Source organism: Vombatus ursinus, unplaced genomic scaffold, assembly GCF_900497805.2.
Source record: "Vombatus ursinus unplaced genomic scaffold, bare-nosed wombat genome assembly UNPS02014807.1, whole genome shotgun sequence".
NCBI classification, from domain to species: Eukaryota; Metazoa; Chordata; class Mammalia; order Diprotodontia; family Vombatidae; genus Vombatus; species Vombatus ursinus.
In genome coordinates this window covers 44,023,351-44,159,502 of record NW_020954585.1, presented here as the reverse complement: position 1 = coordinate 44,159,502, position 136,152 = coordinate 44,023,351, and the positions used below count along the sequence as shown (strand labels likewise).

The window sequence follows — 136,152 nt, the reverse complement described above, 5'->3', positions numbered from 1 at the left end:
AGGTCCTCCTGACTCCAGGGTCGGTGCTCTGTCCACTGCACCACCTACCTACCCCTTAAAATGTACCTTCTAAAGGAAGCCTTTCCCAATCCCTCTTAATTCTAGTCATTCTATTACCTTGTCTCGATTATGTGCCATTTATCCTCTACATAGCTTGCTTGTACATACTTGTTTGCTTGTTGTCTCCTCCATTAAGACTGTGAGCCCCATAGGTGAAGCTGGGTGGCGCAGCGGGTAGAGCACTGGCCCTGAAGTCTGGAGGACCTGAGTTCAAATTCGACCTCAGACCAAACACTTGACACTTACTAGCTGTGTAACCCTGGGCAAGTCACTTAACCCCAATTGCCTAAAAAAAAAAAAGATTGTGAGCTCCTTGAGGGCAGGGACTCCTTTACCTTCTTTTGTATCCTAGAGCTTGGCACATGTTATTCAGTCATGTCTGACTCTCTGTGACCCCATGGACCATATGGTCTATGGGATTTTCTTGGCAAAGATACTGGAGTGGTTTGCCATGTCCTTCTCTAATAGATTAAGGCAAACAGAAGATTGAGTGACTTGCCCAGGGTCACACGGCTATTCAGTGTCTGAGGCCAAATATGAACTCAGGTCTTCCTGACTGACATACAGTAGGCAGTTAATAAATGCATTTATCAGTTGACTGTTTGAATGGACAAATGGATGAGTAGAGAGAAGGAGAGATGGATGGAGAGATGGATAAGTAGAAAAAAAGAAAGTTGGTGGTTGGATGAGTGAGTGGAAGGAGATGGATAAGTGAGTGGAGGAAAGGAAAGATAAGTGGATGGATGAATGGAAGGAACGAGAAATGACTGAACGGGTAATGAGTGATAGGAAGGAGTGTCAAACTCAGCTGACTGAATCTGACCCTGTCCCCATTCCCAGACCCATGAATTTTGCCCAAGACTGACCAGACATGATCACTCTCAGCCTTTGACCAATTTTAAAAAACCCCAAACTCTCCCCTCCAGAGATTCCCAAGCTTTCTCTATGGGCTTTTGCTTGTTAAGCAAAATAACTTACCAGGTGAAACGCAGAAGCGTCCCTAACCCCTCCCACCGGCAGTTTGGCTATTCCCTCTGCCTACACTTCCCCCACCTGCGGCCTGGCCATTCCCTCTGCCTACCTTCTCCCACCTGCAGCTTGGCCCTTCCCCCTGTCTTAGTTTCCCATATAAACCCTGTTCCCAGCCCCCTTCTTGGATACCTCAGCACTTGCTGTGTGGCATCTGGAGGTGCAACTCACTTGCATTGATTAAAGACCTCAATTTTGCTCTATTGGCTGTTTTCTCTGGAATTCAGGTTGACAGGAGATGGGAGAATGGATGAATGAGTGGAGGGAAGGGGAGATGGGTAAATGAATGGGTGAGTGGAGAGGGGAGAGTGAGTGGTGGATGCGTGGAAGGAAGGAAGGAGAGATGGACGGCTGAATGGGTAAGTGGAGGGAGATGGGTGAATAAATAGATGACTGGAGGGAAAGGGAGATGGGTGAATGTATGGGTGAGAGGTAGACGAGTGAAAAGAGGGAAGGAGAGATGGGTGAATAAATGGATACGTGGAGAGAAGGGGAGATGGGAGGCTGAATGGAAGAGTGAATGGAGGGAAGGGAGATGGGTGTTTGAATGGATGAGTGGGAGGGAGGGGAGATGGATGAATGAATGGATGAGCGGAGGGAGGGGAGACGGGTGGCTGAATGGGTGAGTGGAGGGAGGGGACACCGAATGGGTGAATGAGCGGAGGGAGGGAGGGGCGGCTGGATGCGGCTGCCCTCCTCTCAATGACCTTAGCGCGCAAAGGCGCCCGTGAAGGACAGAGCCTCTCTCGGGCAGGGCCCGCTCGGTCCGCCCCTGTGGGAGGGGGCGACTGGAAGGTCGGGCCCTTCGCGGAGCCGCTGAGCCGAGGGAAGAAGCAGGAGGGGGCGGGGCGCTCGTTGGTCGGGTCGGCCGCTATGAACAGCTGCCAGGCCTAGCCTGGAGAAGGCGCCTTGGCTGCAGCTTGGAAGCAGGAGAGGCGGGAGACCGAGGGGGGCGGGGAAGGAGGAACGCCTCCCCAACAGCATTCTGGGAATTATAGGCTCTCCCCGCGTGTGCCTTCAGCTTCTCTTCCTAGGCGCCAGTGGCATGCTGGCGTTTGCTGGACCTTTGCATCTGATCTCTTTGGGAGTCTCACCTCGAAAAGGGATGAGTCTGACAAACACCACTGGTTATAAGAGATACTTTTGCTCCTCTTGTCGCCCTCCTCTTCAGGATTGAGACTACATTTCCCAGTTGTCTTGCGAGCAGCCTGCTTGGCGAGGTGGCGCGATGCACTCTGGATGTTGTAGTTCCCATTTGATTCAGGCTTCTGCTCCTCGGGCTACCCCGGTGCCGAGGGCCGGACTACATTTCCCTTCAGTCCTCCCGATTCCCCTCGGCCGCCTTGGCGGAGACATTTGCGAACGGAGTGTCTCCAAGATGGCTGCTTGGGGAAGGAGGCGCCTTGGCCCGGGCAGCAGTGGCGGCAGTGCCCGAGAGAGGTGAGCCTGGGGGAGCCACGGTTCCCCCTGGGCCAGTGGCGGAAGGAGTGGGAAACCAAAGGGAACCGAGCGGCACTGCGGCGGCGGCCTGGGCGCCGGACTCTTCTGTCGTCCTCCCCTCAGTGCCTTGGGCTCCTCCTTCCCCCCACCCGCTCGGTCCCCCTGCCTGGCTTCCGAGGGGCGCGAGGAGAGAAGCCGGGGCGGGGGAGCCGAGCTGCGAGGGTCGGCCTTGGGCACCTCCCGCGGGGTCCGGGGTGCGCCGCCGCGACGGAGGGGTGGGCGGTGCTGGAGGAAAGTGTGGCCCAAGTTCGGGCCGCGGAGAGCCCGGATTGTGCGGGGAGGACCCGACGGCAGGGCGCCAGCGGGCGGGCGCCTGGGTCCCACTTGGGCCCGAGGGCCGGAGCCAAGCGGCCGCGTGGGTCCAGGCGCTGCCCCCTCCCGCCCATCCCGCACGTGGGGCGCGGAGGGGGCGCTCGGCGGGGGGCGTGCGCGTGAGTGCGCATGTGGGTCGGTTCGTCTGGGGGTGGGGAGGCCGGAGGAGAAGCAGCAGTAGTGACAGAAGCAGGTCAGCGGCGGGAAGGTCAGTGCGAGCGTGCACGTTTACCGGGCCAGGCCCTTTCCAGATGTGGATCCCGCGAGGACCGAGGTGCCGCCACCCCCACCCCCACTCCCCCCACCCGGGCCGAGGCATCTTAGGACTTGGCTGGGGCGCCCTTCCAAGTGACCTTTTCCTACCCTCCCGGGGCTCGGGTTGGCGGGCAGAAATGCGTTTCCTTTTCTCGGTGGCCGAAGTCGGGGGAAACTGGTTTTTTGCCTCTAGAAACGTCTCTCTTGGGAACGGATCCGGAAGGACCTTTCCTGCTCTGGGTGCTTGGTTAATGGAGCAGTTCTGGCTTCGGGAAAACTGTCAACTTTGTGTGTGTGTGTGTGTGTGTGTGTGTGTGTGTGTGTGTTACACACAAGACATGTGTCTCATGCAAGTTTGCTGGCCTGATTGGGATAACATGTCAGGAAAAGAGAGGAGATATTTGCTTGGGTTGCTTTAAAGTTATTTTGGGGGAAAAAAAGAGGGTGGAGGGGGGAAGATTCTGTATTAAGTCTCTAATGTTGTTTTGCTCCCTCATCACCGAAATGGGATGGGGGGGCAGGGCTGTATTGCTGTTTTGACATTGTTTACTGGTACTTTTAAGATAGGCTAAGTCAAAGAGCTATTGTGATAGTTTACAGATGGTATTAGAAATCGAAATACTCAGATCCCCTGTACTTGTGTAACATGAATCAGTTTAGAAGACTTAAAGGAATCGGTAAAGAATTACACCCTGAGTAAACATATGCAAGTGATAGAAAATACCGTGTGAGGTGCTGTGTTCCATCTTCCATTGTCTGGATTTTAAACCCTTGATTGATCCCTGGAAGTATTTCCAAAATGCTGTGGAGAATGATTTGTTCCTTTGAATAACTAAGTCAAGAATCTTGGAAAGAACCCATTCAAACCAATGGTTCATTTGTAATAGTTGTAACAGAATAATATATGCCTCCTAGAAGCAGGGCATTTGATTTTCTGGTTTCATTTAGTGTCTTTCTGCTTCCCCTAATACTTGTTTTGACTGAAGTTTACCTATTTGTTTTCCTTGTAAACTTTTAGCTAGGTTTTGTTTGGGTAGTAGCTCACCAGATCTCAGCTTCTCTAAAGATCCACTTCCCACTCATGAAGCAGAAGGTGGAAACATAACACTGCCATTTAGATCTAGCTTGTCAGCTGCTTTTTGTGGCACACCTACAGGTCTTGCTTGGCTGGTGGGAAGACTACTCTTCTGAAGGGCAGGGTAGATTAATTGATTACACACCACCATAAATTATAATGGCTGCATGTTATCGGGTCTTATGACTGAAGTAGACTGTTTATGGCACTTTTAAATGACTTTGTTCCATATCGGGTTTGCACTGATTAAAATTACGGCTCTAAATTTCTCATTTGCTTTTAAAACCATTTACTGCATTTACCTGACTGGCATCTGGTTTGTGGTGGAATTCTGAAGAAACAAACATTGTCTAGTGTGTGGGGTATGGAGATGGGGAAAACCTTATGCTGTAACTAGTAGTTGCAAACACTGAAGTTTGTTTTAGAATGGAAGGGCTATACTTTCCATATGTGGTAGCACACATTAACAATAGCTATGGATTCTGATACGGAGGGGTAGAAATAATGAAATGATAGCTATTTGCATGTTGCTTTGTTCTCCATTCTAGTTGGACTCTTAATAATTCCTTCTTACATATTCCATTAAATCTAGGGATTCAACTATGTTTATTATGAAGAACAGCAGACTCTGAGCTGTAACCTGAAATCTTGTCTAAAATTCAGCACACTGGCTGCAAGAGCACCAAACAGAATGCCACTTGTTCCGTCGGAGTCTTTGAGACAAACTTGCACACCTAGGACAGAACAGTGCAGGTATCTGTGTGTTTTGCAATACATGGGCCAACTTGGAACAGATCACAGCTCTACTTTCCCTATGTTTGCTGCTTAGACTTTACGCAGGGGCCTTAAGAGTTTGCTTCCATCAGTGATGGTTTGAATGTGAGTATAGTCATTTGTTTGGGGTTCTTTATAGTTGACAGAAAATGGATTTTCTTTGCACTGTTTTTTGCTGCTATTGCAGCCACTACCTATGAGCCTTCAAAGGCCAGTAGTGTTACAGGTTTGTAGATAAATGGGGCTCCAGGGTGGTTTCAATTTTTATTTTTCCAGGGTTAAAGTAATTTCCTTGCTAAGCCAGAGGTGCCTCTTAAAAAAAAAATTTCACAATATACACTCTCCACTGCCTTAGGATTCCATGTTATAGAAGCTCCTTTAGGAAGCAAGGATTTGGATGGGACTACTTTCAAGTCTTTCAGGTTCACACCTTACTTAGCTGGATCTTGACTTCTTCAGTGGAGTCCATAGACTGACTCAAAACTATCTATGATTTGACTTGGATTTTGATGATGAAATAGTAGTTTTAGGTTAGTACTCTTGTTGAAAATGTTGGCCATTAAATTGAAGGACTGTAAGAACAACCGAACCACATTGGCAGGTCCTAGGAAAGTTGGCTCATGCTCCTCTGTTAGTGTACTGCTGTCCTGATTGGCATCTTTTATCTTAGATTTGTAGATTTTAAAGCAGGAATGCACCTTTGAGATCTCTAGCCTGGCAGCTCTTCAGAAAGACTCTTGAACTTTTATAAGTGGCTTTGTGATAGAACATTTTCCATGACTGATTTGGAAAAGACCATCAAGTATTTTTGCTCATGACTATAGAGGATTAAATCCCAAGCCTTTAGATGTTTGAAAAGTTCTGTGTAGTGTTCTGCTTAGCAAGGCAAACAAAGGATAGATTCATCCTTCCGCTTGAAGTAGGCAACCAGTTGCTGTATTCAGATTCCTGGATGTGTCAGTTAGGGCATGCTTGAGTTCATTTTAGTTCAAGGTTGGAATTGAGGTGCCTTACCAGTTTGTGAGATGAAAAATTTATCTTAATTCATTCTGACAAATTGCTGCCGAGTGTAAAACATTTGTTTCTTGTGAGTACATCCAGTATCTAACCAAAAAATCACAGTGCTTTTTCATGTGTAATCAGAAATGGGAATGGTCACCTGATTGCCTGTTTTGAGGCTCAGGAAGCTGAAAATTAAAGAAATGAAGAACCTGGACATTAGAGGTCAGGCTTAACTTAGTTTATAACCAGTTGGCTTATACAAAGGACTTGTTCTTTAGTCAACAAATTGAAATAATTTTTAAAAAGAATGAGTAAAACACAAAGGGTGGAACCTCCCCTTTCAGGAGGTGTTCTGGTGATAAATTCCCACTTGCCTTAAGATGCCTCCTTTCCAGTTTCACCTGTGATGTATGGTGACATTATTGCCTTTAGCCAGCAGAGGTTTATTTGTGACATCCTATTATTACTTAAGTCTGTATGTGCCTAGAGGGGAAAGGTCATGGCCAAAAGAAGCCATGGTCCCTAGTTCTTGGGAATTAATAGTCTCTCCCCAGACCTACCAGAGCTTGGAGTTCTCTGGAATATTACCAATGTACAGCACTCTGACATTCCCTCCTTCCAGTCCCCTTCATTTCCCAACATCTGCTCATGTTTCAGTAGCATGTAAGTTGCCATGCATGTTTTCATCACAGCAGTTGCCAATGGAAAGAACAGGAAGATATTTTCCTGTACCCTTATTTCCCTTAAAGGGTGGAAGGTGGGATATTTGGAGTAATGTAACAGTTGCTAAGAATTTTTGAATTGTTAATATTTTGGGCTTTATACCACACAACTTCGTGCCTTGGTGGTACATAATAGAAACTGACTCCTAGTCTCCAATTTTTCAGGACATCAATTGATAGTAACATTGCTCTCAGTAATGTTTTATTCACGTTACAAGCATATTTCATTTTATGTAGTAGATGTTTGCAAATTATTTGAGTTCTATTTGCTTGGGTATGTTGGGTCCTTGGGGAATTTACAGGGTGGGGAAAAGATACAGATTTTTGCCCTGAAGCTTACAATTAAGAGTGTAGATGAATTGGACAAAAGTCATGTGCCACACACAAACACTTGTGTGCAAAGAAACTCTGGTCTACTTCTGCAGGTATCTCTCCCTTACCTTTATATAAATTACATACATTGTAGGTTACCTTGGGGAAATTTTCATTTCCAAGTTGGCACTGCCTTAAGCCCAATTTGACTAAGCCACTTAACTGCCATTATTTGAATTGTACTCATAGTAACTATAGTCAGTGTTCAGGAAATGCAGAAGGATTTCAGAATTAACCAGCTGTTGTTAGGAACTCTACAAAGTGTTTGAAAGCTGTTTGTATATGCACATGTAAATTACTGTCATCTCCACTTCTATCAGTAATGGAGAAAATTAAGAATTAACAACATACAGTAACAGAAATGAATTGAATTTTGTCCACCTTCTGTTTTGTCCATAAAGACTACGTGAAAGAGGTTAATTTGAATTCAATTTTAAAAGGCATCAAGGTGGAGCAGGGAGGCTGTGTGAAAGAAAGGTAAAGGACTTTAGGGGTGAGATGACAAAGATAACACAGGCCTGTATCCAAAAGTGATTTTTGGTTGATCTGACTCATTCAACTGGTGAAGGATGAGTTTCTTGACAGGTGTTTGGTTTCTGTTAATGGACATTTCTACATTTGTATTTATGGTAAGTGGTTGTTAACTAAGAACTGAAAATTGGGGGTGGGGGGGCTGCGAACAACAGTGCTCGTGTGTGTTTTAGTTAATGTTGATTGTTAATACACACTTAATATCTGCAGTGAAAATCATCTGATAATATCTAAACCAGAGGTGGGGAACCTGTGGCCTCAAGGCCACAAAGTGGCCCTATAGATCCTTAAGTGCAGCCTTTTGACTGAATCCAAGCTTCACAGAACAAATCCTTAATGCCTGAATAAAAAAACAAATATAAAACTTTGACTCAGTCAAAAGGCCAAACCCAAGGACTGGAAGGCCATGTGTGGTCTCTGGAGGCTGAAGGTTTCCCCACCCCTGAACTGTTAAAGATGGTTGTTTTTTTGTCAGAGAAGCCTAAAGCCCCCAAAGATACAAGCTTTTTATTTGCCACTTTCCAGAACCAAGATAAGTTTATTGCATGTTACACATTTTATTGCAAACTAGTGATTGGTTTGAGAGGAAGTTGGCCAGTGGTGCTTGGAAAGCATAAAGCAATGTTTTAACTAGGTCTTGATTTTGTTTGGCGATTCATTTAGAATATGAGTTTTAGAAGAGTAGTGTGTAGTGTTGGGTGATGGCTAGAAATAAGAAATAGCTGCCTCAGTAGAGCAATGGAACTATTTCATTTCTTAACTAAAGCAGGATAAAAAATCATTATCAGCAGTTCAAAGCTGAACCAACAAACAGCATGATCTTGGCAGCCTTTACAATCCTAATGATCCATGGTAATAGTGGCAGAGAATTTAAAAAATGTAGGCTTAATGAGTGGTAACATGTACTGTCTACTCTGATCTAAATTAGTTCTGACAGATTATTTGTTCTCTTTGGTTTTGATATGTTGACTTATTTTTACTTAACCCTTGTAAAATTCTGAAAGCCAATTGATTCACCAAACGGTGCCTACTACCAGGAAGGAGATAGGGACACAACGACAAAAATAAAGCAGTCTGCCCAAAAGGATTCCAGGGTGGGGGTAGGGGTAACAAAGGTTGCAGAGTGGTGGACACATGGAAGTAGATACAAAGTATATATAAAACAATACAGAATAATTTAAAGAGATAGAAATCACTAACAGTTATTGGGGATTAGAAAAAGTCTCCATTAGGAGGTGTGATCTGAGTTGTGCTTGAAGGCAGATAAGGACTTTTGGAGACAGAGATGAGAGTATCCACAAAAGGCAAAAGATTAACAGTGTCTTGTGAAGGTAAGAGCTTGTGTGCCAATAAACCTACAGAATCAGTCACAGAACATCTGGGTATTTGGTGTAGTACATCTGTGGAGGAGAGGCAGCATATGAAATCTCTTCCTTCCCAGGCAGGTCTAGGTTAATTCTCAGCACGTATGATCGGACAGCTCTTTTCAGGTCCCCATATGGTGTTGCCATTGCCTGTATGCCCCAAAGCCCTGCTGCTTGGACTGAGTCCTCTTGGGGCATCTCTCAGCTATTTACCCTCCAAGCTGCTGGTGTCATTTGTTGGGCAGCTTCCTCTGCCAAGCTGCATCTTCCTTGACTTAGGAGGTTTTTTTTTTCTTTTCAGTAGAAACATCGATAAGCTAGAGACATCCTAAATAAGACAACCAGGATGACAAAGACCTTCACCATGGCATATTGCAATTGGTTGAAGAATTTAGTGATAATTAACCTTGAGAAAAGATGGGGTTGGGGAGACAAACTGATAACTGTCTTCAAGTTTTTGAAAAGCAGTCAGGTCAAAGAGGGATTAGATGATAACAATCCAAAAGTGGAATAGGCTGCCCTCAGGACGTATGAGTTCCTTCTTTGACTGGACATTGTTCAGGTATAAGCTGGGTTTTGTGACTTCTTCCACCTCTGAGATCCTGTGACCTTTTATTTTGAGTATACCTCATGTTCAGTTTTAAAACTGCATTGTTGACACTTTTGCACATTTTATAAGTCCTGTGTTTTGGTTCTATGCAAACAGTGATCACATTGTCCTAGCAGTGGATCCCCTAATGCTTTTGAGGGACTCAGGAGGAAGACATGATGGCAGGATACAGCTATTTGTCTTGAAATAATAAATTTGTTTTTAAAGTATTTAATTATACTATACACACACGTATATACACGAATAGAAACTGGATTTACCTTCTCTCTAATAATTTTTATTTGCCTGTAACTAGAATACCAAGGACTACACAATTTTTATATATAGAATGTAGTTTTCCTATAGGGTGGCCTAGTAGGACAGGTTAGTACTCACATGTTACCTCCTGATTGAGATACCTCTTTTTACCATATTCACTAAGCTGCCATAAATTGCATGATAGTTGGAGCACAGATTGTCCTCCGATGGAAAACTTTCCAGTTTCAAAGTAATTGATGCCTGTTAGCTGTTTAATGTATTTCAGTAATAACTTTAATTTTAAATAACTAGTTCTTCGGAGGAATCAAAATGGAAAACATCAGTTTGTTTGCTTCTCCCTGGTTTTTTTCATATGTTGAGCACTGGGGAAATAATTTTGTGTCAGTATCTTTTATACCACCTGTCTATATTGACCAAGACAAAAAAGTGGTTGTTACATTAGAAGTCATGGAGGTAGAATGCTCACAAGGGGTAGAAAAGAATGGCAGAGGAACTCGGAATTGGGGGGATGAGATTGGGCTGAGGACTGACTGCCCAACGATCTGTGTTTGCAGGAGAGAACTTTTTAGGTACCATGGTTTTGCTCTGTAGTCTTAGGAAAAGTAAACAATGTTTCTCATTACATCCAGAACAGCTGTCAAAAACCAAACCTTAAGCTAAGGGTTCTTAACCTGGCCTCCATGAGCTTGTTTTGTTTTTTATTTTTTAAAATTTTGATAAGTATTTCAACCGTAATTTGGTTTCCTCTGTAATCTTATTTTTAAAATTTTATGCATTTAAGAATATTCTGAGATCTCTATAGGCTTCACTAGACTGCCAAAGGGGTCCACTTTACAAAAAAAATTTAACTCCTGCCTCTGGTGAAGAAAAAGACTTCGTTTGGAGAAGTTGAGGTATTGGTCAAAACATCTTAATAAACCTGTTCTTGAAATATTCGTTGCTCTGAGTGTACAAAGACTTTTGATCAAAGAGGTCCTTTGGGGGATAGTGTTTAGGATTTCTTGATTCTCAGCCTTTAAATCATTGAGTCCCAGGACTTGGAAACATCACCTTGATTGATATTCTTAGATAGGTCACATAACTAAATTTGAAGCAACTTATCTTTTTCTTTATAAAGTATTCTTACCTCTTCACTTTCTGATCTCTTTTTCTCTTTTTCTCTTTTCTTCTTACTGTGGGTTATGGAAAAGGAAAGGGGTCCTTTTTAGCTGGTGCGTTGAAAATCCAGAGAAAATGTCTAGGTTTTGAGATTCCCATGAACTTAGTTTTCATACACTTCCGAATTAAGACCTATTTATGCAAAATTCTATTCGAGGTTTCTACCTGCTTCTTATAACTATTAATTTACCCCTCAAGAAAAAACTGATAATGATAGATTTAGACTCTGCTATTTTTGCACTGTGGACAAGCTGTTTTGGCAACACATAGTTGGAAGCATTTTAACAAACGATCATATTTATGTACCCCAACTGCCTTTAGGGAACTAATTTGTCCTCAAAGCACAGCAGTTAGTCTACCACCTGGTTAATTCCCATGATTGCCACCTTTAGAGTATACAAAATTGAATTATAGCACACAATTTAATTAGAATGGACTAGCCTATTTTAGCCAAAATTAATTAACAGTTTCATTCCCTGGGATAAAAGGGTTATTTCTAGGCTCTCGCACACAATCAACTCAAACCTGCTGCTTCTTATTGTAACTGGCCAGCTCTGTACCTTTTACTCTCCTATCCTGGCTAATGGAGTTTACGTCCTGTGACAGCTTTATCTCCTGGGACACTTTTAGGAACAGTTATCAGTCCATTAATAACTACTTTTCTTTCTGATGTGAGCACGTGAGAGAGCTAATCAGTTGTTTACCCTAATTAACTTGTAAGTAGACTAAAACTAAACTTTGCCTCAGGCTAATTTCTGCCTTAAAATGCTTTTTAAAAGTTGATTTAACCTGAGAGTAACATTTGAAATCTGCAGTTTCAATAAATCACAAGTACCTGCCCTTTTTCTTTGTAGTCTGACATTCCTAGTTTACATACTCTGTAATATTAGACTATAATTGCTTTCTTAGTGATGAGTGAGGGAAGGATTTCCCTTAAATGAACTGGTTTTGGGGAAACTAAATAGCAAACTAGATTCTTTGTTATAAGAGATGATTCTTTGGAAGGGGGTTGGGTGTACAGGGGGAAATGTGGACAGTGTAAAAACAGATTATATTTTAAAAAACTAAATAGCAAACTTAGAAAGCTTGAGTCACATCTGTTTGCCTTCATGCAGCTAATTAGGAAAATGAGTAGCTTTTATTCTAGATATTTTGGTGTAGTTTAAGGGATATATTTCAGTTGATCTTATTTATTCAGGATAGTGTTTTTCACCAGCTTAGCTAAGAGATCAATCTTTATTTGCATGTAGAAAATAGTGATCCAAGGGGCAGCTAGGTGGCACAGTGGATAGAGCATTGGTCCTGGAGTTAGGAGGACCTGAGTTCAAATCCAGCCTCAGAGACATGATACTAGCTGTGTGACCCCGGGGAAGTCACTTAACCCCGATTGCCTCGCAAAAAAAAAAGAAAAAGAAAGAAAGAAAAAAAAAATAGTGATCACTAAGCGCTAGCATAGGTGCATTAAAATCATAGCAGCCTATCTCTTTCCTGGATAGGGGACTGGTGCTATCTCTGGTCATCCTGATCTATATCTCTGGACTCAGATGGCTCTGGAGGAGAAAGTGAGGCTGGTAACTTTGCATAGCCCTCCCTCACTTCAATCCAATTCACTTGCAAGTCACAGCATCACCTTTTTGATGCCGCGGTCCTCTTCAAGAACAAAAGGACAAACAACAACAGACTGGTGCCATCAGGAGATTGTTGTAAATGGCATGTCTTGTTTCAGCAAGGTGCTTGAAAAAATCTCTCATGGTATTCTTAAAGACAGGATGGAGAAATAGGGCAGGGTAGTTAAGCGCAATTATGAATTATCAATTATGAAATTGAACAGCTGGACCCAAAGAGTGCTAGATCGAATGATGGATTGGTACCAGCATAGTCAGATGTCTTAAGTTGCCTGTTTCAATGTTCTGTAGCCAACATTTTTGTTGGGCTGATGAAAGTAGGCTTATCAAATTTGGAGAGGTAATAATGAAAAGCTGAGAAAAAATAGTGACTATATTGGTAGAAACAAAAAGATGTTTTTCCTCTATTTAGTAGTGTTATTTTTTTCCAATTACATGTAAAGATAGTTTTCAACATTCACCTGTATAAGATTTTGAGTTCTAAATTTTTCTCCCTCCCCAAAACAGCAAGCAATCTAATATAGGTTATACATGTGCAATCACATTAATCATATTTCCACATTAAAGATCTTGATGGGCTAGAGTAATGAGCAAAAACAAGTGAAATCAGATAGATAAATGTGAAGTCCTTAGATTCAACAAAATCTATATATGTGCTGAATGGGGGAGATGAAAATTTATGTTAAACAGACCAGGACTCATTTGGCCTGGATTTAAGTGCGACTTACTTCCTAGAAAGGCTCAATGTAGTCTTGGACTGTTATCAGATCTAAATGTAGTTCCCAGAACAAGGAAAGGTAGTAATCTTACTGTCTTCAGTGTTGATCAGATCACACCTTAAATACTATGTTCATTCTTGGAGATTATGTGATTTGAAGAAGAGATGATGTTCCTGAGGACAGTTTAACTCAATAGATTGGGGGGGGTAAGGAAGGTACAGCAAACATGATATCTGTCTTTGGTTTAAGGGCTGTCATGGGAAAGGGGAATAGATTTAGTCACTGTTTTCAAGTGCTAGGACCAATGAGTAGATGTCATAAGGAAGCAGCTTTTTGCTCAGCTTATGGAAGAACTTTGTAAAAATTAGCAGTGGAATGTGAAAGTGAGCTGCCCATTATGCAGTGTTCAGTCAGAGGCTGGATGTTTCTCTGTTGTAGTGGAAAGTATTGGACTTGTAGTCATGAAGAGACATGAGTTTGAACTCGGATGGTCCCAGAATTTCAGCCTCTGTTTTCTGCACCCACAAAACAGGGTTGATGACAACCTCACAGGGTTGCAGTGGCTATCAAGTGAAATGAGATTTCTGAAGTGTTTTGTAAACCTTAAAGCACTTATCAATGTCAGTTATTTTTATTTATTAATATCCTTGGTGAAACTTTTCTCGATTTCACCACAAGACTTAAAAAAAGGTGGATAATTTGATATCTCATTTCCCCATCAGATAACATCTTAATCTTGAATTTCCTTAGAAGCTAACATGGTGCTCTGCTTAATGCTTGCTGTATAAAATTGATGAAGTAGAGAATTTTCCTCTTTCAGTGGACTGAAATTGAATCAAAAGATGATCCTTCATTGTTTCCAGTTTCAATGATTCGGAAATGCCCCACAATACATGGTTGTTGGTCATAGCTAATGGAACAAGTTCTGGAGTACTTAATTATAGGTAGTAATTGGCTAATTTCTGTTAAGCAAAGTTTTGGTAATAACACATGTTTTTCCCCCATTCTGATACATAAAGTCAAGATACCAGAATATTCAAGTTAGTCTGTCTCCAGGAAGAAGTTTGTAGTTCTCCAAGAAAAGCAGTTTTCAGATTGAAACACAATGAAATTTGTAGTAATTACATTTTCATGGGTATCTGTAAGGTTCTGCCATCCTCACTAGTAGCAAGCTTTCTTTAATATCCCTGAAACTATTAAACAGGTATTTGGGCAGTGGTTGAAAGGAGACAGTGGGGCTGTTGTAACAGATAGCTTTTGAGGAGTTCTGCCTATTTGGTCTCCTGACATCCATGCCAAGAGGCTGCTTTGTTCCCAATCACTAAAGACAAAATTGTACTATTGTAACCTTTGTTCTTAGAGACAAAGATGACTTTCTTTGAGCACGTGAGGGCATTACCTTTATCAGTGTGTATTGACTTTCAACATAGAATTGTTTCTGGATAATGCCTTAATATAGTAAATTTAGTTTTGTGCCGCTTTTAGTGTATTAAAAGGTGACAGCCTACAGAGATACAACTCTCCCTTTCTGTCTCTTCCCCCAGTTCTTTAACTGTGAACCCCTTTTTATCTGTTGCAGTAGGGCAAAACTAGATCTGGCATATATTGCAGTAGGTAGTTTTCCTAGACTTTGGGGGTACCCCCCGTAGGCACTGATTCTAAATTAAGTTCTTTCCTATGATGGAATTCTAATAAAGCTGTCCCCAGCCCCCATATTCTAACTTCCTTATAGGCCTCACTGAACAGCAGGCATGTCCCAATTTAACCACACCACAGGCCCCCAAACTCAATCATAGGCCTCACTGAACAGCAGGCCCACTGCCCCTACCTAGCCACTGCCCTCCCCCTGCCCCCCAACATCCTTACTTCTTCATATGTCACTAGAACAGCAGGTGTGACCATGTGATGGAATGCTAGCACTGCCCCCAGACCCATTCCTCATATTTCCCACAGAAACAAGAGCTGTGTCCACACACTCAACCATAACCACATCCATCTAATCTCAGGACCACAATAGCCAGCCAGTAAGAAAGCAGCACCACTAGGATGCCCAAGCAAGATGTAGACCCTAAAATAATAGAAAGGACTTTACCTGGGTAGGCACCTGTGCAGTCGTAGCAAGAGCTGCCCTTTAGGTGAACTTATGATGTGGAGAGGCTTTTTATAATATGTATCCATGCCCCCTCCCACAAATGGGTTTTTCTGTATGCATTGTGGGTAATAGCATGCACAGTTCCACCTCGGCTAGGACCGCTTCCCGTTACCTAATCCACAAACCCCTTCTGCTTTTTAATCAGAATTACCTGTCTTGTTCCTCTTGGAACTCAGCCTGCTGGAGATCTTAATCCTCAATAAATGCCTTTGCTTGGATTGGAGGTGGTCTGAATCTGAATTCTTTAAGATGACACCCCCACAACACCCCATGAAACCATAATCCTTGGAGGCTTGTTGAAGGTGTTGGATCTCTTCACATTGAAACAATTTCACTCTCCAGAACTCCCCACCATGAAGCTGGCATTAAGCAAACCAGGTTCTTTGTTTAATTGTCTCATCTTTCTCTCTTAACAGGGTAACTTTGTCTGCCACAGAGTGTTACATCGTTCACGAAATCTACAATGGAGAGAACGCCCAAGACCAGTTTGAGTATGAGTTGGAGCAGGCTCTGGAGGCACAGTACAAGTACATAGTTATAGAGCCCACCCGGATTGGTGATGAGACTGCCCGATGGATCACTGTTGGGAACTGCCTGCACAAGACAGCCGTGCTGGCAGGCAGTGCCTGCCTCTTCACCCCACTGGCACTTCCCTTAGATTATTCCCATTATATCTCCCTGCCTGCCGGCGTGCTGAGCATGGCCTGTTGCACCCTCTATGGAATCTCCTGGCAGTTTGACCCCTGCTGCAAATATCAAGTGGAGTATGATGCCTATAAACTTTCCCGACTGCCTCTGCATACGCTCACTTCCTCCACTCCTGTGGTGCTGGTGAGGAAGGATGACCTGCACAGAAAGAGACTGCATAATACAATAGCACTCGCTGCCCTGGTGTACTGTGTAAAGAAGATTTACGAGCTTTATGCTGTATGATTTCAGTAGAAAAGGGAGAGAGAGAGAAAAACACCCACAAAAGACAACAATGTATTAAGATTTCCACAGTAACATTTTTTTTCCTCTGAAATGCAATGGAGACTGGGAAGGTGTTTGGTTTAATATTTGTTATTTTTCAGAGTAAGACAAATCACTGCTACACCAAGGGATTTTTTTTCAGCTCATTACACTAAGATGTGGATCTGCAGTGACTCAAGACATGTTCTAGGCTGTGGAAGTCTGATTGAGCAGTGGAATGTTGATGGAAGCAAACTATGTGAAGGGGGGTGTGAAATGCTTTTTTGGGGGAGGGGGGAACCTTTCAAGTATATTGTTTAACTGTACCATCCAGAGCCAGCCAGAAGCTATTGACCATTAAAATAATGAGCATTTCAAGTGTTTTCTCTCTCCATCCTTTTCTATGTACCTACTTTAAGGATCAGCTTTAGGATGTGGCTTACAGCTGAGAGTAATAAGGTTGATCTGAGGAACAAATTGTGTCTTTGTACTTACAAACAAAATATTTTGAATCTTAAGTTTGTTTATGAGAGGTGCCTTCTGCACCACAGTGAAATCCATTTGAATGGGGTGAGCATAGTCAACCAAGGGTCCCTATCCAGTAGATCTCAAAGCTTTAATTTTACTTTTACTCTTTTTTGCTTTCACTCTTTTGGTTCAGCTTTGTTCTATGGAGGACAGAAGAAGAGCACTATGCTGCCAGCCAGGTGCTCATCCCTCCTTCTCTGGACTTGACATATTACTCTACTCCCCAGTGATTTCAAGACTTCCAGGAAATGTGAAGGAAAAAAATCTTTTCTCCTGGATGATAAACACCTGTTTAGTTTGTTAGCTGCTTTCTCTCTTCTAAGTGGCTATTTGCTAGACTGCCAGATTCACTAGTGACTTAGATTTAAGGTTTTAAAACTGTCAAAAGGTCCTTTCTCTAGAGTTGAATGCCCAAAGCATTCACATGTTGCTTGCTGAGTCATGGTCTGGGGGGCAAAATGGTGTTGGGGATCTAGTTTTTGAGTTTAACAATGAACTTTTGCAGGTGATTTGCCACTGGCCACAGGGAAAGTAATCCCCAGTAAATCTGTACTTGATTCTGCAGAGCTAATTGAAATCCTGTTGTAATGATGATCTCTCTTGAGGATCTAGAAGCTTGTTACCTACTTGAAAATCCTGTTTTGCTTGAATGACAAATATTTATATAACAGGCCCTGACTTGGGAAAGGAGCCACTTGCCCTGTTTGGAAATGTTCTGCCTGTAAATCAAATTTCAGGTGGTATGGTGGCTTGAAGTAGGTAGGCCTTCACTTGAGCAATGGAAGATCACTGTTGCCAGCTCAGGAGGTGTAGGCAGAAGCTTTTACCCTTGAAATAAAAGCTGTGTAAACAGGTATACTTGTTGTACCACTACTTTCCAAACAGCATTTAACAAGGTATATTTTGTTAAGAGAATAATCCAAATACTGAAACACTATCCTTTTTACATTTTCTGTAGCCAGGCAGACTGAATTCATCACTTTTGTAAATAAGACAAGAAGTTTTAATCATTGGTATCTACACAAGTAATGGACCTTGTCAATAAGGAAACTTGAAAACATCTTATCCTGGCATGTGCTATAATTGACAGTAGCAAATTATGCTCCCTAGTATGAGGGTTAACCATTTTATCTCATCCTTATTGCGGTTTTTTAAAAACTGGCAATTCTTCATTTGTAGTGGGTTTTTTTGTTTGTTTTTTATTTTTTTAGTTCTAGAGATGGGGCATGGCATAACAGTCATGCCCTATAAAACTAAGGTATTATGTTAATCCCAGTGCTAGTTTTAGACCATGGTAATGTAAATTCAAGTGTGAATTTTTGCATTTTGTGGAGAATAGATCATAGAGAACATCAATGACGTTTTTATAGTATTTTGTTGCTTCAAAGCACTTTATATACATTATTTGATTTGAGCCTCAAGATGACTTTAGGGCAAGTGTTATTCTCTTTGCAAATGAGAAAACTAAGGCACAAATTAAATGATTTATTCAAAGTCACTTTATTTGGTGTTTTGAGAAGAATGCAAACCTTCCTGCTTTATACATGTAAATCTTAGTTACCTATAATCTTAATAGGAAGGGACCTTAAGAGTTCATCTGATCTAACCTGAACCTTAGCCAACAGACTTTTCTAAGTCTCTGAACAAGTGAAAGCCTCCAGTGATGGGAGGGAAATCCATTATCTCCTGAGGCAGCACGTGGCACTTAGTACTGTCATAATTAAAAAGGGTTTTGTTTTGTTGCGGGTTTTTTTTTTCCATCTTATATTGAGCAGAAATTTTCATTCCTGGGGCTTCCACCCATTCCTCCTAATTCTATCTTATGGGGTCAAGCAAAACAAATCTAATCTTTTCACAAGACAGCTATCATTGCTCTATCCCTTTACTCCCCCCTCCATGTATTCTCTTTGCAAATCTAACCTTGTTAGTTCCTTTATCCAAACCTGGTATTGCATGGTACTTGATCTCCTCATCCTGGTTATCCTTCTGTGGACCTATTGCAGCTAGTAAATGTCCCTGGCAAATTTTTCAAGCTCAGTTTCACTTTATATCATCATTCATTCACTGAAAAACATCAATTGAATGTGCAAACTGTACTATGTAAGAGCTTACACTAAGTATGAAGAACAAGACATGGTCTTTGCCTTCATGCAACTTGAACCAACTTCCATTTCAAAGTCTTCTGTAACCTTACAGCTGGTTAAGAAAACTTGCTAGGAATCACTTATTTCTGATAGCTAATAAACTAAATATATAATTTTTAGTAATCCAGATGCCTAGTGCAACCAGCTCTATAGGAAAATTTTACTAATTTGGGGGTCAGTGAAAGAGTGGTGATGTTACATAAATCTATATGAGATAGCTGGAGAAGGAAAATAAGTAGCAAATCTAAGGCTTGGAAAGAAAAACATGGGAGACTTACTTGAACCTATGGTTTGTAAGTTCTTTGTGGAAGAGTTCTTAAGAGTTTAGTAGAGGGAACGTGTAGCTTTACAGGTATGGCAGGGAGAACTCTGACAAGGTGACTGGTCTAGCTGCTTGTAAACCCATCTTAAGCTAAACCAGAGTAGTGGATGCCATGCTATTCTGATGCTTCCATATTTACGCTTGACTTTTTCTCAAGAGAATAGTAGGATGTCGTTTGATGTAAAGAGAATCAGAACCATGCTGCTGTGTTGGACAGAAGTAACATCAAACTTTTCTACTGTTGGCAAGTTAATGGTATTCAGGTACTCATTAGGAAAAAAAAAAACACATTAAATCCCAGGAGCATGGAACTAATGAACTTTATGGCTCATCATTCAGATTGCACAAACAATTCAGAAAAATTAATTTATTGGGCAGCAGCCCATCTGAGCTCACACCAGATAATGGTAAAGGGTTTTTGTCTATTTGAAAAGTCCTGTTACAACTATCTTCATTTGATTTAATACCATGAAGACTTTAAAGAACTATCTTATCCTAAAGCAATTAGCCATGAGTAAATCTAGGCTCAGCTCTTTCCCCATTTAATTTCAGGCTTGAATGCTAAACATTTCAGTATTAAGTCCCTACATTATGTGTCAAGCACTGTGCTAAGTGCTAGTGTTTTTGTAAACAGGCAAAAGACAGTATCTGCCCTTAAGGAGCTCACAGTCTAATGGGGGAGATAACACGCAAATATATAACAAATATATACAAAGTAAGCTATATACAAGACAAATAGGAAACAGAGGGAAGGAACAGGAATTAAGAGGAGGTAGGGAAGGCTTCCTGTAGAAAATGGAATTTTGGTTGGGGCTTCAGGGAAGTCAACAGTCAGCCGAGGTAGGAGAGTGTCGTAGGCATGGTGGACGATCTGAGTGTCTTGTTCCGGGAACAGCCAGGATCCAGCATCACTGGATCACAGTACACAGGGGAGAAAGGTATAAGAAGACTGGGAAGGTAGGAGGGGACTAGATTATGAAAGGCTTCTGAATGCCAAGCAAAGCATTTTGTCTTTGATCCTAGAGACAATAGGGAGTTGATTCAAGAAAATCACTTTTTAAATGTCTGAATGGAGTGGGGAGAGCCTTGAGGCAGGCAGACACACTAGTAGGCTAGTGCCATAATCCAGGCATGATGTGAAGGGGGCTGGTACTAGATTGGTGGCAGTGTTAGGAGAGACGGCATATTTGAGATGTTGCAAAGGTGAAATCGACACTTTGGCAACAGACTGGATTTGGGGTTTGGGAAATAAGAGTCAAGGATGACTTCTAGGTTGTGAGCCTGAGGGACTGGGAGGATGGTGTTGCCCTCTACAGTAATAGGGAAGGTAGGTGGAGGGGAGGGCTTATGTGTGGGGTAGGGGGATGAGTGCAGTTTTAGACACGGCAATATTAAGATGGATAGCCAGTTTGAGATGTCTGAAAGGCAGCTGGAGATACGAGATTAAGAGGTCAGTAGAGGCTAGGGCAGGAAAGGTAGGTTTTGAGAATCGTTGGCATAGAACCGGTAATTAAACCCACGGGAGCTGAAGTGATCACCAAGTGCAGTAGTATGTAGAAGAGAAGAGAGCCCAGGGCAGAATTCTGAGTGACACTTGGAATTAGAAGGCATGGTCTGGAGGAAGATTCAGCAAAGGAGACTGAGGAATGGTCTGACAGGGGAGAGGGACGGGTGTCTCATAAACCTACAGAAAAAAAGCATCGAGGGGGAGAGAGTAATGAACAGTGTCAAAGGGTGCAGAAAAGTCACAGAGGACTAAGCATTGAAAAAAGGCTATTGGATTTGTCAATTAGGATAACACTGGAGAGAGCAGTTTTGGTAAGTGGGAAAGTAGTGGGAATGACAATCTTTTAGAGGAGACAGGATGGGATGGGATTGCTCGCCTCTTCATGTTAGATGGGTGAAAGAAGCAATAGTGGCAGAAGTGATAGGAGATGAGAAAGTGGGGAGAAGAGGGAGCTTGTAGCTTTACAGGTACGGCAGGGAGAACTCTGACAAGGTGACCAGTATAGCTGCTTATAAACCCATCTTAAGCTAAACCCAAGTAGTGGATGCCGTGCTATTCTGATGCTTCCATATTTACGCTTGACTTTTTCTCAAAGCTCAGTGTTCCAATAAATATCTGTAGATAAGGACTAGATGGACCTTTCCCGTCCATTCCCAAACAACCACCTTTATCAACATACACTTTCCTCACTGTCACCAGTGTTGAGCAGAGGATGGGGCTTTAAGCATCAATGAGAAAAAGCACCACCCACTACTTGTAAATGTCCTTATTTAATATTGCAGATAAACGAGGTCAAGGTACAGCTGTGCTTTTGGTTTTTGGTAACAATATGGTCGCATTCACCACTAGTGAGAAGAAGGAAAATTACAGGAAATTTTTATTTTGTTCAGAATTGGGGTCAGGAATCTAACTGGCATCCAGGTCTCTGGGTTACAGATTACAGTCTCATCCTCTGCTGAGAAGAAAACTGGAAAAGTTCTCCCTCATGATAAAGGCCTAAATGATAGCATGTTTAAGTGTCCGGCAAGTATTCTGGGGTAGGAAGAGAACCACTTCCCTTCTTACCTGCTTTCATAGCACAACCAAGAATCCCTGGAATGTCCAGGACACCTGGGGCTGGGGGTGGTAGGAAAACAAACTAACAACAAAAAAAGCCCAATTCTCCTCTTCAGGCATTGTAACTATGTAATAAGCCCTTACCCCACGTGGCATGTGGCTAATTTTACTTTTGTGGTAGCCACAGGGCAAATACTCAGTGTTGGCTAGATCCTCCAAAGGATTAGATGTCACTGGCTTTCAGATTCATTCCCTTACCAAATGATATTTCTAAATTCTTGTTTTTGGACCATAGCTAAGCCATGCATTGTTTTCAGTAGCTAATGCTCAATTTCTATTGCTGTATTCTCAATTATTTATCACTTTATATTTATCATGTTGGGTGGAGATGAATCTGGCATTTCTCTGAAATTCCAATTTCAATAAAATCTAGGATACCATGGAGGCTAAATGCTAAGACACTGCTAAAGTGTTTAATGAGAAGCAACATAATGTTGTGCACCTTGGCTGACTTTGGAGTCAGAAGACATGAGTTCTAGTCCTGCTTCTGATGTACACTGACTGTAACCATAGACAAGTTACTTAAACTTCTTAGTGCCCGTGGCAACTGTCTAAGAATAAGTTGCATGGTCAGTGGAAGGACTCTCCACACCTAAGAGTTCCTTACACCCAGAATTCACAGGTCAGAACCAAAAAAAAAGTTGAACAGTTCTGTGGAATAGACAAAAGAAATAGTTTTTCAAATGTATAGAGCCTTCCAGGAGGGATTAGGGATGAGTTGTATACTGAAGATTAACAGGCTTAAGTAATTTTTGAGAAGTTCAAACCACTGGAACAAAAATCCTGATATTCCTTCTGACTCAAAGGATTGTACTGATTGACAGGAGAGATCAAAACTAGCAACTTGGAACTGCTAGGAGATGTGGTTTCTCCCATCAGACCCTGGCTAGTCCCATTCAAATTTTTTTTTTTCACAATTAAAGACATGCGTGTTTCTGGGATGCATCTCCTTCCCCTTCTGAGCTCAGCCTAATTTCCTTAGTTCCTTTTCCCTGCCACAAGAGGCTACCCAGTGCCCTGCAGTAAACAGCTCTACCACCTTCCCCACTGGCTAGACCCTTTAATTAATGTTTCCATTAGTTCAATTGTTGCACATACCACTACCAAACCAAGATCAGGAGGCATGTGCTTGGTCTTCAATGAAGCCTCTCTGAAGAAAGACTAGGAGTCCTTTGCTTTCCTTTCCTTTTTGGCTCTCATTGCCATGAGATAGAAGAAGAGCCGAGGAGACAGAGTTCTCAGGGAGATGGCCAAACAGGGCAGCAGGTCTGCCACCATCACTTCCTTCTTCTTCTTCCCCACAGCTGTGAGAACTGCCTGAGCCACCTCTGCAGGACTTCTGCCACTGGCCGTCGTCTTGTCCGTAACTAAAAAATAAAGTCAGAAATCCTAGTACATAAAGCTTTAAGTCAACGTGAAGAAAGAAAAATCAGCTGGTCAAATTTCCCTACAAGGAGGCTACTTGTGCCTCAGGAGGAGGGTGGGGTTACCACCGTTCTGTGGTTCTTTAGGCCACGTGCTGCGGTAGGAAGCACCAGTTGGTCAGCACATCTCAACGGAAAGAGTTGACTGATGCTTAGCCCATCTGTATTTGATTTATGCTTTCACCATTGGCTTCATTTACCTTTGTGACCTTGGGCAAGTCACAAGATTCCTTCTAGAACAAACATTCTATAATTTTTCTTTCCTTATTAAAAAAAAAAGGTTCAGATGTTCACCAGACTATCTTATATTATACAGTAATTCAAGAAAGTCCCCAACTGGCTAAAAATATGTACCCTACACAGGTTGGCTATAATCTCATTTATCAATTTATTAATAATAATAGTTAACATTTATATAGAGTTTACTATGTACCAGGCACTAATGTGCTAGGCACTTTACAATTATCTCATTTGAGTCTCACAACATAAATGTTATTATCCTCATTTTACAAATAAGGAAACTGAGGCAAAGGTTAAGTGACTTGCCCAGGGCCACATAGCTGGTAAGTGTCTGAGATCACATTTGAACTCAGGTCTTCATGACTCCACGCCCAGTACTCAACTGTGCCCCCAGCTACCTATTATTAAAGGACTACTATGTTGTAGGTACCAGAATGAAATATATTCAGTCTCAAGAAAGAGAACAGTGTTCCACAGGAGCTGTTGCCATTTAATATTTTCATCACTGGCAGGAATGATGAAAGAAAAAGCATGTTTATTGGAGTTTGCAGCTGAAACCATCTACAGAGATATGACCAGCACCCTGGGAGATTAAAAACAAAATTCAAAGTGCCCTTTGTAAGCAGTATCTGTGGAAGAAAAACAATTTACCCAAATTTAAAATAGAAAAGAACCAACTATGTACAAGTATGACTTAAAAAGATAGAAGGGTCACTATGGAAAACAAGTTGACTACAACTGGTATTAACAGAACTGTAATTTTGAAAGTCAGTACAATACTGGGTGGGGAACAACAAACAACGTAGACTTTCATTTTTCATAGACAGTACTAAAGCTAAACTATGTATTACAACCCGATCTAAATATGTACACTCAATAGTGACTACGATATAAAGCTAGCAACATTTTTGTTCATACTTCTTAAGTATTTTTGGAATCTGCTTGAATTAACATTATTGATTCTTCTTTGTGTTATTGTGGAATAGTCACAATTATTATCTTATACTCAGAACTTTATCATGATAAGTTCTATGTTATACTCCACATCAAAAGAGGGATGGACATGGACAACAGAGAAAATTTAGAAGAACAAAAAAAGGGGGAAAAAGACAAGGGCTAAAAAATAAGACCTACGTTGGAGGGTTAAGGAAACTGAAATTAATCAAAGCCTAGATGAGAAAAGGCCATGTTAGGTAATGGCCAGCTATACTTCACCTCTAGTGAGGGTACAAAGTGCAGCCCAGGTTTGCTCAGCAGCCAGGAGACTACTTAACTATAAGAAGTTCCTACCACTTAGAGCCTGCTCCAGTTTATCGATGAAGCTCCAAACTCTCCCAAGCTCTCGTTCCATATCACAAACTGCCTGGTGGACATCTCCATCTATTGGATGTGTTTAATAGTCACTTCAAACTCAACTCGTCCAAAATGAACATATTATCTTGCCCCCTCCTGAAAGTGTCCCCCTTTCTGCTGAGGCCACTGCCATCCTTCCAGTACCCCAGGTCTGAAAGCCTGGAGTCACCCTAAGCTCTCACCTCTCTCACGTCTCTCTTCACCCTTGTGGACATCACTTCCACCACATCTCTCCTCTCCATCTCCTTTCCACCTCTTCACATGGCCTTCTTCATGTCTCTTAGGGACTATTGCAGTAACTTCTTAACTGGTCTCCTTTCTTGGGTCTCTCTTCTCCAAAGCATCCCCAACATGGATAGCAAAATAATCTTCCTACGGCACAGATCTTGCATTGTCAGTGTGCACAGATCAAGAATTGTCAGTGGCTCCCTAGTCCATCTGAGATAAAGTACAAGTTCCTCAGTGTGACATTTAAATCCCTTCACAATCTGGCCCCAGTCCAGCTTTCTAGGTAGTTCACATCACTTCCCTTCATATACTCTACATCCCAGCAGACCAACCTACTTGCTGTTCCTTGAACTCGGCATCCCAATTTCCTACCTCCATGACTTAGCACAGGCTGTTCCCCTGATGTTGAAGGCAAACCCCTCCTTAATTACGAAAAACCCTAGTTGTCTTAAAGGCTCAGTTCATGTGCTGCCTCCTACAGGAAGCCCTTCCTGATATACCTAATTTTTAGCCCTCTCTTCCTCAATTTATCTGGCATTCACCTATCTGTTTACATGTTGTATCCCTGGGCAGAATATACATTCATGAGGGCAGAGATTATTTTTTGTTTTTGTCTTTATATCTTCAACACTTAGCAAAGTGTCCTGCAGAGTCATACAAAGAATTTCAGAATTGGAAGGGACCTCTGGACTTCATCTATGCCTATGTATACCTGGACAAGAACAACACTCCCACCCTTCAACCCTCACTGCCCCCTCCCCTCCCAAGTATCCAAGACATAAGTAATTATTCCAGCCTTCCCTAGAAGATAGTTTTGCCTCAGAAGTCTAGGGGCTAACTTTTAATAATAATAATAATAATAATGATAATAATAATAATAATAGCTAACATTTATATAGCACTTACTGATGAGATTCAAATGGACTGGTCAATGAGAAGCCCATTATCTCAAGTACCATTTAAAGCGACTTTAGGAGATAATGAGATTCAAGTAGACTGGCCAACGGAATAATGATGTGTCTAGATAAGCTCAAAACTGAACTACCACAGTCCCCTTGCCTACAAGTCCTTGGTTACTTCACCTTCCAGTTCACCTTTCTGTACCTGATTACCTCATCTCCCCATCCATGGCAGGCTTTCCTCTATAAGAATCCCCAGCTTCTCCTGGCTAGGGTGGGCTGTCTATCTTAAGGAACTGCTGACTCCATTAAGGAGCTGCATTTCCCCCCCCCCCCCCCCCCCGGCCACACACACACATACACCTTTAAGCTGGGGCCTTCCACAAGTTGTTGCAACTTCCCTTAAGGAGAGGCCTGCTTGGTGTGTTACCAGAAAAATGCCTTTACTTGATTTGGAGATAGCCTGAGGAATTCCACCTTGCACCTCATCATTTCCGCCCTGAACCTCTTCATTTACTATGTGTCCGGTACTGCTAAACACTTCACAATTATTATCTCATTTGATCCTCACAACAAACCTGGTTCGTACAGAGCTATTATTATCACCCCCTGAGGCCATATTTGAACTCTGGTCCCTCTGACTACAGGCCCTGCCAGCCCCTCTCCCAGCCCACCCACCACTTTAACTGCCTCTTTCTCTTACCTCCCAAAGCAGCCCATTCCACATAACGTAAGCTTTACTTGTTAAGAAGTTAGTCCTTACACCAAGTCTAGAACTATACCTTTAACTTTTTCCCATTACTCCTAACTGTGGCTGCTAGAGTTAAGCTAAACAAATTAAATCCCTCTCCCTAGGACAAGCCTTCAAATCCTTGAACAGTGATTCAGTCTCCATCAATGCTTTTCTTCTCCAGGCTAAACATCTCCAGGTCATTCATTGGTTCTCCAATGACCCACTAGTTGTATGAACTCCTCAATATTCTTTGCTAGGGTACAGGAATCCATCTCTTTTAAGATTTCTTGAACTTTAACTTTAAAACTATTACTCAATGGATGATTTATGGTTGCTGAATTAACTGATCAAGTGAGAGGATGTATGTAAAGTGTTTTGTTTAGCAAGTGCTATATAAATGCCAGCTGTCCCTATGGATCCTAGAGTAGTGCTTGGGAATCTCTTTTCCTAAGCCTTTACAGAACCCCTGTGGTGTATATGGGCTCTGGGCTAGGTCCCAGGGGTACAAGGATAGAAACAAAATAGTCCCACCAGAAGCTGACATTCTGTCAGAGGGAAACAGGGAAGTACTTCTAGGGAGTAGATGCAAATCTATACCAAGTAGTTTCGGGAGGTGGGAAGACAAACAACAGTGGGAGGGGGCATCAGGAAAGGCCTCTGGTAATCTTTCTGTAGGCAGAAGCAGAGACTTGATGAACTCTCAAGGTCATTCCAAACTATAATTCTGTGAGTCAGTAATAGTCCCTATGTTTTATATGGGGTGTACTAACTTTGGAAAATGACTAATGGGAAGGATTACCAAAGGCATTGAAATCTCCTTCAGTCTTGTGTTATCTTCAGTCAGTCAGTCAACAAGCATTTATTAAGCAGCTACCGAGAGCTAGTATGGTACAAAGACAGTCCCTGCCCTTGGGGGGTGACAGAACTCCCAGTCTAATTGGAGAGAACAGTAAGGTAGAAATGATGCTGGATTTGGAATCAGAGGATCCAGGTTTGATTAAGACCCAAATGACCTTAGCCAAGTCATTTAACCTCTCCAGGCCTCAGTTTCCTTATCTGTAAAATGAGGAAGTTGGAAATAAAATAAAACCAGTCAGTTGTACTAGATGACCTCTAAGGTCCTTTCCAGATAAAAATCTATAATCCTCTGATTCTAATTAAATACTGTCTAGAGATATAGGATAGACTAAAAGGCCTTCAGAAGCTCCCTCAAGCCTTATGACTTCACTTTTCCAACTGAGGGAAAGGATGGGGACCAAACGTATGATTTCTTGGGGATAGTGAACTCTCAGGTGAGAAAGATCCCTCTACCATTACGGGCCAGCACTTTCTCTGCAACTTATTAGTCTTACCCAGATGAGTTGACTACAATAGCATTCACATTTATATAGCACCTGCTTTGAAATCTTGTAGTGTAGGTAATGCAATTATTAGTATTTCCATTAAGGCTCAGGGGAAGTAATCCTTTGCAACAATCTAATTTTAATAGTGGCTACCATACTTCTGGTTAACCATTCCTTTTGTATGATACTTGACATCTGTGCAAAAATAGTAAAAGTAAATGACTGATAAATGTGTTTTGAACCTACCCCCCCAAACCTTATCATTCTTATAAGTTGGGTTCTCAAAGATTCAATGACTTGTCCAGGGTCCCCCAGCCAGGATATATCAGAGGCCAACTCTCCAGTTACTGGGCCATGTTGCATCTCTTCCATCTAATCTATATATGCCTCAATGTTCACCTGGGAGTCAGTATCACAGGCAGATGCCCTGGTGCTCAGGCTAATCTTCTAATTAGTAAACAAATGGTAATTCAGTTAGCAACACTTTAACAATTAGAGATTATAACTGAAGGCTGTTCTGTTATAGGATCATAGATTTAGAGATGTAAGGGACCTCAGAGGTCAAGTCCGTCCTCCTCTTCTTTCAGAGGACTGACCTGCCAACAGTCACAAAGCTAGTGTCTTGAGGCAGTATTTAAACCTAGGACCAAGATCAGGCACAGAATAAAAACATTCTCAGGAGAGGTAATCTGTTGGTTTTCTAAGTGAAGTGTGACTAGCTACTAGGAAAATACAGGCAGATGAACACCCAACAGAAGACCATGGGTAACTATTATTTGACAGTCAAAACTAATTTTTCCCCATTGTATTTGTTAATATAAATAAATGGTAGTGTACTCATTATTGCTAATTTGAAAATGAGCTCAGAAAATGAGCTCAAGGCAACAGTTTTGTAAGTATCAATCCTACTAGCCCTATGCCTCTGAAAGTCATGATTTATGCTGTAAGAGAGAAAAACAAGCCAGCAAGAAAGTCGTGTCTCCTGATTAGTGACAATCAACCTTAAATATGTGTGTGTGTTTACATATATATGTATATATTCATATATATGGGTGGATGGATGGATGGGTGGATGGATGGATCTTATCAGATACTTTGCTTCTGGACTTCTGTTACTGGTGAACTTCTTGTTGGAGTTTATATGTTAAAAAAAACCTGTGCCTCAATAACTTCCCTGAACTCCAGTCTTACATTTCAAACGACTCACTCCCTCAATGTCCCATAAGTACCTCAAACCCTACATATACAAACTTTAATTTATCATTTTCCCTTTTAAAAAAAAAATCCCTTCTCTCAACTTACCTGTGGTTTTTACTGATGGAACCATCATTCTCCCAGTTACCCAAGCTCAAAATTTCAGAAACATTTTTAACTCTTTCCTCTTCCTCCACTATAATATCCAATTAGATCCCAAATCCTGTTGATTCTAGTTCCATAGTCTCTCTCATCTCATCCATCTTGTGCTAAGGAGTCAGGAAGACCTGAATTCAAATCCAGCTTCAGATATTTACTATCCATGAAACCCTGGGGAAGTCACTTAACCTTTGCCTGCCTCAGTTTTTTCAAACTGTAACGTGGGCCTGTAACATAATAGTACATGCCTTGCAGGGTTGTTGTGTGGATCCAATGAGATAATATTGTAAAGCACTTAGCGAAGTACTTTTGGCACATAGCAGATGCTTAATAAATGTTTGTTCTCTTTCTCCTCTCCTCCCAACCAGTATTCATAATATCACCATTCCTGTTTGGGTCCTCAGTGCTTTTCAATTGTACTACATATTATAATGTTCTTCTCATTGCTGTCTCTGCTTCAAGTCTTTACTTTTCAATTCATTCTTCTTCACATTACTTTTCCAAGATTATCTTTCTAAAACATGGGTTGGACTATGTCAACTCCTCATCCAAATACCCATAAGAGAAAATAAAAACTTGGCAGCCTGGCATTTAACAAACTGGATCCAACCTATTGTTCTAGTCTCATTCCATTTTATTCTCCTCACAAACTCTATTTTCTAGCCTCCTACTATTACTACTGCTGCTATTCTCCATCTCATTTTAGGTTTTCTCACCTCTGTGCATTTGCATACACTACCAGATCTGGCAGAAGTTATCCCACATCTCACTGAAATCCTTCTCTTCCTTCCAGAGCCAGTTCAAGTACCACCATGGCCTCCATGAAGCTTGCCTAACCCCCCAGCTCAAAGTGATGTTTCCCTTTTCCTCCTCTTTCTCAGAGCACTTTGTCTAGACGCTTTCCCTTTACCCTCATCAACTCTGAATCATATTTACTTGTGTCCATATCACATTCTCCCTGTTGGGTCCTTGAGGCCAGGGACAATGGTGTTTTTCAACTTTATACACCCTACTAAAACACTGGGCAGGCTTACACCAACCAATACATGTTTGCTTAATTGAAGGAGAATGAGGGACAACATGTCAGGAGCTGCCAGGACTGGAAGTCAAACTAAGCAAGAGAAGTCGCTGAGATCTTGTAGACCCAGATAGACGAGAGGTCAAATACAATGAAGACAGGAAAGAGAAGGTGGGTACTTAACAGGCCTAGGTAGATAGACTTGGTTCAGAGTCAGCAAGAGAGGCACAGCTGTACATTGTTTAAACTCTGACCCTAAATCAGAGGCTGCTTGGTTAGTTTCAACCCTGTTTTCTACTGCCTGCTAAGGCTAAACAGGACCTGAGGTGTTGCTCTTAACTAAAAAAAAAAAAAAAAAAAAAAAAAGCTTGCTCTTGTAAGGATACCCGAATGATTTCCAACAATCTCTGGAACAGCAGCAGATTCAGAGGGAGCCAATTGCTGTGACAACATGGAAGTTCTCTTTCATTTTCCAAGCATAAAGGGAGAAACAATGCCACCTTTAAGGTCATGACAATTTACAGATTCTGTAAATTTAATTAGTTTTAACTGATTCTCATGTCATATCTGAAGGAGGTTGAGAATTTTCAAGTTGGGGATTAATTGTTTTCAAGGCCCTCAGGCATCACAGAGGCCCTTCTCTAGAGTCAATGCATCTGATATCACATTGCTTAAACCTGACCAGTCGGGAGTCACAGGCTCTGGCTGAGGCATTGGGGAAGTGATTCAAGACTGGTCAGAGTTAGTGCCCAAGAATCAACCCTGGGATCTTTTCATTCTGGGGAACCTAGAAACAAGAATCCCACGTGATTTCACATGCCTGCAGCTATCAACGTTTCCTATCAGCACGGGGAAATTTGTTCCTTACCTCCATATTTGGATCCGTCTGCAGTAATGGCATTGAGAGAGAGATTGGTTTGGATATAGCCCGGACAGATTACAGTCACTTCAATTTCATGCTGTTCCATCTCTGCCCGAAGGCAGTCAAAGAATGCTTGGGTTGCATGCTTGGAGGCTGCATCTGCAAAACATAGTCACATAAGGAACACACAAAGGGAAGGAAACATTGACCCTAAAACAGATAACTTCATTCTTTATGCATTCCACTTTGTAAACCTTTTCCTCCGGTGTGTTTTCATTTAGAAATGCTGCAGAAATCACTCATCTGCTACAGAAATGTGCCCTTCTCAGCTTCCCAACTGAAGTGACTGCGGGGCACTGCGGAGGAATGTGGTACCTCTACAGGGCACAAATATCCCTAAAATATGGTTTTTAAGTATATAAATGGGAGACTCTCAACTGAAATTCAGAGTTCACTAAAATACAATGTTCTGAGCTTTTAAATCTAAGGAAAGAAAGGGTTATTTACCAGCCAGGAAGATAAGAGTAAAAATGACTACAAAACTAAGGAAAGGTCAAAGAAAGTCAAATGAAGGGAGTTAAACAGTTATTTCATGCACTGCACTGGGTTGCACTCCTCAGATCAGTTTTTGAATGACTTCTTTTCACAGGAAGGCAGCATGATTTGGGGGAAAGAATGCTGAAAATGTGAAACTTGGAGTCCTGGGATCTGAATTCAAAGGCCAACTCTGTCACCTTTCTGATCTTGGGGCACAGTCTCTCTCTGGATCTGTTTACTTATCTATAAAATGAAGGAGCTGGATTGGTGGCCTTTAAAATGCCTTCCAGAGCTAGATCTATGCAACTTGAGACTGACCGGATTCAGGGTTTTCAGGGGGTATGAGCTGGGAATGGGTGGTGAGGGATTCGTTCCTATCATCAGTGATTCTATTAATTCAGTCTAATCCTTAGGATTCTCAAGGGACTGGCTTACTTTTAGGGCTCCTCAAAGGTCTGGATTATTTTTCAGCAAGCCTCAAGTGCCAAACCAAAATTAGACACCAAAGCTACACACCAAATGTAACCTGTATCCTGCCAAAGGGATGCCAGAACCAATTTTGGCTCCCTAGAATCCTTGGGCCTAGGATTTTTCTATAGATAGGGTTTTAAAGGGCTTCAGAGTCCTAGTAGATAGCATCCGTAAGCCTAGTCAGTTCCAACCTAATCACAAGAGATTGGTGAGATCTTGATTCCATTTAATAATGTAATGGGACAGGTCTATTTGATTCAATTTTGTATTAGATGAACACAAAACTAATAGAATCTGGTTAAAAGTGAAAATTCATCAAAATTAAATGACCTAGTTTTTAAGAGATAACTTAGAAAGTGGCTAGTAAGTTCCATGCCAACAGAGAATTATAACAAAATGGTGGACAAAAGGAGAAAGATACTAATTTTTTATCACATTTCCAATTCAAATTTTTCTGGACACATCATGCTACTGAATTTCATATTTCCTCCATTAAATGTTTGTAACCTTCATTTTAACATTTCTTCAAGGATACTCATTACTATTCTTTGCCTTCCCTTTAGTTGATGGGTTCACAGGTTGGAAGAATGCAGAACTTTGAACAGGACTTCTTAGATTTCAATAAAGGATTTGAGGAGATACTTACATGCTGATCTGAAAGGAATACTGATTTTGCCCTGAATGCTGCTAATCACAACAATGTGACCTTGTTTCTTCTCTATCATGGAGGGCAGAATTGCTAAAGAAAGAGGAAAAGCCTTAGAATATGACAGATCACAATCACAGCAGTTAAAAAGCAAAATGTTTCATAAAAATAAAGCCATTATGCTAAACACATATAGCTCATCAGAACATTTATATAGTCTTAATTAGGCTCTTACTGCAGCAAGGCAATCTTTTTAGACCTCGATAATCTATTCAGCTGTCATTCAGCAAGGGCCAGCTGTTCCAAACCTTTTCAAACCTCCTCAAGCCTCTGATGGCACCCTTTTCAGCTGAGTACTTTGCCTCAGTACTTCACCAAAGAAATGGAGGACATTTAATCTCTCTATCCTTCTCCTCAATTCACATCCCTAAAAATCATCCTGCACTATCTCCCTCTTTCCAATCTCTGATGGAGGTGTCCTTCCTGCTTACAAAGACCAAACCCTAGATTCCATCCCATCTCCTCTAGCACATTGTCCCTTCCACCATCCCCATTATCTTACTAATCTTCGATATCTACCAATGTACTAGTTCCTTTCCTGTTGCCTATAAACACAACCATATCTGTCTCATCCTTGAAAAAACCCAATTTGATCCTTCCTAACTATCTATCATTTTATATCTGCTCACTGATGGCTAAACTCCTTAAGAAAGCCACCACTTCTCCTCTCATTCAATTTTAAACTCTACAATCTGGCTTCCAACTCCATCATTTAACTAAAACTGCTCTCTCCAAAGTTACCAATTGACAAACTTAATGGTTTCAATACTCATTCTTTACTTCTCTGTAGCCTTTGACACTGTTTATCATCTTCTTCTAGATACTCTCTCCTCTCTAGATTGCAGATGATTCCCAGATCCTAATCTAGTCCTAATCTCTAGTCTCACATCACTAACTGCCTTTGAGATCTTAAACTGGTCTAAAAATGTATAAAAACAGAACTCATCTTTCCTACCAAATTCCTCTACTCAACTTCCATATTACTATCAATTAGTAAATATTTATTAAGCACCTACTACACCTACACACCAGTGATATAAAAAAAAGGCAAAAAATAGTCACGGCTCCCAAGGAGCTCAAAATCTAATGGGTGAGATAAATGAACAAATACATACAAACAAGTTATATACAGGCTCACAACTTCAGTATCATCTTTGACTTCTCACTCATACCCCACATATTCAATCTGTTGCCAAGTCTTGTTTCTGCCTTCACAACATCTCTCTTATATCCCCTTCTTGCCATTAACACAAATGCCAACTTGGTGGATATCACTGCAATAGCTTTCTGGTTTGTCTCCCCCCACTCCAATCCATCCTCTCTACTCAGCTGCCAAAGTGATCTTTCTATAAAGTTCAGGGCTGACCATATTGACCCCACCTCCTTCATTAAACTCCAGTGGCTTCCCATTACCCCCAATCTCTTTCACTTCTAAAGCCTTTCACAACCTTGCCTCTCCCTCTTCTTACACTCTGTTCACTGCCATACACTCTATAATCCAGTGACACTGGCCTTCCTGCTGTTCCTTGAACTCAATATTTCATTTTCTAACTCAGTGTCATTTCCTCAGGTCTGAAATCCTCTGCCTCCCTGCTTCTCTAGCTTCCTTTAAGACAACTCAAATCCTATCTTCTGCAGGTGGCCTTTACCAGACCTCCTTCCTCACATTACCTCCACTGACCACCACCTCCTGCCCCGTTACTACTAGTGCCTTCTCTCAGAGATTAACTTCTGTTTATACTACATATATCTTGTATGTATAATGAGGTAGGTTTTTTTTTTGTTGTTGCATATTGTCTTCTTCCATTAGAACATGAGACCTTGCCTTTGCCCTTTTTTGTATCTGTTAAAAGACTGGGCCTGGTGGTGTTGAGACCATGACAATCTCCCCTTAAGGGAGGCTGTAAGCTTAAGAACATACTTAGGGAAAATAGGAACAATAATATTTTTGAAGGTTAGGGCAGCTGTGTCCCCTAAATAATATTTTGTCTACCACCAGCTTGTTTTTCTCCCTGATAACAAATCCCTAAAATAATATTTTGTTCTAACCTCTGATATACAAATCAGCCAGCTCCAGAGGGCCACCCAAAATCAGAGTATAAGAACCCCACTCTCAGAAGAGCACTCTGGAATACACCTTCCCACTGGAACACCCCCTTTCTGCTGAACGGAGCCATGTCTCCATGCTCCCCACATAGCGCTGTCCTTACATGAGTTATACTCTGTTAGTATGTCTCTGTGAGTTGTATGTTGGATCCCCTTTTCTTCTCTCCCCTTTGCCCTCTTCTCCATTGCTTGCAATAAAGCTTTGCACTGAACTGATTCCCACTGTTTTACATGGTATTCTCAGCATCCGAACTCATTAGGGAGTTGTTTTCCCCAACATCTCTGGCAGGCCCATGGGTTTTTCTTTAGACATAAACTGGGTCCCTGGACAAGTACTTAACCTATTAACAACTGCACCTGCACAGGGGGAGTATGGTACTTTGAGCCAGTTACAGAAAGCAAGGATCAATAGATGATCCTCACGTCCTCCCAGGAAGGACTCCCTTATGCCAGAGGACTATCATGAAACAATTGCTGAAAACAACATGTTAAACAATGGGAATCAGTTCAATGCAAAGCTTTAGATCAAGCAATGGGAAAGAGGGGGAAAGGATCAGAGGAAAAAAGGGGTATTGTGCTGGTCTTAAGACCATCAAGTCTAATCTCATAACAATGGTTTCCAGGTATAGATTCTATGAGCCATGGTCTCCCTTAAGGGGAGATTGCCATGATGGTCTCAACACCATCAGGCCCAATCTTATAATAGTAACTTCACTGCTTGGCACAGTGCCTGGCACATAATAGTGCTTTATTCATGTTGAATGCCTGACAGAGCAAAGGTGACAACTGTAGCTTCCTAAAGAGTAAAGACTGTCTCATTTATCTATGATCTCCCAAATAATCCTTTGCTCATAAAAGGTAAAAAGAAATAGGTGTTCAATGAAGGAATGAATGACAGCTTTAAATGTCAAATTCAATGTCCTTTCCCCCGCCTTTGAATGAAATTAATAGCAAGCACCACTCAAATTAAAAGCTAGGCTTGTTAAGTTCTCTCATGGAGGATAAGACGTGGGCATGAAAACCCTGTTTCCTGTTCCAATGGAGATTTTGACCAATAACAATTCACACTGAAAAGGAAAACTGTGGCAATGGAACTAAAACCTGGGGGAGCATCTTGAGATGAAGCTATAAACTAGAGATAGCCAAATTTGGACAAATGAAATAACCAGTAACCAAACTATTATGAAAACAAATGTACTAAGGTAAATTATGGGATGGGTAAGAAAGGGAGACTTGCTAGAGGGTGATTGAACAAGGAGCCAAGTTAAGTAAACTCCAAAATGACATTCCTCTATTTAAAAGAAATCCATAGTCATTGTACCTTTCGTTAACGCAACTGGACCAAAGTAGTTTGTCTCCATCACTTTTTTGTCCACCTCCAGGGCAGTATCCATTATTGTGCCTCGATAGCTGATCCCTGCATTATTGATTAATATGTCCACATGACCAGTGTATTTTAGGATTTCATTCGCTGCAGGAACTATAGTGTCTGAATCAGCAAGGTCAAACACTACAACATGAGGCTTGTGTGTCTGAATTTGAACAAACAAAACAGTAACACAATTCAGCTTCTGAGCAACAATCATTTGATCACCATATTCATGTTTTGCAGAGCTACGGGAAACCAGAAAAGAATCAAACGTTTTGAGAACTCCAAATGTGGCCAATTTCATCTTTGATTGGAAAGTTACCTAGGACCTCAGAAGGTGTATTGACCTAGCATAAAATTAAGCAGGTTATAATTACCCTCATCTTTCTACCTTTTAAAGCATTCCTTGCATAGAATGCTTCAAACTGGTATGAGAAGCTTTCAGCTTGAACTACAAATTATTCTCCTCCAAAGGCTATAATATAGGGAACTTCTTAGTAGTGAACTCAAGATATTTAATTACTGGTTTATCTTGCAGGTATGCTTGCCATCCTAGAATACCTGAGATCCATAAGTTCTAATAGGACCAGTATTCAAACCCAAAAGACATGGATATTTTGCCATTAATAACACATTACAAGGCACCTGCAAATTTCCCCAAAGAGATTTCTTTTCATTTCCTAATCCTTTTTGTTCATCATATTCTGAATCTACTTACTTAGGAGATGAAAAGTTAACTACTAAATAAAGTCAACTTTTAATTAATCAGAGACTAATTATCCAGGTTATGGATTGTTACACTTCCCCCTCCACTGGTTGGCTGCCTTTCAACCACAGTCATCAGCTCTTGTACTGAAAGAATGGCAGAAGAAAGAAAAGATGAAACTCATGTACATTGATTTTACTGGGGTAAGTGACTGATGAAAAATTGGTATGAGAAGGGCTTGAAACTATGGATGCCAATGATCTTTTCAACAGCTGTCTTCTGTTTCCTTGGCTATTTGAGAGCTGGCTATGATACACTAGGGATACAGGTACATGTATGACTAGACCAAGGTATGTATTGGACTACAGATGTCTAAAAGGCAGGAATCAGGTTTGTGTAACAACTCCTTTTGTACAACTAGCAGACACTACATACAATTAGGTACTTAAAAGCTGTTGATGACACTGAAGATGATGGTGATAAAAATATTGACAATGGCTGCAACTAACATATTTTTACATGTTGTGATGGATGATTCAGGAAAGTACAGAATATGTATCATAGGCAGTAACCTTGTTTTGCTGAAGCATAGAATAAAGATTAGGTATTAGTATGAAATTAGCCTATATCAGTAGGGTGGCAGATTGTAAAGGGGTTTACAATACCAGACCAAGGAGTTTGGACTTTGAAGTGTTGCACTGAAGAATGATATGATCTGGTTTATGCAGAAGCAAGAGTAATTTGGTACTAGTACAGGATGGGTTGGTGGGGAAAAGACAAGACATGAGGAAATCAGTTGGGAAGCTATTGTAAAAGTCTATGTGTGGTAATGTGGGCCTGTAATGGGACAATCCTAGCAGAAAGGATCTTACAGTTATTGAAAGATATTGTGTAAGTAAAACAGACAGAACTTGGTAACCAATTAGATGTAGGAAGGGAAGGAAAGGGAGTAATTAAAGAAAATGCTGACATTTCAAGCATATGTGACTGCCATTAACACAAACAGAGAAGTCAGAAGAAAGAGTAGGACTGGGAAGAAAGAGATTAAGTTCATACAATAATATTAATAATAATATGGATTGCTTATGCAACAAGGTACAATGTGGGAAGAAGCCAAAACAGAAAAGCTTTGCATACATCAACTATTAAGATATTGCACAAGGTGTAGGATGCTGAACAATGCATTCAACATTCAACAAACATTTACTGAAGGACTACTATAAACAATTCACTTTTTAAGTACTAGGAGGGACTCCCTCCTAAAAAAAATAAAAGGTCTCCGCTTTCAAGGAGGCACTCCTTCCTTTCAGACACTCCTCTCCAGGAGCCTCCCAGACTAAATACCCAAACCAGTGACCATGCTCTATATGATTCCTACCCTGGGGCCCTTCTTTCCCCATTGGTGACTGCTTCTCTTGGAATATATATATGTGTGTATGTGTGTGTCTATGTATATGCATGTACATATATGTGTATATATGTATATATATGGTTGTCCTTAGTTCTCGAAGAGGACCAAAATGAGATCCCTATGTTAGAGTCAAGTTACAGTGCGTCCGACTGTGGCTGGTCAGACCAATACGAGCTTGGAAGGCTCTACCACAGGTCAGGCATAAATAGTCCATATGAACATTTTGGGGGGATTCTCTAAATCTGTGCATCTGGGGTTTTTTTTTGAACTACTTCAGCTCTGCTTTGCTCAGAGAGCCCTGCACCCTGATGTGAGCATGCCACGCTGGGTGGTCCTGTGCCAGGGTCTCCCAAGTCATGCAATCCCCAGTCAAGCTTCACTTTCTTCTCTCCTTTCTAGCTAACCACCTTGCCCTCTTTCCTTCTGTTCCTCCCTCCCCTCTAGTTCTAGAATCAAATCAACTCTGCTAGGATTCAGGCTGGTGACAATCTAATCTCAGATGGCCCCCCACCCAAGCCACTACTCCTAGATGCTTACTGTTTTTCACATTAGAATGTAAACTCTTTGAGGGCCAGGACAGTTTTTGTATCTCCAGCCCTAAGCTGCACTTAGTATGAGTTGGCACTTTGGATGTGCTTAATTAATGATTTTTCATTCATTCAAGAAGCTTACAATCTATAAGGTGCAATGACATATTAAAATAATTACAATATAAATTAGAATATGAGAGGCCCTTCATTAAAGACCTCCTAAGGCTTGATGTTGACATGGACATCACTATGGATTCCAGAAGCTAATAAAAAGCAGATAGCAAACAGCAGACAAAAAAATAAAGCAGGAGCTTTCTAGTTTTCCAAACTGGAAAGGTAGAAAGGACAGGCCTGACAGCAGACCATATGTCTGTTGTCCGAGGACCAGAAAGGAAGGAAGGAAGAAAGAAAGAAAGAAGGAAAGAGAGGAAACTTTTATTAAGTACCTCCTATGTGTCAGAATCTGTACTAAGCATTTTACAAATATTATATCATTTGGTCCTTTCAACAACTGTGGGAAGATGCTACTATTATCCCTATGTTACAGATAAGGAAAAAGGCAGACAAAAGTTAAGTGACTTCTCAGGGTCACATAGCTAGTAATTAAGGCTGGATTTAAACTCAGGTCTTCCTGATTCCAGGCCCAGAATTCTATCCTTTATGCCACCTACAAGAAATTCAGGCACAGTCTGACATGCAATCTATATTTTGGAAGAACAGATTTCAAAGGGATTATAAAAGGGGTAAGAAGGATCCCATAGCCTAAAATTCCTTAGGGGAACTAAGCCCAGAAAAAATGGAAAGCTCTCAAGAATGAAATTTTGAAGAAACAAAGAGAATTGATGAGATAGGAAAAGGGCAGTTTTCTAATGGAACCAGTGTAGAGGCACAGAACTCATAACCAACATAGATGAAAAAAAGAAAAAACATACAGAAAAGGAAGGAGTTCTCAAAACAAAGAAATACAAACTATCAATAGCCATATGAAAAATCACTAAAATTAGAAAGAGAATTAGAACAACTCTAGGGTTCTAATTGACACTTATCAGATTGGCCAACATGACAAAAAAGAAAAATTGACTATTGTTGGAACAGTTTCTTTTTTTCTTGTGAGGCAATGGGGTTAAGTGACTTGCCCAGGGTCACACAGCTAGTAAATGTCAAGTGTCTGAGGCCCTCCTGACTCCAGGGCCGGTGCTCTACCCACTGCACCACCTAGTTGCCCTGAAACAGTTTCTAGAAGACAGGCAAACTGATACTCTGTTGGTGGATCTATAAATTGGTTCAGCTATTCTGTTTCATCAAGTGTTGGATCAAAAATTTTCCTTTGTTTTCCAATATTGATTCATAGATGTCTGAACTTGTTTACTAGATCTAGGGACTGTATTTTCTTCAGTTACAAATGTTTTCCCTGTTAATTTATCTGCTTTTGTTCAATCTTTGAGTTTTCTCCTTCCTGAGATCTTTAGTAATTTCAGTCTTTCCCTCCGATTTCCCCCTCTTCACTTTCCGACTGTCCCCCCCATAGTGATTTCCTTGGGGGCTGGATCTCAGAGTCTCAGCTTCCTTCCATGCTGGGCAATTCACAATTTACCAACCTAGGCCTCTGCCCCAAGTGACTTTTGGGTGGTCAGAACTGGCCCCAGATAGATGGTGTGTGCTTTCCTTCAAGCTTAGTGGAGCACTGCACAGTCTTGCACACAAACGGTGTCCTGTCCTGGTGATATATCCTGCTCCCTCTATTCCTCAGTTCTCTGGCTGCTATGCTCATGCTCTGGGTTGTCAATCCTAGCACCAGCAGGATTGCTGTCCAACTGGGCACTGGTACTGGTGCTACAGAGTTGTCTGCTCCCATACCAGCAATTCAGAACTTTGCAGTGCTGGTGCTACTGGGTTATGGTCTCCAATGTGCTTTTGTTGCTGAAGGGTTGCTGGCTGGCTGTTGCTGTCTGAGTAAACTTTCACAGCTGGAGCCAAGTCTCCACGGCACTGGAAAGAGGGAGGGGGACCCACTTGTTGGGTCCATGGGTTGGCTAGTGCACCCTCACGAGGTATATGGAGTGCTCAGGGAGGACTAGCACCGTTGGTGTGAGGGCCTGCCCAGCCCTTTTCAGGGCTGTTCATTCACCTTTGGTGTCCACCTGATTCATCCAACTCTCACCTGTGGCTTCAAGAAGCTGTAGTAGGCATAGTGACCACACCCTGGTAAACTGTTATGGCAGACAGGCTAACCCAGACTGAGGGGTAACTGAGAGGTTTCACACCTGTTGGTGAGTTAGGGGGATGTCTACCCTAAGCATATAAGATGGGCAGATGTCAATAATTTGTTCCAACAGCCACACTGTCAAAGACACCAAGGTCATCCACTGCATCCCTGGTCATAGCTAGCCATCTTGACTTTTGTCCTGCCACTGGACTTGGATAACTCAGGAAGAGAGAGAGAGAGAGAGAGAGAGAGAGAAGCAGATGACTTTGTGCAATTCTGCCTCATTTAAATCCAATTTACACACAAGCTACCACCCTGTGACGTCACTGGTCTGCTTCAAAAACGAAGGACAGACAATAACAGCAGCCTCACTACATGGGAGGTCTGGGTAGGGTGCTAAATGAACTCAGGATCAGTAAGCGTTAGTTCATTTTTTTTTTTTTGCTTTTTTCAATTTCCTTTTGGATTCTGAGTATCCTAGACCAATGGAGACAGCTGAAGTTGTTTTATCTTTGGCTTACTTCTATTTTGGAGAGGTATGAGAGGTCATAGGGATCAGAGAAAATATCTAAGTTATCTGAGCAGTTTTTTTGCTTTGTTTTGTTTTTAAGACTTTGAAGTAGTATGTCTAGGCTCTTTTTTTGATCATGGCTTCTCAGGTAGTCCAACGATTCTTAAATTATCTCTCCTTAATCTGTTTTCCAAGTCATTTGTTTTTGCTATGGGATACTTTACAGTTTCTTCTATTTTTTCCCCCAGTCTTTTGACTTTGTTTTAATTTTTCTTATTTTTTCACAGAGTCATAAGCTTCAATTTAGTCCATTCTAATTTTCAGGAACTTTGTTCCCTAGGCAAAATTTTGTACCTCTTATGCTAAGCTATTAATTTCCTTTCCAATTCTATCTCTCACAGATCTCATTTCTTTTCTAATTATTTTTCCTTTAATGCTCTTACTCACTTACAGAAAATATATTTAAAACTCCTGCTTCTCTGGGTCACCTCAGCTAGTCTTCAGGGTTTATATGTTTGTCAGTCTTTGTCCAGCACATCCATCCTCCAACCTCCTCTGAAACCTTTCAGCTGGAGAGTTCCCACCACTGCCTCATTGTTCTCCATGAAAAGGGCCAACTGAAAGTACATTAAGGACACTTTCTACAGTGTCCTGTTCCCTGTCACCTTATGGTAAAGAAACACTGGCAAAGGATTCATGGGGTAGCAGAGAATCTTTCACTACTATGGGAGATTTGATGATGAGCCAGAGGTAAAGAGGTTGCTTCTGCAAATGGGGGATGAGGTGTCAATAAATGGTCGTCCAATAATGGCCAGAGGCAAAAGAATCTGTCTTTATAGAGTGATAATATAATTAGCAACAATGAGTAATGTATACAAAAGAATAATGACAAGACCAATCTAGAAGATCTGAGTTCAAGTTCTAACTCTGCCATTTATTAGCATGTGACCATATCTCTCTGAGTCTCAACGTCCTAGGAATGCATATGTTACATGGTTGTTGTGAGAAAAGCAATCTGTAAATGGCAAAGCACTATGCAAATGAAAACTGTTATTGCCGTTCAATGGGATACAAGGAAGTGGGCAGAATCGACAGTATGAAGCCAAAGAAACTAGATGATAGATAGGCAGGTCAGAGGAAAGGTCTAAGATTCAAGCAGAGTTTTGAAAATGCATTAGTGCTCACTAAAAACAGGTTTTCGAGCCAGGTTCTATAGGGCTAGCGGGGGGTGGGGGGTGGGGGGGGGAGAACCTGCAGCCTCAAGGTCACATGTGCAGCCTCTAGGTCCTCAGGTGCAGCCTTTCGACTGAGTCTAAGTTTTATAGAACAAATCTTTTTATTAAGGAGACGTGTTCTGTAAAATTTGGCCTCCCAAGAAGACTGTTTTGAAGGGCAGTATTGACCTGCACATGTGAGCTTTGGTTTGTATGTTTTTAAAAGTCTTGTTATTTTTATTTTGCCTTTTTTTTTTTTTTTTTGGTGAGGCAATTGGTGTTAAGTGACTTGCTCAGGGTCACACAGCTAGTAAGTGTCATGTGTCTGAGGCCGTATTTGAACCAGGTCCTCCTGACTCCAAGGCTGGAGCTTTATCCACTGTGCCACCTAGCTGCCCCTAATTTTTATTTTGTTATACCTCATAAGGGAGGAATATAACAACACATGGTAAAAGCTTGAGGTGATACTGTCAACTTACAAGACAGTTATTATTGGCACCCCTTTCCCCACCCCCACAACACCAATGTTATCCAGGTGCTCTTTTATACTTCCTTATATTTTATCTACAACCACCTCCTTTCATGCTACACAAAGCATTCCTAGTCCTGGTATTAAAGGAGTTGAGTATTCTAGAAAGGGTCAAATGGCTCATTCATTCATTCAACAATCATTTATAAGGTGTTTATTAGGTACAAAACACTGTGATGGACAACGACAAAGCCTCCCTTTTGTTAAGTTTAAAAAAAAACCCAACAAATTTTGGCAAGAATCAAATTAACTGCAAGAGGGGGTGTTAGGACTGGTGAAAACGATCTGAGAAGAAAGATACATGAGAACTGATTCTTTTCATTTTTAAAAAAATGACTAATGCTATCAGACATAGCTGATATGTTGTTTGGACTTTTTTCTGCCTTTTTTGTTATTTGTTATAAGGGATGACTTTTTGGGTAGGGGAGATAGATGAGGTATTTAAACATTAAAATGATATAAAAACTATATATATGTGTATATATATATATATATTACAGACGTAGATGACATATGCAGAAATATATATCTATAACAATGTAATATATGTTTTTAAATGACCAGCTGTTACTTGAAAATTGGGTACTCTCTCTCTCTATCTATCTATCTATCCCCATGTGGTAGGGAATGAGCAACCACAACAGGAAACCAAAATTTCATCCAAGTTCCCAGTAACTCCAAAGCTACACAGTTTGCCATCTCTTAACTGAGAAAGTACCAAGTGCTCCTCAGTAAGATTGGGAACGTAGTTCTTTAGTCTGTTTGCCTCTGGTTCGGTTCTGATGTGTAATAACACTTCAGGAGATGTTACTGCCTCCAGTTTGAGAATATGAAGAAGCTCTGAATGAAAGGCCTAACTCTCCTGGACTTGAACGCACATCTCCCTCCTTCCATTCTTACCTTTCTATAGCGAGTAGCAGACAGCTCTCTGACGAGCTCTTCCAGCTTCTCTTGACTTCGTCCACAAAGAATTAACTTAGCACCGGCCGCATAAAAAACCTTAGCACATTCTATAAATGAAGATATAATAAGACCAGAAGTTTTATAGCTGAAAAGATCTAAAATCATTCTCTACTAATGTGATTAAATGGATACTTACTGAGAATTCAGAAGATAAAGATGACTGTCCCATGCACCTGCGCCAATACCTCCCATCTCCACTTCCACTGCCTCCTACCTCTGGGGCCCATGATCACAAACCTGACTCTCATTTTCATAATAGAGCCCCACAGCTCCTACTTCTGAACTGTCTTTCTAGAATATTAAAAACATAAAATCTGAGTTGTGATGTTAATTACAACTTAAAGCCACTCACTAAAAGAGGCAAAGTATGGTCAGGCACTGTGAACCCTCCCGCCCCCACCAGCCTGACATAACCCAAATGCTAGTTAGCATCAGCTCTGCCATTTATCCTAGACTTCTAGCTAAGTATGTTAAAAAGAGTAATAGTAGGGGTAGCTAGGTGGTGCAGTGGATACAGCACCTGCCCTGAAGTCAGGAGGACCCCGAGTTCAAATCTGGCCTCAGACCAAACACTTGACACTTACTAGCTATGTGACTCTGGGCAAGTCACTTAGTCCCAATTGCCTAAAAATAAAATAAAAAAAAAAGAGAGAAAAAGAGTACTAGTTCTGTGATATCATGAGCTCCATAGCAGTTCTATGTGATATAAATAACAAGGCTTCAGACCATAAAACAGTTTTTTAGTATCCAGGATGTAAAAGATACTTTTATCCTGGCATCCATATTTTTCAAGGAGTTCCATGTTGGAGAATTAATGCCTTCACAGACAAAAAAGAATGAAGAAGTAGGTATTTGTATTAAAGTACATTCTTTTAGTCTAAATCAGGGGTGGGAAACCTGCAGCCTGGAGGCCACATGTGGCCTTCCAGGTCCTTGGGTGTCCAAGCTTTACAGAACAAATCCTTTCATTGAGAAGATTTGTTCTGTGAAGTTTGGATTCAGTCAAACGGCCGCACTTGAGGACCTAGAGTTCCCTGTCCCTGTCTAAACACTCTTTCCCCAGTATTGTTTCACACTTCTTTGTAACTGTAAGAGATTACAGCAGGATTGGATAGTGAGTCACAAAACTGTTCTGTACATAGGGGCTCTTCTTCTGGAGGAAAAAAGTTCATCATTAAGTTCATCATCCCAGTTCTACTGGGTTTTTTTGTGTGTGTGGTTTTTTTTCTTTTGGCTAGGCAATGGTAACCCCAAGTGACTTGCCATGGGTCACACGGCTAGAAAGTCTGAGGACGCATTTGAACTCAGGTCATCCTGACTTCAGGGTCAGTGCTCTATCCACTGCGCCACCTAGCAGCCCCTTAGTTCTATTGTTTTAAATCCCTCCTAAAAGCCACTCTTACTTCTCACTAAAAGCCACTCCAAATGGTCTTCCTTCCTATTGCTCAACCTCAGTGCCAAATTTCTCTCACCAATTTTACACAACTATATATGTACATTATTTCTGTATGTAAAAAAATGCACTTGCATTGAATTCTCTGGGAGAAAGATATCATATCATTTAAACAAGGACATTTTCAATTGTGCTCATACGCGTACAGCCGTCTCTTAAACAAGAGTTAATAAATTCATTCAGTGGGTCAAGCGCGTGACTGGCAATAGAACACAAGTAAGACAGGAATTTGTTTTTTGTTTTTTATCTCCCTTGCTGAGCACAGTGTATGGCATATGACAGATGGCAGGTAATTGCTAAATGCTTGTTGAATGAATGTATGAGCCAGGATGCAGGCACAGAAGCTGCTTGAACACCAACTGTGGCCAAATTAAGAACAGGATCCATCATGGTGAAAGGTACATTTTTGTGCAGCCTTAGCGGGCATAGTCTTCTAGAGTCCATGTGGCGCTACGAGCTCAGGCCATCCCAGAACATGCAATCCCTCTAAGCAATGGGCCAAGCTTTCCAGAAGAAACTGTCAGAAAGATTTCTCCTCAACTCAGATGGCAACATTTTAGAGAGGAGGAATGTTCTCTGATGTTCTCTGTCATTCCCAAAGGAATATAAAAATTTTTGATGCAGGTCTGATGAAGGAATACAATGAACTACTTTGGGATATGCCCCAAAAGGGTAGGAAAGAACACAGAACTGAGAAGAGTAAATCTTAGGAAGGTCAGTATATAAATAGCTGTTGAAAAATGATAGCCCAAGCTCTACAACTAGCTCTGAGAGCAGCAAAGCCAAAATTGGAGGAAATGAACCCTGTACAGAGAGGAACTGAGATAGAACAACAGGCTGGAAAAGCATTCCATTTTCAGTCCTTAGGAAAGTTTTGTAGGAAAAAAAAATACAAGGGTAAGATGGGGAGCAGTGAGGGTCAGATAAGAGCTGTTGTCCTCAGAACTATCAATTATCTAGGCTATCACACAATTCTTCTCTGTTGAAAGATTTCTGGAATTTCCTCCTTAGTAAACATATGTTATCCCCTCACAAATTTGGGATGCAGGCTCCCTAAAATGGGAATATAAAAATATGTTGTTCCCTTAGTTGACAATATTACTGTTTACTCAAAGACAAACCCGTCCAAAAAGATAGTCATATGAAGTAAGGATCAAATAATCCTAAGAGATATCATAGCTCCTAAAAGGTTGAGGGCAGAAGAAAAGTTAGCAGATTTACCCAAGAATGGTATAAGTCTTCCTCTCAAACAAGATGATTTGCTTGTCTTTGACATTCCTACATGAATGAAGACTGAGTCCCTGAATCTGGCAATAGATTACGTGAAAATTAGAATGAACCAAAGAGAAGCTAATGATTTTATGAGATGACAAGAAATATTAAAATAAAGTCAAAAGACTGAAAAAAAATGGAAGTATAAATGTAAAAACTGAACTGGCAAACAGATCAAGGAGAGATAATTTAAGAATCATCGCACTACTTGAAAACTATTAACTGCACCAACCCCCCGCCAAAAAAAAGTCTAGACATTATATTTTAAGAAATTATTTTTAAAAAAATCTGCCTATCTCTTAGAACAAAAGGACAAAGTAAAAACTGAAAAAAATCTTCTGGTCACCTTCTGAAAGAAACTCCAAAATAAAAACTCTCAGGAACATTACAGAAAAAAATCAAAAGCTTCTAGGTCAAAGAAAGAAATATTTCAAGCAGACAAAAAAATGCCATCATTGAAGAGCCATAGTTAAGATCATAGAAGATTTAGCAGCTACTACTATAAAGAAGTGGAGAGCTTGGAATACAATACTCTAGAAGGCAAAAGGTATATAGGCTTACAACCAAGACTAATTCACCCAGCAAAACTGAGTTTAATCCTATAGGAAGAAAATGAATCTTTAATGAAACAAAAGATCTGTAAGCATTCCTGATGAAAGGACCAGCACTCCAATCTTGGGAGTGAAGAGAAATATAAAAGGATAAATATGAATGAGCAATCATGGGACTAAACAAAGATGAACTGTTTTACATTCTAATATGAAGAGATGATACATGTTCCCTTAGAACTCTATTATCACTTCAAGGATCACAGACATAGTTTAATAAGACAGAGAACCTATTCTGATGATCTTAAAAAAAAAAAAAAAGGAAATGTAAGGGAAAAGGAATTCTCTAGGCAAGAAAGGAAGAAAAAGGATGGGGGGAAAATCTCTTACATAATCTGAGTGAGCAAGAAGAAGCAAAACAAGGAGGAAGATGTAGAGGGAATGGATTGACACTTGAATCTTACTTTCATCTGAACTAGTAAATGAAAGAAGACACACACAATTGGGTGTAGAAATACATTTCAACCCAGGAAAACAGGAGGAAAAGGGCAGGGAGGGCAAATTAAGGGAGGGGTCAGTCCTAAAGGAAACAAACTCTAACCCTTGAGGGTGGGTTGGGAAGAGGAATTTAAAAGGAAAGGACAAGAGTCTTTGGCAAAGGAAAGAGAAAAGTGTCCAGGGAGAAGCAAAAGCACATATTATCAAACTTAGCATACCTTTGCTCTCTTTACCTGCTGCTTTTTTGAAAAGAGAAAGGGGAAAACTGATCAATGACCAACCACAATTCCAGAAGACTCATGATGAAATACAGGACCCACCCTAATGAGAGGTGACAAACTCAGGGCCCAGATTGATACATATATTTTTTTGGCCAACTGGAGAGCTTGTTTTGCTTGACTATGCATATTTGTTACAAAAGTTCCATTTTTCTTTCTTTCTCAAGGGTGGGGGGAGGGCAGGAGAGAGAAAAGACTTTCATCAGTTGAAAAAAATGAGATTAAGTTTAAAAAATGACAGTCTAGGTTGAATGCAGATAAGATCAGAAGGGAAACTGGGATTAGAAGGGAAATAACTGGAAAAAAAATCTTTGCAGCAAGTTTTTCTAATAAAGGCCTCATATATCCAAGATATTTAAAGAATATACATAAATATATATATATATTTCTTCATCTGCACTCTAGGTCTATCACCTGTCAGAAGGTGGGCAGCATGTTTGATCATGAGTCCTCTGGAATCATAAGTGGTCATGATATTGATCAGAGTTCTTAAGTCTCTCAAAGTTGTTTTCCTTTACATCATTGTATGCATTGTATAAATACATACATTTTTACATGACAAATGTGGGAATTTGTTTTGCTTAACTATATATATTTCTTACAAGGATTTTTTTTGTCCATAGAGTGGTAGGGAAAAAAAAAGAAATGCTTGCTAATTGAATAAAAATTAAATTCAAAAAAGAGATGGCAGGTAACTTTGAAGACAGCAGTTTCAGTTGAGTGATGATGTTAGAAGCCAAACTTCCAAGAGTTGAAAAGTGAGTAAGGGGAGAAGGGGAGGCATTGCTTGCAGACAGCTGGGTTTTTTTCCCCCTAGAAGCTTGGCTAAGAAAGGAGAGATATAGGATAATAGTATCAAGTAAGGAATTTTTGATAATTGAGGAGACCTGGCCATTTTTGTAGACAGTAAGGAAGGAATCAGAGAAGGAAGGCTGAAGATTAGAGAGAGGAGGAGGAGGAGGAAGACGGTGGGGACAATATGCTAGAAAAGATGGCAGGAATGAAATATCAAGGGTATGTGTAGAGGTGCCGCCCTTGGCAAGAAGTACCACCTCTTCATCAGAGACTGGAGTAAAAAAGGAGAAAATGGGGGATGTTATAGGGTAAAAAAAGAGCTCATGGTCCATGTCCTTATTTTCTCATTAAAGAGAGCAAGTGATGTAAGAGGATGGGGAAGAAAAAAGAAGGTTTGGAACAGCTTTTGTTGGGGGTGAGTTAGAAAATCAGTTAGAATGGAGCCAAAGGATTAACTTGCCAGAGTGAAGGTCTAGATAACATAAATTTGGAATGGGCCTAAGCAGCACGTTTGCATGACTTTCTCCAGCTCAATTTTGCAGCACAGAAATACAACAGAAGAAAGTAGATGGTGGGAGTAATCCAGGATTGGGATTTGGTAAAATGTGAGCAGCAATGGGACAGGGTCAAAATGGTAAACTTAAGAGTCTAGATTAAAAAAAGAAGAAAGTAATGACAGAGCAGTGGGGGTCCCACAAAGTAATGAGGAGTAGAGGGATTGGTGATCATAAGGAGGATTGAAAATAAGCTTAGGAGGAGTATGGCATAGGGAGAAATGGAATGACAGGCAGTTAAGATTAGATAAAGGAATTTCAGAGTTCTTGATTATGGAAGTAGAACAGTTACAGGTTATGTCAAGATCAAAAATGTAATTAACTATCCCTTTCTGTAGCTCAGGTAGAGCAGAAGAGTAGATCATGGGAGATGAATAGAGTAAGGAACTGGGAGATAAGATTAGGGTGTTTGAGGAAACATGAACAGGTTATATTGAAGTTCTCCAGTACAAGAGCAGAAGCTGGGATAGAGAAGTTCTGAGACAGTCAACTAGGCACTGAACTACAGAAAGCAGAGAAAATTAGCTGAGAGCCAGTAGATAACAGCCAGCAAGTTTTAGACTTTAGGGAGAAGTTGCTGAGTGAATGCAGAAGAGGAAGAATCTAGAAATGGCAATGGGGAGAAAGGAATATTCTGACTCCTCTTCATCAGCCAGCAACATACTTGGGAACCCACCTTTCCCCAGTCCAGAGGTTGCCCCTGTAATCACGACGACAGAATCCTGGATGTAGGCCTTCATTCGTATCCACTGCAGCAACTTGAAGAGACTGAAGACTCCCATGCAGCCAACGAGCAGGGGGATGATGGCCATGGAGGTGATATAATCCATCAGCTTTCCCTTCGGTACAATCCTCCTGAAGGTGTCAGGTGCAAAAAAACGAAAATGTTTGTGGCATACTAAGTAGAATTAATAATCCCCCTCTTTCTATCTGAGCAATATCCCAGATCTCTCTATTAGACCTAAGCTCTGAGCCTCAGCAAATACTGCCTCTTTCCCAAAACAATATACTAGGTATTTAGCTTCTGAAAAGCTCCTTTCCATTACTTTTGTTGATATTAACTTCTCTTCCCTGTGGCTTAGTTTGCTTACATATATATATTATATATATATATAAACACACATATATGTTACATATGTTATATATGTTATATATGTATATGTTATGTGTGTGTTATATATATTATATATGTTATATATATTATATATAAACATAAACATATATATATAAATATAATGCTATCCCATACAACAACTAACTTTGATGTTACTAAAGTTGCATTTACATTATTTATATTATTGTACTCACATTTGTGTTGCACCACTGAACTGCGGATATATTTCAAAACAAAACTCACTGGAGCTCAAACCATAGATTTTTTGGGGGGGAACTAGGGGAGATGGGGGGAAGGTTCTGAACCTTTTATCAGTGTAGGGAATTCCAGTTAAAGAAACTCCTTCCAGCAACTAATTCAGCTAGAAACTAGTTCAGCATCTGGGCTACTGAGAAGTTGAACCACACAGCTACTCTGTTTCAGAGGCAGGTCTTGACTCCCAGGCTAATTCTTTATCCATCATGCTACCCTCCCTCTCACAGATTTTATTTCTAATTTTTAGAGGCAATGCGATGATTTAGAATAAATCTAAGGGAAGGATTGGACAGAGTTGTAGTTTGAAAGTTAGAAGACCTGGATTCTCTTCTTAGTCAACCTCTACTCATGGTCTGACCATAGATACAAACCCCTTTGCATCCCAATGCTCTCTTTAACTCCAAAATTGAGGGGGTAGACCAGAAGATCTCTAAGATCCCTTTTAGCTCTTAGGGTCTATATTGATATAATATTTGGCTTTATGACTAAGAATGCTAGTAATGTGATTGTCTTTATGTTATAAGTAGCTAACAATATATCTGGGCTCACCTGATTTTCCACAACAAACCTAGATTTTTAGAACTGAAATGAGATTCGATTACTACTTTCAGTTGCATGACATTTTAGGAATAGAAAATCTCAGAACTAAAATGACAATAATTATACAAAACATGTAGGGTCTATTAAGAAGCAGTTCAGAAGTGGAAAGAGCATGAAACTTAAATCACCAGACTCAGGTTAAAATCATGGCTCTTCCACTTGCTAGGCATGTGACTTCAGACAAATCAATTAACCTATATTGAGCTTAGGTTTCCTCATGTGTGAAAAGGCAAATAGAACTTACAAGACCTAAGTCACAGGATGTAAGGAAAGCAATTTGTAAACCTTACAGCACCACATAAATGTAAGCAATTATTACCAACATCCCACAAAGGCTAATAAGCAACCACTTCCATATAAGCTTGGTGCATGACTCTGTCATAATGATCACCAAAAATATTTTGTATAAACCAGAACAGTCAAAATAGCTCAAGGAGGGCTCAGCGACAACCGAAAATAGGGATAACAAGGCTGTGGCATTTGTCTAAGCTTCAGATGACAGCACAAGTTATTAAATGTGGCTACATGATGTTGCTCCATAGCTTCAGTATGCACTAGGATTTTCCTAAGGGCCACAGGAAAGATGAACACAGAGCCAAGGGAAGGCTAAGGCAATCAACTAATCAATCAACAAGCATTTATTAAGCACCTACTATGTGCTGAGTATTGTGCTGAGTGCTAAGGATACAAATACAAAGAATGAAACAATTGCTGCTCTGGAAATAAGAAGCACTCTATCCTCTACAGTTCACAACACCTCTATGACTGAAAACATAATATTGCCTCAATAATTCCTGTCTAAAAGAAACGCCAAATTTCCTGCATGGTCAGCTTGTCAATCAGCAAGCATTTATTAACCGCCTACTATATATCAGGCACTGTGCAAAGGGCTGGGAAAACAAAAAAGGGCAAAAACACAATCCTTGCCCTCAAGGAGCTTACAGTTTAATGAGGAAGAAAAACACCCAAATAACAATGTACACACAACATATATGCAGCATAAATAGGAGGTAATCTCAGACTGTGCATTAGCAGTGAGAAGGAGTGGGAAAGGCTACTTGTAAGAAGTGGGATTTGAGCTCAGTCTTAAGGGAAGCCAAGAGGTGGAGGTGAGAAGGGACAACATTCCAGTAAAAAGGTCAGGAGATAGGGTGTTAGGCATGAGGAACAGCAAGAAGGTTGGTATAAATAGATCTTAAGACTACATGGAGAGGAGAAAAGTTTAAGAATACTGGAAAGGTAGGAAGAGACTAGGTTATAAAGGGCTTTAAAAGTCAGATGGAGGATTTTATATTTGATCCTAGAGGTCAGAGGGAACCACTGGAGTTTAATGTGTGTATGTATATGTGGGGGAGAGGGGAAGGTGACAGTGACATGGCAGGGGCAGGGGTGATCTTTAGGAAGATCACTTTTTGTAGCTGAGTGGAGGTAGACTGAAGTGGGGGGTGAAATGAAGTACATCCACCAGCAGGCTATTGCAATAGTCCAAGCATCAGGTGATAAGGGCCTGAACCAGGACGGGAGCAGTATCAGAGGAGAGAAGGGGGCATGTGGAGAGATGTCACAAAGATGAAATTGACAAGTCTTGGCAACAGGAGGGAAGGTGAACTGTGAGAAAAAGAGAGGAGTTAAGAATGACACCAAGGTTGCAAGTTAGGGCAGTTGGGAGGATGATGGTACCCTCTACAGTAACAGAGAAATTCAGAAGAAGGGAGGGTTTGGGGGGTGGGGAAAGATAATGAGTTCTCTTTTGGACATACACTGAGTTTGAGAAGTATACACGACATCCAGTACGAAATGTCTAATAGTTGGTGATGACACTGAAGGTCAGGAGAAGTTAGGGTTGGATAAACAGATCTGAGAATCACATGCATAGAGATGAAATGTGAACCCATAGGAACTGATGAGATCACTAAACAAGAGAGTATAGAGGGAGAAGAGGGCCTAGGACAGACCCTCGGAGCATAGCTATGATTAGCAGCTGAGACCTGGAGAAAGTTCCAGCAAAAGAAAGCATGGTAGTGGAAAAAAATATATCAACCCTATAATGTATTTTTTTTTTTTGGTGAGGTAATGAGAGTTAAGTGACTTGCCTAGGGTGACACAGCTAGTGAGTGTCAAGTGTCTGAGGCCAAATTTGAACTCAGGTCCTCCTGACTCCAAGACCAGAGCTTTATCCACTTTGCCATCTAGCTGCCACCCAATATCTTTTTTTTCTTTTTTTTTCACCCAATATCTTTTAATACTGTTGTCTTATCATGGTCTTTAGAATATGAAGACAGATGATCCAGTAAATGAAAATAATTTTTATTGTTTCTAAAATAAAATCAGAGCAAGGACAGAATCACATGCCAAAGGTCTGACCCTGAGAGTAGTTGTATACTACCCTCATATACTTCTGGACTATCCCAGTATCCCAGTCCCAAATGTCTTGCAGACTATTTCTACTTTGTTTCCTAACAACAAATAAATTTTATCCCTGCAATGTCACTGAGCCAGGATCACTAGGAAACAGCCAGCTGGCTGACTCAGTCTCCTAAAACCTAAAGGGACTCTTTAATTCCATAATCTTCATGTATTGTGGTTGATTATACATAAGACATAATGAAAATAAGGCTTTATCTAGATATCAGGCCATGTCTACAATGCTGATAAAAAGAATCAGCTCATTATTTGATCTATCAACTGCATTACTTGAATAATTATTTAAAGAGTATATATAAATTTCTACTATGCCTATCAAAATACATTCAGCTATTTCACCATAATCAAAATAAATAATCTGTTGTTGTTCAATCATTTCAGCTGTGTCCATCTCCTCCCGAACCCATTTGGGATTTTCTTGTCAATACTGAAGTAGTTTGCCATTTCCTTCGTCAACTCATTTTACAGATGAGGCAAACAGGGTTAAGTGATCTGCCTAGGGTCACACAGCTAGTTAAGTGTCTGAGGCTGGATTTGAACTTAGAAAGATGAGTCTTCCTGACTTCAGGCCCAGGACTCTACTGTGCCACCTAGTATCCATACGTAATTATCTGTAAAAATTATTCCCTTCCATTAACAACCATCCTATTTCTTATAAACACCCACTTTCTGCTAAGTGAATACATTTTCCCCTCTTCCTTCAAACTGCCAAACCTGGGCTTGGGCACACTGAGAATGAAAGTGATTTCCAAAGTACAGAGGTTTTTAGCCTGTGTACTATTACAGTTCAGCACTCTCAAGACATCACAGGCCAGATGATCATAGCCTATGGGCAGGGTAGCCCCTGACCTACTTTCACAGCTTCTAGGGTATATCCTGGGATTCAAGGACAAAAAAGATTCCTTAGAGTTCAGCTGGCACTGATGGATCAATGAGACCACGCCTGTGAAAAGTAGCAGAGTGAGACTGCTTCATTTAATGCCTATTAGTTTGATCAATCAAGAGAACTGATCAAAGTATGGGGGTAAACCCTTAGATAAATATGATTTTATATTCATTTTGACTTCTTTCATAAAATAACCTTGAGGGACAGTGGGATGGAAGTGGGAAGAAGTTAAGAGGGAAAAAAAACCCCCACAAAAACATATCTCCTTAAGAAGTGAGGTTAATAAAAGTTCTCTTTGTGACCTACATTCCTACTCCCTGATTGGATCAATTCTGGCCTTTTCCCTGGAGATGCAGGTCCTGCTTAGTGGGTCTAGCAGTCCAAAGCAGCTCCAGTAAGCTTGGTCTGTCCTGAGTCAACATCAGAATCACCCAAGGCCCTGAATCTCACAGACAATCCTAGAACCAAACTTAAGTCTCCCTTGGTTCCTGGAGATAAAGGAATACTCTGTTCTCTCTTCCAAGGTGCCTCATGGACCAGAGTTGTCCAATTCTTTTTCAGTTCACACCTACAACCCTGGAGTTCAACAAAATAAAATGGAACTACAAAGAAGTAGAGAATATGCTGTGAGCAACCTGTCATTCATCTGATTTCACTTTTCTCAATGCTGGTTACCCACTTCATGAGGGTTGAAGACTCAGAGAAAAGCATTAAAAATGTTCCGGAGCAGAATGTGTCCTATAAACAAACTAGGCCAAGAAGGCTAGAAGAGATAAACTCTCACCACCTCAGCATGGTTTCCTACTGGAATCCTATGATTTTCATCTTTCATATATTATGGATGCTGAGAATTCAACTAAAGCCCAAACAGGAAGATATAAAATGGATAAAAGAAAGAGAAACTACAAACCGTCTTATAAATTTCCGCACCCAAGGAGGAACCTTCAGGGATTCCATGAGCACCTGAAACAATACCTCAGTCCAATCTGGATCTCCTGGAACTGGAGGACATTTTGCCTCAAGTAAACATGGTGCCAGGTCGTAATCCATTCGTCGTCCTATAGGCTATATTTCTATGGGGAGAGCAGATTCCTGCATTCAATCAAGCCTGTTATTAAGGACTAAGAGTGCAAAACGAATTTAAAATCAGTTATGGATCTGTCCCAGCTGCCCAAGGAACCAGTTATGGGGGGGAAAAAAACCTATTTAGCAGCCAAACCAAAGTGTGCTATATATTTGGGAGAATTAAGTTCAATCTCCGATTAACTCTCCTGACCATTTGAAGCAAGGAGTTTCACAATGATAATCACTGCTGTTCCAAGGGAGTACTTTAGGGGCTCAAAGACCCATCCAATTTCTACTCCCCTCCTGGAAAATACAAGTAGCAGCAATGAGGGAATTAGTCAGAGAAGAGAACATGCTATTTGATCTCTTCTATGTACTCAGCTATTACGGGATGTGAGACTAGAGCTGCAATTTCACTGATGTTGGGAATCTTCCTCCCATTCCCAAGACTGCCAAAACTTTGTCTACCAGAACAGGTCAGCATTTTTCTCTGCAACTTTCAATCTTAGAAAAAGTTGCCTAGAACAGTGACAGGACTTCTTCAGGTTCTCCCAGCTAGTATGTAGCAGAGGCAGGACCTGGACCCAGGTCATCCCAGCTCTGAAATTAGCTCTGTATCTACTATTCACTGCCACCTCTCATGTTCCCATATTACCACTTCCCATTCTCAGCAGTCAGGACTGAATTTCTAAATAATTCACTCTCACTTGCTTCCTTGCTTTGGGGGTACCATCTTCCATCAAAAAACAGAAGTAAAAGGGAAGGTCCTCAAAGTGGCACAAAACAATTATGTCTTGCCTGGCATAACCTTCAGCCTAGTGGAAAAACGTCCTATGCAAAGTAGTAAAAGTAAAAAAGATGCATTTTAGTTTTTATTTGGGAGACAACACCTACAAAGGAATTTCTTTACATAAAAAATTACTAGTTTTTATAACAGTAAACTAAGTTTACAATTTTAAAAGCTAATAACTAGTTAGGCTTTCAAAAACCTAGTCCTTGTACAATCAGTGACAACTCTGTTGGAAAGATTCAAATGAGGGAAAATGTCTTGCTCATATGACTTTCTACGTTTAAGGATGAGCATGCAGAAACGAAGGGGGGGGCAACTAGGTGGCGCAGTGGATAGAGCACCGGCCCTGAAGTCAGGAGGACCTGAGTTCAAATCTGGCCTCAGACCAAACACTTGGACACATACTAGTTGTGTGACCCCGAGCAAGTCACTTAACCCCGACTGCCTCACTAAAAAAAAAAAAAAAAAAAAAAAGGAGAAGAAGTGGGGGAACATGTATCAGTATCTTCATGGGTCACAGTGGAAAGTGGGGTCATGGAGAGAAAGAGCTGTTAAGTCTGGAAAATAAGGAATAAATCATTCCTAGGCACCAAGCAACAGACAACTGCGGCTATAAAATAAATACATGGGGCATTACATATAACTTATTTGTGTATGAACACAACTAAGTTGTACTATTTCATGGCAAAAAGGCATTAAAGTCTATTTTTGTATGGCTGATAATTTTAAATAGCTGAAAAAACTTTAAGGATATCACTGGTACATTAAACCTGTTTGAATTTTATCAACTACAAAATAGTCAGAACCATAACTATACAAAGCTTTACTATTTAAAGTAAAGGTGGAAAATCCTCTTCAGGTCACCAACTGGCACTTAACTCCAGACTCGTCCTGAGAGGGCAGGAAATATCACTATTTGTTTGGAATTCTAAATTTCCAGAGTGACATTTTAAAAACAGTTCCCAGGACATCAAATAGGAAATGAGACAACACTGTCTTGTGGCTGAGATGACCCAGCTCATCCAGGGCACAGCCATCACTCCTTTTAACCCTTTTCTCTACTCCTCTACCCCTCTACTTCCTCTTTATTAGTAAGAACTTTGCATTACATTTCACAGGTGGAATTTTCCCTTAGAATTCTTTTCTTTTCCCTAGCAATTTTTAAAAACCCAAAAAACAGAAAAGAAAAAAAGACCCATCACCACCATCACAAATTTTTAATTTGTTGGTGTTGGTTACTGGACTTTGTTCAGATATGACACAGAAATTAAACCATTAATACCCTTGTCTGAAAATAAAAACATTGTTATTTTATAAGAGAAAATACATTAAAACCCTTTAAAAATCAGAAATGGTTTCAGGACAGTCAAAAAGCGTGGATTACACAGTAATTCACAATGTTACACATGGCAGAATCAGGCTAAAGAGCAAAGAAGGAGGCAATGAGTGGCTTAATATCTTAAAAAGCAATAAGGATTTCTTCCCTGCAAACACATACATACCCCACTCTACTTTCATAATCAAGTACTGTACTAGCTATAATCCAGCCTGTCTATTTAAGGTTACAAATAGCAGATAAAAATCTATTTTCAGAAACTAAGAGTGATGGTTAAAAGGAGAGTAAAGTTCCTCTTTTTGTGCCCTAGTATCCAGTCAGCAGCAGCATAGTGTCCTCAATTAGCGCCAGTCTTTGGATTGAAGAAAGTATAATATCCTACCTTTGATAATAGCAACCTTGCCAGCAGCGGGTCCCAATGCCAGTGTCTTTCCTGGGTCTTCTGACACAAGGGCAGACAGACAAATTGGGAAATGGCAAGGCACCAAACAAATGTTCCACAGCCAACAACCACTGGTCAGGATTACCGAGAACAGTCTTCCAGAAAAGCAATATCCAAGTTTCCTTCTGTGCCCTTTAGAAGAACACAGCTGTCCCCCAATCCACCCCCAGCTTAAAAAGTTATAGACACATTTGAAAAAGCAAAACTTAAAAGAGAGAATAATATTATTTCTGCGTGGATAACAAGTATTCAATTCCAGAAAGAATGGACATTGCACACACATTTCAAATGAACAACATTCTCTGGTAAAGCACTAGGGACAAGTGGAACAGCGATCATAGAATTAAAAGTGGAAGAGGTACCGGGCATAAAAGGAGATCTAAAATATACTCTAATATTCTGGTTCTTTAGATGATCATGATCCAAATATTTATCTAGAAGGAAATTTAGTACAGTAGAAAGAGCACTGGCTCTGCTGTTAGGTTCATATATTGTTCTTTATGCCAAGTTGACTCCTACCTCAGACACTTACCAGCTGTGTGACCTTGGGCAAGTCATCTGACCTCTACTAACCTTAGTTTCTTCATCTGTAAAATGGCAATGATAATAATAGCACCTACCTCACAGGGTTGTTGTGAGGATTAAATGAGTTAATTTATATAAAGTACTATGAAAATCTTAAAGGGCTGTACAGTACAAATGCTAGCTAGTATTATTATTACGTAATTCTGGATCAGAATCTGGCCCTGTATCAGGGTAACCATGGGGATGCAAACTTTTTCCCAGGATCCCACTAGTCAATGAAGTCATGATCTGTGTCAAGGTTTTTGGGACTATTTGCAGAGATCTGGGGCAAAAACTCTCTGGAAGGGAGAAGATGGAATGTGGTGTGTGGACGCATCTTCCATCATGGGAACGTAGGAGCAGACACAGGCAACCTACGAGCTGATAGAGGCTGCAGAGGGTAGCGTGGTTGGTGTGGTGGTCAAGGATGATGAGGTTCTTGTATCCTGAATGGCTCTGGTCTGGTAATCTCCCTCAGAGATTCTGAGCTATGATACCATTGTGTTAACTGTCCTCCCTACACTATCTGAGCAGGATAAAGCCATTTCTGCCCTTGTAGTCAGAAGTGTTTTAGCACTGGCTGCTGTATTTCTAATTGGCACTGTAGGCCATCTCTTCCTTTTCCCCTCTCTCCCCTCTGAGCTTCCTGCCTATCTCTTTTTTGCTACTGGATATCCCCCTGCTAGATAAAATAATAATGATAATAATAGTTAGCACTTATATAGCACTTTAAGGTTTCCATAGTGCTTTGCAGAAATCTCATTTGATCTTCACAACAATCCTGGGAGGTAGACACTGTGTGACCCTGAGGAAGTCACTTAACCCCAATTACCTCATCAAAAAAAAAAAAAGTAGAAATTGGGGAATATAAAAAAAGCATCTGTATAATGTTGTAGACTCATCTAGCAATCACTGTGGAGGAATGTCCCAGAGAAAGCAGGTGAAACATGCACTCTCTATGGGAAATCACAAACTTAGTGGTACTGTTATGACAGGTTTCTAAGCCAAGTCAAGGAGATAAACAGGAAAAATAAAGGCAGAGTGAGACTTATGATCTGGAGCCACCATTCCCCTAGATTACTGTAGTTTTAAGCTAAAAGCCTAACATGATGGAGGAGAGAAAAGGTCCCCATTTGGGTTCTCCTATCTCCTTCCCCTATTCATTGCCTCACAAATGGGGAGCTGTCCCTAACATTTGTATTACATGTCAGGAATAGTCCTTGGAATTAATTTTTTCTCTTTTCTCCTATTGCTATCTCTTGTCCTGGAAAATAGGTTTTACTTTTAAAGGTTATTTTTTTATGCTCCGTTATGCATAGGTTTTGCTGGTAATTTTTAATTCAAACTGGTTCCTACAACAGGCCTCATTTCCTTTTTTGTGAAGCTGACTGGAATTTTGCAATTTGTCTTTTTTTTTTCTGGAATTTGTTGGATTTCTTGATATAAATGTAACTGAGGTGAACAAAACAGTTTATAAAATCTGTTTGGGCTTTATTTCTTAGTTTCTTGGATTCTAATTTATGTTTTTTGTTTTTGCTTTTGCCTCAGAAAGGGAATTTGACTTTCCTACTCTGGAAATTATATTTCATTCTGCTCCTTTTCCCGTAGTGGGCAGGTTACTATCCTATGACTATTGAATATATTTTTCAACTTTTTCTGATATTTTAAAATATATTTTTGACAGATAATTGTTTTCCATTTCTTGGTTATATATTAGAATTGTTCTACCAGTGATTATTCCAATAAAGTCCTGTTTAGTTCCAATTTTCTTTTCTTTTCTTTTAGAAGATGTGATTTATAAGCCTTCCAGACTAGCCTGTCTTCCATAGTTTATCTGCTGCTAACAAGGAAGTATTGTTATGCAAAATGTTTATGGCTGAATTTTACTTATATACTTTGTAGTTATGAGCACATTTTGAATTCATGCAGTTTGCACAATTATTTGCTATATGTTAGTACAAGAAAAACTTTACTGATAGTTTTTTCATGATTCTGAGTTCACACCTATTTGATGATGCTTTACATAATAACTTTCCATTTACGCAAACAATTTTGTTTGCTGTAATAATATACAATTTTTTTCTCTAAATATTACTACAGGTGTGTGGCTCAAGCAATCTCTTAAAAAGACGGGTGCTGAAGCACCTAATGTATTTTTATTGTTCTATGTTAGGTGTTAAAAAGCATAAAGGCCTCCCAATATTAGGCATAGATCTGAAATGTGAGGATAATGGTATTCTAAGAATATCACACACGGATATGAAGTCTGGAAATAAGCTCATTAACACCAGAGCACAGACTTAGCACCGGAAGGGATGTCAGAGGACACCTGGTCCAATTACCTCATTTTATGGACACAGAAGGGTTACATAACTAAGCAACGGAGTCAGGATTCAAACACAGATCCTCTGACTCAAAATTCAGCGTCCTTTCTACTGGATCACAATGCCAATAAACAGAAAGAAAAAAAGGGGGAAGCAGAAAGCTCCGGGGGGAAGGGGGAACAGGGAGAGATGGGCAGAACCGTCCACTGGAAATACAGCAGCCAACGCTGTGACTTGTGACTACAAGGGCAGAAAATGGCTTTATCCTGCTCAGCCGGTGGAGAGGGGTCAGCTGCTGTCCTTCATGGTGGAAGAGGACCAAAATGACATCCCTAAGTCGGGGTCAGTGGACAATGTGTCCAACTGCAGCCGATCAGACCAATAGCTCGGAAAGGTTGGGCACAAATAGTCCATATGAACATTCAGAATGGAGATATCTCTAAATTTTCACTTCTTATATTTCTTTTGACCTACTGCAATTCTGCTTTGCTTATTCAGCACAGCTCCTTCTTTGATGCGGGCATGCCATACTGGGCAGGCTGTGCCAGTGGGTCCTATGTCTCGCAAGAAATACCAAAGTTCTTCAGAAAGATTTTGAGTGATCTTCTATCACCCGCCATGTGAGCACCTACTTTCTGTGAGTTCTCCATAAAACAGTCTTTTAGGTAAACTATGTTTGGCATTTGAATAACACAGCCAGCATTTAAATAACATGTGACACTTGAATTGTACTCTGTACAAGAGAGTTTGAATGCTTGGCAGGAGAAAGGACCTCAGTGTCCAGTACCTTATCTCACCAGGTAAGCTTCAGAATATTTCTAAGACAAATGAAAATGAATGACTGAATGAATGAAAATTCAAATGAAAGTGGTTTAATTTTCTAGCATGGCATTGGTACTCTGTCCGGGTTTCACAGGCACACACAGGTCAGCACAACAGCTCTGTATACCTTCAGTTTGGTGAGCAGCCTAATACCTCCTTTCTCCCACACTTTCCTTCAGAGCCTCCCAAACACTGAGTTGGCTCTGACAATGCGTCTGTCAACCTTTTCATGTGTACCTCCCTGGAAAGTATACTGCCAAGGTAAGTAAACTTATCCATTCAAAATTTCTCCACTTGCTGTAACTGATGGTTCCATATATGGATGGGGTGGTACTGGCTGGTGAAGAACCTCCATTTTCTTAGTGTTAATTGTCAGGTCAAAATTAGCACAAGTAGCAGAGAACTGATCCATACTCTGTTGTATCTTAGCCTCAGAGGTTTCAGTGAGTACACAAATATCTGCAAACAAAGTCGCACATCAACTCTCCCTCCACTTTAGTCTTGGTTTGTAGCTTTTTGAAGTTAAATAATTTACTGTCAGTGCAGTAGCTTATATGTTGGTTTCATCCTCATTGAAGGTATCTGATACCATCATAGAAAACATCATGCTAAAAAGCATGGGAGCAAGCACACAACCCTGCTTCACTCCACTGGTGACTGAAAAAGCATGAAAAAGTTATCCATTATCCAGAACCCGTGCAATCACGCCATCATGAAACTGCCATTAAATACTAATGAACTTCTCTGGGCAACCAAATTTTGCCATTATCTTCACAAGTCTTCACAACTAACAGTATCAAAGGCCTTGGTTAGATAAATGAACATTGCATACAGACCTCTGTTCTGCTCTTGGCATTTCTCTTGGAGTTGTTGGCCAGCCAACACCACGTCAACCATTCCTCAGCCCTTTCTGAAGCCACACTGGCTCTTGGCTAGATATCTATCCCCTATACTGTCTATTAGGAGGGACTCTGGCAAGAATCTTGCCAGAAATGACTAAGAGAGAGATGCCCCTATGACTGCCACAGGACAACCTATTTTCTTTTCCTTTATAGGGATAGACAATGGAGGCATCCTTGACCTCCTAGGAGATAACCTTCTCTTGTCATACAATCCAAAAGATTTCAGTCAGTTTTTGTCTGAGCAGTGGACCCCCTGCCTTGTAGATCTCTGTTGGAATGGAATTAGCAAGGAGCGCTTTGCCACCCAAGAGGAGCCTAATGGCATTCAAAATCTCTTCTTCAGTTGGAAGTTCATCTTCAAAGGGACTGACTTCAAACTAAGGTATACGGTCAATGGCCTCAGCATTGGTTGATAACAGGCTGTTGAGAACACTATAGAAGTGTTTAGCCCAACTCTCCAGGATCGTGTCCTTATCATTGATCAGTGTGCCTCCATCAGTGCTGATTAGTTGAAATGCACCAAAGGTCTTTGGCCCAAAAAAAAGCCTTCAGGACATCATAAAATGACTTTGGATTGTTACTATCAGTGTAAAACTGAACTTCATCTTCCTTCTTACTTAGCCAAGAATCCTGCATCTCTCTCAGCTTTGCTTGAGCTGTACTTTTGATGGAGTCAAACGCTGCCTTCTTAGAGATGAACTATTCTGCTGGTAATCCCTGTGGAGTTCTTGTTTTTCATTGGGTAGCTTCTGAATTTTCCCATCATTTTTGTCAAACCAATCCTGATGTTTGTGAGTGTTCTGGCCCAGATGAGTAAATTTGGTACTATACACCAAATCTCTGAAAGCTGCCCACTCCTTTTTTGCTCCATTGTTGCCAACCACGTGTTGGCTCAGCTTTTCTTCCAAATCAGCAACAAAATGTTCATCATGGGGAAGCGCTCTAATCTGCTGATGATGTCTTCTGATTGTCAGAGAAACCTGGGAAGATTTGTATGAACTGATACCAGCTGGATGATTACAACTATGTAAAAGAAAACAACTTTGAAAGATTTAATCAATTGGTCAATGCAATGACCAACCATGACTTTAGAAGACTGATAATAAAGTATGCTTCCCACCTCTTGTCAGAGAAGTGACAGACCCAGGAGTACAATATGTCAGCCAATAGAAAATAAATCTACAAGAATAACATTAATACTTCTTGTTGGTGGTAAAAAGACTGATTTTTTAAAAAATATCAGAATATATACATCCAAATGATATATAAATGACTCAAAGTAGAAACTTTGGGAGATCATACCCTTACTCCACTGATGCAATGGGCTTCAGAATCTTCAGCACATTCCTTTGAATATCTTCAGTGTCAACAAACATTCATCCTTTGAAGATGAATTTCATTTTTGCAAACAACTAAATTGAAATTAGTCTGATAAATAACATAGATGGGAAATACCTTTCTAAGTTAAAAGAAAAAAGAAGATGGAATAACTACAAAGTTAATATGGCTGATTTTCTTATGTGGCTTTTAAAAAACTCCAGATCCAGAGCTGGACAGGACCTTGAAGGTTATCTGGTATAACTTCCTCACTTGACAGATCAGGAAACAAGAGGCCCAGGTAAGTTAAGTGACTTACTCAACTTCACACAGGTAGTAAGAGGTATGGTTAGAATTTGAACTCAGGTCCTATGACACCAAATTTAGCATTCTTTCCACTGTAGCATGCTGGCTCTAATGGCAATCTCCCAAAAGGAATTGTAAATAAGTTTTTAGTAATGGTAGCATCTCTGGAGTAAGTATATAACCTCTTAAAGTTACTGCTTAGAGGAACATTCATTGAGATCTATAAATTCATTTATGTTTTGTTTTTTTGGAGATAATCAGGGGTAAGTGACTTGCCCACAGTCACACAGCTAGTAAGCATCTGAGACTGAATTTGAACTAGGTCTTCCTAACTCTATTGATGGTACTCTATCCACTTGACCTCCTACCTGCCCTTATGTTTGTTTTTAGAGAAATAAAAAAGCCATGTTTTCATAGTCACACCTCCTTTATAAGAATGAATTTATAATGAACAATTATACTATAGGCAAAATGAAAATAACTTCAAAAGTACAAAATCACCCAATTTGCTCTTTTTTAAAATAAAAAATCTGTTAAAATGTTGGCTATAACTACTGTCAACAAGAATACAAATAAAAAACATAATCTGGTTCAAATTTTGAAGCAGATACATTTGAAAGAAATGTCAAGGTTAGTACAAAAGCAATTTAAACCTAGCTGTTTGAGGTATTTTCTTCCTCATCATACTACATAGATATATTTGTACGGGACAAGAAACCTCTTTCTTTTGATCTCTGCACTTGAGAGTAGAGGAATCCTGAAAGGACACTAATTTCAGAAATATAACATAAAATTTCATGTTAATCTAATTACAGATCAAATGAAATGATAAAATTCAGTTGGCACAGCACATATATGTGATATCATTTTGGGGAATGGAGCAGGGAAGAGAGGCATTTCATCAATGAAGGATGCCCCCCATATGGAAACTCCTTTCACAAATGTAGATTGGCAACTCACTGAGAGATTAAGTGAATTGTTCTCAGCCACACTGCTGGCATATGTCTGAGTCTTTCTGAATCTATGATCAGTCTTCTATCCATGCTGCCTTTTCAATGGTCAACAATAAGGGAAATAATTCTGGTTCGATTTTTTTAAAGCCTAAGTTCTAGAAACATAAGAGTCTGTCGTTTTAAACTAAAATATATAACTCATGTAGCATTCAGAACCATTTCCTTGGCTTTTTTTTTTCCTCCCAAATTGCCTGAGAACACACAATTTGTGATTCTAGTCCAGGTTTGTATCTGGGGCAAACTTAGCAATACTTAATTAGAAGCCTTGACTTGGAGAAGGCCAAGTTCTGGGAGGCACTGTCATATCACCACCATTTCACAAAGCATGAGGGCAAATCCAGAGATATTTGGAATACTAAAAGGCACAGAGAAGAAAACAGAAGGAATGAAGTACAGACAGGGAGGCAGTTTTGAAAGTAATATGTGGAATTTATTATATGCTTATAAAAATAAGCAGTATGAAATAGAGATTCATAGTTTCATATAAAACCCTCATTTTGTGTTCTGCTATGTATATGGAAATGCTCTTCTTTATGTGTAAATTTGAAATAAAAAAACAAAATTTAAACAGAGCCATTGGTTACTAAAATCAATTTCAGTTTCTAACTTTTTTTTAAAGAGTAAATTTGATATTCATAGAATCATAAAATAATTCTTAATTCATGGAGAAGAAAATTTGGCAAAGACCGTAGTTCTTTCAATCTCCGTGGTTTGTCTCTCACAATTCACTTTAGACCAATATCAATAGGCAGAAAATGAACTGAACCCTATTTTTAACTGTGCCAAGGACACTGTGGTGCTAATACTAAATAATAATAATAATGATGTGATACAACATGACTAATGTGGAAATATGTTTAATATGATCATACATGTAATAGCCTATATCAGATTGCATGCTGTATTGGGGAGAGGAGAAGGGGGGAAATTTTAGAACTCAAAATCTTATAAAAGCAAATGCTGAAAACTAAAACAAAATAAATAAATAAAAAAAATGACGTGAAGAAATGGAAAACGCTACTTATTATCAGAAGCAGTATGGTTTTAATGAATAAAGAACTGGCCCTGATGACAAGGAAGACCTGCCTCTGACCCTGGTTATCACCTGCATGGCTAGAGGGAGGTTCCTCACTGGAAGGTTTCCTAAACACATGAAATCACAAGTCTCGTCCCTATGCATGCCCCAAACCTAAGCTTAAAGAAGAGATTCACTTATCTCATTTATTATACACTCTCCCTGTTCCATGAGAGAACCAAAAATTCTCAGGGTTTGTTTTTGACAAAGGACACTGAAAACAGGAATAGTTTAAGCAAGTCAAAGGGAAAGACCTAGAGCAAGCCAGCAACCAAGTCACAAGATAAAAAAGAAAGAATATGGCTGGTACAAAAGGGACTGATGGTATATTACATCAAATGTCTAAGTTCAACCTTTCTTGTAGCTAAACTCTGGCAGAAGAGTATGTTTAAAAAAAATCTTAATTGTTATCAATGGCAATCTTGATTTCTTTCCTGAACTTAGAAAACCTGTTGGTCTACATCTAAATTGTCCCCTTTTAACAATGTACCTTTTACCATAATTTAGCTAAGTTGATACAAGACACTGAATAACAGTATTTTTAGAACTGAAAAGCACAATGACGCTTATCTACTATTTTTCCGCTTTGTGGAAGGCCCAGGATGACCAGCCACTTAATCCCCTCCTGGCTCCGCTCCTAACTTTCGGATTTCAAAGCTATGTTTCAGCTGCTGTTTAACAGGCCTCACCCTTAAATATCAACGCATCCCTGCAACCTGATCACTGTGGAAAACCCTCCGCCCCCAAGCCAGTCCCCTTCTGGACATCTCACAAGCGTTCATGGGTCCATCAGTCAAGAAGCTGAACTTGGATTAGGGAACTCAAGATTCTGAAATGTTTTCTCCCCTCCCCCTTCTTTAGGATGACTGCTTGATTATGCCCACAGGTGTCAGTGTTTTTGGTCCTCAGTAAAGTTGCATCTATATATCCCAGAGAAAATCCAAAGAAAACAAACTGATTTTTTTAAAAAAAAGATATTCACTGGGGCATCTCAGAATTTCAAGCCAAAATACAGTTAATACTAATATAAATCTCTCCCTGTTTAGCATTCTTTACTTAACAGAAAAGTGAGCCCTACAGTATTTTATCATTATACCCAGACAAATGTAATTGTGCCCATTCCCCCAACTCCCATGGAGGACACCAGATCCCACATCAATTTAAAATTATAAGGGAACAAGTTGTTCACCCTCAGAGTAAAATAGTTTCTGCATGACATCTGTAGAAGCAGGGTGATATGACGGAAAGAACTCTAGACTTTGGAGTTTTTAAAAAATGGGTTCTAGCTCTTGCTCTACCATGAGCTAGCTGCTGGCAAATTTAATCTCATAGAACCTCATTATGATTATTTGTAAAATGATGGCCAAACGGATATTCTTCTTTTCCCTCCCAGCTCTGCTCCTGATTTGTGGATCTCAAAATCATGTCTCAGCTGCTGTCTCATCCTGCAACTTTTCTCAGTACCTAGGCTCTCCTTACCTTGCAACATTCACCTATTTAGTGACCTACTCACCCCGGAACATTCCTCTGCCAAGTTGGCCCCCTTCTCCCACTGGTGAGTTGCTGCTGGGCCTCTATTTTGTGAAGGGCCCCAGGTTAGCCAGTCCTCATTCCCTTCTCAGCTCTGCTCCTGACCTCCAGACTTCAAAAGCATGCCCCTGCAAACACCTACTTCTCCACCTGCCTCTTAGCTTCCTTTTGTGCGAGCTGTCATCCCTCTTTAAATGTAAGCTCCCTGAGGACAGGAGCTGTCTTTGTGCTGGTATTTGTTAAAACCAGTGCTTAGCACAGTGCCTGGCACATTGTAAGTACTTAATAAATGCTTGTTTCCTTCATCCTTCCTCCCTTTCAAAGTGTTCTCATATTATTCATTTGACCTTCACAATTCTATGAGAAGGATAGGATAGTATCATCTTCATTTTACAGATGATGAAATGGAAGTATTGAGTGAGTGGCCCAAGATTACCCAGGGCTAGTAAGCAACAGAGCTGGGAACAAGACCTACATCTCCTGGCATCTAATGCACTGGCAACTAACCCACTACATCATAATGCCTTTCAAAAAGATCACTATGAAACATATTAATAATCTTCTATTGGAAAAAAAGTCCTTGAAATTTCTCTTCTTGAGAAATTTAGAGCAGTGATTGATGATCAAACACTAAAAACAAAAATACAAGTCAAAGAATGACCCTTCAGAATACTGAAGACAGACGGGAGAGAAAGAGATGGAAAAGAAGAAATGACAACCTGACAGGGCTTTTCCATTTCCAACTTGTATACTTACATCTAAAAATAACCCAACATGGGCCATATCACTTTCTTTTACAGTGTGTCTTGTGAAAATAAATAGAGCTTAGGGAACTTACTGGCATTAGTTTTTGGAAGACAGCTTCACTTTCTTTATTACTGAGATTTATCACTTCTATTTATAAGTCTTCACAAACTGGGAAAAAAAATGCTTGGTAAATTCAGAATCTGTATGAACAAACACAGAATGACACTCTGCCCCTCACCTCTTTCCATGGCCCTGGCCCAGGCCCAGGGTTTAATGTCTCCACTGATCTCCTGGACTACTCACTCTATTTCAAATAGTGCTATTTCCAAATGCATTCATCCTAGTTATTACTATTATGAGTATACAGCACAGATCATTTTGACCTGCATTTATAATCAGAAAACTGACAAACAGTGACAAGAATTCTCTTGCATCTCACAAATATTAATGAGTCTATCAGTGAACAAGCTGAACCTGGATTAGTGAACTCAAGATTGTGAAATGCTGTCTCCCCTCTCCCTTACTTGGCTTGATTTTTATGCCCACAGGTGTCAGTGTTTTTGGTCATCAGTAAAGCTGTGTCCACTATATTCAACAGAAAATGCCAAGATGACAAACTGATTTTTTAAAAAAGCATGTTCACTGGGGCATCCCAGAATTTCAAGCCAAAATACAGTTAATAGTAATATAAAATCTCTCCCTATTTAGCATTCTTCACTTAACAGAAAAGTGAGCTCTACAGTATTTTATCATTATATCCAGCCAAATGCTATGCCCACTACCCCAACTCCACTGGAGGACACTAGATCCCACATCAATTTAAAATTATATGGGAACAAGTTGTTCAGCCTCAGAGTAAAATAGTTTCTGCATGACATCTGTAGAGGCAGGGTGATATAATGGAAAGAATACTAGACTTGGGAGTTTAAAAAAAAAATAGGTTCTAGCTCTTGCTCTACCACTAGCTAGCTGCTGGCAAATCACTTAATATTTAATCTCACAGAACCTTATTATCCTTATTTGTAAAATGCTTGATTCAGTCAAAGGGCTGCACTTGAGGATCTAGAGGTCCACTTGTGGCCTTGAGGCCTCGGGTTCCCCAACCCTGGACTAAGTGATTGTTTAAGTACCCTCCAACTCTAATATTCTATGGTAATTAGGATTTGGAATGAATCTTACTACACAAAGTAAAAGGGAATGACAGTTTATTCAAATCTTAGAAACTCTATTCTCTGAAATTCTAGACAGTGGAAAACTTGACTGCATATTAAATTAAACAGGAAACAGAAAAGGAAATGTTGTGAAGTTAGGCCACATAATGTATTATTTCTACATGAAACCAAATATGAATAGGGACCAACATATTGTTAGGAGTAGGAATGGTGATTGCCAGGAAATCATATCAAAGAATTTTAGAAGCTGGCAGAAACTAAATGAAATATATTTTCATAAATGCTATTTATTTTCTTTTTCTTTGGAGGCAATCTGAGTTAAATGACTTGCTCAGGGTCACACGGCTGGATTTGAAATCAGGTCCCCCGGCCCCCAGAGCAGCCAGTGCTCTATCCACTGTGCCACCTAGCTGCCCCAATGCTATTTATTTTCACAGAGGAAGTAGTCCAGAGGTTCCCAAAGTAGGCGATACCACCCCCTGGGAGGAGGGGCCACTGGAACTCAGCAGGGTGGTAGTAGCCTCGGGTACAATTTGGGGGAATAAAAATAATGGGGTGGTGGAAACATAAGGAACGAAGAAAAGAAAAATTTGAAAAACCGTTCATACATGTTTCATCTGTTGTGTAACAGAGTTAAAGATGTAGTGATTACATTATTTTCCAAATAAACACACAAAATGCAAGTTATAACCTATCAGTGGTCAAGTCAGTGGATGGGTCTTAACAAGCAAATGTTGGCAGATGAGCCTGTCTCACATTGTTGGGGAAGTCCAGCATGCATCGGCAGGAATATGTGCATGTAATGACTTGTCTACAATATGATATTATTCGGTTATATGATGAAGCATCAAAACTTCAATGCAGGAAAAACCTCACAAATTTATAATAAATTATTAAATTTAAAATGCAGTATTTAAAAAAGTATTTTTTTTGGCTAGGCAATGGGGTTAAGTGACTTGCCCAGGGTCACACTGCTAGTAAGTGTTATGTGTCTGAGGTCAAATTTGAACTCAGGTCCTCCTGAATCCAGGGCCAGTGCTCTATCCACTGCGCCACCTAGCGGCCCCCTTTTTTTATTTTTTTGAAATGATGCAAGGGGCAGCTAGGTGGTACAGTGAATAGAGCTCTGGCCTTGGAGTCGGGAGGACCCGAGCTCAAATCTGGCTTCAGATACTTAACACTTCCTAGTTGTGTCACCCTGGGCAAGTCACTTAACCCTGATTGCCTCACCAAAAAGCAAAAAAAAAAAAAAAAAAAAAGATGCAAATTTCAAAAACTGTTAAAGGGTAAAAGAAAAGCAGATTTTCAGAGGGGGCACTGAGTAATTTTTTTTTTTAAAGGGGGTAGTTGGCCAAATAAGCTTTGGAACCTCTGATCTGCTCCAACTCCCTCAATTTACCAACAAGGAAACAAATCCACGAGTAAAGCAACTTGAACAAGTTGTTTACAAAGGCAGACAGAAGAGCCAGGACCAAAACCAGTGCCTCCCTCCAACATAGCATTCTGCCTCCATATACTACTACTCAAGATGTCTGGTCATGGTACAAGGTTTTCAACATCCTAGTCATGTTCTTTCTGCCTCATGTGAAACTGCAGTCCCCCTTTTACAACATCATAGTTATGATCGGTTTCATCCCAGTACAGTATGTTCTTATTCTTCATCATGAATATATTACTCCTGATGGTCACAAGGACCAATGCAGCAGGAAATCTCCTACCATGGCCTTCACAGAGACAGGTCTCTGCACTAGTTTCAAAAAACTAGGCTTGCACTCTAGTTAGTTATGGGTAAGTCATATTAGAGGCAACTAGGGTCACTGAAATACCAGTCACCTTTGTGGTTCTGCCAAGACCTCACTTTTTACAAGATGAGAACAGAAAGGAAAGCGGGCATCAATCACTGTGCCTCTAGCAACAAAGGTCTCCTATAGGAAAGGGTTTGATCTGCATCCTTCTTTTCCCTAGGATGCTGGCTGTTCTCAGGGTCTAAGATACCTTATTTTCCTGACCTCCAAAGGGTCTTGAGAAGTACAAACGATCTCTCTGAGGCTGCACCAGTGGGGCCATGATGAGCTTTGGGACTAGGAGTATTTGACCTCACAAAAGATGACCAATTAGCAAAATGACAAATAATGGGGTGACAAAGACCCTACTAACGCCTCTTTAAATAAAAGCAAACCTCAAGCTTAAACAAATTTTTTTAATGAGAAAAAATAAAGAATTTCTATTTAGATGCCCCTAATTCTAGGTTTCCTTGCAATGTCTTCGCTCCCACTATCAAGATGCTAGCTATCTTTTAGGCCTCAGTTTAGCTCCTTCCTCCTCTAAGAAGTCTTTCTTGATTACCATGGTAAAAACGATTTCTCTGTCCCTGAAACCTGTTCAGCATTTACTTACATGAAGATTTATAACTGGAAAGGACCTCTAATCTTTAGAAATCCTTAGAAATCAAATTCCTTATTTTATAGATGAGGAAATTAAGGTCCAAAGGGGATTAACTAACTTGCCTAAAGTAAAACAGAAAATAAGAGGCAGAGGCAGACGTACAGTGCTCCTCTGGCATTAATCATATACTGGCTTTTAATGTAGTTATCATAAACATGTCTTAAGACCCTAAATGGATTGATTTCCTGGAGGGCAGGGATGATACCTAACAATTCTGTGCCCTACATATACACAGTCTGGAGTCAAGAAATATTTGTTCGTGATGATGGATTTAGTATCCATTTGAGAGGGGTTAATCTGGTGGCTGGAGGGAAGAGATCAGAAGCTTTTAGGAGACTGCTGCAATAGTGACTGGAGGCCTGCAACATGGTTGTAGTGGGGGACTGAAAAGAAAGGATGAATGCAAGAGATCCTTCAAAGGAAGATTAGACAAGATTTGGCATCGGTTGAAAGGTATATGAAAGGGAGGGAACAAGTAGATTTTGAGCCTCTCTGGCTGGGGAAAATATTAAAATTTGGAAGTGGAAGGAGAGGAGCTGAATGGACAGGGAAGATGATCGTAGACATGCTAAGTTTGATGTGATATGAGGTAGCTAAGTGAAGATAGTCTACAGGCATTTAATTGGACCCAAGCAAAGGATCAAGATGGTAAAAGATTGAAAAAAAATTAAAGAGTTGATAAATGAAGCCAGTTTCTAAGAAAAAGAATATAATTATAATAGCTTATATTTACGTAGTGCTTTACAGTTACAAAATACTTTAATAATAATAGCTAGCATTTATATAGTGCTTCAAGGTTTGCAAAGCACTTTAAAATATCTCATTACATCCTCACAACCACCTTGGGAGGTGGGTCCCATTATCTCCATTTTTACAGATGAAGAAACTGAAGCAAATAGAGGTTAAGTGACTTGACTAGGGTCACACAACTAGTGTCTGAGGATAGATTTGAATTCAAGTCTTCCTGACTCCAGGCGCAGCCCTCTATCCACTGCATCATCTAGTTGCCTATTACATCCACTTTATACTTCATAAGATCATGACAACCACCCTGTGGGGGAAGTCATTGTTCCTTTTTTACAGATGAGGAAAAACGGAGGCTCACATAACTTGAGTGATATGTACACAGTCACAGAGTTGATTGACACAGATATTAATTGGCAGATGGCTGAAGTCTCAAAGCTTCATCTATCATCTTTCAGTAGATGGTTCCCAAATCCATAGCTCTAATCCTGACCTTTCTCCCATGCTCTAGTCTAGACCAACATTTGCTACAGCTTGCAGAAGTGGAAATGGAATCCAAAAGTCACCTCATGTAGGGGAGGGGGAAAGAAAAGAAAACTCCCAGCAGCATTACAGCCAAAATCCAGAGATTACAGGTCAAAGAAAAAGAGCCAAGGATGGAACCTTCCTGACTCTACACCTAGGTTTTATCCACTGTGCCACCTAGTCACCTAAGGAAAGGCACAGGGGAGAAAAACTGGAAACCAAAACACTAAGTATCCAAAAACACAGAATATAAATTCCAAGGAGCCAGTCAGAATCACACATGATTCAGCAGCCACCAATAAAAAGAGTGCAGAGCTTGGAATATGATATTTCAGAAGGTTAAGGATATAGGCTTATAACCAAAAATATTACCCACAAAAACTGAGTATAATCCCAAAGGTAAAAAAAATGGATCTCTAATGAAATCAGAAGACTTCCAAGGATTCTTTTTTTTTTTTTTTTTTTTAGGCAATTGGGGTTAAGTGACTTGCCCAGGGTCACACAGCTAGTAAGTGTCAAGTGTTTGGTCTGAGGCCGCATTTGAACTCAGGTCCTCTTGACTTCAGGGCCGGTGCTCTATCCACTGCGCCACCTAGCTGCCCCTCAAAGATTCTTAATGAAAAGATCAGAGCTGTGTAGAAACTGAATGCAGAATGAGACATATTTTTTTGGACACGGCCAATGTGGAAATTTGATTTGCTTGACTAAACATGTTTGTAACAGGAGCTTTGTCTTAATTTTGTTCTCATTTAGGGTGGTGGCATGGAGTAGGAAAGAAGATGGATTTTTTCTGATTGAAAAAATACATATGATTTAAAATAAACTTCATTTTTCTTTAATATTTATTCAACGATAACTGTATCAATACAACTCTCCTTAATATTTCTTAATATTTTTGTCTTTATAATTCATCTCACACTTAAAGCTTCAGTAGGATAGGAATCCGGTCATACGGTCACAGATTCAGAGTTAGAAGGAACCTCAGAGGCTGTCCAGTACAATGGCCTCATTTTACAGATGAGGAAATGAAACCTTAGGGAGCCTAAGTGACTTGGCCAAAAATCACACAGGTATTAAGCAACAAAGATGGGATTTAAACCCCAATTCTCTGAGATTTGAGAGTCAGAACTCTTTCCACAACTCTGCCTCTGTTTACCTGACTTTGTACAGCTCCTCACAGAACAATACAGACCAATAAGTAGTTAACATTTAACAAATACAAGCATAAATTCAGTAACATAATTATAACTCAAATAACAAGAAGGATGTAGCTTGGTCTACTAAACAAAATGCAGCAGAAATAGAGGCTTTGCATGAGAAAAGTGTCATTTAGTACAGACACTTTAAATAGAAAAATGTTTGAAAAGTAGCAAAACTCATAATTTCACATCTAAATATGAAACAAAGGTGATAGAGATGAGAGTTTTGCAAAACTCTTGTCTTTCCTTAAGAATGTATTTTTCTACCCTTTACTTAGCACCTTTGGCCTGCTTTTTTTAGTTGCTCCTATAGTCTAACCACACTTTTTCTATTGCAATGCGGAAACAAATCTGATTTCTTAATGAGTTTCCCTATGTTATTCATGAATTAATTTTCCTTTAAATATATGACCATCACACTGTTTAACAAATTCTTGCTAGATATGCTATTTTTCAATTCAGAGACAAACAGTAACTGAGATACCATGACAATTTCAAAGTTTCATTAGCATTAATTTGTTGGTTGATAAGCTCTGCAAGATGAGAAGGGAGAAGTAGAAGGGAAAGAGGAAAAAAATAGATAAATGAAAGACAACAATAGTTTGAATATTTCATTTTATTTTAAAATGTCCTTTTTCAGCCAACTTTTCATTAGCGACTTAAGCTCTACTTCCTTTCTTTACCAATTATCTGATAACAAAATGTCATCTCTTTAATGACCCTTCTCACCCACTGAAATGTTACTAAGGAATAAAAGGGCCATAAGTTCTCTGAAAGGTCTTGTAAACACCTAGTCTTGGACCACCTTTGAGAACCATACACTTGGGGAATTCCTAATAAAAGGAAAACAAAACAGAGGGAGTCCTTTTTTAAATCTATGGATTCTTAACTGTAAGAAGCACTAAGGCCCTAAACTATGTTCAGATACAGTAACTGAATTTCTTAAAATGAATTATACTTGTAACATACACATTTTTACAGTTAAGTAATTTCATTTATTTCATTGTTGAAAAGATCTTACGCACTACCTTTGGCAGCAGCATATTATCTGCAGGTCAGTGTCTTCAAACAGGAGATTAGGACAATTAAGGTCAAGAGATATCCTAAAGCTGTTTAGTGGTGACAATTAAGAACTATTTGCTATATAATTGGAGAGAGTGGATCTTCATTAATTTCCCAGGTTCTCACATTGCACCTCTTGGCTTTCTATATCAGTCGCAATGCTTCAAAGGAAAACTGAATTTTCAAAGCTACAGATTTCTGTCTATAAAGGACAGAAGTGTCAAGAAGTATTAAAAGGCATTGGAAATATTCTAGGACACTACTATATTATCACAATTTGTAAATTTCCAATTCTTGCTATGGCAGAAAATAACTGCTGCTCGGCAAACAGTAAAAGACCAACAGAATAAACAATTTAAATTCTCTTTACTAGTTCTAGATGCCTTTTACACATTATAGAATGTTGAGGAGTATAAAGCCACAATCATCTATTCTTTATAGCACAAATTATAAACACCAAGCAGTTAAATCAGAAGAATTATTCTGGAATAACCATATTCATCCTTCAGTTTTTCAAGTACACATTTACTTAAATATATATTGCCACAAATAAACATAAATTGCCATAAACAGAGATGCTTATTTATATATCTATATAGCATACATGTGTATTGCTACTTTTTATATGACCATTGGCTGTTTCTAATTCATACTGTATCTCTAATTATGCTAAGCAAAAATTAGTATAGTATGCATGGCAAGATTGTATATAAAAAAAGACTTAGAAAAATTGTATGGACAAAAGCAATTTTCAACTAATTGGTATACAGCTATTTTAACAAAAAGGGAAAGCTGGTCTTTAAAATGTACTGATTAGCACTGCCATGTTAAAAAGCTTTTTAACAGCACCCTCAAAATCAAAAGGTCTAGGGGATGAATATATTCCTAAATTTAGTTTTAGTTGCTAAATTCTAAATGGAGGCCAGAACCCTGTCACATAACATACAGTAACTCTACATGTACATGCTTAACAGGATCTTAACACAATTTCCTTGATTCACATTAGCAAAACTTTTCGATAGAACTAGGTTGAAAATTCCATATTAATTTATAATTTTGAAACACTATGTTTCATAACAGTTCCTGGTATAACAAGTTTTTTTTTTTAATTGTTTATACAAATCTCAGAAATGTTTAATTCACTGCTAACAAGAACCCATATTTTTTTTTTCTTTCTTTTTTTTCAGGTGAGGCAATTGGAGTTAAGTGACTTGCCCAAGGTCACACAGCTAGTACAGTCAAGTGTTTGGTCTGAGGCTGGATTTGAACTCAGGTCCTCCTGACTTCAGGGCCAGTGCTCTATCCACTGAGCCACCTAGCTGCCCCAACAAGAACCCATATTTAAACAGTCAAAGCTATTATGGCTGTGTGCTTAGCACTGCCTAGACCTTAACTGATAAAAAAAATGAGCTGCTTACAAAACTGAACTTTAAACTCTACTGGTAAGTAATGTTTACATCAATTCAGCTGCCACCAGTGAACTTGTCCCTTCACTAAGGAGTCTACTGGCCAAGCTTCAGGTTACTGAGGGCTTAAGCAGATGGCAGGAAGAATGCTGCTACAATCAAAAAGAATTTATTAAATTTTTTAACTTGATGGGTAACAAGAAACTTCCAAACTAAATTTAGCCTGCCATGCAATCTCAATTCTAATCTGTAAACTTGTTACAAATATATTCAAATAAACAAACTTGCTGTTGGGAGTATACATAGATTACCTGGCAAATCATTTTTACCTTAAAAATTAACAAACAATTAACTAGTAAAATATTTCTCATTTGTATCACCTAGAATAATAATTTTAGTACATAATCATACAGCACAATACATGACAATCTCTGATATTTACACAGCACTTTACAGTTTAAAAAGCACTTTCACACACATTAACTCAGTTGATCTTCATAGCAACCATTTGATCCAGGCAGGGTAGGTGATACATTATCTCAATATTATAGATAAGGAAACTGAGGCTCAAGAGAGGTTAAGTGATTTACCCAAATTTTACAAAGCAAATAAACATCAGAGCTGGCCCTAGTAACTTAGGTTTTCTGACCTCAGTTCCAATGGTTTTTCCACTATACCAAGTCTAGGAATAAGATAAGATCAGGCCTTAAAAGGTCAAACTACTGGGCACAAGCATGGTCCGAACATCACCAAGTTCTTAATGGAATATCAGTGATTTTGGGCATGTAATTTCACTTTCGTGGACCTCAGGTGCTTCACCTGTAAAATGAGGAGACTGGATTAGATGCCCTCTGAAATCTCTTCCATCTCTAGACCTATGATCCTAGGATCTTACATATTTTTTCTTTAAGTCAACATATGTGAAGTCACGGTCACCTGCAGACACCAAATTAGCCTTAGCTTTATGGCTACTCCACTATCATTTTACTGACACCAGGTAGAGCAATGAGCTGGAAGTACGTTCTTCTGTTCCTGATCATGTAACTATGCGACCAAGGCCAAGCCGGTTCATCTTCCCATACCTTACTATTTCCTCTTCTGTACAGCAGTGATGACATTTTATTCCTGAGAGCTTTAAAGAATGCTGAGGTAAAGCTGATAATGCACTTTTGAAATGGAAGGCAAATAAAAATAGTCAACTCAGTTATCTATGTTACTGGAGGTGAGCAGAAGCACAAATAATGCAAAATGACAATTATTTAATTTTTGTCTTTTAGGAATAATCTTTTTGGACTGTCTTTTACAGGCACTTATCCTTATATCCCAACCTAACCCTGCCCTGTAACCAGCCCAGGGTCAAACCTATTATTTGAAAGTAGGTGAATGCCTTCTTTGATTTTCTTTAAGCCAACCATTTAGCAAAGTGCCTGGTACTTAATAAGAATTTAACAAATACTTGTTGACTATGTGAAAGAAGGAATGGGTCATTGAGATGGATCCACAAAACTGACATGCCTCCAGTGGGCTAAGTGGATTATATAAAATATTTATAAATGTTAAGTAAACCTTACAATGCATAAACTAAAACTGAGTATAACCTATTACAAAAATAAAACTCTTTATATAAAGCCAGACAAACCTATTACTTTTTTTTGGGGGGGGGTAGAGGGGTGAGGCAATCCGGGTTAAGTGACTTGCCCAGGGTCACACAGCTAGTAAGTGTCTAATGTCTGAATTCGGATTTGAACTCAGGTCTTCCTGACTCCCAAGGCCAGAGCTCTATCTATTGCACCACCTTGATGCCTCAAACCTATTACTTTTAAAAGTTTTAATGTGGTCTCAGGAGAGTTGGATACTGTCATTCATAAAATCAGGGAAAGTAACCCAAAATACCATGAGTAGGGCTAGCCTACTAATCTACTGGCAGGCCAAAACCAAATGCAAGCGAAAAGGAAACAAGAGAATGGCAACATTCTTCTAGTGGCACATGATGCTGTAACTACATTTATCCCCTGAACATATCCTGTTCCTTCGAAGTATTAAAGAGCCCTGCACGGAAAGATACAGAGGTACTAATTTGTTCCTTCTGTTTCACAACTGAAGAAAGTGTTAAGTGATTTGCCCAGAGTCCCATAAGTAGTGACAGAATCGAGGTATGAAATAATCCTTTGGCACTGAATGATAGTCTATTGCAACATCCTCATTTTACAAAGGAGAAAGTCACTCCTGCATAGCTTGAAAACTAAGTCAGGGAGCAGAGAGGTGGTGCAGTGGATAGAACACCGGCCCTGGAGTCAGGAGGACCTGAGTTCAAATCCACCCTCAGACACATGACACTCACTAGCTGTGTGACCCTGGGCAAGTCACTTAACCCCAACTGCCTCACCAAAAAGAAAAGAAAGAAAACTAAGTCAGGCCGAAGACACCTATTACTTCCCTCCCACCTTGGTGCGCAAGAACTCGGGAAGCCGGGCTAGACAGATAGGAAACAGGGAGCTAGTTCAGTCGACTATAAACTACTCCGTTCTGAATCCCTGGGCACGTTCCTCCTCTCTCCTCCCCCTCTCCCTTGGCCTGGCACACAGTAGGCACTTAATAAAGGCTTGGAGATTGTTGGGCTGCGCCCTCCCGCGTGTCCGGGTGTCCCGCACAAAGTAACGAGGTCCCACACGCAGCAGGCACAGGGGGCTCTGGGAGGAAGAGCGGGAAGGGGCCTCGGGGCCGACCTAGCTCAACACCCCGAGGGACAGAGGAGGAAACTGAGGCCACTAAAAGTGACAGCCCCGTGTCAGGATCGCTCCACACACTTCGTCTCACAAGAACTCCGTCTACACAGGCCTCTCCTCTCAGACGTCAACGAATTCGCTCAAATTCCCTCCCCATCCTCCGCCCCACCGACCCGCCGTGATGGGTTTCTCCTCCCCGACCCTTTACTTCCCTCCCTCCCTCCGAAGTCCACGCCATTCTTTCCCTTAGAACCCACCTACCTGGTTGCCAGAGAGACCATGATAAATCAATTTTCCCCGCCCCAAAAGGAAGTTGCGCAAAGCGTTCAGGAACTTCCGCCTCAAGGGGGACGGCGCATGCAGGATTTCCGCCCAATTCCGGGAAGGGGGAGAGCGAAGAGAACGTGGCCCACGTGTGTACGTGCTTGAGAGTGCGCGAGCGAAGGAGGACGTCCTGCCGCCCCGAAGCCCGACGCCCAAATCCCGGAGCTAGCGTTCCCAGGTGACTCCGCGCGGCCCGACGTCCCCGCCTGCCCGCCTGTGACGTGTGCGTGCGTGGGGCTGGAGACCCCCACCCACCCATCCCACACCTCCGGCTGAAAGCTCCGGCTCCTTTTAGGGTCCTTCGGTTTTAGAGTTCCCCGCATACCTCGAGGGAGGATCCTTGTCGTTCGGGTTCCGTTCTAGGTTGGGGCCGGAGCGGGTAAGGAACCCGGGAAGTTTAGCCCTTGGATTGAGAACGGGAGCTGCCATCTCTTATCCTGATCTCCCGTTTCACCGAGGCGGGCGGCTGGGGCCTCTCACCGGCCAGGAGCTGGACGGGACCGGGGGACAGGAGGACAAAGGGAAAAATAAAGAGTTTCGGAGGGGAGGGACATCTTTGAACTTGGCCCTGACCCTAACGGAGACGAATGGGTTAATTTGTTAACTATCCATTCCCTTAAGAGGAAATGACCGGGGTGGGGGGGGGAGGGCGGGGAGCTAGGTGGTGCAGTGGATAGAGCACCGGCCCTGGAGTCAGGATGGACCTGAGTTCAAATGCGGCCTCAGACACATACCACTTACTAGCTGTGTGACCCTGGGTAAGTCACTTAACCCCAATTGCCTAAAAAAAAAAAGAAAAAACAAGAAGTGACATGTTTTTCATTTGCTCTGCCCAGGCAACCTAACCCAGTGAACTGAGGAAGAAATAGCTGGTTTCATCTTCTATCCCTTGCCAGTCATTTAACCTCTTAGAGTTTTTGTCTTATATGTAAAATAAAAATGATCTAATAAGGTTATGGTGAGGTTCAAAAGGAGATTATATAAAGTTTTGAAAACTTTAAAGCCCTGTATAAATGCTATTACTATTAATAAGCAAACTGGGTGAGAGTTTTCTTCCACTAAAGTAATCTTTTAAAATTCCTCTCTGCAATCTAGAACCCCACATTTTTGTAGAACCTTAAATATTTTTGACTCAAAGGCCTTTGAAAAGTTGTCAAAATAACAGTCGACATTTCTGCCCCGGAAGCCCAGACCCAGAACTGCTACAGTTGCAATTCAAGTTTGAAGGCTGTGTCAACTTGAAAAATTTTACTTTTTCTAACCCTGCCTTAACCTTAATCCAATGAAGAGAGTAATCTTAATATTCTTCACAGATACAGTGCATGATATAGTATAAACATAAAAATAACCTGTAGTTTCAGTTGTGGCAAAGATAAAACAGTACCAGTCCTCAAGAAACTTAAAACACCACTAGGTTAAAACAACATGTACATAAATAACACAAAAACTATACATATATGTAGCAAGTACTATTAGAACTCACTTTTCCGGAACCAGGATGCTATATCTTCCCCTTAAGATTCTAGGGGTACTCCTGAGGGATTTTGGGGTATTTCTAATGACATTGGCTCAAGCCCCACTGATTTCATTCTCCCCCTCCCTTATCCACCACTGACTGACTAGCACCCCAGTTTCTTTTTTCCAATTAACATCAATTAGCTTTTACAAAAGCATAGTCAAAGATGTGGCAAGCATTTCCTCCAACACCTTTGGTGTTATGTTGTTTTTCAGTGGTGTCTAACTCTTCCAGACCGCATTTGGGGTTTTCTGGGCAAAAATACTGGAGTGCTCCAGCATCCTGTGGGGGCACGATTTTCCCCATATTACCTTGTTGTCTGAGAAGACTGAGCTTAGATTGAGCACAGTCTATTGTTGTTCATCCTTCATTTAGAAGAGGACCAATGACATCACAGGGTGATATCTAACTCCTGTGTAAATTGGATATAAGTGAAGCAGAGTTGCACAAAGTCGTTAGCCTCTCTTCCAGAGTCATCAAAGGCCAGTGGCAAGGCAAAAGTCAAGACCACTGGTGATAGCCCAGGATGCAGTGGATAATCTTGACATCTTCATTGTCTGACCAAGCTCTAAGTGCTCCACAGCACCTGCTTCAGCCCCCTTCATGGCTGTTGAAACAATTGTTCTCATCCACATGCTTGGGGTAGACACCCCTCTAACTCAGCAATGAATGTGAGGCCTGTAGTTTAACTCAACCTAGTTTAGCTCATTCTGCTGAGATCATTTTACCAGGTTGTGGCCACTGGGTATGCTACAGCTTCTTGGAGCCACAGCCAAGAGTTGGGTGACAGGTGGACACCAGTGAATGACCAGTCCTCAAAAGGGCTTGTCAAACCCTAACACCAGAGGAGCTAGTCCTCCCTGATCACCCCATACACCCCACACAGTTTCTACATGGCATTAGTCTCACCAAGTTCACATCCAGAAGCAACATGATTATCAGATGATCCTTCTCATAGTTGCCACCAGGCTGGATCTTGAAGGTCATGCTTCCATCCTGGAGCATCCATGTCCAGCAGGCTTTGAAACCTGGAATAGACAATTTATACATTCCCCAGATGCCCAAATCCCTAGAAAGCTTGTTCTCCTGACCTTTTGAAACTCAGAAGGTCTAAGCCTCCAATTTCTCCTAAAATGAAAAAATGCCAAGGTAGGCAAGGAACCTAGAGCTATATTCATGGGTCCACATCAGTCTCAGGGAGTAGAGCCCCGTCTCTGATTGCATTGTCTCTTACTGGACACTGCCAGCAAAAGAGTCAAACCAGAAGCAGAGATCCAACAAGAAAATAGCTCAAGTCAAGTCAGTGAGCATTTATTTATTAAACACCTACTATGTGTCAGGCATTGTGCTAAATCCTGGGATACAAAGAAAGACAAAAATAATCCCTGCCTTCAAGGAATTTACGATCTAATGGGGCAGATGACATACAAACAACCATGTGCGTAAATTCAGTAAAAATTGCAAATAATCTCAGAGGGAAGGCACCACCATTAAGGAGGACCCAGAAAGGCTTCTTGCAGAAAGTGATGTTTTAGGTGGTGCAGTGGATAGAGCATTGGCCCAGGAGGCAGGAGGACCTGAGTTCAAATCCAGCCTCAGACCAAACACTTGACACTTACTAGCTGTGTGACCCTGGGCAAGTCACAACCCCAATTGCCTAAAAATTAAAAAAAAAAAAAAAAGTGATATTTTAGCAGAGACTTTCAGGAAACCAGGAGCAGAGATGAGGAAGAAGATTCCAGGCATATGGAACAGCCAGCGAAAATTGAGTTAGAAGATAGAATGTCTTGTGTGAGAAAAAGCAAGGAGGATGGTGTCACTGGATCAGAGATCTGTAGAGGAGAATGAGATGTTTGCTGAAGAGAGTGAATGGCTGACAGGGCCCCCATCTCCAGGTCCACAATTGTAGCCAGTCAAAGAGACTGTGGTCCACCACATTGTTATCACGCTAGAACCAGTTACAGAATTTCTTTGCATGCTCCATAGTCTGTCCGAGACACTTCTGTTACATGTCATTACAACTCTCCTGGAAGTAGTCAGTAGTCAATAAACCTTTATTAAGCACCGAGTATGTGGTAGATTGGGCAGCTAGGTGGCACAGTGGACAGAGTACCAGGCCTGGACCCAGGGAGATGTGAGTTCAGATATGACCTCAGACACTTACTAACTGTGTGGCCCTGGGCAAGTCACTTAACTCTGTTTGCCTCAGTTTCCTTATCTGTAAAATGAAGTGTAGAAAGAAATGGCAAACCACTCTAGTATCTTTGCCAAGAAGACCTCAAAGGGGGTCATGAAGAGTCAGACATGATTGAAAACTACTGAACAACAATTACAACAAAAATGTGCTAGGCACTGTGCTAAGCAGTAGAGATACAAATATGAAAAAGAAAGACCTTCCCCTCAAGGAGCTTATAAGCTATTGAACTAGGTTCTCCAGCCTCTCTCACACCAGTGAGTAGCATTAGAAGTGCTCTACCCATATGCCAGTTCCCATTACATTTTCTCTTTTTTAAACATTTGGGGTTAAGTGACTTGCCCAGGGTCGCACAGCTAGTAAGTGTCTGAGGTCAGTAAGTCAGGTCCTCCTGACTCAGGGCTGGTGCTCTGCCCATTGTGCCACCTAGCTACCCCCCATTACATTTTGAAAGCTGGAAGAGGACTCAAAGATTATTATCACTCCACCCACATATGCCTAATAGCCAATATTTATATGTTATGCTACCTTAATGTTTGCAAAGTGCTTTACAAAGTGTCTCATTTGAACTTCATGATAACCCTGTAAAGTAGGTGCAATTATTATCCCCATTTTACAGATGAAGAAACTGAGTCTGAGAGGTTAAGTGACTTGTTCAGAGTCACACACCCCAGAAAAGGAAACCATGGTGTAAGAGGAGTGTGAGACTTGGGTGTTAGGAGCCACCTGGAGCTTCTGTCCTTCTCAGCTGCACTTCCCTGAAACATCCAGGAGTTAAAATGGGGCTCATCCTGTAATTTAGACACATTGCATGCTTCAGAAACAATCACTTCTATCAAGAAATATGAGAGAGCGGAGTTACATATGAGTGACTGAGTTTCTTCAAGTTGTTATAAAAGTAATCAACTTTACAGAAAACAGTCCAATAAAAAGAAAGCTCTTTGTAAAATTGTAGGACCACATGGAGTCAGGACATATGGCACCTCTATGTTATTTGGAAACATATTGACTTTCTCATACCAAAGGACCTGAAAGGATGTTTGAGCTAAAAGAAGAAATTTACATTTCTCTTAGTGATGATGAGAAAGACAAAGCAAATTAATTCTATTGCAACAAAATTCTCCCCCTGAGACTTGCCTATCTGGTTGATTTTTTTTAAATTGAGTTCCCTAAGTCAATTATTGCAAAGCCTTCAAATTCCTATTCTGATGCAGAAGGAAAAAGTGATATGTTTATGGAAAAGAGCTATGAACAAAAAAATTACAAAATAATGTTTTTGATATGTTTCTCAGTTAAAAAAAAATCCTATCCTGCAAATGAACTAGAATAGAATAAAAATCTGCTTATTAATCACCTGATTAGTCCTGATCATCATCAGACGTCAGACCTGTTCAGTCGTGTAATGGCAAAGATCCTAGAGTGGTTTGCCATTTACTTCTCCAGATCAATTTACAGATAAGGAAACTAAGACAAATAGGGTTAAGTGACTTGCTCAGGGTCCCACAACTAGTAAGTGCCTGAGACCTGATTTGAACTCAGGAAGATGAATCTTCCTGACTTTAGGCCCAGCACTCTATCTACTGGGCCACTTAGCTGCCCCCAAATTCTTACATTGGCTGTGTCTAAAAATGTGTGTCTTATTCTTTATATTAGTTCATTTCCTCTGCCATGAGGTGGACGGCATTCTTTACAATTATTGCTTGCAATCATGGTTGATCATTCCATCCATCAGAGTTTTTAATTCTTTCAGACTTGTTCATTTTTTACAATATTTATGTTGTAATTTAAATTGTTCTCCTGGTTCTGCTTACTTAACTCTATATCACTTCACACAAGCTTTCACAGGTTTCTCTGAAACCTGGAGGATTTATTTTCATCTCCTGACTCTACTATTTATTACCCATATGACCTTGGATCACACTTAACAGTTCTGGGCTTCTGTTTACTCACATGTAAAATGAATGGATTTGGATAGTTGACCTCTAAAGTTCCTTGCATGTCTAAGACTTTGATCCTACTTATCCACCACTGTGAGGAAGAAGATGGACTTAAGATGGGAACATTTCTGAAAAAAAAAATTGGAATTCTGCAGAGTGGTAAAAAGCTCTACATTCAGGAAAAGCCTGCCTTAGCAACTGTCCCTTGAATCACTTCTTAAAGAGCCCTAATCACTGAATGGGTGTTACCTCAAAGTGAGAACTTGGAAAGACGTTAGCTTAAAAAGGCTAAGGTCTCTCTCACTATATACTGGGCTATCTCCAGTCATCCTGATCTATATCTGGCCACTGGACCCATGTGACTCTGGAGGAGAAAGTGAGGCAGTGACTGTGACAGCCCTCCCTCATTTAAATCCAATTCACACACACGTCATGGCATCACCTTCCTGATGTCAGGGTCCTCTTCGAGGATAAAGACAAACAACACTGCCTCAGCACACAATTTTGAATAGAGGATGAAGCCCAGAACGGAAGCAAGAGACAGGAATTTAATCCTTTCCACAGCCATGGTATTTCAGAATTCATTGAGCCCAATCTATTTATTTTATGAAGCGTAGGATCATAGACCTGGAGGTGGAAGGAATCTCAGAGGAGATCTGGCCCAGGCCCCTCATTTGAAGAAATGTTAGCCTAAGGAGGCTAAATTACTTGTTTAAGGTCACTCATGCAGTAAGTAGCAGAATTAGGATTTAAACTCAGGTCCTCTGATTTCAAGACCAGACTTCTATCCATTACACACAAAAATGCTGCCATTCTCCTTGGAAAGTAAAGCATAAACTACCAGATTTGGGGGTAAAGGGAGAGGTGTTGGAGTTGCCTAACGGTTCCTTGAGGCACAAAAGTTCCAGGAATGACTAAGAAATTGGAATAAAATGGGTTTAAAGATCCTTGGGACCATCCAGGAAGGATTTTTTTTTAAAAACAATGCAAACCAACCAATTAATCAACAGTCATTTAGGGACTGTTCAGTAAAGCAATTTTTATGTTACACAAATTTGCCCCTACCCACTCACTTCACTTAGCTATATAACAAAGGCATACACCTTTCTGCAAAACATAAGATGTATTAAAATGCAGACATATTAAATACTATGCCATTATAATCAGAATTATGGAACATGATAAAATCGATGATAAAATATGCACAAATATGTACAGCAGAGTTAACATAGGTGTGCAGTATGTTGCCTCTTCCCCACCCATTGCTCCCTCGCCTTTATCACTAGTGGTGGCAACTTTTTTGCACTAATGTGCAACTTTTTTTCCTCTTATAAGAAATGCTTAAAAAAAAAACAAAGAAATGCTTATTTTTTTTTATTAAAACATAGTTTTAATAAACAAAACAAAAGTTTATAGGGCTATAAGGAATCTGAAACACAACAAGAAAATTAGGTACATAGTCCTTAGGAAAAAAGTATATATGTGATAACCGACATGGATTTCCTTTTCTTTGCATTAACTCCTGTGTGATTAAACAATATTGAAAACCCTCAGTGCAGGGAAATAAATGCTGTTGAGTCCACACTTCATATTACAATTTGCTTCATTGGCATGAGGTTTGTTTTTGTTTTGTTTTTAGGCAATTGGGGTTAAGTGACTTGCCCAGGGTCACACAGCTAGTAAGTGTCAAATGTTTGGTCTGAGGGTGGATTTGAACTCAGGTCCTCCTGACCTCAGGGCCGGCGCTCTATTCACTGCACCACCTAGCTGCCCGTTGGCATGAGTTTTGTGAAACTATCAAGAGATGTTTGGACAGTATCTCTTTTTTTTTTCATGTGTCTGTTGACAGCAAGCAATGTTATCCTCAACTAGTCTTTGAACTTTTGAAAATCTTGAAATATTTGGATCCATTTTTTTCAACAGAAGAAAAAAATTGACTCAAATGGTGAACTGCTTCTGCCAACTGTTTTGTTGTGAACCTTTTTGGTTTGACCGCAGGTTCCCGAGCTTCCCTTTTCTTCTTCTGCAGTCTTTGCAGCTAGCAGCTTAATCAGGTCCTCATTCAGAATTCTCATTCTGGTTTCTTTCAGAATTCTTTAGGTAAAGTCGAATTTGCATCATGCAAATTTACATAAAGCAAAAACTGTCTGTAGTGCCTACTAGGTGCCAGGTGCTGGCATACAAAGATAAAAATGAAGCAGTCCCTGTCCTCGGGGAGCTTATGTTCTGTGTACACAAAAAAAGTATTTGTAAAATACAAGATAATATTGTGGAAGAGGCAGCTGAGGGAATCAGGAAAGAGCTTATTTAGGAAGTGGTATTTGAGTTGAGCTTGGAAGACAAGCATAGCACAAAGATGTTAATTTTTCCTTTAGTGATTTTATTGGAAGTGAAACTTTATTAAAGTATATGCCAATGGACTTTTTAAATTTAAAGTTGAAAAGTATAAAATCTGCCAGAAAAGCAAGATGCAAAAACAGGTTAGAACTAACTCTCATCCCCCTCCCCTATATCCTACTTCCTTTGTCCCTCCAAAATAATTGTTTATTTTGAAGTCTTATAGAATTTAATTTGTACATGCTTGATAAAATGATTTCTAAATAAATGAAAGACTTAATGACATAACGATTTGGAATCAAGACAGAAACAACTGCTGCTACCCCTAATAGGCCTGGAAACTTTGACATATCTATCTCAATATGTACAGAAAAAAAATAAGAGTAGGTGTGACCTCAACTCTAAAAGCCTGAACTTGCTCCTTCGGAGATAAAGATAATGACAATGATATCATAATTGAGGGCAAAGAGCTTAGAGCTGTACAAAGAATACTGGAATTGGAGTCAGAGGAACTTAGTTTAAATTCCAGTTCTGCTATTTACCACCCCGGTATCCTTGGGCAAGTCACCTTTTCATTTCTTCTGTAAAAGGAAGGGCTTGGACACATCAACCTGACCCTAAGATCCCTTACAGCTCTTAATCTATGATCCCAGGGTCCAACTTTTACACATCAGCCGGAGATTGAAAGCCCCGATAGCCTGAGTTATGTATTAAGTTACTTGAGTGAGGGGTCTCTGCCAAACCTCTACACAACTCCACACCTCTTAATATCCAGATACATCCCATCCCAGCATATCCTGTTGTGGAAACTGAGTAAATAAATGTTGGATAATGATGATGTTAGTGAAATTCTATATCAACAGGTTGGCTGAAGAAGTTAAAAAACAGAGTCTATTCTAGTAATAGCTGCTATTTACATAAGCTAGCTTTTAATTATCTCATTTGACCGAATGATAAAGCATATATTAAGTGCTTAATGTGTGCCAGGAACCGTGCTATGTGCTGGTGTTACAAATACCATCAAGCAAGACAGTCCCTACCCTCAAGGAGGTTACAACAGGTGAAAGGGATCTAGGAGACAGTTGGGAAGGGGGAGAAAAGAAGAAGGTACGTACATGTCCTCTTGTTTTGGAAATAGCCAAGAAGAAACATGAAAGGAGGCCTGGTTCTGGGCAAGGTCCTTGTCCACGTCAAGATCCTTATCTTTATCAAAAGCTCACCTTTCAGATCTCATAGTGGTCCCATGATCAGAGTCCAAGGTTCTGGTGTGAAGAGGATGAGCCAGTAGACAATGACATGTAGGCATTGTGGTTTGGAAATGGTTCACAACAATTTTGTGAGGTAGGCCAAGCCAATGATCAGTGATTGTTATCTGTGTGAGAATTTTCTCCACCACAATTCCTATCTAATTTAGATAACTCTTAAGGAGGCCTTGGATGCTGAAGGGGTTAAGTGACTTGCCAAGGATCATACAGTTAATAAGTGGCAGGGGCAGAACCAGAACTTAGCTTTTCACGATTCCAAATTCAACACTGTTCCCATTAAGCCGGGCTACTTCTTCTGAGGTAGATAATACAGGTATTATTACCTATAATAACACCTCCACAAAATCTTACTCCAGTAAATGAGGAAGAGGAGATCCTGGGTTCTTGAAGGTTACGCAAGTGACTCGTAACTTCTGGCAGACCCTCCCATATTGAAAGGGCTTTGAGTATAGCCCAGGCAATAGATTGAGTGCTTCCTGAGGACTGGCCTCGCTAGGTATAGAGAGACTCCTTATCCTGGCCTGGGGATCAATTCTTTGGCCATGGTAACGCATGAAAGAAGGAAAAATACAAATGAATAAACATCGATAGGTGGCATTCTACATCATTGGAATGAATATCTAAGAGGCACAGATCCATCCATTTGAATAATAATAATAATCTGTATTACAAGTGAAGAAATTAATTCTAGGGAAATTAAGTGACATAACCAGGGTCACAGAATTAACAGTTGTCAGAGGAGAAATTTGCATATAGGTTTTCCTGTCTTTAGAGTCCAGCCCTGCCAAGGTCTGAGATTTGGCTAGGGCCTTTAAGTGAAATTTCTTTATACTTAACAGCTTCTCCATCTCCACAGATAAGATAGGATGGAGGTGGAATTTCAGTGAACCATAAGGAAGCATTTGCTGTCAATGAGGGCTCTGAAATAGATGATTGTCAGATTTCCTTTACTGGGAGTCTTTGAAGATAATTTCCATTCATTTGGAACATTTTAGGTATCATTTTTAGATAGATTGATAAAGTATTTATTAAGTGTTTACTATGTATTGGATACTGTGCTAAGCACTCAGGATAAAAATGCAAGCAAGAGAGTCCCTGCCCTCAAGGAGCTTACATTCTAATAGGGAAAACAACAAATAAAGAGAAGAAATTCCTGGGAAATTTTATGGAGCACAATAAAGCAAAAGGCTCATTCATCACCTCGGGGAAGAGGGAAGAATGAGTACAAGTATCTCAGAGGCAGAAAATTTCTCAGGCTTCCTTTAATTAAGACTTCTGTTTCTAGGATTTAGAAGCTCTCTACCCCTCTAGGATCTCCGACTACACAAGGTTTCCTGTTATAAGGAATGATGACTTTATGTAGAATGAGTGCCACCTACTGGAAAATCAACCTTCCTTCCTGAAGTACCAAATTAGCTCCACTAGGGGTATTTGACAATAAAAACCCACCCATCTCTCTGCATATGAGCAAAAGTGTTAGAGGGAAGTGATGCAGAAACCTCAGGAAGATAATGAGAAAAGAGACAGTTATGAACTAGGAACATAGATTATTGCAAATATAAGGACAAAGAGCAGATAGCTGGGGCAGGGATAAATTTTCTTTCCTTCTGTATTTCATGAAAATAAATCAACAGTTTTCCCTTGAGAAAGATGAGATTTATTGTTATGTTCTGGAAAGTAATGAAAGCTATTAGGTGCCTGAGTTTCTCCATCAGGGAAGCATGTTACAGATTTAATTCTACTGGAAGACTAGGTGAAATATTCAGAAATATCAAATCCATATCCCTTCCTTGGAGAGATAGAATTTTATAAAACTTCTTTTAGTGTGTTTTTGTTCTGTTCAGTCATATTGATCTGTGTCGTTTCTGTAGTGAATAGTGTACGGGACCAGGAGTCAGGAAGACCTGCATTCAAATTCCACCTCAGATACCACTAGCAGTGTGACCCTAGGCAGGTCACTCTGTACCTCATTTTCCTCATCTGTAAAATGAGAGGCATGGGCTTAATGGCCCTTAACGTCCCTCCCATCTCTAAAGTTATGATGCTATGAATCTTCAAATCCCTAAGAATTTCCCTCCCTTTTGTTCACCTGGAGCAAGTGAAGAGGGCAAGGAATGCTGAAGGGAGTTAGCATTGTAATAAGATTGATTCTTCCCCCAATAAGTCAGCAGAGGGCTAAAATCAAGGTGCCTGAAAATTCACCTTTGAAAACAATCTGACTCAACTCTGATATTTCCATTTAGAATCCTGATGGAGATTTGCTCTTAGACAATTGTCCCCTGGGGGATGGTTGGTAACAAATAAAGTACTAGCAGCCTTAGGTGTATTCTGGGGGCAAGAACCCCAGAAAACTCTAGATCTAGAAGGGGCCTCAAAGACTGGCTAGTCCTGTCTTCATTTTACAAATGAGGAAACTGAGGTCAAAGGAGGTGATATGGGCTACATGTCAGGGTCACATGGCTTATAAATGGTAGAGATTAGACTCAAATGCAGGCCTTCTGACTCCAAGTCTAGTAATTCTTTATTGTTTTTATCATTAATATTAATTTTTATATGTATTCTGAACATAGACACCAAGTAGAATGAGTATGTGCATATTCATAGGAGAACAGAGAAAAAGGATTGTATGTGAAATTGCAAGTTTTTTGTCCAGTACTCTTTCACAAATCCTCCTGGAATTAGAGAGGTCCGTGTCAGCAGAGCTACAGGACACTAACACTGGCTATTTATCCTCAGTGCCAGTCCCAATAATCGATCCGGCTTCTAGCAACCATAAGAGACTTCTGTCTGTGAAGGAGGGAAATATGGCATTCCCATTACTGAACCAGAAGGGTGGATTCAAGTATGAAAGTTGGTAAAGTATGCACACTTGAGATTTTTGACAATATTTGATTTGAGATTTAAGAGTATTTTCTATCTAAATGATGAATTTGATCCGTATTTGATCAAAAACCATCAACAAATACTGAGTCTACCAAATACAAGGTCATTTTATATTCTTTTGTGTTACCACTCCAATCTCCACTGTTGTATTGTCAATACTGAGGTTTAGGCCTTAACTTAATCTCCAAAGGAGATTACGAGGGCCTTGACTGGAGGGATTGTGTCTAATCACATCAGCATTAATATTATACCCACTAATGCAAAGAACAACCATGCACACCAAGAAATCAAGAGTGAATGTAATAAAGTTATAGAGAGGAAGCATAACTTAAATGAAGAGATATGAGAAGACATCCCCAACTTGCCAGATGGTGGAAGTGGAATGTCTAGGAGTTTTGCACATTGCATGTGTCATTGGAATTTTTCAGTGTATTGATTACTTGTACTGATTTTTTTCCTCTTTTTCTTTCTTTCATTTTTTTGTCTTTAAAAAATACCATTTGTTATATGGGATGGTTCTATGGGAAGGAGAGGAAAGGGATAGTGGGGAAAACTGGGATAATATTAAAAAATCAATAAAAATTATTTAAAAAATTATACCTACTTAAATCTCACAAGTCAAGACATCACTCTGTGATTTCATTGGTCCTCTTCAAAAATGAAGGAAGAACGATGCACAAGAGAATCAGTACTTGAACTGAGGTGTTCCTGACCCCAAGGCCAGGCCTCTATTCATTATGACACATGCTGTCACAGTGGAGCATGTCTTTTGTAAATCTAGAATTGTAATGACCCATTCATTCATTCTGAAGGCAGCAATCCAATTTCTTTTGCAATTGGAAGTAGGCTTCTCTTTTGCTAAAGTAGAGTGTTAATTACAAAATATGGATCTGTGTTAATTACAAATTATGGATTTGCCATTTTGTCATTGGAATAAGAGATGCTCGGAATGGTTTTAGGACAAAGCAAACTGACTAAGAAAAGGATTTGGCTTCAGTATTTAAAGCGTTCAAGTGCCTATTAGCATTTACTCTCTCTCCATCTCCAGTTAGTTAATTAAACCAGACTGTCTCCACTCTGAACACTGCCCTGCCTCCATTGTCTGCCTAGTTCAGAGTTGAGCTCTCAGGGATCATAGATTTAGAATTGAAAGGGACCTTACAGATCATATAGTCCAACCCTCTCATTTTACAGAGAGGTTAAGTGCCTTGTCCAGGGCCAAACAGCTATTAAATGGCAAAACTGGGAACTAAACCTAGGTATTCCAGTTCCAAATTCATCACTTTTCCTATTGTACATCTCTCCCTCCACCTCAAGTATTAGAAGGTATGTGTGTGTTGGGTTTTTTTTTTTGTATCTCTTGAGATACAAAGGATCATTTGAGAGAATTGGAAAATAATGAAAAAAAGAATTTGAATTTCAACTCTTTCATATGAATTAAATCACTGCAAGTTCCATCAGACCTATCCTCTTATATATTTTTTGTTGTTCAGTTGTTTTTGACTCTTTATAACACCATTTGGGGTTTTCTTGGCAAAGATATTAAAATGGTTTGCCATTTCCCTCCCCAGCTCATTTTGCAGATGAGGAAACTGAGGCAAACTGGGTTAAGTGTCTTGCCCAGGGTCACACAGCTAGGAAGTGTCTGAGGCCAGATTTGAACTCAGGAAGATGAGTCTTCCTGACTCCAGGCCTGGAACTCTATCTACTGTGTCACTTAGCTGCCCCTACTCATACCTTATTCCGAACATACTCTTTGATCTAGTGGCACTGCCCTCCTGGTTATTCCACAAAGAAAAAACTCTGTTTGTTTTCTTTCTTTCTTCCTTCCTTTTTTTTTTTTTTTTTTTGGCAATTGGGGTTAAGTGACTTGCCCAGGGTCACACAGCTGGTAAGTGTCAAGTGTTTGGTCTGAGCCTGGATTTGAACTCAGGTCCTCCTGACTTCAGGGTCAGTGCTCTGTCCACTGTGCCACCTAGCTGCCCCCGAAACTATTTCTTAGCTCCTAGAATTTTCTCTGGCTGTTTTCCATGCCTGGAATGCTCTTCCTCCTTTGCTCTTTTTTTTTTTTTTTAAAGCATTTAAATACTGACCTCCCTGGCTTCCTTCAAGTCCCAACTAAAATCCTATCTAAAAAATAGCTTTCCCCAAACTCTTGTAATTCTAGCTCCTTCCCTCTGTTAATCATCTGTTTATCTGTAGCTTATTTTGTTTATATTTGTTTACATTTTGTTGTTCAGGGCAGGGAGTATCTTTTGCTTCTTTTTATCCCCAAGTGCTTAGCAGGTGCTTAATAAATGTTTATTGATTGATTGGTCATAAGGCATGCCCTGATAATATATCTGTGCTGAATCCCTTGCTCTTTTACCTTTAATTACAACCTTCTGCCTTAACTCCATTTTATTCCAAAATCTTTCAAACTTAACATCCCTTTAAAATCTCTCAGAATTCCTGTGAACATTCTGTTGCTTTTATTCTGTTCAGGCTGTATTTGATAAAAACTAAGAAAACAGCAGTGATGGAGAATAACCATAAGTGGGTCCAGCAGTGTCTCATTCCTTCCAAGCATCATTGAGTATGGCCTTTTAACCTGGCTCTCTGGGGCTGAAATTTCGTGCTCTTGTTCCCTACCTCTTTTTCTCATCTTCTGTCCTTTACTAAGAATCTAAGATTTAACTGCTCCCTGGAGGAAACCTTTGACATGCTGTTCAAAAGTCTCTGCTAAGGGCTGTGGGTTGCTATGGAGAAAATGCCCAAAGATCAGCAAAATAACTCTAAGTCGAGTTATTGGTGTTTGAACCATGGTGATCTTGGAGCCAAAAGAAAACAACTAGAAAAGGGGACCCTCAACTAAGTTATTATGAACCAATTATAACAGGGGTCTGGGAAATTTAAATTTTAAAAAGGCTAGGAGCCAAGATTTTTATTGATTTTGTTATGTGCAAAATCACATTAGGTCTTGAAGTGGATAGGGAACTGGGCTTGGGGTCAGGAAGGCCAGAGTTCAAATCCAGCCTCAGACATGTATTAGCTGTGTGACCCTGGACAAGTCACCTAATCTCTATTTCAGTTTTCTCATCTGTGAAATGGGGACAATAATAGCATCTACATCTCAGGGTTGTTGTGAGGATCAAATGAGATAATAATTTGAAAGCACTTAGTACAGTGCCTAGCACATATTAGGTGTTACATAAGGTTTTACTATTATTATTATTATGTGAAAACAACAAAAATAATGTATGTCCAGGAAAGACAGAGACTAAAAGACTTTGAACTTGAATCTGGAGGTCACATTGAAATAGTGGATGAGTGTGATATTTACAATATGTTGTTCTTTTCCAAACAAGACACATCATGCATAAAGATATCAAGAAAGTTGTGGCCAAATGTGTTAGGAGACTTACTGGAATCAAAGGGAACTGGAAAGAATAATTACCTACCTGCCTCTTAGGGCAATGGATCTTGTTAATACATCAAGACTGGCACTGTATAGCTGTTAATTGGTTTAAAACTATTCTTCCCAGTTCAAATCCAGCCTTAGACACTTAACAGTCTTGTGGCCTTGGGCAAGTCACAACCTCTGTATGTTTCAGTTTCCTCAACTGTAAAATGGGGATAATAATAGTTCTTACCTCCAGAGTTGTGATGATCAAATGAGATAATATTAGTAAAGTGCCTGGCACATGGTAGATGCTTTATAAATGTTCCTTCCTTCCTAAGACAGATATAGCAAGATTAACAGTTCCTTGCCAAAAAAGAAAGATGATTAAGAAAATGTTTTTAGAGAACATGATGAACAGGTTAAAAAAACTACAGAAATACTTTTGAGACAGACACCACTTTACCAAGCAGTAACGAAGGATGATAACTGGGATACACCATTAGACTTTTCTAATGTAACTGAAACTCCAGAGATGGAGCCTGTGAAATGGGCTAAGATCCAAGGATGGAATAAAAAGGCCTTCTTTGGATGACATCCACATAAGCTAAGCAAACAATATGTCATCAAATGGCATAAGCTCATCATTGCCAACAAAATTTACAGAAGGGTTATCCTTCAAGAGCCCAGACTAAGTGATGAATGTAGATGCTTTTGGGGCAGCCAGGTAGTGCAGTGGATAGAGTGCCAGGCCTGGAGTTGGGAAGTTGAGTCTTCCTGATCTCAAATCTAGCCTCAGACACTGACTAACTGTGACCCTGGACAAGACACTGAACCCTGTTTGCCTCAGTTTCATCATCTGTAAAATGAGCTGGAGAAGGAAATGGCAACCCATTCCAGCGTCTTTGTCAAGAAAACCCCAAAAAGGCTCATGAAGAGTTGGACACGACTGAAACAACCGAACAACAACAAAGAAACTGCACCTCAAAGTTGGCATCTCCCAAAATACCTAGCGAGATATGATTCAGTGGCTAGAATTATATATCAGAAGCTTACCATCTTTCATGGGCAGACAGATAACTACTCACCATATTACAGAGACCTTAAAATATCCCGGAGCACTCAATCAACAAATTACACTGAACTTGGATCATTATCATGGACCAAGCCATTGCCCATAATTACCCAGACATTACATTGATCCATCAAAACTTAAGAGCAACTTTTGTTATGGATATTACCATACCAAATAATCATAATTTCCAAGCTACATGAAATGAAAAACTTTTAAAATATAGAGACCTAGCAGAGGAGATTAAAATCATATGGAGACAGTATGAGATGAATGTCATTCCTGCTATCCTGTTTGGATTTGTACTGGAGATGCTTCTAGTTTAGCCAGGGAAGATAATGTGTGTGTATGTTTATACACCATATATGTACACATATATGCATACATATATGTATCTACATATGTGTATGTGTGTACAACATAGATACAGAATGATGGGGGGTCATTAGCAGATAGGACCATCAGGAAAAGATTCATGTGAAAGGTGGTATCTGAGCTGAACCTTGTAGGAAACTAGTGATCTACTATATGTGTCCTGGCAACTTAAATTGTTATATATAGAATTTAGAGCATCCCAGATCATCAAACATGGAGGCTCTCTGTAAACCCTACCACATAGGTGGGGGGTAGCCTACTTCAGTTGGCTACCTAACTGGAAGAACTGCATCTTAAAAACTAGTTAGACTCAGAAAGTCATTCTCTTTCCCTTGTGCTCTTTCCTGTTGCATCCAAAGGATGAAGATTGAAGTGCCCCACAAGGAAAACTCTGCCATGAACTGAATTGAGAACTGGATACCTCTCCCTACCCTTCTACCCTGGCTCCAAGAAATGTGTTGTTTGCCCTCAGTTTCAGGCACTGGTGGTGATCCCCACCAGACCTAGCATACCCAGGAGTTCAAACCGTGGTTATCTTAGAGCCAGCATTCAGGGAAGCATGTTGCAGCTTAGCCAGCCTGGCAGAGAAGCCCTGAGAAACTATGGTGGGTGGGACCTGAGTCTAATGGGGTGGAGTGGGGTTTAGATTTGGTACTGGAACTGTCTTCTCTATAGGAACGGAGCTAAGCTATGAACCTAATGCCCCTCCCCAACCTGGACACTGAGGTGGTTGGGGAGTGGAGGTGGTGAAGAGGACTGATTATGCCTCCTTCATGTTGAGGAGAGTTAAGTTTGTTTATTTGTGATTATACATTTTGCAGTAAATATTTCTTTGTAAAAGCTAATCCACCTGCCAGTGGTTAAATGGAATTGGGGTGCAAAGGATCACTGTATCCAAATGAGGAAACATTCAGTAGGGGCTGGAGCCATTGGCAGAGAGTCTAGACACACACACACCCTAAACCCCCTTAAGGGTACCAGAGAACCCTAGGGGAAGGATGAAATATAAAATATCTGGCCTTCAGACAGTGGGTGCCATATAGCAAGTGTTGCCATTAGATTGTAGACTGTTAAAGACCAGGAACCCAATCGTCATGAGCACATTCTGTAGAGCTCAGTGATTAATCATTGGGCATATACTTTGGCCTTCTGAGGAAAAAGATCAAATTGCTAAAGGAAATCCCATATAATAGTGACAATGTCTCAATAGGCTTTTCTTTTTTATTTATTTATTTTTTAAATTTTTTGATTAATTTATTTTGATTTATCAGTAATCACTTCCATATGCTTTTGAGTTTAAAATTTTTTTCCCCCTTCCTCCCCACCACCCTCCCCAAGATGGCGCACAATCTGATATAGGCTATACATTTACGTTCATATTAAACATATTTTCACATTAATGATGTTGTAAGTAGAAATTAAAACCAATAGGAGGAGCCATCAGAAAGAGGAAACAAAACTCAACAGAAGAGAAAAAAAATAACAATTTGGCTTCCATAGTTCTTTGTTTGGGTGTGGATAGCATTTTCCATCACAAAGCCTCTGGAGATGTCTTAGATCCTTGTATTGCCAGGAAGGGTTAAGTTTATCAATATTAGTCATCACACAACGTGGCTGTTATTGTGTACTACATTCTCTTGGTTCTGCTCATTTCACTCAGCATCAGACTGTACAAGGCTTTCCAGGTTTTTATGAAGTCAGCCTGTTCATCATTTCTTATAGCACAATAGTATTCCATCACATTCATATACCACAACTTGCTCAGCCATTCCCCAATTGATGGGCATCCTCTCAATTTCCAATTCTTTGCCACCATGAAAAGAGCGGCTGTGAATATTTTTGTACATGTAGGTCCTTTTCCCATTTCTGTGATCTCTTTGGGATATAGCCCTAGAAGTGCTATTGCTGGGTCAAAGGGTATGCACATTTTTATAGCCCTTTGGCCATAGTTCCAAATTGCTCTCCAAAATGGTTGGATCATTTCACAACTCCACCAACAATGCATTAGTGTTCCAATTTTACCACATTCTCTCCAACATTTATCTGAATAGGCTTTTCTTTATATAAATTGTCTAATACAGGATTTCTTAACCTGGAGTCCCAAATCATCCCAAATCCCAAACCTTAACCCCAAATCATCCATTGTTAAATTTTGTTAGGTTTGTGAACTTGAATGGAGAAAAAAATGACATCTTTTTTTTCCTTTTTGCTACTCTTAAGAAGGTGAATTTATTTTCTTATTTCAGACTCATTCAGTAGAATATAAGCTCTTTAAGAGTAGGGATATTATGCTTTTGTCTTCGAATTTCCAGTTCCTAGTACAGTGACTGGTACATAGTAGGTAAATTAGAACACGGGTTCTAAACCTTTTTAGTGTTATATAGCCCTTTGACAATCTGGCAAAAACCTGGAGTCCTCCAAATGATGTTTCTAAATGCATAAAATACTTAGGATTAAAAAGAAACCAATTATATTGAAATGCAGTTACCCAAATGTTTAATAAAACAAATTTATGATACAACAATATATTTAGCATCTAGTCTAATAATTATAGTGCTTTTGAAATAGTGATGAGTGCAAATATTGTGAGATATCTGTAACAATTATGTGATAAATTATCTTTGATTTCTGTTGGTCACAATGTTACAAGTGCTGTTAATACTTTTGTAGTTTGCTGCCTACATTCATAATGGAAGGAAATGCCAAATTTCCTTTAGAGAATAGTAAAGGGGCAGCTAGATGGTGCAGTGGATAGAGCACTGGCCCTGGAGTCAGGAGGACCTGAGTTCAAACCCAGCCTCAGAAACCTAACACTTACTAGCTGTGTGACCCTGGGCAAGTCACTTAACCCCAATTGCCTAAAAAAAAATCAAAACAAAAAAAAAAACAAAACCAAAGCTGGCCTGAGGTAATGACTAAGCAGAGACCCCTACCTCTAACACAGGAGATTAAAACTCCATTCTTAGTTTCCTATTTTTATCTCAGAGGCATCTAGAAAAGGAGAAGGGTGCAAATATTTTACTGATTACTAGAAGGAAAATCTCCACCAAAGAAGATATAACCTGTTTATGAATTCATAACTCTCAATAAGATTAGGTAAAGTCTATGGAGTTAGCTTAGAAGTTAGGATGGAAGTTAATTTGTCCAGGGCCACACAGCTAATATATATCAGAGATATAACTTGAACCCAGGTCTTCAAACTGCCAGTGCTGGCTCTTGAGCTACCACTCTAGGCTGTCTCTAGGAAAAGATTTTTTTTTTTGGTAGGGTGGTAGATAGAGGATGGTTTTGTGAGATGCAGTGTAGTGGACAGTTGGCCATGGCCTTCCTTAGGGTCAGGAAGACCTGGATTAAAGTGCTGTCTCTGACATATTTAGCTATATATAGCCATGGGCAAGCCTCTTAACCCCTACCTGCCCCAGGCAAGCAAGTTATAGACTGGTGTGAAGGCAGCCTGTTCATCGTTTCTTATAGCACAATAGTATTCCATCACATTCATATACCACAGCTTGCTCAGCCATTTCCCAATTGATGGGCATCCTCTCAATTTCCAATTCTTTGCCACCATGAAAAGAGCCCCCCCTACCTGGGGTCTCAGAGCTATCAAAAAGATAAAGAGAATTGTATGTCGTTAGATATTACTTCTCAGAGTGGAGAAGTATTTATAATAGGAAAACCCACCTGAGAAATGAGCCAGGAGTAGGGCAAGGGGCACCATCTGTTTAACTCTGCTATTATATATTGTATATGTGCATAGAATATGTGTGTGCATCTATATATTCAGTACTCAATTATGAAATACAAATAAAAATATTTTTAAATTTCTCTATAATTTTTAGATATGAATTTTTAGAGTAATAAGATTCTTCTCTGCCTTTGATGTTTCATAAAGGCATGAAATATGCTTACTTTTATAGAATCAATTCATCTGCAAATATTACAAAGGTCTCCATGTGAAATAAATATTGTTTGCCAGTAACTAGTTCAGTGCATTTTTACTTTTCTGCTCAAGATAAAATGGCATCAGCTTAATATTTGATGCATCTTTAATTCCATCCTGGTGGAGGATAGTCGCATTTATCTTAAATGTCTTGCTCTCCTTCAGAGCTACCTGAGCAGATTTAGTGTCTGTATTATATTTTTGTCCACTAGATGGCGGCTTTGAACAAACATTTCAGTCACTATGCAGGTATTTTCTGCAAAACATTTGCTATTATTTTCTTCCCTTTTGGGCTCCATTACTCCTTCATTTCCTCTGTTTACCATGAGGGAAACACTGAAGCTGTTGAGTTACATGTTGCTGACAGTCTTTTCTGTCCTCTCATTTCCCCATTAGTCAACCAGCCTATCTTTTTAAGTACTGCTTTTTAGAATCTCGTACAAATAGTGTTTGGCTGCACAGAAATGAATTCTTTCGATCCATTCTATTCCCATAAGGAAACAACTTCATAGAGTAATTCCATTCCGCTTGACCACGAGTGAAGGACATGTAGGGAAGTTTCACCCTAAATAAATAAATAAATACATAAAATAGCTTAAGAAACCTCTCACTTAATAGTCCTTTGAATGTCTCTATATTCCTTTAGCACAAAATTACAAAGAGACCTTGGATTTCAAACACATCTTTATATTCACGAGGCGATCACCTATCCAGGGTCACCAGCACTGTATGCCTCTCCCAGTAGCTCGGGAAAGCACTTGCCTCTGGGCTGAATGAACATTGGTTGTCACAAGGTATCTGCCAGGTAGTAGAGAATTTAAATGGTCATGGCTTAAAATGCACCCAAATCTGTCAGTGGGAGATTTAGAGACTTTATTCCAGAGAGGAAGCAGTTTCCTCTTTTGAAAAGACATCATGATTCTAAAACAGTCTGGGTGAGAATCTATAAAGGCTTCCCTGTACATTACCCAACACACATACCTATCAATCACAGCACAATAGCATGGATGAAAGCCTGTATAGCTAGCTGCTATGTTTTGATCTGTAATGGGGAGATACAAGTTCTCCTCATTGCCAATCTAGGAGGGTGGTAGAGAGTTATAAGATGACAGAACAATGGAGGCAGAGAAGAGGGCTGAAATATAAGTTACTTGAGGTCAGGGACTTCATTGCCCTTTACTTAGGCTGTAGGAGGTGCTCTGAATGGTAAATGATGTTGATGAGTTGCTATATCTGGTGCTGTAGTAGATTTTTCTCTGTAGTGATAAGCAAGTCATTTTCTTTCCTCAGGCATAAATAATTGCATCAATAAAGGTTCCTTTTTGGAGGAAATAATTGGCAAATATTTAGCCTAGAGAGGAGAACAGAGAGGTTACATCTGTATGACCGCGAAGGGGGAGAAAGGGGTATAAATGTCACCCACTGTATGCACAACACTGTTCTTAACATACAGGTTATGCAGAATTGAATATGATGTGATTCCTAGGAGCTTATGAAGTAAGAGGGGGGAGATAAATAAGCATTTTAACTGAGAATTAATGAGAGGGTTAAACTAAATGATCCCTAAGGTCTATTCTAGAGATGGAGATTTTGTCAGTCTAATTTAAGTGCACATGAAAACAGAAGGGCCAGCTATAGTGGCACATGCCTGTACTCCCTGTTACTGGGGAGATGAGGCTGGCTGGCACCACTATGGTGAGCCCCTTGGAGAGGGGTGGATCGGGCACCAGTTTGCCTAAAGAGGGGCAGACTGGCCCCAGCTGGAAATAGTGCAGGTCAAAGCTCTCATGGGGTCTCACAATGGGATTGGTTAGTGAGAGAATAAGAGGCAGAGACAGAGAAACAGACAGAATAGTGTGAGAGAGACAAAAACAGAGAAACATGGAAGAGAGACAGAGACAGAGAGACATTGATATTGCTGAGTGACATGAGTTGATGTTGCTGAGAAGACAGTCTCTTCTCTCCTCCTTTTCCCCTATTAACCAACCACCTTATCAAACAGAGAGAAACAGAAAGATAGGAGAGAAACAAGAGATAGAAAGGAAAGAGACAGAGAGAGGACAAAAGACAGAGAGAGAACAAGAGACAGGGAGAAAGAAAAGAAATTCACATGACGGAATTCAAATCCATTTCAACTGATATGGAGTGAAATAAGCAGAATCAGAAGAAAATACAGACAATGACTGCAATAATGTAAATGAAAAACAACATTGCAAAGCAGCCAAACTTTGAAACTGATGCAAAAATATGCTTAGTCCTTTGGGATGTTCTTAAATTCCAGTCCTTTTAGAGTTGGCTCCAGAAAATAGTTAATGAAATGCATCTCCTGATAGGTGAGGAACTATAAGTGCAGAATGTTGCCTATTTTGTCAAACACCTTCCCTGTGTTGGCTGTTTTTGTTTCATTTTTATGTTATATGGTGGAGTTCAATATATCTGTGTGTGTGTATGTATGTGTGTGTGTGTGTGTGTGTGTGTGTGTGTGTGTGTAGGGGGAAATGCATCAGGAAATGATTATGATGTAAAGACAAAAGTCATCAATATAACTCTTTTTAAATTCAATTTTATTTTATTTTCAGGTCTACCTTCTTTCCCTCCAACCTCCCCCACCCACACCCATTGAGAAAGCAAGAAAAACAAAACCCATTACGAATATTCATAGGCAATCAAATCAAATTCCCTTATTGGCCATGTTAAAAAAAAAAAAGTCCCAATCAAAGTCACTTTAAAAAGAAAGAACACTGGATTTGGAGTCAGTGGACCTGGTCTGCTATCCCAGCTCTGCTATTATCTGTGTGATCTTGGACAAGTCAGTTGTCCTCTCTTAGTTCTATTTCCTCATTTGTAAAATGGGAGGGTAGGTACAGGTAGAAGAGTGAAATAGATGATTTTTAAAGTCTCCTTAATGACTCCTGCTTAGTCTATGGTTGGGCACTGGTCTTGATGATCTATATGGGGCACTATGCTATTGATAAGGAAGTATGAGTTTAAACTAGCTTGGGAAAAAGAAACCTAGCCTGAAGACCTGACCATCATTTACTAGCTAGCTATGGGACTTTGGTTTGTTTTTGTTTTTTATGTTTTTTTTTTCCAATTACATGTAAAAAGCATTTTTAACATTTAAAACAATTGAGTTTCAAATTCTCTCACTCCTTCTCCCCCCTCCCCACTCCCTGAGAAGGCACGCAATTGATATAGGTCCATGTTCAGTCATGCAAAATATATTGCCATATTAGCCATGTTACGAAAGAAAGCACAGACCAACCCTCCCCCCTCAAACCAAGAAAAATAAAGAAAGCAAAAAAAGTATGCTTTGATCTGCATTCAGACTCCATTAGTTCTTTCTCTGGAAGGAGATAGCATTTTTCCTCATAAGTCCCTCAGAATTTTATTGGATCATTGTATTGCTAAGAATAGCTAAATGATTCACAGTTGATCATCATATAATATTGCTGTTACCGTGAACAATGTTCTCCTGGTTCTGCTCATTTCATTTTGCATCAGTTCAAATAAGTCTTTCCAGGTTTTTCAGAAATCCTCCTGCCTATCATTTCGTATAGCGCAGTAGTATTACATCATTAATATATACTCCAACTTGTTCAGCCATTGCCCAATTGATGGGCATCCCCTCAATTTCCAATTCCTTACCACCACAAAAAGAGCTGCCATAAATATTTTTGTACATATAGGTCCTTTTCCTTTTTATTTTATTTCTTTGGGATACAGACCTAATAGTTGTTGGGTCAAAGGGTATGCACAGTTTTAGAACCCTTTGGGCATAGTTCCAGATTGCTCTCCAGAATGGCCGAATTAATTCACAACTCCACCAACAGTGCATTAGTATCCCTATTTTTCCATATCCCCTCCAACATTTGTCATTTCCCTTTTCTGTCATATTTAGCTATGGGACTTTGATCAAATTGTTTCCTCTTTCTATGCCTTAGCTTCTTCATATATAAAACACAAAAGTTGGATGAGTAATAACTCACATTTAAATAGTGAACAAAAGCATAGAGAAATTAGAACGAAGTGCAATCATACTCTAGGAGCAGGCAGTGATACAGTTTGGCTAGAATGAACAGAAGTACCTGTGGATAGGAGTAATATAAGTTTTGTTTTGTTTTGTTTTTTTGTTTTTGAGGCAATTGGGGTTAAGTGACTTGCCCAGAGTCACATAGCTAGTAAGTGTCTGAGGCCAGATTTGAACTTAGGTCCTCCTGACTCCAGGGCGAGTACTCTATTCACTGTGCCGCCAGCTGCCCAAGACAAGTTTTTAAAATTTGACGGAATTTTGACAGAATAAAATTTGTGCCAGATTGTAGAGGGACTTACATGCCAGGCAGAAGAGTCTGAACTTTTCCTGGTAACAATAGAAATTACTAAATAATAATAGTTTATCATTAGATAAGTATATGTGGAGGGGGAGAGGAATTGATTAGGACCTGATCAATTGATTTCCCACCAACTCTGCTGATGAATTTGATGGTCTTTTCTCAGTCCTTGTCCTTCTTTACCTTTCTGCTGCACTTGACATTGCTGACCACCCTCTTGGGTGCTCTCTCCTCTCTAGGTTTTCATGACCCTGTTCCCGTATGGTCTTTCTATCTATCTGACTGCTCCTTCTCAGTCATCTTTGCTGGCTCATTATCCATATCATGTCACTTAGCTGCAGGTGTTCCTCAATTTGAATCCTTTTCTCTCCTCTCTTTACTCTCTTAGTGAACTCATAAGCTTCCATGGGTTAATTATCATCTCTATGCAGATGACTCATAGGCACCTGTCTCTCTCTGTCTCTCTCTCTCTGTCTCTCTCTGTCCCTCTGTCTCCCCTGAGCTTTAGATGCACATCACCTATTGGACATTTCAAACTGAATGTCTCAGAGATATCTCAAACTCAACATATCCAAAACAGAATTCATTATATTTTCCTCCAAAACCAATCCCTCCTCCAAATTTCCCCATTCCTACCAAAGACACCACCATTTTTCCAGCCTCCCACTTTCAAAATCTTGCCATTGTCCGTGCCTTCTCATTTTTCCTTGTACTTACATAGGCAAATTGCTAAATCTTTTCTTTTTGTTTTGTTTTGCTTTTTATTTATTTTTTTTCAAATCTTTTCATCTGATCCTTCATCTGATCTCACATCTGACCCTTTCTCTCTCCTCATCCAAGCCAACACCATAGACTCTCATAACCTGAAACTGTTGCAATGGTCTCCCAATTGGTCTCTTACTTCATCTGCTTCTACTCAAATCCATCATCCTCATAGCTGCTAAATTGATTTTGACAGATTTGACCTTGTCACTCCATTTTAAATAAACACTTGACTCTAGGATAAAATATAAACTTGTATGTTTAGATTTTAAAGTCGGGGAGAAACATAACTTTGAGAACCTGAGAAAAAGAAATCCTTCTCTGGGACAAAGGTATTCATTGATGTCCAAAGTATATTGTTTCTTAACAGCTAATTTAAATATGACTATTTTCAAGACTTTGAAGTTTATTGCTAGAAAATTCTGTAACAAAGAAATGTTTGGGGATGGTGGAACTATTGTATATCAACTATATGGGTCATATCATGAACGTGCATTTTGGAGTTTCTCAACCTAAATTAGAGGTGGGTTGCTATTCATGAGAAGGTCCTAATTTCTGGCATTAGGAGCCAGAGGTCAGGAGCCACATCAAGAGTCAGTATCCAAAGAAGCTAAGCTCAAGAGACAATTCAAAGAAGCCTATGAGAGAAGCTTCTTTTTATTTTATTTTATTTTTTTAAAATCCTTGTTTAATTATCCTTTATTTGTTTATTTATTTTTTAGTGAGGCAATTGGGGTTAAGTGACTTGCCCAGAGTCACACAGCTAGTGAGTGTTATGTATCTGAGGCTGGTTATGAACTCAGGTCCTCTGGATTCCAGGTCTGGTGCTCTATCCATTTACACCACCTAGCTGCCTCTAAGAGAGGCTTCTTATAGAAGCTCGGATATCCTGAGCCACTAGAACTGTGAGTCTAATACAGGTTAAGATTAGCTAACTAGAAGCTCTGCTGTTGATGTAGGCAGTTGATCGGAATGGAGGAAAGCTCTCCTGTTTGAAAAAATTATTTGGGAGAAAGGAAAATCCTCTGATATGGGAGAATTAGCTGGGGGAAAGGTCACCTTACTCTCTAGCACCATATATAGCTCAAAAGAGGAGAACCCCTTGAGACTTGCCTTTACTGTCTTTTACTTCCCTCTATCAATCACAAAATAAACATTTATTAAGTGCCTACTATGTGCCAGGCACTGTACTAAGTTCAAGAGGGGAAACACCTTAAATCCTGTAAACAGATCCCCAAAGCTTTATAGAACCAAGATTAAAGGGTTTTGCTTTTCACTGAAAGAATGTCATGCTATCTTAGCACCTTAACCAAGAAAGCTGACATGGGAAGGTATGCAGACCCCAGTCTTAAAGCTGTAATTAGCTAACAGAGCTTAACACCACAACAGCAGTAGCCTGAGTAACCCCACCCCCCAAATGGCTTTATCCAGCAGGATGCCTTTGAAGGAATCCTTTGAAGAAGAGCAAATGACTCATGATACAGATTATTCCCTAAGGAGAACATAGACATCCAAGCCTGTAGTCCAGAGGTAACAGTTATTCCGGCATATGGGTTTCCCTATTCATTTGCTTCACTGCTAGCTTTCTCTAAGTATATTCCAATTCTTCTCCTACCTATTGGTAAATTAGTGGGAGAGTATGATCAAGATTTATAGGTAAATTGTTGTTATGTTTTATTATTTCTACTTTTGCTTTCTATTTTTGCTTTTACTTTCTTGGTTAATACATGTTTCATGTTTAATATATAATGGTATTGGAGGTAAGAGGGGGAGAGGAGAAGAGGAAGGGAAAAATTTTTTTTAAAGATCTAATGTTATCATTATGACTGATTATATAACTGAGAAGCACACTAGTGGAGGCTCAGGAGCCAGAGTAATGAGTAAGTTTACCCCCACTAGGGTAACCCCTAGGACCTGGAGAATAAATTGTAGTTATGTGATTGCCTGTGGGTCATCTACTCTCTGGGAAAATCCTCCAGGCCTGCTGTGTGCAGGTTTTGGTGAATGGGACAGAACAAAGAGAAAGAGGAAGGCACTAATATGACCAGGTCTTTTATACTGATAACCCTATCACCCCCTTATGACATGTGAAGTTTTTCAGCCAAACTTGATGGAATTAGAGAAGTCTAGCCACTGGCTGCTCAAATGATAGTTCTCACCCCTAGTAGACCTTTAAAAAGCAAGACATACTTTCTAGTGAGTGAGTCAAGGTATGAAATAGCTCTGAGGAGTTGATCTCTTGCAGTTGAGAGAAAAACTAGCTATGAAAAAGAACCCATTCTCCTTTTTTTTGCTTTTTGGTGAGACAATCAGGGTTAAGTGACTTGCCCAGGGTCACACAGCTAGTAAGTGTCAAGTGTCTGAAGCCAGATTTGAATTCGGATCCTCCTGACTCCAAGGCTGGAGCTCTCTTCCCTGTGCCACTTAGCTGCCCCTAAAAGAAACCATTCTTGAGAGAGTCTTTTTCTTCCATCTTCCCCCCCCATCAACTATGACATCTTTCAAGGGAGTTGTTTGCCCAGTTGAATATACCCCTTCCAACAGGGACCAGTCCCAGTCAATCAAGGCATGTTACTGAGTTTTATAAGTTGAGAAAAAAATTAGCCCTTGCCATTAGGAGTTTGATTGTGGAGAAGAGTAAGCCCAATGAACCTTGGTGAGTGACCCTACCAGTGGAGGAAAAAAAAAATAGATTTAATAATGAAGTTCTGACTATATAGTAAACAGCATTTTGATAGACACATGAAGAAATGTTATATAATCCAAATCCCAGGGGCCCTCAAGGTCCAATCTCACCCAGACTAGATCTGATGTTGGGTACTGACCAAAAAAGGTAATAACATCTTCAATTCAATATTGCCCTCACCTAGAATTCACTTGGGGAAATCTCCAAATATAGCTTGTATAGAGTTTATGCGTACATCCCCAGATCCTGTACAAATGTTAAAGGAAACAAATGCATATCACATGCAGGATAGCTTTTATTTCATCCCATAAAAAATGTAGAAGATTCAAAGGATTCCCAGGAGCTATAAACATATAGAAATTACATAAAGCACTAATAGTAGCCCATCAATGTTCAACACAATTCTCTTCTCCCTATGGTGAGTCCTACTTTTTTAAAAGGATCTCAAAGTCATTTTGACTCAGAGCCACACCATAGTTTGGACTCTTCTTGGAAGAAAATTATATTTGAGGGTTGCCAATGTAGTAATATCTTGATATTCCAGTAAATTCTATAGGGCCTAATAGTGTCTAGTTCAGACTCTTAGTGCCACCCTAGGGTTTGTTGTTTTCCTTCATTTTTGATGAGGACCAATGACATCACAGGGTGATGTCTTGACTTGTGTGTAAATTGGATTTAAGTGAGGCAAAATTGTACAGTCATCATCCTCGCTCTCTCTTCTTGAGTTATTGAAGTCCAGGGGCAAGACGAAAGTCAAGCTAACTGGTGATGGCCCAGAATGTCGTATATAACCTTGGTGTCTTGGATTTCTGACCAAGTCCTTAGCGCCTCACAGCACCTCCTTCCACCTCCTTTATGGCTGTTGGAATAAATTGTTCTCATCTGCCTATTACACCAGGGGGAAGTCTTCACATGCTTGGGGTAGACACTCCCCTAACTCACCATTGGGTTTGAGGCCCATCAACCTGGTCTATCCTGTCTGCCAAGACAATTTTATTGGGGGGGGGATGGCCACTGCACATGCTACAGCTTCAGGGAACCACAGGTGAGAGTTGAGTGACAGGTAGACACATACCAAAGGTAGATGAGCAACCCTGAAAAAAGCTCAGTAAGCCCCCATACCAGAGGTGCTAGTCCTCCTTGAACACTCCATACACCACCTTAGGTTTAGACTACCCATGGAAGCTAAATATACTTTGGTGTTGCTGGAGAGGAAATTCCCTATCCATAGGACTTGAATTATCCAAGTAACTCATGGTAATAGCAGTGTATGGCAAGATCCTGATCATTCACATTGCATTACGATTTTAAAGGGTCCTTACTGATGCTGCAATGTGGGTGATAAGATGAAAACATACGAATGTTCCTTTTCTCTTTTAAGAGGCATGCTGTTCAGTACCTCTTTTTTCTTCCCTCTAGAAGATCAGATTGAACTGTCCAACTTGGAGTTACTCACAGGGTAGCACCCAAGGTTAGTAGTTCCTAGGATTGTATTCTAGCACTACACTAAGAAACCTCTCTTCTTCTCACTTAGGAAGCAAGCATTTAGTAAGAATATTGTCCATGAATTCTTCTTGGCTATACGGATAGGCATATATATCTCCAATGTGTTTCTATCACAAAGAATGATTCCCAAGGAAGTCATTAATAGCTCCTGACCTGGGAAGAAAGGAGGAAAGATACCCACTCCCTCACCCTTTGCTCTACTGTGAAAGAAAGGTACAAGGGAAAGAAGTCAGGGGAAGAGCCAAGCAAGTCCATTTGGCTCACTTTTATAGGCCAGCATAGAGAAGTAGTTCCTGTGATAAAGCCCTCTCTCACAAGGGTCTCAGCCAACCAAATCATTGACTGGTAGGGTTATATCTTTTCAGTCCATGATCCTATGATCTTAGAGTCATCCTCAATCCAATTAGAAATTTTCTTTTTTCTCTTAATAAGACATATTATGGACATATCTTAATAATGGACATATCTATTCATACTCTATCAGAAGAGAGGCATAGATTATCAAAAGTTCCTAACAAAGGCTTTGCTCCAGCTAAACTCATCAGATTGATCAGGAAACTCCTGCAATCAACCTCTTTTTATGGTTAAAAGATATATTTTTTTGTTTGTTGCTAGTCAATGGGGTTAAGTGACTTGCCAGGGTCACACATCTAGTAAGTGTCAAGTGTCTGAGGCTGGATTTGACCTCAGGTCCTCCTGATTCCAGGGCCAGTGCTCTCTATCCACTGTGCCACCTAGCTGCCCCCAAAATGAAATATTTTAAATAACATTTTAAATGATCTATTTTAAAATGCTATATTTTTAAAAGTTTATTGGGGCAGTTAGGTGGCACAGTGGACAAAGCTCCTGCCTTGGAGTCAGGAGGACCTGAGTTCAAATCTGGTCTCAGATACTTGATACTTAACTAGCTGTGTGACCTTGGGCAAGTCACTTAACCCCGATTGCCTAGTCAAAAAAAAAAAGTTTATTAGGAGAGGGAGATCAGTAGGAAGTATTCTACTGAAAGATTTTGTGACTTCTACAGAAATGTCTTCTTGTTGCAATAAAGTTCAATCCAGTATCCTTTCAACTATGGTAAAACTATGCAAATAGCCACAGGACTACTTATTCAATTACTTATATTAGAATTTAAGCCAGTTAGGGGAGAAAGAAGATTCAGTCAGTTTAATTGACTTTATTGTTATTATTATCACTATGCTTCCATAAAGACAAATGTGGTTAAAAATATCTTTGAAGTTAATAAATTTGTGTATAAAACCTCAAAAGCCAAGTTATTTATATTATCCACTGTCAGTGTGATTGTACTGTCAAGAAATGCAAGAAGTAAGTACCCTTTGAAGTTTATTTTGATGGAATTATTCCTATGATTTTTAGCTGATATTAATAAATAAAGAATTAGAGCTAACCATATATTGCTAGGACTACTTAATTGGAAAGTCTTTCAATGTTACTAAGCACTTACTTTTTCCACTATGATCTACTCTCTACTACCCTTTCCTCTGTGCCTTTTTTTCTTATTTTGTTGATATATTTTCTTTTTCTATTATCTTCATTTCTGATTATATCTCCTTCCTCTTTCCAGCAAGCCATCCCTTGTAACAGAATAAAAAAGAAAAGGGGAAAAAGTCAACACATCAACTGTGTTAAATAGTATAAACAATATTCCACACCCATGGGCCCCTCTCTCTTCCGCAAAAAAGGAAGAAAGTTGTGTTTTCTTAAGTTTTCTCCAAGGCCAAGTTTGGCCATTATAACTACACAACATTTAGGTTTTTTTGTAATTTTTTTTTGTTTCCATGGTTGTGGTTATTTTGTAGATTGTTTTTCCTGCTTCTGCTTAGTTTACTCTGTATTAATTCATCTAAGTCTTCTACTGCATATCTGAATTCTTCATATTCATTATGTACAATAATATTCATGTTTATACAGGAGTATAGAGTTGGTTCAAACCAGTATGCAAAGCTGATTGTTACATTTTCATTGTGCCTATTTACACCTCAGAAATTGGCAAATGACACAAATTAGGGCTTGATTTATTGCCTTGTTGATTGTCACTCTTAAGAAAGTAAGGGCAGTCAGGTGGTAGATAGAGGGCTGCATCTGGAGTCAGAAAGAGCTAAATTAAAATCCAGTCTCAGAGACTTACTAGCTGTCTGACTTTGGGCAAGTCACTTAACCTGGTTTGGCAGACCGGTCCAGTATCTTTGCCAAGAAAACCCCAACTGGCGTCATGAAGAGTCAGACAGGACTGAAAAGTCTTAACAACAGTTGTTTAGAGTTGGCAGTGACTTTAGAGGTCATCTAATCCACACCCCTCCTGACACCTACTTTACTTTCTTAATTACTGTCCAGGATGTTAAATGTAGCCACTTAATGAATACTGGTTTGTTAATAATAGTTATGGAGCCAAAGAGGGTATCTCAGAGTTGGAAAGGCTCTCAGCAGCTATTTAGTCCAACAGAAAACGGAAAAAAAAAATCCCCTCTATATCGTATGCACAAGAAGACATCCACAGCCTTTGTTTGAACATTTCTTGTGAGAGTAAACTTACTATTGTACCTCCAACGGAAGTACATTCATCTTTTAAATAGCCCTAATGATTGAGAAATATTTCATTACATCAAGGTCCTATGCAGGTAGGATGAAGTTCAATGGGGAAAAAAAATCCAAGATGGTACTATTGAATACAAAGAGTCAATAGGACAAATATCATGGGTACAAGTAAAATGTGAGCTCCCTGAGGACAGGGACTAGCCATGTTGTTTTTTGTCTCTGTTTTCCCAGATCCTGGCACAATGTCTTGAACAAAGAAGAAATTTAGTCAATGTTATTTATTTTTTTAAATTTTATTAACACTTATAAAAAACATTGCTGCCATTTCCCGGTACCCTCCCCACACACAATTGAAACCTCTCTTGTAACAAAGTACAAGTCAAGCAAAACAAATTGACACACTGATAATATCTCAAAAACATAAGTATTATTCTACATCAGTACTATATAACTTTTCTATCTAGAGACTTATCACCATTATTAATAAACCATATGCATTAAGAGAAAAGCAGAGTATAAGGTAGTAGTGGGCATCTAGGTGGTACAGTGGATTGAGCTCTGGGCCTGGAGTCAAATCCAACCTCAGACACTTACTAGCTGTTTGACCCTGGACAAGTCACTTAACCTCTGTCTACTTCAGTTTCTCCATCTAAAATGGGGATAATAATAGCACCTACCTTTCAGGGTTGTTGTTAGGATCAAATGAGATAATAAGTGTAAATCACTTAGGGATTTTAAGAAATCCCTAATGATCTACCTCTTCCTTTCACAATACTACTGTCTCCCTCACTCCACCAGCCAGAAATGATTAAGTTTAAAGTTATAGAATGTTAGAGCAGGAAGGCACCTTAGACATCATCTAATCCGACCTCCTTGTTTGATAAATGAGAAAACTTAAAACCCAGAAAATTCAAGGTACTTGCCTGAAGTCACCTGGATAGATGTTGGAGTTGGGAACCAAACCTGATCTTGAGTGACTCCCAAGTCCATCATCCCTCTTCCCTCTATGTCATATTCCTTCTTCTCTCCCTCTTCTATGGACCTCTATAAACCTCTCCGGCATTTCAATGCCTCTCTTATGGTACTTGTCATTTTTTACTTTTTTATTACCATCATTTATCTGTTTACCTGGAGAGACATCCTGATGGAGTAGACCAGTGTTGGGTTTATATCCCACCTTCAGACCTATATAAGCTTCATGACCATGAGCAAGTCAGTCACTCAACCTCTCTGATAGACTACCTTTTAAGTGCTATCATAAATTTGGGTAGATAGAGAGAATCCTCAATTTAATGAAACCACAGATCCTTGATGTGTTGAAGCATGTGTGGATTTATCCTACCATTACTAGACTACATCTTAACTGATTTTTATGTTGTCCATACCAGCCAGCACATGGCACATTGTAGGCATTTACTAAGAGTTAGTTAAATGAATAGAGTTGGGCTCTTAAAAATTATAATACATGAATTTCCATCTATGTATGTTTACTTTCCCCTTATTATTTACGTAGGGGTCAGAGAGGCATGGAGGACACGTGGAGGTCCTTATTTCACCTGTATGATGAATTGTGATAGGTGTTAACAAGACAAATATCTGAGATTTTTTGATGGTAATTCAGTTTCAAAAATCTTCATTTCTGTGTTATGTGGGTAGCAGAAACATTGTCCTGGGAATAATAGATCAAGAGCCAAAAGTTCCATTTTGAACATGGTAAGTTGTTTGCTCTCTTCCATGCCTCTTCCAAAAAATTGAAAGATTGGAGGGGCTCATCCTGACCTTACAGAGAGGTTGCTCAATGGGATCACAGTGTTACAGATTTATAGTAAAAAGGGCATTGGTTTGCTGGTAAATGTTTAACAATGATCTCATTTGAGAGAGAAAAAAGTACGCATAACATACTCATAAATTTAATTTGCATTATTAACATTTTCTCCATCAACTCTAGACAATCAATAAATCAAGCCCTGATTTGGAGCTTTTGCTGATCAAGGTATAAATGCTCCCATTAAAATTTAATAATTGACTCACTTGAGTCAGAGGTTCAGCTGGCTCCAGCATACCTCTGAGAAAGGACTTCAGAGATCCTTTAGTCCAACACCTTGTTGTACAGATAGGATAGTTAAGGGCAGGAGAGTTTAAGTGGTTTTCCCCAGATCACACAGCCAGTAATTGGCAGACCCAGGATTCAGACTGTCTCAGAAGCTCTAGAGCAGGGGTGGGGAACCTGAGGCCTCAAGGATACATGTGGCCCTCTAGGTCCTCAAGAGCGGCCCTTTGACTGAATAACTTCACAGAACAAATCCCCTTAATAAAAGGATTTGTTCTGTAAATCTTGGATTCAGTCAAGAGGCCACACCCAAGGACCTAGAAGGCCACTTGTAGCCTTGAGGCCACAGGCTCCCCACCCCTGCTCTAGGGCTAAGTATGAGTCTAAAGTGGAATCTCAAAGGCCGTTGCGTTCATACCCGGCATTTGAAACATGGGAACTTGAGGTCAAGGGAGATTGTGACCTGTCTAAGTAAGTAAAAGTTGGGATTTCAGTCTGGCTCCTCCTACCCCAAATATAGCACTCCCCCCCCCCACATGCTGCCTCAGTCTACTCTGACGTTTGTTTAGATGGGCAACTCTGCTTGGTGATTTTGGGTAGCACGTTCTGAGATTCTCTGCAGAGAGAGAGTACAGGACAGGAGCAAGGGCGCTGGATTTGGATATGGAGGAGCCTGGCTTCACAAATCACAAGTCATTTTACATCACAAAGGGGATTGGGCTAAATGACTTTTGAGATCCCTTCTAGTTTGAAATCTATGATACCGTGACTTGAGAACTATTATTGTTTCAACTATTCAACTACTGTTATATCAACTATTATTGATTCTCTTACCAGCTGGTTACTAATAAGAACAGGAAATTGCTATGTGTGGGGGATGGAAGGCTGGCCTGGGAACCAGAAAGACCTGGGTTCGAGACCTGCCTTTGGGTCACCAGGGATAAGTTACTTAATCTCTCAGGGCCCTGGGCAGCTCTCTCAAATTATAAGTGGCAGAGAAAGTGCTGACCTGCATCGGTACAGAGAATTTCCTCATCTAGAAGTTCCCTCTACCAATGAAGTCACACATCTAGTCCCTATCCTATATGCCTGCTACTACTCAATCCTGTGAGAACATCACCTTGCAGTGTTAAGACTTAAATGCCTCTCACTGACAGAGAGAGTGAAAGTTTAGGGAGAAGATGGGATCTGACCACAATTGACCCTCTTGGCCAAAGAGATATTCAGATGGAATAGTGTGGAGAGCCCTGGACTATGAACTAGGAGACCTGAGTTGTAGCCCCAGCTTTGTCCCTCACTCAGTATATGACCTTGGGAAAATTGCTTGGCTTCTCTGGGCCTCTTTAAAATAATAATTATAGCTAGGATTTATATGACACCTACTATGTGACAGGCACTGTGCTAAGTGCTTTACAAATATGTCATTTGATTCTCATGACAGGTCTGGGAGGTAGGGCTGATATGATCCCCATTTTTCAGTTGAGGAAACGGAGGCAGACAAAGGTTATCCAAAGTCACACAGCTAGTTATGCTTCTGAAACTAGATTTGGACTCAGGTTTTCCTGCCTCCAGGCCCAGCACTCTATCTACTGCTCCACAAAATTAGAGAGTTAGAATTAGATGATCTCCAAATTCTTTTCTAGCAGTCTGTGTTTGCCATTGCTCTGACTTGGAGAAAACCCTGGTGGCTTCTGGGAACTTCTGCAGCTATTGCTCATTGGGACTTAAAAGAATACTAGCACCCTTACCCCATTGAGAAGAAAATTCTTTGCTCAAGCCTGTTTAGACAGACTTAGCTTAGACAATTTCTTTTATTTATTTTTAATTTTAATTTTTTTCCTTTTTGGTGAGGCAATTGGAGTTAAGTGACTTACCCAGGGTCACATAGCTAGTAACTGACAATTTCTTTTTAATCAAGCCCTATTTCACACTGTTTTCTGATTAGATCTTGTCACCATTGCATTACCAATATAGTCTTCCAGTCCTTTGTACCTCAGGTCTCTTTTCTCTCATTTCATGCTCCCTGTGCTAGTTAATTAACTTTTCTGCTCTGGGTGGTGTGGTACAGTGGAAAGAATGCCTGCTCTGGACTCAGATGGCCTGTGTTCACATCTTACCTCTCACAGTTACTGTGTCACCTTGGATAAGTCACAACCTATCTGTTAAAGCTAGATGAGATAGCCTTTGAGATTGCCCCTCCTCTAGCTCCTTATCTTATACAATCCACCTCTTCTTTATGGTCCCTCATAATTCTACCATTTCAGACTTTTCCTGGCATTTCTGCCATTGGAACCGCACCAGTGGTTTCTCACTAGACTGTAGTCTGGAATTCACCATGTGCCAGAAACCTCTTCATCTTAGATCACTTCAGCCTTGAAATCCATACCTCGGAAGTACCCTTTGCTCTTGTGGCCCTTCCCTTTGGCTCCTCCCAGAACCTCTGTTTTTTTTGGGGGGGGGAGGTTGGGGAATGGAGTTAAGTGACTTGCCCAGGGTCACACAGCTAGTAAGTGTTATGTGTCTGAGGCCAGATATGAACTCAGGTACTCCTGAATCCAGGGCTGGTGCTCTATCCACCAGAACCTCTATTTAAGGAGGGTGCCCAGGCCAACCATCTCTTCAGTTCTCACCAGGCTACACTCTGGACCAGGGGTGGGGAACCCGCAGCCTCAAGGCTACAAGTGGCCTTCTAGGTCCTTGGGTGTGGCCTTTTGACTAAGTCCAAGTTTTACAGAATAAATCCTTTTATTAAGGGGATTTGTTCTGTGAAATTTGGATTCAAAGAGCCGTATTTGAGGACCTAGAGAGCCACATGTGACCTTGAGACCACAGATTCCCCACCTCTGCTCTGGACTTTTCTATCATGCCCCCCTTTTCCTTTTCCCTCCCTTTTCAGTTTTCTTTTACGTGTTGTCTTGCCCTTTTAGAATGTAAGCTTCTTTGTGTTCCCAATGGTTAGCATAATGCTTGGAACATAGTAAGTGCTTAATAAATGTTTATTGAGTAACTGACCTGTGAGAAGGACACAGATGATTCCTGGCCACACACTCTGCTGATCCTGCCCATGGCTCCAACTCTAGGGCCTCCTACTGACTATGTGAATACTTTCCCTAAAAGTATCATCATACATAGCATCATACAAATGTAAGTGAGGTATGAGAGGAAGACTCCGGTCTGCCCATTATTAGCTTCTGTGACCTTGGCCACCTTGACCTTTTACCTCTCTGACCCTTGGCTTTCTCACCTGTAAAATGAGGCTGAACTGGATGACCTTTAAGGTCCCCTCCTTCATTAAATATATGATCCCATGAAATATATATATCAGGGTCCTGGAACCCTGAGAATGCCTGAGAGAAGAGGGCTCAGGAGTCATTTCCTTTTTTTTCTTTTTTTTTTTTTCAGAAGTGAGTTTTATTTTCAGATTATCTTTATCACAGATTTTCCTCATCTGTACAATGAAAGGATTTCAAACGAGGTGACCACTAAGCTATCAGAAGTCATTTTCAAGGAGTGGCTGTTGCTGTCCCTGTGACCCAGATTCATCACGCTTTTGGCATTCTCTCTTCCAAAGACTTTGGGCATCTCATAGCCTAGAGTGTGAGAGTCCCCCAGTGACCTCAAACACAGGGGACCACAGAAAGACATCTGCCTAGGAACACTAGAGACCGCACTCCCCCACCTACATGCATACTTGCTACAACTCTTTTCTAGATGTAACTGTTTCCTTCCAAGATAATCATCAGCCCAGCAGCTGAAGTATAATGAATGCTAGCCCAGAGGTTCTAGGCTTTTCTTGGTTTCATCTGTTGCCAGTAGGCAGTTTCAGAATGGGAGGTGCGCTAGTGAACTCCTCAAGGTAATTATTTAATTACTGTTTTCTATCTCCATAGATCCCAATCCTGGCTTCCTCAGTGTAATAACTTAATTAAGCCTACATACTTATTTCTGATTACTGCTGTTTGTATTCTACCAATAACACCAGAAATCAATCAGGTCAGCTGAAAGTGACTCAGTCTCCATGGTCTCGGTCATGAGAGGTCAAGCCACATAGGTCAGGTTGGCCACTGTGAAGTTAGGTAGCAAAGTAAGAGTAAAGGCACATAACCCCTGTTTAAAGTGACCAAGACATTGCCAGGAAAGCCTGCAAGGCAACATAGATAAGGGTCTGGAGCTCCAGGGTAATTGCACCTGAGCTCTCTGGATCCAGCAGCCCTGGGCTAGGAGAGGTCTATTGCAATGATTACTCTCTTACAAGTACTCTAAAATTTCTGCTGTCTTTTAAGCGGGAGCAGCCTCTATCTTTCTCCTGCCGTGTGTGGCAGCCATTATGGATTTAAAAGGTTCTCGTCGGTCACTGATCAGATATTCTCATTGTCCCTATTCTCTGGAAGGGACATTTTCTTTGGATGGATGAAGGAGTGGGAGGGCAATCTTAATGACCCAGGCTTAGGACATCAACCCTCTTAGTCTTATCAAGTGGTGTCAGCCTTCAAGGTGATAGAGACCAGGACAGTTGGTTAGTGTACCAGGTCAAAGTTATGGGTTCAAATCCCAGGGGTGTCCATTAGAAACTTTGGTTTTGTCCTATGGTGGGTTTTTGTCCTGTGGCTGGTTTTTGACCCACAACGACCTTCACAGTTAGAAGGAAAGCTGGTGAGAGTATGTATGGATCAGTTCAAGTCCATACTAACTACTAGGGAACAACTCAGAATGCATGTCCAACTCATGGTGGATTGGTAGTATCCTCTTTGGTTATGAACATTACACAATATGGGAACAGTCATGTATGTTTATAAGATAATCCATTATCTCAAGGTGTTTTGCTAAAATTTGAATTTGAAATTATCGGCCTTCAAGGATCAGCTCATATGCTACTTCTGAGAAGTCTGATTGTGCCCCTCAGCCAGTATTTAGTGTTCTCTCCCTCCTCAATTTACCTTGTACTTGCTTATCAGTGGTATATGTCTTCTTTTTTTTTTGTGAGGCAATTGGGGTTAATTGACTTGCCCAGGGTCACACAACTAATAAGTGTTACGTGTCTGAGGCTGGATTTGAACTCAGGTTCTCCTGAATCCAGGGCTGCTGCACTATCCACTGTGCCATCTGGTTGCCCCCATCAGTGGTATATGTCATATCCTCTTGGTAATGTGTATCTCCTTGAAGGCAAGGATTGTTTTATTTTTGTCTTTGTATGCTGAGTACCTGGCACAGTGCCTGGCACATAGTATACATTTAGCAAGTGTTTGCTGAATTTAATTGAATTATATGATGGTCATAATGTTTTCTCTTTCAGCGATCCCCAAAGACCATTTTCTTTAATACCATTATTCATCCAGGGATTTTATATAACTGAATCCTGGAGCATCAGGAGGAATCAGTCAACCAACAGGCATTTTTATTAAGTATCTACTGTAGTAGAAATATATACTATACATATAGATGCATATATACATATACTATATAGTGTAGTATATACAGTCAGTCCTCAGTATTCATGTGTTTAACTTTCATGACTTCAAGCATTTGTGACTTTTTTAGTAACCTCATTTTCACTTTTGTATTGGTAACCACACACATTCCCGGCTATGTAAAGCAGAAAAAAAATGAGAAGCGCAATGCACACAAGTTTGTGGAGCAGCTGGTATCCTGTTAGGTGCTTCACTGGTCTTCTTTACCCTACCATTGTAGAGTAAAGAGCTTCCTGTGCATTCATTGCATATTTTCATCGTTTCCCTTTAAAACTCAAGTTTTATATTGCAATTATTCCCCCAAAGAATGAGTCCTTTAGGCTCTAAGCCCAAGCATGCAAAGCCAACGATGCTGCGTAATGAGAAAATAAAAATATTAGACAAACTTCAAGACAGAATTTCTGCAGCTGCTATTGGTGGAGATTTTAGTGTTAACCAGTCTACAAAATCCATAAAAAGGAGGAAAATATTTCTTTTTTTTTTTTAAATATTTCAAGCTGGTGTGTCCTTCAAGATCTCTATGCCACCAGCTGTAATGTATCCACATCTATGACTATTGGAGGTTATGTCAAGACCTCACTAGCCTCCAGTCTTCCAACAGCAGTGACTAAAGTCCTAGCAGCCTCATCCTTGGTTTTCAGATGGTGGCCCAGAGGTTTACAGCAGTACGGTATATAGTATAACATTCTCATATCACTGTCTGATACAGTGGAAGGTGAGATTCAGCTTAAAAAATGTTTTAGTTTCAAGAATTTTATTTGATGTACAGTAATCACAGTGTCAGCTAGATGGTGCAGTGGATAGAGTGCCAGGCCTGAAGTCAGAAAGACTCCTCTTACTGAGTTCAAATTTGGCCTCAGACATTTACTAGCTGTGTGACCCTGGGCAAGTCATTTAACCCTGTTTGCCTCAGTTTCTCATCTGTAAAATGAGCTGGAGAAGGAAACAGCAAACCATTCCAGTATGTTTGCCAAGAAAACCCCAAATAGGGTCACAAAGAGTCAGACATGACTAAAAAATGACTCAACAACAACAAATTTATGGTACTGTAGGTTTCATGTGTTATGAAAAGCAAAGGGGTAGCTAGATGGCACGGTGGATAGAGCTCCGGCCTTGGATTCAGGAGGACCTGAGTTCAAATCCAGCCTCAGACATTTGACACTAGTTAAGTGACCCTGGGCAAGTCACTTAACCCCAATTGCCTCACCAAAAAGCAAATATATATATATGTATATATATATGTGTATATATATGTATATATATATATATATACACACATATATATATAAAAGAAAAGTGAATATTGTCAGAAATCAGCATTGTTTTTTAATTGAGATGTTAGCACAAAAGGGCACAGAATTCTAGGGAATTACTATTAAGAAAAAATGTTTTGCATGTTATCAATTTTATTTTATGAACTGCATTTTATGAGTTATTTCATGGTTACTGAGGTAGGAATAGTGTATATTATCAGAATTAATGTTTTGTTATAAATATTTGTATGCAGAAAGTGTATTTTCAGCAATCTCTAGTGAAAGATTACAGTTTTTGGTGGTCATTGGTCATCCCTTTTTTATTTCCTATGGGTTCAATGTATTGATATTTGCATTTTTGACTTTCATGCCATTTTCTAGGAATGTTACCCCCTGTGAAAGCTGAGGATTGACTATATTCTATAGCACAGCAGGTCACTGAGATATAATCTGGCAAAATCAATAGTCAGGAGTCAGAAAGACCCAGTCAAGTCCTCCTTCTGACACCTACTGCTGTGGGACCCTAGGCTAGTCACTTAACGCTGTTAGTGGTCCCAGGTAATTCTCTAAGATTATATCCAAGTGGCAGAGCTCTGTTGTTAGAGGGAATTCCTCATGGTGAACCTCCTAAGCCAAGGAAATTACAGGTCTGGGACAAAAACAAAACAAAACAAAACAAAACCTCGCATAGGGATTGTGCTAGGTGGGGATAGAAGCACAAAAATAAGACAATGTCTTCCCTCAAAGAGCTTTTATTCTATTGAGGAATACGATGACTGTTTATACGTAAGTAAACACAGAATAACTACGCAGGATTGGGAATGTGGAGTGGGCACTAATGGCTGGGGGGGGGGGGGCGTCAAGAAAGGCCTCTTGAATAAAATGGCACTTGAGCTTGGCCTTGAAGAAAGATGGAGCTTCCAAGAGATGAAACTGAGGAGCAAGAACATTTCAGGTATGAGGGACTTCTGTGCAAAGAAACAATGGCCAGAGATGGAATGTCAGATACAGGGGACAAGTGCATCAGTTTGACTAGAGTGGGTAGTTAGAATATGAGAGAGAATAATTTTTTCCTCCATGTCTTAGCTATTTGTGATTAGTAATTTTTTTTTCAATTTTTTAAACATATTTAATGTTTTGAGTTCCAAATTCTATCCTTTTCTCTCTCCTTCCCCTCTCCCCTCTCCAAGAATGCAAGCAATCAGATATAGGTTATACATGTAGAATTATGTAAAACATTTCCATATTAGTCATTTTCTCTACAAGAAGACTCAAATAAAAGAAAAAATGAAGGAAAGTGCAAAATAGCATGCTTCAGTCTGTATTCAGTCAATATCAGTTCTGTCTCTGAAGGCAGATAGTATGCTTCATCATTAGTCCTTTGGGATTGTCTCAGATCATTGTATTGCTGAGAATAGCAAAGTCATTCACAGTTCTTCATCAACCAACATTGCTGTTACTGATTACAATGTTCGCCTGTTCTGTTCATTTCACTAGGCATCAGTTTATGTAAGTCTTTCCAGGTTTTTCTGAAATCATCCTGCTTGTCATTTCTTATAGTATAATAATATTCCATTATAATCATATACCACAGCTTGTTTAGCCATTTCTCAATTGATGGGCGTCCCTTTGACTTCCAATTGAGAGAATAATGTTTAATCAGCCTGGAAATATAGAACGGATTTAGATTGCAAAAGGTGTCAGAAGAATTAAGATGACAAATAACCAAAAGACAATGAGATGGAGACATGTGCTGGGCATAAGGAGGCTCTCATATGCCACCAACATTTTGCAAGAAGTAGAATGAAGGACATTATTGAGGATATATATGATGGGAAAAGAAGATGGGCCAGTAATGTACTGAGAATGAAAGACAAAAGATGTATAGCCCAAATGGTATTAAAATTACCAGCCCATAAGAGGAAGGCTTCTAGCACACTGGTTAGATTCTTTTATATGGAGAATTTGTGGGAAAATGTGAATAACAATTATTTAGGATGAAAAGGCAGGTAAGGATATTGATATGCATCAATAGAGAGAGTGAGTCCTCCCTCATACCTATGAAATCATTGCTCCTTCAAAGTATTAAGAGAAGCATAGTTTCTCTATTTGAGCTATGAATGACCCAGATAATAACCCTTCATTGAGTCAATAAACTTTTGAACCAGCTCTTGGACTCATTCTCAAATGCTTACAATCCAATGCAGGCCAAGAAATATTTTACAGATTTGAATAGTGTACTGACCCATCTTCCTGAGTTCCAGTCCAGCCTCAGACACTTACTAGCTGCATGACTCTGGGCAAGTCACTTAACTCTGTTTGCCTCAGTTTCCTCATCTGTAAAATGAGGAGCAAAAGGAAATGGCAAACCACTGTAGTATCTTTACCAAGAAAACTCCAAATGGGGTCAGACACAACTGAAAAATGACTGAATAACAAAATAGTGTACTGAAGGTCCTTTTATTATTTTGAATGATTGTATGATGAACCAGAGTGATTATTTAGTATAATAATCATCATCATATTAACTAGCATTTATATAGTGCTTTAATTTGATCCTCACAACAATCTTGGGAGGCAAGTGCTATTATTTATTACTCTCATTTTACAGATGAGGAAACTGATGCGGACAGGTAAGTGACTTGCTCAGGGCCATGAAACTAGGGTCTAAAGTAACATTTGAATTCAGGTCTTTCAGATTTGAAGTCCTGTGCTCTGTCTACTGAGCCACCTAGCTGCTTCCCTCATTTTAAAAGTAGCCATTAAATACAGTAAAAGCCTCATTTGTTTTAACTCTGGTAATTAGAATTTCATTTTTATTCAATTTGAGTTAGGCTGAAACTTACTTTTGTCTTATTGATCATTTATAAGGATTCAGCCCTTTTGTTGGAATAGTAATAATGTTGCTAATTACAAAGGCCTTTTGTATTAGTGAAAAGGACCTTTAGGAGGATCACTTTGTTAGCACTTAGTTTGTTACTTTATGTTCTAGAAAGCAATAAAAGAAAATTCTGTTTTTCCAAACTTTCATTAACCTTGATTAGTCTTTCCCCAAATTAAGTAGCTTTGTCTACATTATATTTCAGGGCTTTTTGGACACAGGCAGATGAAAGTAAACCAAAAGAACAACTACTACCAAAAAAAATACCTCCCCAAGTTTCCAGGTAGGGTCATCAGTTGTCAATGAGGGCCTACCACTGTAGATCAATTAGGACTTGGCTCTACCTCTGCAAGTCTATACAGTCTGTCCTGCCAAAAGAGGCCTTTTTTGGTCAGTAAAAAAAAAGCCCATGGCAGGATGGAACTTGCCACAACTGGCTATCAAACAAAATGCTTTCTTTCTGGTGATCTCAAAGCATTTTGACGTATGGTAACACAGGGATCCTGATTTCAGCTTTCTAAAGACAGTGCCTAGTCATATTATTAACGTTTTTCAGAGGAAGAGGCAAAGACTTGATTTGTTTCAAATCATGTAACAAAGCCAGATGAAGTACAGGTAAGATCCTGGCCTACTTCCTAAATTGAATCCTTTTGGTCCTGTTCCCAATACTCTTACCTCCAAGCTTCACTTTTACTTTTCTAAAGGACTTGGGGGAACTAGAAACAGCTGGGGACATGCCAAAGACAATGTTTTAACAAAATATAAAGGGCACGAATAGTATATGAATATAATGGAATATTGTTGCCCAAGTAAGAAACAACAAACTTGAGAAATCAGAGAAACATGGAAAGACATGGCTTGATGCAAAGTGAAGTAAGCAGAACCGGGAGGACTGTCTATTACTAAGATGACAATGACTACAGTAATGTAAACCAAAATAACTCTAAGTGGCTGCTGTTTTATTTATCATTGGTCATTGTAATGACCATCTGTCCTTGATGAATGCACACTTCCCTCTTCTTGGCAGAGATGAGGGAGACAAAGGGTGCAGAATGTTGCATAAGCTATTAAGCTCAGTTGGGTTTGCTTAATTGCTTTTCTTTGTTACAAGGAAGGGTTCAATATGGTTGAGGCATATTGGGAAATGATTGTGGTGTAAAAACAAAAGACATCAATAAAACTTTAAAAAATATAAATAAGTAAAAGGCATGGAAACCTTTACAAAATGAAAATTAAATAAAATGAGAAAAAAATCACAGGAAACCTCCAGAGACTCATCTTTTCTTCCCTAAAAATTTTCACCTAAAATTAAAAGCAAAGAGACACATTACCTCATCTAATGTCCATCCTCCATTCGGAAATCATTTTCAGAAAACAATGGCAGTCCACTGAGGGGAAGGGAGAGAAGTTAAGCCAGCATCTGCAATGTTTCCTAAGGGATCCCTTAGGCACCTCTCCCTGCTTTGCTGTTCTTTTATGTTGTTCCTAATAATGAACTGTAATGAAAAATAGCTGGCTGTTACTTCAATAAGTAATTAATCTACATCAAATACAATTTTGGAATCAACTTTTTCTCTTTCCTAAAAAATGTCAACTCTTAACTCTTTTTGAAATACTACTTCCCCCCCCCCTTCCCTTTCTTTGTGGTATATTCCAACTTGGTTTGGACATCTAGGTGGCAAGGTAGATAAAGTGCTTGGCCTAGAGTTAGGAAGACATGAGTTCAAATCCAGCCTTAGACACTAGCTGTGTGATCCTGAGCAAATCACTTTACCCTGTTTGCCTCAGTTTTCTCATCTGTAAAATGAACTGGAGAAAGAAATAGCAAACTACTCCAGTATCTGCCAAGAAAACCCCAAATAGGGTCACAAGGAGTTGGACACAACTCAACACCAACAACTAACTTCCTTTTGGGAGTTGCAAAGGGAAGTTTAGTTCTGTGATTTCATCTTTGCAAGGAATTTCCAGTATGGGAAATCTGTAAATCTCTCTGTAAGCAATAGTTTTAGAGGATTGCCTGGGGCACTGATAGAATACAAGGTCTTCTTGCCTGTAAGGCCAGCCCTCTATCCATTAGGCTAAGCCACCTTTCTATACTAACACTCCTAGCAGAATACCTGCTCCATGGTATAGGAATGGGGATAGTGATAAGGATTAGATATGTGATTTCATTGGGAACTCCCATGTGAGGAAACTCCCTCTACCGATTTAGGTCAGCACCTTCTCTGAAATTTATACTCTTAAAAAGTTGCCTAGAGCAGTGAGAGGAGTGATTTGCCTAGGGTCACACAGCCAGTATGTGTCAGAGACAGAACTTGAACCCAGGTCTTCCTGGTTTTGAGGTTGGTTCTCTATATGACTATTTCATCTTACTTTTGCATAGCAGGAGCTTAATAAATAGTTGTTGATTTATTTTTCCTGATAGAACATAAGCTCCCTGAAGCCAAGTACTGTCTCATTTTTTTTATCTCCAGTGCCTAGCATGTAGTAGGTGCTTAATAAATGCTAATTGGTTGATAGATTTCAGTACCATATTTATTCCTTCATTTTGTACAATTTCATTCTCTCTTCTTTGCAGTTTCCAGTGTAGAGCTCTGACTGTTTAGGCCTTACTTAAAACCATGTAATCATAGAATTTTAATGTTGGTGAGGACCTTAGAGAACTCTCCTGGCCATCTAAGATCACTATTGCCTACAGAGGAGCAGGGTATGACTGACAGTGGGAAAAGGTTCCAACAACTGATGCAGAGATCACTGAGGAGATTCCCATGGTGCCTTAATTGGGTCAAACTAAAGTACAAAGACTTTAACATAGGAAAAACAAAGTAAAATTTTTCAGCGATGGGCAGATTTGGTTGATAATATGAATTTTCTTATAGGGCTTAAAAGAACCTCGCAAAGTCTTTTTTTTTTTTCCAATTCCCTTGTATCCAACCAAGTCTCTAACTACTATACCAGACAAAATCAACACAGGTGCTAATTAAAGGCCTCTATTAAAAATAATAACAATAACAACAAATGAAAGCACCTTCTAGATTTCCTCAATAACTTCATTGTGAATTAAAGGTTCCTAAATTATTTGTACCCTTTGACTCAGAGATCCTGCTACTAAATTTGTACCTCAAGGAGGTCAATGACAGCAAGAAAGGACCCACATGTGCAAATATATTCATAGCTGTACTCTTTGTAATAGCAAAAAGCTGGAGTTGTTATGTCCAGAATGATCAGAGAATGGCTGAACAAATTATGTATATGAATGCAATGGAATATCATTGTACAAGGTACTAAGCATATGAGCATATGAATAGTTTTTTGAGGTTTTGTTTTGGTTTTTTTTGGCTAGGCAATAGGGTTAAGTGACTTGCCCAGGGTCACATAGCTAGTAAGTGTTATGTGTCGGAGGCCGGATTTGAACTCAGGTTCTCCTGAATTCAGGGCCGATGCTCTATCCACTGAGCCACCTACCTGCCCCTGAATAGTTTTTAAAAATGGGAAAATTTGTATAAAGTGATAATAAGTCAATCAGTCAACTATGTGCAGAGCACTGTGCTGAGTGCTTGGGACATAAAGAAAGATTAAAAACAGTTTCACTAGTCTCTCCATCCCCTCAACGCCATTTCCTTACCTCTGGTATTATATTTAGCTTATAATAGATTATCTTGTATATACACAATTATTTGTATTTTGTCTCCTCCATTAGAATATAAACTCCTTGAGAGCAGGGAACCCCTCTGTTGTCTTTGTAACTCTAGTGTTTTGCACAGTGTCACACCTGGCATATATTAAGTACTTAATAAATGTCTGTTCACTGACTGACTGACTGATTGACTGGCAGTCTCTGCCAGCAAAGAGTTCACATTCTAATTGTTACATGAAAAATTGCATAAGTAACTCCATTTTGTTTTTTAATCAACATTTTGTGAAGTTAGGTTTCGACTCCATTGTAAGTCACCTGATTTTGGAGATTGTACAAGTTCACTCCCCTTCCCTACTGTCACCCCCCAAAAAGAATACTCTTCTACCTCTCACCTGAGTGTCTCCTATCCTCTGTACCAATAAGAAACAAAATGGCTTAATCCTTATATCCTGTTTATCACTCTCTCCAGATTGTATACGAACCATATAGAAACCAGGGTTCAGGGCCTCTTGTACTACTGAGAGCCTCGGGCCCAATTTGTTTTGTTTTGCAACTGCACATCTTGCTGAGTAAATCTGTTGTCTGGGTAAAACTCAGTTTCTTTATTTCATTGTAACAAATGGGGGAAACGACATGAAAATAACTAGGTATGTGCAAGATAGATGTAGAGTAAATGGGAAGTAATCTCAGAAGGGAAGGCACTAGAAGTGAAGGACAAGGGTTAGAGGGGGTAGAGAAGAGACTGAGAAAGGCTTGAGCCCAGGTTTACCCAATTCTAAAGGCATTTCTCTACTCGCTATACCTCACTTGACAAAAAACAACAGCAACAAAAGACTAAACTACAAAAATGGAAAGTGACACATATGGCAGGTAGGTGGCGCAGTGTATGGAATGCCAGACTCTATCCAGTTCAAAAGACCTGAGTTCAAGTTTGGCCTCAGACACTTACTAGCTGTATGACTCTGGGCAAGTCACTTCACTCTGTTTGCCTCAGTTATTCATCTGCAAATGAGCTGGAGAAGGAGATGACAAACTGCTCCGGAATCTTTGTTAAGAAAACCCCAAATTGGGTCACAAAGACGTGTACAAGACTGAACAATCATTCTTTTGCCTACTTTCAGGGTTTTTTCATGAGTTTGGGACAGGGTTAATTAGGGAAGAGGGGAGTTGTATATTTGTTGGAATATCCCTGCTTTGTCAAAATAAAATATTTCAATTTAAAAAAAATTTTTTTAATCTCATTCCAATATTAAATTATTCTCCCTGTCAAAAAGTTATAATGTTTCCTTATAGCTAATCTCAATTTTTTCAGGTGCCAATTTAAGATTGTTTCTTATTATCTGTCCCCAGGGTAATTAGAGGACAGCTGTTTACCAGCCTCCAAATAGTAACTCTTTATTTTCCGAAGAATATTATTTTTGACTTCCTTGGATACCTCTCTCCCAGTGAATCAAAAGGTAGAGCAAAGAAGGCTTCAGCTAGAAGAGGGATATGTTCTTTAAAAAAAAATATTCTGAACTTAATAAACAACAAATAAAATGAGCATTTCCAGATACATAGTGAAACAGAGAGGCTAGTGCATGCAACTTTGAATCTCTATTATGTACATTTTTCTTTTAAAATACATAATGAATTCAGTGTATAACTTTCAAAGCTCTTCTGCTTGCCTATGATTCTTGGGGCCTTCCTTCTTTTGTCTTCTGTGAACTTAAAAAAGAATGTTTCAGAAAAATAAAATATAATATAATATAATTTTAAAAAATATAGATGCTTCAGTGACCTTTTTTTGGCCTTTCTTTTTTTTTGGCTAACTCATCCCTAGCTCCCCCTCTCCCTCCTCCTCCACCCCTAAACTGAAAAAGAAAGAAAGAAACAAAGAAAGAAAGGAAAGAAGGAAGAAAGAAGAGGAAAGAGAAAGCCCTTGTAACAAATATGTATAGTTAAATGAAACAAATCCCCACATTGGACATGTTTCATATTCTGCATCTTGAGTCCATCACCTCCCTGTTAGGCTTCATCATGGATCCTCTGGAATTATGGTTGGTCATTGTGTTGATCAGAGTTCTTTAGTCTTTCAAAGTTGTTTTTTCATGATTGGTCATTGTATTAATCAGAATTTTCAAGTCTTTCAAAGTTTTTTTATACAATGTTATTGTTATTGTGTACATTTCTGCTTCTTTCACTTTGCATCATTTCATCTAAATTTCCTCTGTATTCTCTGAAATTTTCCCTTTTGTCATTTCCTACAGCACAATAGTGTTCCATTACATTCATATGCCATTTCCCAACTGATAAGTAAGTCCTTAATTTCTAGTTTTTTATTATACAAAAGAGGTGCTATAAGTATTTTTAAAAATATATATCCTCTTCTTCTTTCTTTGATCTCTTTGAGATATAGGCGCAATAGTGGCATCACTGGTTCAGAAGGTTTGAATAATTCAGTAACTTTGGGGGTCATGCTTCCAAGCTGCTTTCCAGAATGACTAGAACACTTCACAACTTAACCAACAATGTACTGGTATTGTACAATGTATTGGTGTTCCTGTTTTCCCAGGGCTCTTCCAAAAATTGTTATTTTCCTTTTTCATCAGTTTTGCCGATCTGATGGTCATTCAATAGAACCTCAGAGTTGCTTTTATTTGCATTTTTCTAGTTAGTGACTTGAAGTATTTTTTTTCACATGGTTTTTGGTACCTTAGAAATTTTCCTTTGAATCTATCCTTTGATGATATGTCTACTGGGGAATGGCTGTTCTCATAAATTTGAATATATATATTACATGCATAACGTATGTATGTATATATATAATACAAACGTGTGTATCTTGGATGTGAAATCTTTAGTGTGTGTGTGTATGTGACATAAAATCTTTATTAGAGAAACATGCTGCAAAGATTTTCCCTGTTACCTATTTTCCTTCCAATTTTAACTGAATTGGTTTTACTTGTGCAAAAACTCTTAAATACTTTACTATCAAAATTGTCCAGTTTTTGTGAGCTTCTCTCTATCCCTTGTTTGGTAATGAACTCTTCTCCTCTCCAGAGATAACAAGGATTTGGAACATGGCCAAACAATCTAAAATAGTGACACCCATATAGGAGATGTCAGGAACCTGTGAGACCTGAGAAATGGCACGTGGTGAACATTCTATATCACCCTATCACATGGATGGTAGCAGGCTAGTCAGAGCTGTCTGCATCTTTAAGTTGGTCTGACTGAGGTATTCTCACCCTCTCTTTCTCCAGCATCCAGGGGTGAAGGACTCATTCACTCACGGCAGGTACTCCACGGATACTATGTGGTGAGGGGAAAGAGGCCTTCTCCCTCAGACCCGATGGCCTTGAGAAACAGGCTTAGGGTTTTGGCCTGTTTTCATTTGTCTTTACAGTTCTAGGTGCAAGAAATGGAGTTCTCAAGCTGGAAGCTAGAGCCATAGAGACCTTGGAGCCCAGGATTCTAGGCTAAATGTTGCAACCAGATGGGCAGGGAACAAAATGGGGAGGGGAGGGAACTTTTGGAACTTGGTGAGACTAATGCTATGTAGGAACCAAGCTAAGCTGTGAATTTAATCCCCCTTTTTTCCCCAGAGACAGAAGTGGTCTCTATAGGAGGAATCAATATTCCTCAGAGGTATGTGTGTATGTGAGAATATTTGTACATTTGCCCTGGTTATATCTTTGAAGTAAATATTCCTTTGTAAAAGCTAATCTGACTGGTAAGTGGTTAAATAAACTGGGGTGCTTAGACCCATAAAATGAAGGAATACAATTAGTGGTGGTTTGAACCAGTGGCAGGGATGAGAGATTCCTCCTGCCACCCCAATTCCCTGAGGAGTTACAAGAGAACCCTGGGAGAAAAGTGAAATGTAACACACTTGACCTTTAGGCAGTGGAGGCCAGATAACCATTGTTACACAGGGTTTCTTTCTTTCTTTTTTTTTTTGGTGAGGCAATTGGGGTTAAGTGACTTGCCCAGGGTCACACAGCTAGTAAGTGTCAGATGTTTGAGGCCGGCTTTGAACTCAGGTCCTCTTGATCAGGCACCTGGGGACCCCTTCATCCCCACCTCCCCAGATTAGTCATAGTACCAGTAATGGGAAAGGTCTAGTGTTCTCAGTACCAGTAAAGGGAAAGTGGTATGGAGGAGCAGAGTCAAGATGGTGGAGTAAAGGCACTCACCTGAGCTCTCCCTCAAACCCCTTCAAATACCTTTAAAAAGTGACTCTAAACAAATTCCAGGGTAATAGAACCTACAAAAAGATTGAGTGAAACAAATTTCCAGCCCAGGACAACTTGAAAGGTCAGCAGGAAAGGTCTGTTGCACCAGGTGAGAGAGGAGCACAGTCCAGTGCAGGCCAGGCTAGTGCAGACCAGGCCCCAGCAAACCTGGAGCAGGCCTCAGGTCATTGAATTCCTGGCAGCGGTGGCAGCTTCTAGACCTCGCAGCCTACAGACACCAAAGACAACTTAGAAGTTCAGCAGAAAAGGTCTGTCACACCTGGGTAAGAGAGCAAAACAGTCCAATACAGGCTACATCAGCACAGACCCAGTCCCAGCAAGCCAGGAGCAGGCCTTGGGAGTGACTGAATCAGCAGCTGCATTGGCTGCTACCAGAGTTCTCAGCCTACAGATGGTAAGGGGGTTGAGCAACTGGTCAGAAGGAGATTACAGAGGTCTTTTTGCTAGCACTGGGGCCGGACTCTATTGCCTTGCCTATACTTGGATCCAGGTTGCAGTCCTGGGGGGCAGTCCCAGGGCAGAGAGGAGCACTGTCACAGTAGACTTTACGGCCACAGTGGAGGGGGGACACTCCTCACAGTTCCAGGGCAGAAAAGAGTGCTTGTGGTCACTCACAGACAAGAGCACAGGCCAGGAGAGGAGTAAACATCTCTCCTCAGATCATACCCTCTTGGAAGAACCGAAAACTTTCAGGTCCCTAGAAGTATCTTTGAAAACAGCTGCACAAAACCCTTGAGGTTTGGAACAGTTTATCCTCCACCTTGGAAGCAGAGCCCTACCTTAACTAAGAGTTGAAAGTCGGGTAATAGGCTGGGAAAATGAGAAAACCATGGGAAAACTCTAACTATAGAAAGTTTCTATGGTGATACGGAACATCAAAACACATAGCCAGAAGACAACAAAGTCAAAGCTTCTGCATCCAAAGCCTCCAAGAAAAATATGAATTGGTCTCAGACCGTGGAAGAGCTCAAAAAGAAATTTGAAAATCAAGTAAGAGTAGAGGAAAAACTGGAAAAAGAAATGAGAGTAATGCAAGAAAATCATGAAAAACAAGTCAACAGCTTGGTAAAGGAGACACACAAAAAAATACTGAAGAAAATAACACCTTAAAAAAACAGACTAGGCCACATGGTAAAAGAAATCCAAAAAGCCAATGAGGAGAAGAATGCCTTAAAAAGCAGAATTGGCCAAATGGAAAAGGGGTCTAAAAGCTCACTGAAGAAAATAATTCCTTAAAAATTAGAATGGAGCAAATGGAAGCTAATGCTTTATGAAAAATCAAGAAACAATAAAACAAAACCAAAAGGATGAAAAAATAGAAGAAAATGTTAAATATCTGATTGAAAAAACAACTGACCTGGAAAATAGGGGAAGGCTGAACAAAATGTTCAAATGTGGTATGTGATTATGATGGAATACTCTTGTACTATAGGAAATGATGAGCAGGATGCTCTCAGAGAAACCTGGAAAGACTTATATAAGCTGATGCAAAGTGAAATGTACTGTGTACAAAGTAACAACAATATTGTAAGACAATCAACCGTGAATGACTTAGCCATTCTCTGCAATACAACAATCTAAGACAACTCTGAAGGATTTATAATGAAAAATGCTTATCCATCCCCAGACAAAGAAGTGATTGGTGCCTGAATGCAGATTGAAGCATACTTTAAAATTTTTTTCTTTCTTTTTCTTGAGTTTTTTTTCTTTGTCTATGTTTTCTTTCACAGCATGACTATTATGGAAGTATTTTGCATGACTATACATGTATGACCTATGTCAAATTGTTTGCCTTCTCAATGAAGGGGTTAGGGAGGAAGGAAGGGAGAGAATTTGAAACTCAAAGCTTTAAAAATGAATGTTAAAAATTGTTTTTACATATAACTGGGGGAAAATAAAATGCTAAATAAAAGAAGAGTAAGTTGTATGTCTGTGTGCCTTTTAGTTCCTGAGTTCTGGCTTTGGCAATTTCTAGCTCAACCTGGATCCAGACAGTCCTTTGTTTGTTTCAGGAAATCCTGTATTGCTCCTGCTGCTAGCTCACATTCTCACTGGCTTGACTCTATGCCATTCTGTAAAGCCTCTCAATAACTCTAATTTGGGTCACAAAGAGAAGTTGGGAGCCAATAATTTAAGATGCCTTGGTAAGTCAGTGCTTATGTTATACTTAGGCATTTGCACTGAAAATATAATGGGTGACTGGCCAATAGGAGCCCAGCCTTTCAAGTATGAATAATGAGCTTTGCCAAGTGGCAATCCATGTGGATGCCAGGAATGCCCTCTTCTGGAAATGTAATGGAGGGCTCTTCCTTCAGAACATGCACAGGCTGTCTCTGTTTCTTGTGTGATTACCATGTAATGATGAAAAAAAGCCTTTCAGCTGGCCACAGGGATGGAATCAAGTGTGTATATGAAAGACTTCCGTGGAAGAACTCGAGTTCTCTTTTCCTTGGTGGCTTTTAAATGAGGAAGAACTGCTGTAAGCCTCCAGGCTTACAGAGATGATAAAAAAGGGAAAAAGACCCACCTGCACAAAAATATTTATAGCAGCTCTTTCTGTGGTGGCAAAGAATTGGAA

At 40.0% G+C, this 136,152-nt stretch overlaps 2 protein-coding genes across 3 annotated transcripts; one reads left to right on the top strand and one right to left on the bottom strand.

Annotated features, from left to right (window-relative positions):
• The first annotated feature begins 2,279 nt into the window (after positions 1-2,279).
• On the top strand, positions 2,280-16,847 carry TMEM11 (transmembrane protein 11). The gene is made up of 2 exons (XM_027874296.1): positions 2,280-2,529; positions 15,935-16,847. The coding sequence occupies exons 1-2, from the start codon at positions 2,318-2,320 to the stop codon at positions 16,449-16,451; spliced, it is 729 nt and encodes a 242-aa protein (XP_027730097.1). The 5' UTR covers positions 2,280-2,317; the 3' UTR covers positions 16,452-16,847.
• A 4,978-nt stretch (positions 16,848-21,825) lies between these two features.
• DHRS7B (dehydrogenase/reductase 7B) lies at positions 21,826-81,345 on the bottom strand. Of its 2 annotated transcripts, XR_003570233.1 has the most exons (8): positions 81,249-81,345; positions 50,873-51,051; positions 44,736-44,845; positions 36,681-36,891; positions 33,194-33,286; positions 31,546-31,698; positions 25,286-25,475; positions 23,367-23,453 (listed from the first exon to the last, which is right to left on the bottom strand). XR_003570233.1 is itself a non-coding variant. In XM_027874770.1 (7 exons), the coding sequence occupies exons 1-7, from the start codon at positions 81,266-81,268 to the stop codon at positions 23,248-23,250; spliced, it is 972 nt and encodes a 323-aa protein (XP_027730571.1). In that variant the 5' UTR covers positions 81,269-81,344; the 3' UTR covers positions 21,826-23,247. The 2 variants fall into 2 exon arrangements, 1 of the variants encoding a protein (XP_027730571.1); XM_027874770.1 differs by lacking the exon at positions 25,286-25,475 and having other exon boundaries at positions 21,826-23,453; positions 81,249-81,344.
• Between the last annotated feature and the right edge of the window lie 54,807 nt (positions 81,346-136,152).

Coding starts and splice junctions, on each gene's coding strand:
- DHRS7B (XM_027874770.1), bottom strand. CDS start 81,268: ATGGTCTCTCTGGCAACCAG. Junction 33,287..36,680: donor TCCAGTTGCGTTAACGAAAG/GTACAATGACTA, acceptor CTCTTTCTTTAG/CAATTCTGCCCTCCATGATA. Junction 23,454..31,545: donor AGACGGATCCAAATATGGAG/GTAAGGAACAAA, acceptor TTTATTTTTTAG/TTACGGACAAGACGACGGCC.
- TMEM11 (XM_027874296.1), top strand. CDS start 2,318: ATGCACTCTGGATGTTGTAGTTCCCATTTGATTCAGGCTTCTGCTCCT. Junction 2,530..15,934: donor GGCGGCAGTGCCCGAGAGAG/GTGAGCCTGGGG, acceptor CTCTCTTAACAG/GGTAACTTTGTCTGCCACAG.